The sequence below is a fragment of the Argiope bruennichi genome, chromosome 8, assembly GCF_947563725.1.
Source record: "Argiope bruennichi chromosome 8, qqArgBrue1.1, whole genome shotgun sequence".
In the NCBI taxonomy this organism is placed as follows: domain Eukaryota; kingdom Metazoa; phylum Arthropoda; class Arachnida; order Araneae; family Araneidae; genus Argiope; species Argiope bruennichi.
Window position 1 is genome coordinate 107,184,655 of NC_079158.1, and position 133,926 is coordinate 107,318,580.

At 30.9% G+C, this 133,926-nt stretch overlaps 2 protein-coding genes across 4 annotated transcripts; one reads left to right on the forward strand and one right to left on the reverse strand.

Moving 5' to 3' along the window:
* Positions 1-16,577: 16,577 nt before the first annotated feature.
* Positions 16,578-54,160, reverse strand: LOC129980711 (probable citrate synthase 2, mitochondrial). The gene is made up of 10 exons (XM_056091094.1): positions 54,110-54,160; positions 41,432-41,482; positions 41,238-41,345; positions 38,785-38,982; positions 36,236-36,424; positions 33,716-33,915; positions 32,067-32,196; positions 30,792-30,893; positions 30,287-30,496; positions 16,578-16,863 (listed from the first exon to the last, which is right to left on the reverse strand). The coding sequence occupies exons 1-10, from the start codon at positions 54,158-54,160 to the stop codon at positions 16,654-16,656; spliced, it is 1,449 nt and encodes a 482-aa protein (XP_055947069.1). The 3' UTR covers positions 16,578-16,653.
* A 19,153-nt stretch (positions 54,161-73,313) lies between these two features.
* LOC129980895 (protein unc-93 homolog A-like) lies at positions 73,314-114,283 on the forward strand. 3 transcript variants are annotated; one of them, XM_056091353.1, is made up of 6 exons: positions 73,314-73,502; positions 82,151-82,556; positions 84,710-84,977; positions 104,400-105,722; positions 109,461-109,728; positions 114,042-114,283. In XM_056091353.1, the coding sequence occupies exons 4-6, from the start codon at positions 104,475-104,477 to the stop codon at positions 114,263-114,265; spliced, it is 1,740 nt and encodes a 579-aa protein (XP_055947328.1). In that variant the 5' UTR covers positions 73,314-73,502; positions 82,151-82,556; positions 84,710-84,977; positions 104,400-104,474; the 3' UTR covers positions 114,266-114,283. The 3 variants fall into 3 exon arrangements, with proteins under 3 accessions (XP_055947328.1, XP_055947325.1, XP_055947326.1); XM_056091350.1 differs by lacking the exon at positions 82,151-82,556; XM_056091351.1 differs by lacking the exons at positions 82,151-82,556; positions 84,710-84,977.
* The last annotated feature ends 19,643 nt before the right edge of the window (positions 114,284-133,926 follow it).

A 133,926-nucleotide genomic window follows, 5' to 3' on the forward strand; every position in this document is an offset into this window, starting at 1 on the left:
CATTGACGGAGAAAAATAATAATTGGGATTAAATGACCCCAACAGCTCCTTTAAAAATATTGTTCAAAGCATGCAACTACTTGTGGAATCTGGCATTACCCTCCATTGTGACTATATCCCGAAATGACCAGAGTACCTGCAGATGGTAACTGCATTTTTTCACTTTTACACGTTCTGGTCAAAATGACCATTTTGTCCCTCGAACACTTTTGAAAACCTTCTGAATTTTAGAGCACCATAAATTATCTTTATTATAATTTCCTGGCATTTTTTTATATCAGTTCACATCCAACCACACTTACTTATTTATGTCCCATATAGTCACCATCTTAGCAATTGTCCGCCATTTAATACTTCTCCTTTGGTATTCCCGTTAAAATGCTACAGGCTTTCGATAATTCGGCGAAACTGCAAATCCGATACCACTGTCCCAGATCAAAGGACATTTAAAGAGCTCAGCCATTAAACTCAAATCTCTTCTGTCATTCTTTTGATAGATTATTCAAAGAATCACTTCAGAACAAAATTTGAATGCCATCAATTCCCTTCTAATTACAATCGATACGGATGTATTTATCATTTTGACAGTTTAATGACTGCACCTTCAGTTTCTTAGTTTTAGTGAGCTTCGAAAAAAATCTGACAAAGTGTTAAAAAAATAACGGAAGGTTATAATTATGTATTTACTGAGACATTGAAACAGAATTGCTTTTATTGATGTTGGCGCTCGGACGTCTTTTCTGTTATTGATCAGTACGAAACGAAAGTCGTAAACATTGAAACTGCGATTATATGCTGACAAAACTGACTGGTTTTATGCGATTGTTGCATTTGACGATGAAGTTTCTTTAGTTATCTGTCAAATGAAATGATTTATAAAACTGTTTATGTATCTCAATGAAGGATTAAAATACCATCATTCCTCACGAGTTTTTTTTTTTTTTTTTTCAGATTGCTACGCCTTAAACTTTTATGATAGTTATAGATAGTTTTAGATGTTTTGTATTATGGTTCGATTAGAGGCGATAATATTTGCAATATTTTTATTTATTTTGTTCTGAATAATATAGAAAAGCCAAATAATTTATTGTTATCATTGTAAAATTCAGTTCTGATATTTCAATGACTTTATGATTTATATTTTCATATTTTGCTTAAGACATCAAATAAATCTCAATTTTAAATATTTATATATCATTTTTGGCTAAAACAAAAAATTAAAGTCTCAGTTTTTTTTTTCTCAATAAAAAAATCGAACTATCACATTAATTTCACTCAGATTTTTCTTGCAAATTAAATGGGAAAAAGGAAAATTTTAGTAAAGATTTTGTACAACCAAATATTTAATTATTTTTATTAATTAAGAACCATATTTCAGTTGTAGAGGAACAGCATTATTCCAGCAAACAATATGGCGGCATCCGACTTTATTTTGAAAACGATATGTAAAAAAACAAAAAACTCTTATAAAGAAAGATATTTAGCTGCGATTTATTTTAAGTAAGTGATACTTAAAAATGATTTTCTTTAACCTCAAAATTGTTTTGAGTTTCTTATTGTTTAAAAATGTATTCAAAATTTAATTCCTCACTTTTAACAATTAATGGATATTGAAATTTACTATTGAAAATAAATATCTCTATATATTATATTGTAAGTACATATTTAAATTACTATTCAAGATTAATTAAATCTTGTACCAATATTTAAAAATCAATCATAATTTTAGGCATAACAACTTTCTACTTTTCAAGAAAATCTAAAGATTGTCTCTACTCGTTCAAGATAATTTGTAATTTTTCAAGATATTAAAAGATGTTAATGCTCGTTGGGACAATGGAGTTTTTTTTTTATTTCAATACAAATGTGGTGTCTAAATATGTGTGTATGTATATTCCATATCTCTTTCTAAACAACTGGGCTGAATTCAATCAACTTTTCCACATTTATAACTTAAGACAAAAGAGCAAATATTGTATTGAAGAATTAATTTCAGACAATTAAAGTTCATTAAATATTTAATCAGTTGAAATTAATCAAAATTTTTCGTAGCTAATTATCCCTCAAGAAAAAATGTTAGATTTACTTAAAATATTTTCTTTACAATAATATCAAATTCTTTCCATGCATTTTTTTCTTCGTTTCTTACATTAATTCTCCAAAATTTAAAAAGCAATTGAATAGAAGCAGACGATTTTTAAATATTTATGTTTGGTTACTAAGCAACGGTGAAGCAAACAACTTCTCTCTTTTTTATTTTTGATATTTCTGTTTTATTTTTTAAATATTTTCTAGCTAAGTTTTTTATTAGCTTTAGTTTATGAACACTAAAAGAAAAATTTTACTGCAAACAGTTAACAATTTATATTAGTCACAATTTATAACAGTTATTGATTCGGTTTATTTTCAAACTTTTCATTTAATAAATTAAACTTTTTAATTAATTGTCTCAAAATGTTTTTAAGAAATGTTCTTGTATTTCAGTATTTGTAAAGAAAGTTTTAGGCTTTTAAAAATGGGAGGGGAGATAACACTAGATGGTTCTAAAAAAATCGTCTGGTTTAAATGTTTTTCTCGCTTTAATTAAAAAGCGCTTCAGACGATAATATCAACTATTATTACATATATCTAATTAACAATTATAACTATGAAATAAAAAAACATTATTATTACTGGAATAAATTTTGGAAACTTTAAATAAAAATTTGGAATACTCATTATTTTTAAGCTGCTGACACTTCCCTTATACTTTCAGTCATAGTCTGGTGATCAATACTGTTAATTAGGAAAAGTAGCATTTAGGTAAAGGATGGAATTTATTTAGGTTGCACTGACGTTTTTAATTAAACATTGATTTTTTTTTAATCTCAACCCTATCGAGATATTGCTTTTCTCTGAACTTCAGTCCTGTAAAGGTTTTGGCTCTTAGGGATCTTCAGCTTATGGAGCATATATTCTGAACTTTAAAAGTAGTTCAAATACATTTTATAAAGCGGAAAGTGGGCCGATATAGTATTTCGCTATCTATGTCTACTTCAAACTACTTTCAATAAATTAGTTGAAAAACAATAGAAATTTTACTTTTTTTTTTTACTTTCTTAATTTTATGTGTCGATAATAATGTTTACTTCCATCACCGATTATTCAGTCCAGTGACAACGAAATAAATATCATCGATCACAAATTTTTATTGTCAGGACATTTATTTCTACCGAACGATAGTGATTTTAAAGTGGAACTATGCAGTAACTATTCAATCCAGAAACCAGTTCCTTGTACAGGGTGTTCATTAATTATTGTCGGGGTTTCCGTACCTAATTACTTTCGAATAAAAAATATTACACAAAAACCGATTACGTATTCGTAAATTACAACTCAAAGAATTTTATTAATGATATTAAAGTATAAAGCTTGCACAATTTGCACATTGTAGGCATCCAGCTGAAGGCGATTATGTATTCGTAAATTACAACTCTAAGAATGTTATTAATGATATTAAAAAGATTAACGAATTTGCACATGGCTGCCCTTCTTGGCTGGTAAAACAACGAGAGGAAATTCGATTTCCCTCCAAGTGTTCTCCAGCATTTGTGGGGTAACATTTTGGATTGCAGTAACAATTCTGCGCTTTAGTTCATCAAGGGAGGGCACAGGGGTCTTGTACACAATGTTCTTGACAAACCCCCATAGAAAGAAGTCCAGCGGTGTTATATCTGGTGATCTCGGAGGCCATGAGATTGGGCCACCTATTCCACACCATCTATCGGGAAAGTTCTCGTCTGAAAAGTCACGTACAATCATGCCCCAATGTGGGGGTGTACCATCCTGTTAAAATATCACATCTGGCTGATGTTGCTGCATCTGAGGAACCGCATACATCTCCAACATGTCAAGGTATGTCATGGAGTTTATTGTTGTTTCAACAAAGAAGAAAGGTCCAATAACTTCAGTATGTGATAAAGCGCACGAAACATTCACCTTTGGGCTATCTCTTTCCAATTCTCGATAATCATGCGGGTTCTCCGAGCCCCATATTCTACAGTTATGTTTATTCACTTTTTCTGACACATGAAAAGTAGATTCGTCATTGAGGGACCATTTCCGAAAGTAATTTTCATCATCCTCAATTCGAGTCAAAATATCTTCAGCGAACTCAAAACGACGCGGTTTATCATTCGTGTGTAAAGTTTGCATAATTTACACTTTGCAGGCATTCAGATGAAGGCGGTTATGGAGAACGTTCCATATCGTCGTATGCGGCATATGTAACTGCACTGCTTGTCTCGTTGATTTTCGTGGACTGCGAGTAAACGTTTCTTAGATGCGATCAACATTTTCCTGCGAAGTGCTCGGTCTTCCCGCTCCCTTTAGGTGTAGAACGCTACCAGTTTCTTGAAATTGTGTTAATCAGCGTTTGATAGAATTATCTGAAGGAGGATCTTTCTTGTACGTGGTAGTGAAGCGACGCTGAGTAGTTATGACTGATTTTGTTTCGAAAAACCACAATACACATGTTGCTTTTTCTTGCACGGTCGCCATTTTTATTTATGACGTCATAATTACCCTGACTGCAAATGAACTAAGATCGCATTGTTGCCACGTAAAATTCTTTGAGTTGTAATTTACGAATACGTAATCGGTTTTTGCGTAATATTTTTTATTCGAAAGTTATGAGGTATGGAAACCCCGACAATAATTAATGAACACCCTGTAGATTCCCCAAGATTACTATAAAGTAATACAAAATTGTCGAAAACATAATAAACTTTTAGTACATAAATTAAACATGGAAATTTATTTTCAACCGAACCTCTGGAAAAAGTGGTTTTAAAAAGAAAGAAAAATACCGATGGAGAAACCGTGAATTGATTAAATATATGCTGGATCAGATTTACAAGGAATGCACCATACAAAATGTTCAACAAAACTTCGATAGAACGAGATTTTGAATTTAAAATTATCGATTTGTCAACACAACGAGGAAGGTAAATAATTCCAAGTAATTTCAGAAATATAAAATTATCTTTTATGTAAGAAAAAAAAGGATATTTATTACATCTGAAAAATACAAGGATATGATGGATTTATTACCATATATATCTCCCGTTCATCATGAATTTTTTTTAAAATGTTAAATCTTGAATAAAATTCAAATTGATTATACCTACGTATAAACTGAAATATATAATTTTATTGAAATTCTTAATAAAACTGAATTGTTTGTTGTTATGTTATATTTTCTACTAGAATATTCTTGGTTTTGTTTTCCTTTTTATCAAATAAATAAATATTTTTTTAAAAAAATTGAATAGTATTTTCTTTTTATTCTTAAAAAATGCCTGTTGCAACTGAAATATTATTTCCCAATTAATAAGTATTATTATTTCCAATTAATAAATATTATTATTACCTGAAATATTATTACCCACTTTTGAAAGCGAGGTAAGTTCATTTAATTATAATGGAACTCTTATTTTTTTAGTCAGCACTGTAAACACTATTTTATTATAAACCTACATTATCCGGTACCACAAAATACAAAAAATATATCTATTAATACTTACCAATATTTTTAAATTTATTGAAACGCAAACCTTTAAATATCTCTCAATAACAAAAAATGGACTTGTCCCATTTTCAAAATAAACGGCTCAATTGTATAAAAATTCAAACTCAAGATTTAACAAAAATCTCTACATTTTAGAATTCCCTGAGCCCCAAGAATGCATGTCTAGAATTATGTCTGTCCTTCTGTTTGTCTATGAGTACGATAATTCAAAGATATATTAAAATAAATGAATAAAATTTGTCAAGTAGTCCTTATATTTAATTTGTATTTTTTATCACTTTTTGAACGAAATTCATTTATATGAAGTCTGATTGGCTGGATGTCTGAATAAAATTGATTAAGATAAGTACAAAACACAAAGAGCTAGACAGATATAATTTGGTACACATATTGAAGCGGGCTTACAACTGGATGCCCGGTAAAGTATGGACACATATCAAATTTTGAACTCGCTCCATTTCACATGTACGTAAACGCGATAATTCAAAAATGTAATGACCTATATAAATTAAAATTGGAATGCTATCTTGTTACTACAATTGTAGCTCTATGTCAAATTTTTATTTTAATCAGTCAAAAATAGGCACTTAAAAAGCATATTAGGTTTTCTTTATTATATTAAGACCCATAAAATTCTCATTAATGGAATTCTGAAAATGAAAATCTGAGGACTTGGTGATCAAAACCATAACATGTGTTCCTAAAATTCCCACGACATACGTCCCTAATTGTTATGTGAGATAGAAAGGAATATCAGTTGCATGAGAAAAAGCTGCAGAAAGACCATCCCTGTAAGTTACTTCTAACATTCATGAGAAATAGAATCAAAAATCATTTTCGAAAGCAAATATTTGTTAGTATAAAAAACATCCAAATAAAGATCACCAGTATAAACCAAAAGCTGCACAAGCTTCCCAACAGCAGAATAAATATTTGATTCTATCAGCTATGATATGCTATTATTATTATTATAAGAATTTTGAACTTATATGGAATCCATAAAAGGCATTGAAATCAGTACAGAAGAAACGGAAAGCAAAGTAAATATTTACTCATGTTTAAACAGACTTTTTATCAACAGTTTTGCATTTATTGTACTTCGTGCACGAATTTTTATTCATTCTAATCAGTGCCGGATTTCGACTTCATAAGGCTCTACATAAGACCATTCACGCAGTGCCTTTAGTATATGATCTCTTGGACAATTTTTCTGAGGAACCTAAGAATGTGAAAGCCTTAAGCTTTCGTATGTGCAATTTATATATAAATAGAAAGCTGACCATAACGAATTTAAAAACATATTTAATTACAAGGCTATGCTCCGACCCTTTATATTATAAGCATTATCTATTTGAGCAATTGCTGCCAAGACACAGACTACTACATTAGAAAGATTGCAAAATATGAAGACTAGGTAAATCAGTAACATGACATGGTTTGTTAGGAAAGAAGACATCCAAAAAAGATCCTAATCTTCCAACCTTGCCAGAATTTCACAAGAAACTCACAAAAATATTCTTTAAAAAAATGACAAACTATTGATAACAATTCATCTGGGAAACCATTACAAGACCATGTTCCGACACCTTATATCATATGCATCACCTATTTAGGCGACTGCTGCCAAGATTCATATTAATTACCACAATAGAAAGATTGTGACGGTTTAAGCAAATCAGCAATACGCCGTTATTTGTCAGCAATAAGGGCATCCAGAAACATCGTAGCACTGTAACTTTCACATGAATTTCACAAGAAATTCTGAACAAGATTCTTTGGAAAAAAATGACAAAGGTGATAACATTGCAATAAAAGAAATTGATAAATACTACAATACACTACCAAAATCTCGCCATCATCTTCATGCCTAAATCATCATCATAGCTTTACCGCACCGACTTGACTCTGGACCGAATTTGCCTAAAAAGCATTCATGTTAAATCTGTCTCCTTTCTTTTTTTTCCAGAAATATTAGTAATCGGTTACTTTAATAAGTAATACTTTTATATCTAAGCATAACTCCAGCAGGGGTGGGCACCTCAAAAATGAGAAGCTTCAGATATGGTGGTTGCTTCTTGCCACCCGGATACGTACAGAAATGGTGGGAGTCTGGCTCCTCCCATCGATGCGGAACATACTTCCTTAGGGAAATGTTGTACCGTAGCCGGTGATGGCTCTTAGGACTCAATCACAGTTCCCGGCAGTGTTGATGCTATCCAGTCACTCAAGTTTTTCCGTGTGCCGTCAGGCGTGTCGGAGTAGCCACTTTGTGGCTACCTCCTACCGATGACAGGATATCTCTCCCACGGGAAAGGTTGTAGCATGGCCGGTGATGGCACTTAGGACTCAACATTAGTTCCCACCAGTGCTGCTGTCGCGGCGGTCCAGTGAATCAGATGAATCTATGTGCCTTAATGGCGTGGCTGGAGTGGATGCCTTAATGGAGTGGTCAGTTATAATTATAGTTATCTAAGCACAATCATTTATTAAGTAATCTCATTGTCATGCTATTACTCGAATTATCTGTTATGCCCGGAGGTTAAGAACCTTGAGTTCAAGCACTTCGTAACACCCCCTTCAAATCAGCAAAGAAAAAAAAACCCATAGCAAAAAGAAAAAAAATTATTAAATTCATATATTCTAATTAAATATAATTTAAATAACATATAGTTCATTCTTAAAAGACTCCCTGTGTTTTCAATTGTGAATTAAAAACCAGGGGAAGTTGTGTCCCCAAAATTTTCGAGCATGCTGTCTTAGGTGGGGGCTACCCCCACCCCACCACACACATCCCTTCATAAAACTGTGCAGCTATGAATGTCATGAGTGCTCAGAAATTCATTTTTAGTGTCTCGCACATAAGAACTTTATGCTTCGAAGTAAAGTCAAGAAAAACTGAATAAGCATTTTAGATACTCTTTTTCCTCTGAATGACTTTTTATCAAAATTTGCAGAGATCTAGGAAAATCCATACATCAAATTTCATTCATCTAGCTCAAAGCATTTCTGAATAATAGAATTCACAAACAAACGTAATTCCAAAAAAAATTTTTTTCGAACTCAAAGATGCCTAAAAAGTTCAGATTTCTCGAAATTTCGAGTGCGAATTTTTTGAACATTACAAAATTCCTTCTTTGTGTACTTTATACACGAGAAAGTAATAAATCAAATTCTTAGTTCAATGACTGTGAGTTATTAAAAAATATTTTTAGTAATTTTAGTTTACTAAATACTTGATACCAAATTTAAAATATTATTTCATTACATATGAGATAAATTAGTTTAGAACAAATAAACACACTTGTTCAATCTTTATTTGATATAAATAGATTTAGTTGTTTCAATTCTTTCTGCAATAAAAAGAAATTCCTTCTGTAGGTTGAAATGGAGTAATAAATAAAAAATAAATCTCTATCTCTTTCGAAAGCTCAAAAAATCGTTTTCACGCTGTTAAATAAATTCTCCATAAAACTTAAAGAATGTTTGAAAAAGACTTAGAAAGAAAAAATATGAAGGTTAAGTTGAATTTATTATTTAACTGAAAAGAATCTGACAAAGAGAAAGAACGAAGAAAAGAAAGATAAACTTAACTTTGAATGAAATTTAAACTCTCTGCATAAACTTAAAAGAAATGAAAATTTAACTTACTGTGAAACTGAGAATGAGTGTTGAAATAATATCTGAAGAAGTCTTAGAAAAAAAGAACTGAGAAGTCTGAAAGAAGAGAAAATTAAATCTGATTTACAATGAAAGTGAAAGACCGCGAAAAAAAAAGAAAAAGGGAAGGAAGCAACGGAAGTTAAACTGAACTTACTGTGAAATTGAGAATCACTTTTCAATTAATATATATCTGAAAAATACTTAGAAAAAAAACAGAAAAAAGTGAAATTGAAATTACCTTTAGAATGAAAGAATTTCTTAAGTTATAAAGAAAAAAAAAGAATTAATGGAATTTCTCCTGCTTTCTAAGAATAAAAAATAAATTATTTTCAATTCCGGTTTAAATTTCGTTTCTAAATGTGAATATTGGAATAAATTTTTGTTTTAAATGTAAGTTATACCTCAAATAATTTTGAAGACATGGTACTAAAGAACTTCAGAAAAATAAAAGAATCTTTTTTCGAAAGACTTATCTCCCTTGTACATGTGTTACTTAATATGTGATTTCAAATCAGAACAATATATCTTCCGTAATAAAATGTTCCATTTTAATGAAGAGTTTTTTGTGATATTTACACAAGTACTCAAATTCCGAATTCGGCTCAAAAAAGAATGGCAGGTCAAAAAAACTATAATTAACCGAACCTAGTTTAACTAGATTATCCAATCATAAGCATTTTACCGTAATTCATTTTAATTAGATTAGCTAACCTTTTGTCGAGTGTCAAGAACACATGGAAAAAAAAATCTGGCATTTATTGTTGAGCAAGGCGACCCAATCTGCTTGAGACGGAAATCTTATTCAGATCTTGAATATAATTTTAGATTGTTTCTCAAATAACTTTTTCCAGTTGGGTTTTAAAAAAGTTTATTTTCTTTGTTGTCAAATAGTTTGTAAAAAAAATCAAAAAATCTTTTATCATAAATAGATAAATCAAAAAATATTTTATTGATACAATATTAGTATAATGCTACCTCTTAAACAAGTATAATTGATCACCGTCGTGGTATGTTTCATTACATTCATTTAATTACTATAACATTTATAAAACAGAACATGAACTTCAAAAATATTATGTCCAAACTTAGTACCAGACAATATGGAATCATAATAGATAGATAAAAGCAATAAATTATTCACAACAAAATAAAATATGTATATTAATTAAAAATAATTCCGTTACGTATTAAAAATATGCTGAAATGTGAAACAAAATTGATCATCTTACTAAAAAGAAGGATTTTATAAAAGACGGAACTTTCTTACTAAAAGAAGGAACTTCCTAGAGTCATAAAACACCAAAATCCGCAACTGAATCGTGTTCCGTTTGACAGTTACAGATAGAAAAGAACTTGAAACAATCTCCAGATGTTTTTTAACGTGCTGAAAACGATAACTTAAGATGTTGTTTATTCATACAATAAATATCGTTTGAACTACGAAATACATAAATTAATAACAACAAACGATGTTTTCAAATTAGAAACATCATTAACGAACGATAGTAATTTAAGACGACAGTTGTAAGCAAAAGAATTATTTTCATATTCATCGTCTTCAATTTTATTATAGTGCTTCATTTAGCAATTTTCGAAAGTTTAGAACTTTCATCAGATACCAGATATCTTTTAACATGATGAAAAAAAAAAATATATTTTAAAATACTTTTAATTTTTGTGGTTTATTTCTTTTGAATTATAATCATAAAAATGGAAAATAATTTCTTTATTTTCACATTGGGTTTATCAGAAATGAACAGAATTAATTTGCAGTTAAAAGTATAATAGTTATTTTCAAAATCATGAATTTCGTTTTTATTTTCGCGTTTCATATTTTATGAGGTAATTATAAATTATCATATCGACATCTAATCGAACAATTAAAATTTAAAGAGTGAAAAATAACCTTATGAAGCTTAGCTGTTTTGGAAGAAAATAAAAAGAATGGAATTTTCGTTATTTTCTGCCGCAACTACGAGATTTAATTAAATTTCACTTTCTTTTTTTATTTGGAAGAGAAAGAAAAATTGCTAGCAGCACAATTTTATGTTCAGATGAGAAAGTTTGTAAGAAAGCTTGTAGTGCCATCTATTATCAATAAATAATACTATTTTCTATAAAAATAAAATTGATATTCTTAAATTGTTTCCACGCTAGATATCTGAATTACACAAACGATTTTCATCAAAGTTTGCTTGCTACGAAAAAATAATGAGAATAAGGAAGGTTTTAATAGGTTTCATAATAATTAATAAAATGAATAAAATTTTAATTGATAAAAAACTAAGTAAACATTGCAATATATCACTTTATCGATAATTGTGGCATTTTTATTGAATAAAAAATATGCAAGAGATTTTAAATTATTAAAAAATTAGCTTCTGAGCTGCCAATCTAAATGTATGACTAAAATTTATATTGTTCTTTTAGAATTTTTAAATAACTTACTCAACTCGGTAATTTTAAAAAATCGTTTGATGCCGAAACTTCAGGAGCAATGAGATTCATAAAACTTTAGGCGAAGTTGAAATTATTATATGAGGATTTTGCATTTTAACATATTTTGCACTAAAAGAGTTTTACATAAAAGATTTAACTATACATTCACTGAAAAATGAACTTTTGGTAGCTATATATATTTTCTGATTTTTTCAAGAAGTACGAAATTTTAACCGAAATCATTTTTCTCACTTTTAGCTTTTTTCAATTGAGAGAAAAATAACCGCTACTTTTTTAAATCAAAAATTAATTAAAATTTAAAAAAAAAATTCGGGCCTTTTCACATAATATGTTCAGAAAACATGAAGAAATTTCTATGTAATATGAATGCTCTGCAGGTTAGATGGGTTTAAAGCTACTTAATTTGGAACAGATATAATTTAGAATATGTAAACTCGAAGCAACTTTGTTTTTGAAACATAAATTGGAATTTTAATAAATTAAAAAGAAAGAAAAAAAATTTAGATGTCTTTAAAGCCAATTCAAAATATATCATAGCTCAAAAGAAATTTAAGAACTATATTTTCGTAATGTCAGATTAGCTGTCAAAAAATCGTTTTGTCTAATGTTAAGTAACTTCTAAAGATGTTTGCATTGATATCATTGCTACAATGAAACTAAAATCTGTACAACAAAAATTTTATTCTAGTTATTTTTTCACAATTGACGAACTTCTTATTTTTTAGCATTGAATAGATCTATGTTTAAAAAAAGTTTTTTATTATGCTTTTGAATTTTTTTCAAATTATTGTAAAATAAGTTACGGATAAATTCAGAAAAAAGCAAAAATAGATTTGTTTTTAATTTGTTCTTTTCAAACAGAACTGGGTTTTCCTGAAATTTTGATTTATAAAAAATGTTTCACGCTGTCTTAGTTGAAATTTTTCTTTATTATTTTAATACGTTAATTTTTTATTAAAGAATTTTTTATTAAGTAATTTTCTGAATTATGATTCAAATCATTAAATATATTCTGCAATACAAACAAAACTACAACTGATTCGACTTTATTTCCTCATAAATTGTATGAAAAATTTATTTCTTCAATTCAGCAAACCTATTTATCGGCAATGAATTTAATTATTTTCTAACATTTAATTTTAAATGTACAGTTCAGTATCATAAATAATGCAGAATTTTAGCATAATTTTTTTCTCAAATTCATAACAAAGTGTCATCATTCGTACAGTCAATAAATTTATTTAATTTGATTGATTAACGGATAATTTTGCTTTGAGAAATTAAAAACACTTATTGTCATCGAGAATACGTAAATGCGAAAAATTTTATTCTAATCAACTATTTTTAATGAAGTGAATAAAAAAATTGAATTGCGCGATTCGATTATATCTTTAAACATTTAAAATAAATCGTTGAGTAAAAGTATTAAGTAAATTAAAAGTGATTACATATTTATATTTAAACAAATATGTTATAAAAATAATAAGCTGCTTTGCTGTTTGAAAGAAACAATACAGCCTGAGTAAAAACTTTAAGGCCAGTAAAAATTTTTGAGAAAATGGAAACATATAAACTGAGGAATTAAAATACCATTTGATTGATAATTATTGAGCTTAAATAAAAGTAAAAAAAGTAGAAAAATTAATTTGCAAATATTTTACTATTAGAAAATATTACAGAACACACAGATGAATATTTGAGCCTGAGTAAAAACTTTAAGGCCAACAGAGAAAATAACATATAAGAAAAAAATTACAAATTCTTAGAAGGTTGTGTAAGAGCCATTTCTTCGAATTACTTCAAATATTCCTGTTTTCATGGATGAAACGAGTTTTTGACAAAGGGTGGGGTCGGTTTTATACCATTCAACTTCGATAGTAGATTTCAGCTCTGTTGTTGATGTAAAATGTCTCCAATTTGCATAAACTTTTCTTGCTAAGTCACCCCAAAGGTTCTCGATTGGGTTGAGGTCAGGTCATCTAGCTGGCCATTTTACAGTTTCAACATTGTTGACTTGGAACCAATTTTTTGTGCTGTTACTCGAATGGATCGATTCATTGTCTTGCTGATATTTCCAATTTTCTCCAGCAAGACATTCAGCATTTGGCAAAAGATGATTTGTTAGGACATTTTGGTATCCTTGTGAATTCATTCTACCTCTAACGAATGCAATTGAGCCCACACCATTGTAAGCAAAACAGCCCAAGTCATGACAGACCCTCCACCTAATTGGCGCTTGGAGAATATTTCTTTTTCATTTCTTATATCATGCCAATAGAAATTCCAGCCATCTGGTCCATCCAAATTACATTTTTTTTCGTTAGAAAAAATAATTTCTAACCATTGGTTGTCCCAGGGCATGACTTTCTGGTCAAAGTTCAAACGCTCTATTTTGTGTCTCTGCAGTAACTGAGGCTTAGTCAATTTTGCTGTATAAGTGAACCTTCCAGACCTTCTAATTCTGATATAAATCGTTTTTTGACAAACTTTTAAACCTGTCGTCGGAATCAGTTTCCTGGTTGAGTACTTTCCAGTAGATGCAAGTTGGCAAACTCTTCTTTCATCACGTGAGGACAAAGCTTTAGGTCTTCCCCCAGTATTCTTTTTACCATAATTGTCTTTCAATTTTAAAAAAATTGTTGACTACAGTCTTTGATCTTCCTATCTTTATCGCAATAGCACGACTACTCATTCCTGTTGAAGACAAAGCTTCGATCTGTCCTCTTTCACGATCAGTTAACTTCTTACCCTTCCCCATCTTCACAAAGATAACCAATACTTCGAAGAAACGTATGACAAATATGAAAATTGCAGCGTTGTCACAAGCTAGTAGTTGCAATGGTAATTACACGATTATATTATATTTATTTTTAAAAAATGACTGGTGGCCTTAAAGTTTTTACTCAGGCAGAAATACTAACTTTGTAAATAACCACATGTTTCTCATAATTATGTATTTACAAATTATGTTTATGGCATTTATTTCTTATCAATGAACTTTGATAATTAATATTATTTGAATCCCTTTTATTTCATTTTACATTTTCTCAAAATTTTTTACTGGCCTTAAAGTTTTTACTCAGGCTGTACATTTAATTACTATAACTAAGAGAAACATATAAAAACTAATCACTGATTGAAAGATGTCTAAAAAAAGAATCTCTTGCTGACACATATTCTATTCATTTCTGCTATAAAATTCATAACAGCAATTAATAGAAAATGTAAATTTAATTTCTGTAGATATTTGTAGATGCTGAAGTCTAACTAAAATTAATGACAAAATTACGTTTTCTCAATCCACAGCAGAGTCCTCAACTAATGTATTACATGTACACTGTACTTAGTACATTCATCACAAATGCATGCATACGTCATGTGACATGCACGCATCACATGTACATGTATGCATGTGATGAACCACTGTACATGCATCGCATTGCACAATGGTATATCACATTATTATTGGTACAGTCATTTTTTACGAAAAAAGGTTCAAATGAATTTTCAAAAGAAAAACAAAGTGGTATCTTTTTAACATTTTGTTTATATGTGTGTGTGTGTAACAATACGTCTTTAATTTGATTTAGTTTTTAGTTTATTTCCTTTTTTTTTTAATATTAAATTAGTCCATGCTACTTAGTTCTAAAAAATTTCTTTATTCCTTATACAAACTTCCCTTTTTTATCTAATTATTACCAATACTTGCTCTAAAATTTATTTTTTCCCCACACCACCAGCGAAGGAAGAAGTATTGCTGGCGCCTATGCAAGTGTTTCAAAGATATATATTTTTGAAATTTATCTAAGATTCTAGCTGCTATTTAAGATTCCCTTTCCTAAGCCGTGTCAATAAAATCCGTAACGGATTCACATAGTAAAACCACTAAAGGGTAAAATACCGTCACTTTTGCTCTTGTTTTGCAATGTGAACAGACGTCTTTTTATGATCGCTTGTTTCTTACACAAATTCTGCCACCCGAGATGAAATAAATCGGTTAAAATTTCAAAATTTTCTTCATTTCAACCTCACAATGATAAAATTATGTTTATATATATAAACATAATAAGTCTTCGCCTTCTTCTCCCTCTGTTAAGTAACTCACACTATCCATATACTAAGATATTATGCTTCTGGTCCAGAATGGGATCTATTTTTAAGTATTCCATGTGAAAGAACTCTCATAAATGAACTACAAAAGATAAGTTATGCAGTTTTTGGTTGAAAAGAAGGTGTAAATGAAAGTTTATTTCTGTCAAGTCGATAGGTTTTTCCGATTTCAAGAATTCAAGACATCACAGCTTTGTGAAAGTGATTTTCATTCATGCTATTCATTAAAAATAATTATTAGATAATATTAGAATTTCCCTCTGACATCCACTTAACGAAAATCAAGGCAAATAAAGACATTAAAATTGATTACAAAGATACAATCTCATTCGTCGCATTCATTAATATCAATAATGAATTTTTATATTTCAGATGACACATTACTATCTGTTCAGTAAGTGCATGACAATTCCATTAATGACGTAGCAGGAGTTAAAATTTTCATAGTTTTATTTTCACATATACAAGGACACGGACATTTCTAAACTACCATACAAGCACATCACAACACAAAGACAGGAGAGAGAGAGTGTACATGTCGGCGTCTCGAATACATCTGGTTAGAGGAACAGATTTTTCCCTTTTCTCCACCAGAGGGAATCAAAACTCTACCTCTATTTATTACAGCACATATTATATTCCTTTTTTATTGTAGTGAAATAGTTTTATATGCAAATGCAATTAAATAATATAAAATAAATATTTTTACTTTTTGATTACAAATAATCTATTTAATATGAATCCATTTTTATTTGAAGGATACTTTTATAATGGCACATATATTTTTTTATTCTTATTTAAAAAAGAAATATTAAAAAGTTTGAGAATCCTTGATCTATGATGCTATTATTATATTACTGCAAATAGCTTGCTTCAACTTCTTTTAAGTGGCTGGTCTTTTCTACAGCTCCAACAAGTTGCATGAGTTCATCGGTTGTTATGGATGTTGGTTGTTCCATAGGCAGACCCATGGCACGATCCCAAACCAAAGAAGCCATCACACCAAGAACCCGGGACATGCCAAACACTACTGTGTAAAACTGCATTTCCTTCAGTCCAAGGCACTAAAAATATACAAAACACCAATAGTTAAAATGTTGCAAAAACAAGATGTTCATGCAACTATGGTCAGAACGGTTGCTCGTTTTTGAAACTTGTACATTATGGAATCGCTTCAGTTTGTCAGAGTGAAGAGGTATAACTTGGGTAATTGGCACACTGGATATCAATATGACTTTTCCTTATCACTCGTTATCAATGATTTAGTAATTGTAAATAAAGCTCAGGTCATTAAATTATTTTTTCACTTGTTCTCTATTTTTATTTTAAGAAGTCACATCAGCTAATTGAAGTTTTGTCTCCATGGCACTTCCTAATACTAATGTACCGAGCATTTCCATATTAGCCTCGGTGGGGTCTTGTCAATTCAGAAATGAGTATTGCTGCAAAAGATATCTATCTATCAAGGGGTTGCGATTTTTAAAAAAGATATTTTAATCCTAAGTAGTCTAAAATATTTTTTTTATTTCAAAACCAAGTATCATGTTTGATGCATTTCAACTATATATTACATGTATGATATTTTTTTTTGTTGTTTTGTCGATAGAAAATTATATGAATTGAAAGGTGATAATCTAATATATAAAAATCTCTTGTCACGGTGTTTGTGTTCGTACTCCTCCGAAATGGCTCGACCGATTTTTATAAAACTGGTAGATATGAGAATAGGTCATAAAGTACATTCATAACGCTAGGTAAATAGGGTGTTCCCATCCACGTTCAACGTACGCTGAGATCAACGCTTGCTTGAAATCATCGCCACTATGGCATAATGTTGAAAACGTTCAGCTAAAAATAAATATGCACGTCTAAATGCTACAAGATCCATCTGCTGACACATTCTCGGACCAATTGTTAGATATCGGCGATGAAAAAGTTGATGTCTATGAAAATACTGGATGCAAAAAATTGCCCGCTAATTTCTGTACTATCGTTGATTCGCAAAATGCCGCATTATGCATTAACCGCATATTTCCCGATGTACGCACGCAATACATAAATCATACGTGACTGGCAGAAAGAGCCATTTTGGCAGCAAAAAATGTGGCCGTCGACGATTTAAAGTTCAAGATACAATAGTCGTTGCCAGGAGATATCATAAATTCGCGATACTAACGAAGCTGTAAATTATCCAACAGAGTTTTTGAACTCACTGGATTTGCCAGGCATGTCACCACACCTTCTACGACTGACAGTTGGATCTCCGGTTATTTTACTTCGGAATTTGGATCCACTACGGCTGTGCAATGGCACGCGATTGGTCATTAAAAATTGATGAAAAACGCTATCGAAGCCACCATTTTGAATGGTAAATTCCGAGCCGAAAATGTTTTTCTGCCAGGCATTCCAATGATTCTCACAGACGTGCCAATTGAATTCAAACGCGTTCAATTTCCTATTAGATTGGCATTCGCAATGACAATCAATAAGTCGCAAGGCCATACGATGTCTGAGGCTTAGATTTGGGCACACCATGTTTTTCACACGTGGCATGTTCTCGAGTGGGTAAACTATCGACTTTATTTGTGTTGGCTAAAGACGGACTAAAAAAAGATTATCGTACACTCGTTTGCTCTTCGAAATGAATATTGATTTTCTTTATTTCATTTTTATACTTCAGGCTAAAAAATATATTACTTTTTTCACTTTACGTTTAACTTTTAAGAGATCAAACAATGTATATGTTCGTTACTTTAATGAAATACATTGTATTGAGAAAATGAATGGTTGGTATTTTTTTTTATCGGCGATCATTGTCTACAGCGCTCCATTCCTCTTTCTATCATAGATCCCATTCCCACACACTTACAATACATTCTTTATTTTTTAATTAACAACCAAAATATTCACTAGAAATAATTTATATGGCATAACAGCGTTTGCCGGGTCAGCTAGTTCAATAAATAAAAATGTCACCCTCACCCCTATGCACACATACACATCTTTCGCATACTCAGCTCAATAATGCACATCCAACATCAGTTTTTACTCATAGCAATTCATAATAATTGGTTTCCTTCCCTCCCTATTAATCTGTTCATCTGAATGATATTTTAGGAAATTATTGACATATTTTTCTTCAAAAAGTGAACGAAAATAAATATCCGATGAACCAAATATATTTCAGCACAGAGGCTAGAATCGAAATCCAAACACATAAACGGCCAATGAGAGATAAGTCAGCTATCTGACTTTCCGACCCGCCACGAAGGCACACGGATTTAAACCATAAAAACTGAATGCCCGGACAGCCGCAACAGCAACATTGGCGGGAACTGTGGTTGAGTCCTAAGGGCCAACACCGACCACGGTATAACCCTCCCCGAAGGAAGTACGTCTCGTCATCGATGGGAGGAGTCAGATTCCCCACCTATTAGTGTACCCTCCAGGGTGACGAGATCCAACCATCATGCCGGAAGCATCTCATCCTCATTCCGAGGTGCCCCCTGGGGGTGCCAATGTGAGATAGGAAAAAAAAAAGCCGAGAGAACGGAGGCGAAATTTGGATGCATGTAAAGAAAAAAAGAAAGTTCGCGCTTCTAGCCTAACTCTGATTACAAGTCTGGTGTTTCTGAACGGAAAGGTTGCTTTCGCCTTCTAATTATCAACCGGATTTGTTTTGGGCTACTTTCAAATAAGCCACCGACCTATGTTTTTCCAGCCTGTTGATTTATTTCTTCTACATTTTCATATTTTTATTGCTTTTTGTCACTTTCCGTTGCTCATCAATCTCTTAGAGTGAAAAAAGTAAGCAAAATGCATCTAACTCTAAATATGGTTTAGTTTAGTTAGTTATCTTAACGTCCCCTTTTAAAGCAACACTACGGCTATTTTGGGACGCACCTCGTAATTTTGAACTTCGGTCAGATGACGAGGACGACACCTGAGCTAGCACCCCCTCTCCACACCACACCAGTGGGAGGACGTTTGGTCCGGACGGCTTAACGTGCACCAGACCAGCTTAGACGATAGTTCTTCGGTGGAATCGGCCGATGGTTCTTCGGAACTGGAGAGTCGCGAACCTGAAACCCTCCGGTTCCGAAGTCGAGGTCTTACCAGCAGGCCACCGCAGCCGAACTCGAAATATGGAAAAGCTAACAAATTAGATGATAAAATGGAAAGACCACTGAAAAATAATTTCTGGGGACGCTTTATTTCTGGCGCCCTTATGGATGGGCCGTCACTGGCCTGTTTGTACCTCGATCGTTACGCCATTGGCTCAAAGCACTAAAATATACTTTTTCTTTCAACATTTAGCTATAAAGCTTGTTTTTTCTCCCAAATTAAGAAGAGGGTGTATTCGAGCATGCATCTTTTAATGTATATGTTGTCAATTCCTAGTTTTTTTTTCTTCAACAAAAACAATAAATTAAGACCCAGTATCCAATTTTGTTTCTTCGATTTTCAAGAAATTTATTAATAATAATAAAAAATCTTTGTATCCCTGATTGAGTAAACAATGAGATATGTAGGGCAAAAAAGAAAATCGTAAATGCTCAACGAATAATAAAAATGAATGTGTGTGTTTCTGTGCTTATTGGACCTACAGCTACAAATTTTGGCACATATACGTAAGCATAATTTTTGAAGAAAAAGACAGTTTCGAAGACAGTGAAGAGACTTTAGATTTTTTAACTTCGTTTTATTTCCGTCCCCGCAGACTTGATTTTTTGCACAAGGCAAATGCGAAAAGCGCAACACAGAACGACACAACACGAAATGAGGAAAAGCTGATGAAAATTTTATCCCTGTGAATATACAGGGTGTTTATAAAGTCCCGGACCCATTTTGATGTTTAATAACTCATAAAATAATAAAGATATAAACACACTTATGACATTTATTGATGGAATAACTCATATATTTTCCTTTTCAGGTTTGAATATTTTTACTTTTGTAAATATCGTCTGCGCGTGTGGTTAATTTCAGATAATTTCATTTTCCAGTCTAAATATCTGTACTTTTCTAAATATTGTCTGCTTATTAATTGCATTTTTCTCTCTTTTGTTTTTGGCAACTATTGCAATGTTATGTTTACTTTTGATGTGTTTGTTCTATGTAGTACTTTTGTATGTGATGTTTTATTCGAGCGGATATTAAGGAGAATGCATACACCACAAGAGAAAGCACAGATTTTATGGTGGTTCATAGAAATGAAATCGATAGTGCAAGCACAGAGAAATTTCAGAAGAATTTACCAAAAAGATCCTCCATCCAAAAACAGCACCTTGCGGTGGAAAAAGAATTTTCTAGAAATTGGAAGTATCGAAGATAAGAAACGTTCCAGACGTCCTTGCACAAGTGATTTTGATGTTGAGCGTGTCAGAGAGACATTTTTACACAATCCTAGAATATCTGTGAGATCAGCGGCAACAAAATTGGCTATGCCAATTTCGACGGTGTACAAGGTTATTAAGAAAAAATTAAGACTGCATGCATACAAAGTTCAAATTGTTCAAGTTTTGGAACCGAACGATAGACCTAGGAGGATGGCCTTTGCAACAGATATGCTAAGGAGGATAGAAGATGCTGCTGATTTTCTGAAGAGCATAATGTTCTCCGATATATATATACTTTGGTGGATCAAAATATATATATCGGACCAGTTTTTATTTCAATTTAAAATTAATTAGAACTCAAATGAATTTCGCTACTTTTCCACGATGAATTCCAAAAATATTATTGCACAAAACTGAACTATACGCAATATCAAAACTTAAAAAAAAAAATCTTTCTATTAGTACTAATTTGAAAAAGTATCATTTTTTTCCTGAATTTTACCAATATTTCAAAACTACCTTTTTTGCCTACTTTGCAACAATAGATTACAAAATGGAGTTGACATTCAAACCATTTTCATCGTTTTTTCAAATATTTATTCGTTTCATTTTTCTTGCATTATTGAAAGCTGAAGAAACAGCTGTATAGTTTGCAAGACAAATAAAAAAGTGACAGTTACAGTACAGCAAAAGTTAGGAGATAGATGAACCAGACATTTATATTTTTCATAGCATTACACTGTCATGGGATCGGTCTTCATTAGAAAGGTTCGCAGTAAACAGAATATATGTAAGCCAGTTAAAATAGCACTGCTTTAATATATGATAATTTAATGAAATCTTGGATATTTAATTATATTGTTACAAATCTGTAATTTTGCAGCCCGGTACGAATAGTGTCATCGTGAGAAAGACCATTGTAAGATCTGTCCTGTGCATGCTGAGCGGGTGCCGCGTCAATGACCTCAGAGCTTGGCGATAAACTTGGCGAGCATTTGGCGACTTGGCGATGAATTTGGCGAGTTTGGCGACTAAATGGATAATACCAGAAAGTTCGAGAAGTTTCATGATCCATCCAGTAATAACAGAGATACACCCAGGTACGCCCTGATTGGTCAGAAGATTCTAGCCCCGCCTCCCGGAACTATAAAAGACGGGAACTCTGAAGCGAAGAAGAAGTCGTGTCGTGTGTATCGGAAGAAGTCGTCGTGTGGATCGGCAGAAGACGTGAGTGGAGGAGTTGTCGTGTGTATCGGAAGTAGTGTGTGGATAGTCAGAGAAGTTGTGTGTAAGAGAGTCGGAGTCGCCGACACGTGGAGGTCTTGGAGGATTAGACAGCAAGAAAGCTGCTGAACTAATGAACTTTTAGAGATTAAATGCGCTGCGTCATTAAGATTAATTGACGGTATTTGTAATAGAAGAAAAATTTTGTAACAATATTTAAAACATTTAATTGAAACTAAATATAAGTTTCAACTAAATTAATTCAAAACTAAATATAACTAATATAACCGACGTACCAACTGGTCGTAAAAGGCAACTAGTGTAGAATAAAATAAAGTATTTACAAACTCGGATGAAAATGAACCGACGCTAAATGTAAGAAGAAATGATGCATTGGAAAATGTAGGCAGAAATAGGGCAGTAAAAAAATATAGAAAAGAAATGATGCAAGGAGGAATTTTAGGATGAAATAAAGCAATGCAAAATATAAAAATCATCGAAAAAATATAGAGGAAATGAAATACTGAAAAAAAATTTAATTAAATGAAACAATGAAAAATTATAAAAATATTTATTGCTATTTGTTATTACCATGTTTTCAGAGAACAAATTGAAAAGAAACGTTTTGACTCATTCTATTAATATTTCGCAATTTAGTCCACACAACCTACTGTTGGCATATTATTAGATTTAATATAATAAAAGGGCAATGAATTTAATTTTGCAATTTTCTTTTCATTTCGATTTCAAATTTGATTTTTAATTATAGGCAGAATGGGACATATCAGACCTCTAAAATTGTTTGGATTTAAAAGATTGCATTTAAGGTGTACGTACACACTAGAAATTTTTTTTTAAAATTTTAACTTTAAATATCCAGTTTTTTTACAGTAGGTCATTAATATATATTAAAACTCATTTCAGTGAGAAAAAAAAGCATATTACACTAATTATTAATTAATTAAATAATATTAAATGAGCTAATTAGCCTATTTTTTGAAACGTGATATCTTAAATTCTAATTTGTACAGACACACAATTCTAGTTGGAAATGATGCCTAATATGAGTCTTCATGTTGTCTGCCTCAATCAAGTTATAAAAATATATAGTTTTTTTTAACAATTTTTTCATCAACGATGAATAGAAAAAGCGAAATTTTTTTCCGTAATTTTAACTTTTAAATAGCTATAAAAAATTTATTTCTATAAATATAACTTTGATTGAGGCACAATACATTCGCTATTTCATGCAGATTATTTTGATATATAAATAATTGTATTTGGTTCATTTCTTGTTCAGTTATGATTGTTTGAATAAAGCAACATTGTGGGAAAATATCATTCTTCATAAAATCAGTTTTTAAAAAAATTGTAACTAGAGTTTTCAATGAAAGCACCTCAAGAAAAATAATTATAACTCGTGAAATATTTCGAATATTGAGAACATCTTGATATCGCTTGAAAGCTAAAGGATCAGAGAACATTATTAAGCAATAAAAAAATATTTGGTATTTCGAACGATTTTCGAAGTTTTAAGTGTGTACATACACCTTAAAAGATGATGAATGGCATGTTGAAATCCATATAAATTCCCAGACGTAGACCATAATAAATGCATTTGTTTATTTCTACTACCCATAAAGATGGAAGTACATGTGTGTGTGTGTATTGGCGCTTTACAGGATAGACTTTTAACTTAAAGCCACCAAATTTGGCACGTATATCTCAGGGGGTAAATGAAAATTTAATTAGAATTTTAATTAGTTAAAAATTAAGCTAAAGCTTGTCTTTCCTCCGTAATTTCCGAAAATACTATTAAAAAAAAGATTTTTACTACAACTTAACATTTAAAAAATAGTCTTTTCAATGATACCAATTTAATAATGCGCAAATTGTTTCTGAAATTTGACATTTTTTTTTTTACTTTTGCCTAATTTTCATCAATAAATTACGTTGTAACTCTAGTATTTAAACTATTTCCATTGTTTCATCAAATATTTGATTACTTGATTTTTCTTCCATTGCTGAAAGCTGAAGTAGACGAATTTTTTCTAATATCTGTAACGTTTACAAAATGAACAAAAAAAAAAAAAAAAAAAAAAAAAAGAAAGAAAGAAAATTCAACACTGCGAAATTTAGAAAATAGATAAGCCATGCAATTACTTTTTTATAGCACTATGACATCACGGGATTGGTTTTTATTAAAACAAAAATGAATGCACAAAAATGAATAAAACATATGTAAGGTTTCTAAATGGTAAAAACACGAATATCATGAAAATTTATTGAATTAAAACTAATTTGTTGACGGAATTATGGACATGATATCTAAGAGATTTAATTGAAATTAAATTCAACCAATATTTTCAACGATATAGCTAGTTGCTAAGAGCGACTAGAAATGGAATAAAATGTAACAGAAATCTGCAATATTGTAATACATTACATTTTTAAAAATTTCAGGTTTCTGATCAATTTTTTACTTTTGTCTTCATTAATTCTAAAATGTACAATTACATACTTTCAATTATTTTTATCACCAAACTTTTTCCACGTTTTTCATCTTTAGTTTTAATTTTAAAAAGCAATTAAACAATAATTCAGACTTATTTTAATTTGTTAAAGGATTCAACATCTAATCAAGCCATAAGCCTTAAATTTGCTTGAAATCTATCGGTAAGCGGACGAAATGTCGCAAAATGGTTTATGAATTTTGGATACTAACGCATTTGATTCACAAACTTTCTTGGAACATTTTAGGGCTTAAAAGAGATGACAAATTAAATTATTTTATTATGTTTTTTATTGCAACAGAAGAATCGCACAAAAGTCAACCTATTTATCCTGCATTTGAAATGAAGGTGACATTTCATTTATTTATTGTGCTAATGAGTGGTTTTACGCAACGCTTAACGGAAAAAGCCTTAACTTCATTTGCATCAAAACCAAGGTCATGTCATTAAAAATTATTCTATAATAACTATAATGTACAAATTCAATTTCCATGCATCAAAAGAATCAATTGTCCTTTTATCTGACAGAATAATAAGCCTTTGTATTATTTGTAATGCATTCGTTAAATAATAATACTTTGTTCACGAATTCTTACAAAAATTTACTTTTCTAGTTGAAGGTACAGAAAAGAAAGTTGTCTAAAAGGTGGTCTGAAAATTTCATTTATTGGATTTCAAAATGTGTGTTTGTCTGTCTATTCTTTGATTTGATAATTCTATAACGGAACACACAATATCAATAAAATTTTGGACCACCCTTTTTAATTGTAATATTGATAGATTCCTTTTAAATTTTGAACAAAATTCATTAATATGAAGGTTGTCTGTTTGGTCGCTTTTGTGCATGTAATTCCGATCATAAAAAACTGCAGTAAACTAGATGGATGAAATCTATTTTATTCCTTATTTCATCATTAGAAATCCATACCTGCATCAGTTTTCAATCAAATTCATCACGATGTCATTCTGTCCGTCTTTCTATTTATATACATGAAATAAATCAATTTAATGAAAAATTTGGTGAATTCAAGTAAGAGTAAAAATGCGTCGAAAGTGTAATAAGACAGGAATGTGAGGTCACTTTTGAGCCAAATCATCAAAAGGTCAGACTGTTTATTTATATAATTATATTTCGTGAATGCGATAACTAAAAAGCTCAAAAAAAACTATTTGGATGAAATTTAGATTTTTGTTTTAAGATAAAATCGATAAATTTCTATCAAATTTTGGACCAAATTGTTTAACAGGAATCTATCCATCTTTGCGACATTAACCAATCAACATTCTGTTTATTTTTAGTTGATATATTTGCAAAGTAAAAATGCGTGCACATGTGTGTGTGTGTTTATGTGTGTGCGTGTGTTTATGTGTATTTGTGTGTGTGTATGTGTGTGTATTTATGTATGTGCGTGTGTGTGTGTGCACGCGTGCATGTTCGTGTAAACCATTTAAGCTGAGTTATGTTGATCATGTAAACGTAATGCAGAGGGTGGCAGCTGCCATTCTCAAGAAGACGCAGGCTCGATACGGGACTCGTTGTTTTTTATAAAATGTCAATAACTTGCTTGAAAAAGAAAGTAAATAAAAATATGTAAGTTGTTCAATCAAAATTTGTCGTTAAAATTTTTGTTGTTGTTAATCTTACTTTGTATACTTTTAATTGTATACTTTTGTTGTGTATACTTTTAATTGCTCTAAAGAAAGATTCGTTCGAAAAAACGGATATAGATAATAAACGGAATTATTGACGATTTTGCTAGTAAAAAAGTTAGCAGATAACGGTTTTGGATCTAATATTTTAATTCCGAGAATAATTATAATGCTTATATTATAATAATGAATGATTGGTTTTCAAATTCGTTAAATATATTTCCATATTCATATTTTATTTTTCAATAATATCTTTCATAAATGTAATAAAAAGAAATAGCCGTTTGTAAATTCTGCTTTTATAAAAAGATGAAACGATTCCTTTTTCTAGAAAATGAGGTTTATAATCGCAACAATTTTAAATTTGCAATTTTATTACTGAATTACTTAAAATGTGTAGCCGCTTTATTAAATGCGTAAGACTTGTTTTCCTTTATTTGTAAAGATTTTCCTTTCCTTTTTATGCCTAAAAAATTATTTTAAATACATTGGTTTAAGAAACTAGTAAAAATATTATAAGATGAGATGCAGATAAAATTCAATGCCACGAGTATCGCCTGTCGAATAGAACTCACCGACATCATAACATGGCATAGAAAAATTCTTTAAGTATCCGATTCGGAAGTTCGGAAGGGATTTAAAGAAACATTAATGTTTACATGATGCTTTTTATTAATATAATGATAAAGTGATGCATAAAACTGAAATTATTTAAATATGTATGTAGCTTTTGAAGAAAAAGCATATTTTAATGTAAATTTTAATCTTTATTTACAAAAACTAGGATTGGTCTAGAGAAAAAAAGTTTTACAGCTTTTCATTTTTCTTCGTAACATTGCATGTGTAACTTATCTCAGAGTGTAACTAACTATTATCTAAGAATTATATTCGAAAATAAAATTTTTGTGCATAATAAATGAAATTTTCTATGAAATTTTGGAATTTTTTTTCCAGCAATATTTAGACTAAACAATTATAATTTCACTTCTAGTGCATTCAACATCAAATACATTGTTCATTACATTCTGCATAACATGAAGAGCACTAATTATGAATTTCCTTAAGATATCTTGATTATTTTTTGAAATATGGGGATATACAGTAGCATTCCGAAAAAGCTCGTTCTTCAGAAAATGCATTCGAAGTTTTTTAAATGCTTTTAAATAAGCATCAGTTATGTGTCAGTAGTGTGTTATAACTTGGCTTCTAATTGACATAGAGACAAAATAAAGATATCAATGGAAACAGAAATGTACATATTTTTTGAAATTGCATATAAATAAATAAAAAATTAAAAAGGCGCATTTTCATCCAAATTCATGTTTTTAACGCTGTCGGATATCTTAAAGAAATCGCGTTTTCAGATAAAAAAGTTCCTAGGCAACTTGAAATTACATTGATAATATAATTTAATTTTTGGTAAACACAAATAAATTTCCATACTCATAATATTCTTTAAAAATAAATTTTTATTCTTGCTTCAAATGTCTTACTCTTCCCTTAGTCTTCCACGTAATTTTGTTAATCTCTAGATTTTTTTAAAATTTAGTTTTCAGAGCTCTATGAAAAGTCTATTTTTTTATAAAACGTTTTTAACAATTATTATCATGTGAGAACTTGATGGTGTTTTGATTAGGGAGGGGGGGGGGTTGAAGCTTGAAATCGCGTAGGCAATGAATAAAGCAAAAATATCAATTTTCATCATCATCTTTTAATCGCACATATTTTTTTACCTGCTTTTACCAGTATTGCATTATTATTACGTATGCGTCTTTGACAGCAGATGTGTTTTTAAAAGGTTGATGTAGAACTATGACATCATAGCTGTTATTTCATCTCAAAATCAGTCAAGTTCAAAAATTGAAAATGAAAGTTTAAAAAAATTATCATGATATATATATAAAGAGAGAGAGAGGGGGGGAGGGAGACCGATAGAGAAGTCTCGTGATTGTTTCAAACCGGTTTAAACTGGTAAATGACTTAAATCAATTAAGACAAATAATGACTTAAAAATAATAATGTTTCTCACATGATAACTTTAAATTTGCGATCGTTGATTTCATTGTAATTTTTAAAAAATTATTAGTATTTAAACTATCTATTTATCGTTACTGATAATAAAATGTGCATATTGAATGAGTGCGCGCACGAGTGTGCATGTATATTCTACAGAGCAGACCGTGTTATCTAAAGCTATCAAATTTGGCATCATTACACTTTGAGAGACGGGAAGTTTAAATCAGAATTTTAATTAATTAAGAATTTACTTGATTATAAAGTTTTTTCACAATAACTTCCAAAAAGTTAATTTTGCCAAATTGGTACTAACATTATTTTAACATTTAAAAAAATTGTATTTTTAACTGTAGCAGTTTAATTTTCTTGTAATTATTTTTCGGGATTTAGGCAACTTTTACTTTCTTGTATATGCACTATAGAGAAAGTATAGTAATCGTCAAAATATTCGAAATCTGGATTTTTACGAATCTCCACGTTTTAGACTTCCTGGCTTCAAAAAACGCGTTTCGAAAATATTCGTCTGTCTGTCTGTGACGAAGACAACTTAAAAACGTTTTGAGCGAGACGAGTGAAATTAGGTATCTTTATATTTTCAGATTTCCATCCAATTTTGAGTAAATTCTGTTCAGCGGAAATTCCTCTGTTCGGCTGCTCTATTAAAAGTTATCACCATAATTGCAAAATGAAGAGAGCTAACTAGATAAAATTCGGTACACAGATTTAACGACTATAGTGCAGACACCATTCAAGTTTTGAGCCAAATTCAATAACGGGTTAACTGCCTGTCGTTCAGTATTTTCAAAAGCACGTAAACGCGATCACTGAAAAACGCGAAGACTTAAATATATCAACTTTGGTATGGGATTCTGTAACTACAAGTGCAGTTTTGTGTCAATTTCTGGCTTCAGTCGGCTGCGAAAAACGTGTCTAAAACAAAAATTCAATTCTCGGATACTATTAACCGCATGCCAGAAATTAATTACCAAATAACTTGTCAAGGATGGCACGAAAAATGCAGTTAAAGGCTAAATACTAATTTTTATAGTTGTTGTACGTCAGTGGCATGTAAGACGTTCTCTGACATGACAGGTTTATTAGAGAATATAAGAGTTTAATGTTGAGTTTAAATATAATATTTGATAATAATTTTTACTATGGCTGTAGGGCTTCTTCCATTGTTGAAAGCTGGGAAGAAATATTCTATTTATTATATGTACAGCACATACTAGGAATAAGAAAATAAGTTGCAGTACCGCGAAAGACAGCTTGCAAATAGAAGATAGATTACTCGAACAATTACTTTTATAATGACACTACAATGTCATGTGATCACGTCATTCTTTTAAGAGGGTTCATCCACATAATAAATAGAACACGTGTAAGGCTATTAAAATAACGTAACTTTACCATAGTTTTATGTTAAAAAGTTTTCTTTAAGACAGTCATGACTAACTAATTATGCATGGGAAAGCTATTATTTCAGATGCTGGAAAGTAATAAACATCAAAACTATTTGAGATCAATTGTTTCTTCCCAAATTGCTTACTTGTGATTACAATGCTAAAGATTCAAAACATAATTAAAATGAATCGTTTAATTTATATTTAATTTCTGAAAATATGCAAACAAATAAAACTTCTGAAACCTCGCTCAACAGAAAATGAATGTAAAAATCGATTATAAGATTTCATTACAGAAAATATCAAACAAATCAATAATATAAAATCGTATAAAAAGCATACCTGAAACAAAACGCCACTGTGTGCATCACAGTTAGGCCACGGGTTTTTTACTTTTCCTAATTCGTGCAGAATAGGCGGCGCGATTTTGTAGACAGCTGATACAATTCTGACCAGTGGCTCGTTTGGCAAATGCTTCAAGGCGAATTCACGCATCGTGGTAAAACGGGGGTCTGTTTTTCTTAACACAGCATGGCCGTAGCCAGGAACGACCTGCGTTTTAATTATGAAAACCAAAATTTATTGACTCATTTTTACTTTCTTGTATAAGTAGTATAAAAAAAGTACAGACATCGTCAAAAAATTGTTGTTTTTAGATGTAAAGAAATCTGCCTTTGCTTTCCAGTTTGCCGAGAGGGATTTTTTTATTTTAATTTTTGGAAACCAATGAAAGACATAAAAAGTTATCAATTTCAGCATCAAACGTCTTTAAGTATAGGCTAACTGGACGCAATAATAGCAATGCAAACCAAGCAAAATATGATCTGATTTGTTGAATTTTAATTACCTGGCCAGATTTAAGAGTTTGCCAAATGAAATCTTTCACTTGATCTTCAGTTACATTTGGACCATATTTTTCCATCAACTTCTTAATCCAAACAAGAACTTCCTGGAACAAAAAATTCAATTTCAATAAAAAGTACAAAAATTGAATCAATATAAATTTTATAAACTATATATAATTGGTTTAAATAAGTTTAAAACGATTATTACCGTAATTATTATTAATACAGAAATAATTTATTTTTATTTTTTTCTATCTTTAATATTAATAACGGAAGTGTTATAGCATGGACCGAAGAATCTTTTGTGAAAGGCGTAACTGACACATGCCTTTGGAAAAATAATCTTGCAGATTAACCCTTTCTAGGGCCGTGGGAAGTATGCTTCCCACCAAATTTATCAATCTTTGTATGAAATTATGTAGGTTGGCATAAGTTCTGACAAACTTTTTTAGAAAGACAGAAACTTAGAGGCTTCAGTTCTTTATCTCAGACAAAATGATGTGTCCTGATTTGTTACTTAATTATTAATTAACCAAATTAAATTTATCTAATAAGCTAAATGAATCCCTTAATTTTATATTTTACCCCTTTAAAGGGTTAAAATATAAAATACGGTTGCAAGATATTTGCAAATAATTGAAGCATGAAAATGTTTTTTTTAATTTTTAAATTCACAATCACGCTACAAAAATTAATAAAACCACAAAAATTACGGACGTATTTTAGAAATCATAAACATTCCATACAGAATTTTCCGAACATGCGTAACAGTAAAGAATTAAAAATGATAACTTATCTATTATAAGAAATCAAATATGTCAAATTTTTGTTTCAATCGGTTGGTAAAAATGTACTTAAATACAAAATCGATTTTCGGATACTGTTAACGTATGTCAAGGATTAATCGCCAAATATCTCGCCAAAGATGACACGATAGATTCAATAAAAATGGTAAATTCACGCCAAAAGTTAATATTTCGTAACTATTGTACGTCAATGCCATGTAAGGCATTTCCTGGCATACCAAGTTTATAACAGAGTATGCGAGAAAGTTTTGAGGTGACCACAACCACTGGTTTAACTTGTTCTTGTATTTATCGTTAATTGTTCAAAAACCGAAACTGTATTCTTCATTGGTTACTTATCGCCGAAATGTATCACTTTTTGCACAAAAGTGATAGTTGATAATCTACCTGGGTGCAAAACTTTAGATATTTTATGGCGACCTGAATCTCAGTTTCGTTGGCTCATTTATAGTCTTGAAACTTCGTTCATACCTGAATTGCTAATCCATGAATTGGTCCAGCAAATGCATTCATTCCAGCGCCGAAGGAAAGAAAGGGGTCGGCCAAAGCGCTGCCCACCAAGTGGACAGTGTGCGCGCACGCGTTCCCGCCTTCATGATCGCTGAAAGAATAAAACATTGTGCTCATTTGTCAATTAATGCATAGTATTAACTATATATATATAGTAGCTGTTGCGTGGCCGAATCGATGAAACATTTGTAATTTTAACTATTAACTACTAACTCAATTTATTTCATCCCGGGAGGTATAATTCGTACACGAAACAAACGATTACTTACTATATCACAACATAAGAGCAAAAGAGACCCAAATTTTTCCCGTCAGTGTTTTACAATATTCAAGCCATTCTGCTCCGCCAACCTTCTATTAAGTTAGGATGGGTTAAAGCATATGTGGGCTACAACGGAAACGAGGCTGCAGATTCCCTAGCCAAACAGGCCATTTCAACAGGTACGCCCGTTCAATACCCAGCTCCTAGAAGCCATTTGAAAAGTATTCTAAATAAATTGAGCCTACAGCGATGGCAAGAAGAATGAGACAATGGCTCAACTGGCAGAAACATCTATCAAATGATCTCCAAAGTGTCCTTTAACCCATCATCTTGGAACAGGCTTGACATTATCTTTACAATTGGCCATGGTCCTTTCCCTTCATATTTCAAGATCAATGGGGCTGCGGTGAAGCAGACGATCCCCTGCATTATGCCACTAGCTGCACTCTCACCAAATCTTTCCATCTCAACCCCCCCCCCCACGACCTAAAAAATATCTGGTGGACCAACGTTATGAGAAACAAAATGTCCAAGATCAAAATTAGAAATCTTGTACGGTTCCTACAAGAGAACGAGGAATTGATTTCTCCAAACCCAAGCCCACTATAAACATTTCTCAACCAAGGTCTTCTCCAGAATATATTAACTTCAATAGATTTCATCTACTCATACTCCCCACGGAACACCTCCCTCATCATTATAATATTCTATATAGTTACTTTTTCTGTGTATTGTATATGTAAACTAAAAAAAAAAAATTCTTAATAAATACTCCCATGTATATCCTTTCAACCGACAGGGAATCCTAGAGATTCCAAGTTCGGGGATATTCTGTGGCCAAAGAAGTGTTTTACAATGAGATTTTGATAGATATTTCTTTGACACCCGTATACTTAGGTATTTTTTAGGGAATCTAAGGTATTTTTTAGGGAATCTTAGGTATTTTTTAGGGAATCTAAGGTATTTTTTAGGGAATCTTAGGTATTTTTTAGGGAATCTTAGGTATTTTTTAATGAATGTTGTAGGCTTTAGGAATTTTTTATCCCGTTACTCGCAAAGTGTGAAAATGCTGAAATTGTCAGTTTTTTTGTAGCGCTTGTTAAAAGTAATTAATAAAAGAACATTCTAGATTAAAATTTATATATGTATATATATATTGCAGAATTTTTCACAAATGAAAACAGAGCATTTCTGCATTTTTCTCAAAACTTGAGTATTATTTATTTATTTTCATACTTTAGAAAAAAATAGATTTATTACGCAAATTCTATTATATTTAACATAAAAAAGTGTTCATTAAAGAAGAAATGAAAATTAGAAAAAAGTAGGACAATGGATCCATACACACCTATGAATACTGAAGAATAATCTCATAAAGTCGGTTAACTTGGGCTCTTTATGGCCAAGCATCAAAGTAAAATTATGCGTCCAGTCTTTCGTCATATCCGCTGTATAAATGCTGCTTCCTTTATGATACATATTTCTATAAATAGTAGCTGCTATGGAAGGGAGTTTCGCAATGAGGCTCATGGCATCGTCGTAAGTGAACTATAAAAAATATATATATAAAAGATAAAAAAAAAATTAAATACACGATCGTAAATTTCAAGTTTTAAGTTTATCTTAATTAATTTGTCATTAACCAGTTTAAACGGTGTTTCAAACAATCACGAGACTTTTCTATCGGTCTCTATCTCTTCCTCTCTCTTTCTCTCTCTCTTTCTATATATATATACCGATTTTGAGATTAAAAAAACCCATCGTTTTTTTAAATATCGACGCATGCGTAATCTGATAGTCTCGTGATTGTTTCAACCCGGCTTAAACTGGTTAATGACGTAAATTAATTAAGACAATTCATCAGAATTCAGAAAATGAATAATTTGGAAATCAAGTTGCAACTTTAGTTGGCGATAAGTCGCCAGATGAGACAACCATCTGCATTATTTTCTAATAATTTAAATTAATAATAATTTATAATTAATATTTATAATAATAATAAATAATTTAAATAATTTAAATTTCTAATCTTTAAATTTGCGTTCAATTTCATTATATTAACATTCCGTTTTAAAGCATCTCTAGGGCTATTTTGGAATTGACTTCGTAATTTTGAACCCTTGTCAGATGATGAAGACGACACCTGAGCTGGCACCCTCTCTGCAAACTTCTACATCACACTAGCGAGAGGATTCCCTAAGTTTGAAAAATACCTTTTTGAAATTATGTCGGTGTGTTGGTCTGTGAGCAGGATATCCAAAAGCATTTTGAGGTAAAAGAATGAAATTTGGTATAGTCTTAATACCAAAATTATAAATTTCCGTCAAATTTTGAACCTAATCCAGAGAAAAAGTCCATGTCTCCAACTGTCCGAATTCAAGTTTACACGATAATTATAAAATTAAAAGAATTAGATCAATAAAATTTAATTCATTGATTTGGTGTTTAAATCGTTGATGTGTCAAATTTAGAACCAAATCCATCAATAAGTTGATCATACAATTCAAAAACGCTATGACAGTGAAATGAAATTTGGTATATGATCTTGCTTCAATAATTGTAGTTCTGTGTATAATTTGAGTCTCAATTGATAGGAAAAAAGGCATCTAAAATACATATTCGGTTTTTGGGTACTTGTGTATTAACAGCATCCCGGTAATTAATCGCCAAAAAAACTTGAAAGATTGCACTTAAATAATTTTTTTCAGAACTCTTTCACTAATTTTAATATGAAATTATTTCACTGCGTATCTCTAATATTATAAACGGATTAATTTGTAATTTTTTTTTATTTTATGGGTATTTTTTTTATTTATTTGAAGAATTTTTACTCCATAAAAGACTGGAGAGTCAATTGTTCCTAAAAGCCGGTTTGTCTAAAATAAATTTAAAAATATTTACAGCTTATTATCTGCTTGTAGAATGCCGACAATCCAGTAACTGTTTATTTTGCTTAATTGTCGTAATTGAAATTTGCCAAAAATGAAATAGTTCACATAATGAAGGTTCAGAATGAAACATGCCTATGCCCTCTGTAAGATAGATCGAGTAAAATATTGATTTTAATACCTAAAAAAGACTAAAGATCTTCTGTTATCGTACAAATACAAAAAAAAAGTGTGTGCAGTGTTGTGACTTATGGCACTTTACAAGCCCGTTGACAGTTATCTGTTAACGATTTAAGCAGAGTGATCGTCTCTTGTATTTTCAGTAGCGCCAACTAGGGCAAAGAGTACGACATAGCTACTTAATGCGTCACATTCCCTTTTTTACGGGGGGGGGGGGCTCATTCACACATCTCACAGATAGAAGAACAACCATACCCGAACAGGGACTCGAACGCGGGACGCCCAAATCACAAGGAAGACGTGCTACCCCAAGGCCAGAACGCCGGCGCAAAAAAAGAGTAATGAATATATAGACTGAAGAGCACTGAAAGTAGACATTTCATAAGAAAAAAATGTTTTCTGGTTCTGACAATTATTTCGATAAAGATTTTTAAAAAAATGAGGGAGGAAATAGAAATATTAATTTACAGTTGCTAAATATTCTTATGCAATCAGTTTTCTTCTTAACATTTTAAGCAATCTGTAGAGTCCATGCCAAGAAGAATATTTGCTAACCGTTAATTCAATTAAAAGATATCTATTGCTATTTGAAACTTAAATGTTAACAATTATTTTAAACAGTTACTTCAAAGCTAAAGGAATATTAAAACTATTATTACAGTATAGAACATATACATAACATATTGGCTATCAATTATATAAACATGTATAAAATATTTATTGGCAAGCATTAACAAATAATATACTTTTAAATAAAAAATTAATATATTTTTAATGTCACAAAGATAAAATGAAATTACTTCCCAATATCTTGACTCTGGCACACCTTCCCTGTAGGCCTTGGCAAACACACTTTCGGTATTACAAGCCGTAATAGCAGCGCAGAATCTAGTCATAGGGTGCACGGTAGGGGGAAAGTTGTTCAAGATTGTAAGAACATGCGACGGTAATTCTGACTGTTCCGCCCACTGCTGGGATATGCTTTTCGCCTAAAATGGAAGACTTATCAATTCTATTTGTAGAAAAATGTAACATTATTCAATATTTTAAAAGGTAAAATTAAAAAAAACAATTAAATTTCTACAAGAGCTAAATAAAGAATAAAAAGTTAAAAGAAGATTAAAAAAAAAAAAAAAAAAAAAAAAAAAAAAAAGGATTCTCGCATTCACAGACCATAAGCAGATATATTTCTGAAAGTATTTTTTTCAGATTTATATGAATGAAAACTCATCAGAATTTTGAAATATATTTATTTTAGGTGATTATAATACTCTTTCTGTACTTTGCCACATGAAAGAATATAAAAGCGAATCATTCCTATAAGTGGGCAGTTATTTTGTCTAATACTATTTAATATACCATCCAAGATACTTAGAACCGCTAATTATAAATTAATTTTCCTCATTTTTCTATTTAATAATGCAAATATTAAGAAAAAAAACTATGATGGCTATATTAAACAACTATGAAATACACTTATTTCCATAAATTCAGAATAACGACACTTTGCCTTAAATATATAAGGACAATGAAACCTCAAATACAACTGGCTTTATACAAAACCAATGGGAGGGATATCCTCAAACATTTTTCACATATTCTGTAATAAACTTGTCACTCCAGAGAATGTCTTACATGGCATTGGCTTCCAATAGCTACAAATTATTTTTTGGCGTGAATTTCGCATTTTTACCGAATCTATCGTGTCATTCTTGGAGCGTTTTTTGGTGATTAATCCCTAGTCTACATTAATAACACCCAAAAATCGAATTTGTGTTTTAGACACTGTTTTCTCAGACGATTTAAATAAAAATTTGGCACATGACTGCACTTGTTGTCGAAAACTCTCCTGCCAAATGTGATATATTTATGTCATTGTATGATTGATTGATTGCATTTATAATGTTTCTAAAAGCACACACAATTAACTCCTTGTTGAATTTGGCTCAAATTTTGACATGTGTCTATGCTGTAGATGTTAAATCTGTGTATCAAATTTTATCTACTTTGTTCTCATCATTTTGTAATTATTTTGTTAACATATATTTCAACAACCGGGCAGACGGACTTCTTCCAGACAACAGAGCTTACTCAAAATTTGATAGAAATTTGCAAATTTGGTATAAAGACAGCATGCCAAATTTCAGCCAGCTGGCTCAAAGCGTTTATGAGTTATCTTTATCATAGACAGACACACAGACGGACATTTTCCAAAAATGTATCTTTTGAACTTAAAGAGGTTTGAAGATGGAGTGAAGCATAGAAACATCGAATTCGAATTTTTTTGACGGTTACTTTACTTTCTTTATACTATGTATACGAAAAAGTTAAAAAAAAAAATGTAAAAAAGAATCATAATTTCTACCATAAGAACCAATAAAATAAGAGAACGGCTCCACGAAATAATATATATATATATTTAATTTAATAAGCTGAATGTTTCAGATGAGATTGCCAGTACTACATTCGAATCTACTGAGCTCTAATTTATTTAGCTCTTCTTCTTACCTAAGCCGTTAAACTCTCGAAGAGCTATTCGTAGTGCTGAGATAGACAGGGAATAGATGAAATCATGTTGCAAGTCGACATGAGAATCCCTGAACCAAACTAATATCGAAGTAGAGAGCTTATCACTACTAGCATGTATATCTTCTTCGTCAATACATTTGTTAATGGTGATTTCATGTTGAATACAGGTAGTGCCATCTATGGAGACAAATTCTCACTTAATTCACTTTTGAAAAACTTATGATGCTTTTGCTGTTTGATATCCACATAAGTCTAGCCAAATTAGAAAAAAATATTAAGTTTAATGCAAAAAGAATCAAAAAGAAAGAAATAAATCCAGCCTGAAGACGTTCTCAAAGGTCACCCTCAGGCAGGAATTCAAACTAGGGATTTTTTGTGTGAGAAGTCTGACTTTCGTTCAAAAATATTGACCCTCGTAAACCCGAAAATCCCCAGAAATTGTGGCCTTAGAGATAAACCAGTATCACAAAAATAAAAAACAATAAATTATACTATAAAGCAAATTTGGAAGTAACAATTTACTTTAAAACAGAAATAATCTCTAGTTTGAATCCCTGCCTGAGGGTGACCCTTGAGAAAGTCTTCAGGGTGTATTCATCATTTCTTTCTTTCTTTTCTTTTTTTTTTTATTCTTTTTGCATTAAACTTAATATTTTTTCTAATTTGGTTAAGTTCATCTGTGTTTTAGTGGTCTCAGCATTAGCGCTCTCTAAATACAATGCATCTTTTATTTTTCCAGAATTTCCAGGATTTTCTGAGTATCTCGTACACCCTTCTTTTACGGAAGAAATCATTTGGAATTCCAAAGAGCAAAACCTACCTGTTCATAAGTTGGTATATCCCCAGTCATTAATAACCAAAAGATGCCTTCGGGAAGAGGCTCTTCACCCCCTGGAGCTCTGGGAAGCTGTTCCAAACATTCTGGAAGGGTTCTTCCGCGAAATTTGATTCCTTCCTCTGGATCTAACTCAGACGTTTCTGTTAGCAAGCATTTCATACCTCGCATGCCGCCATACATCTAATTGAGAAAAATTTGCAAATCAAAGTCATATATAGACATTGAGTTTGCCATGAGTTTTCGATAAGAGAAAAATAAAGGTCAAATGATATTGCAATATTCTGAATACGTAAAAGATAAAGGAAAATGTAATTTTTGGAATTAAATAAGGGGAGGCATACAATGGCTCTAAAACATGCTGAAAAATTCCATTTGTTTGCCGGAATCGATAGACCATTTTTATTTATAATTCTATAATTCATTGAAATTACTAATAGAAAAATAAGAATTACATAGTTACACACTTGGATATGTTACATAGTTGAATATGTTGCATATGGAATATTACATAGTTGGATATGTTGTATAATTCTCTAATTATATATGGAGGAAGTCGCTAATAACAGTGAATTAAAAAAATTTAAGTAAGCTGTCACAGAATACCAATTCATTATTTTTCGAGTGTCATGAGTTAAATCTCAATTCACTTACTTATTTTAAACAGATATTTTTGTTTTTACTTCTACAACCCGATCATCAGGAGAGATAGAAATGCCGAAAGGAAATATGATTCGCTATTCCCACCTTTCCTTTTTCTCCATTCTCATAAGGTCCTTCATATTATAAAGTTGACATATTTATTGCTTAAAGAAAATGGAATCGTCTTTCTTAAGATACATTTCGAGAAAAAAGAAATCGAAACACACAATTAGAATTAATGTTGGAAAAGAAATTGTTTACAGAAGCTTACTTCTCTTACTTCAAAAAGTAAAAGGAGCAAAAACTTTCTTCGTATCACACCATATAATCCAAAGTTAATGCCGAGCAATTCCAAAATAATCAAAATCCATCTACGTATTGATTTTTTCTTGGCATACTTAGTTTCTAGCATTGAATCACAAGTGCAATCAGCTTTGAGGTTTCTCTAAAGGATTCGAACGATTACACCATCATAAATGACCACATCTTCCCAATGATGATGATGATGTTGTGTCCGCGTTACCACTGAAAGGGGGTGCAGTAGCTTCACATATTTCCAATCTTTTATGTACAGAGCAAAACTTTTCATGAAACCAATCAAACAAGGTGTCAAATATATTTTGGTATATTTTGTTGCTAAATATCAACTTTGGATAGAAATCATCACTCAGATAAATTCTACGGATCACGCCTTTCCTTTCTAGATGACCATGTTGTTATTCAAATGGACATTTTTTGCTAAGAGAGAACCTTTTGATCGAGTCGCCTGTATAGATTTCAAATGTTTATCGTTTCGAATATACTCAAAATTGATATTAGAAATGTTAATTTCATATTACCACATTCACTTGTCGATAAATTTAACTGAATTTAAATTTCTCCTGAAAATTTAGTAGATTTGGAATTTCCTTTCAAAAAAAAAATCTTGCACAATCAAAAGAGGAATAGGTGGCCAGTACAATTATGCAATAACTAATGCTAAGATTCTCGGGCATTGACTAGCTATGACTAGGATCTTATTATAGATATATTATAGACCTAGTCATAGCTCAGATTCGAGCTATGACTAGGATCTTATTATTTCGGTACTTGATATTTAGAAGCCACGTTTTACTTGACAATTAATCATATTTCGCCAAGCTCCCTATTACATTAGATGCCAAGAAGGTTTGCATTATAGTTTTAATGATTGTTGATTTATTGTGGGCGACTTCAGTTGGCGAAGTTTTTATTTATTTGTTTAGTTTTTGCGATTTGTCACGGAAGCCGTAAAGAGCCATTATTTCAGTTAAATTACGAATACCATTACTTCAGTAAAACATTATTTTGTAATAATTTAGTTATATCAATAGTTAAATTATTATGTAGGATTTACATTCAACCAGTTACAACCTTTCCAGTATGACCACGCATGCGCAGAAACTGTATAGTAGCAAATAGTTGTCCCGACAAGATAAGAACTTGCTATTATCCGCTCTTTCAGAGCATGCGTAATCTTCATTCTGCGCATGCGTGACTTGCTGGAATTTCATAACAGTCTGAGAGTAAACCCACTTTTAATCTATACATTGTAATGCAAAGTTATTCGATAAAAGAGGAGATTATTTTCACTTTATTATGAATGTAATTTAACCTGATGTACTAACATTTGTTCAAATTTCCATGTCATGATACATGCACAATTCATAAGAAATTGTGCATCAACCTTAGATACACAACAAAATAAGTTTCAATTTTTATTTTTTAGAATTAGAGACTTATTTCAAAAAGTACAATTGGGAAATTCTTTCAATCACCTGGTCAACAGTGACTTTTCCTACAACTTTACTTCCATAATTTTCACGAAATTTTTTTACCACCTTTCGATGTTCAGCAATCTTTTGTGCCAAGATTTCTTTCAAATCCTACAAATATTAGAAAGAAACCAATAAAAAATAAATGTAAGTAAAAAGACAATAATTCATCCTAGCATTTTTGATTAAAAACTTACCGTAGAACGGCTTGAATTTTTTCGGAAAAGTGATAAAGTCGTAGAACTTGCCTGCAAAAGGGAAGCAAATGTAGAAAATTATTGAACGTAAATAAAATAATGCAATATAGCAAGGAAATTTTCATGTTGCAATAAACAACATAAGGAGCGTTAGTAAAATAACGATAAAATACAGCTAAGAATGTAATATTACTCTATTCTATTACTAATAAATTATATAGGCCTAATACGCTATTACTCTGTTCAGAAAGAGGGATGTATAAACAAAATTGAAAATAAAAACTTTTAATAAGTCTAAATTTTAATGATGACCATATCCTACCCCACAAACTATTAAAAACAAGCTGTTTATATCAAAACCTGTTTTTGATCGCATTTTCCAGCCTCATAGTACAGTACAGACTTTATAAATTATTTCTTAAATGTTTGTACTCACAGTACAATTTTGTATTTTTTAAAAATTTATTGCAGAGCAAGTGGTAGTGACCTCTCTACACTTTCTTGCATATTTTCTGATAAAGATGTCATCCCTCTTCTCTAAGTATAAATTTCGGACAATGGTCAAGGGTTTGAAAGTCACGAGAGTTCAGATTTCTATTTTCAGATTTCCACACATGAGAGCTGTGCGCTTCGTAGATCTTCTTTATTATAATAAGTAGTAAAGAAGTACTGTAATAATTCATTACTACTTATTAGATATTACTTACTACTTAGTAGATATTAGATCTGCTTTACTATAGTAAAAAAAGAAGATCTAATATCCAATTATTTTGTTCGGCAAATTAAAATCAAAATTTGATACAGAATTACAATTTGAATAGCAAGATCACTTGTATCAAACTTCATTTATCTACATAATAAGTCTATAATTGTTAAAACATTCTATTTTCATTGAGAACCAATAACTATACAAAAGTTAGAAGTTTTAGTGAGTGAAAAATCGATCTTTTCAAACACTAAACATTGGAAAAGCAATTAAAAGATTATTATTTTAGATAGTATATAAACATATTTTGTTAATCCATACTAATAATAAGGATGAATGTGTGTGTGTGTGTGTGTGTGTGTGTGTGTGTGTGTGTGTGTGTGTATTTAGCTATCGCATTTGCATGCATGCACTCAAAATTCAACGAAGAAACTACGCTTGAAATGCCTGTGTATCAAATTTCATTTATCCAAGTTCTTGCATTTTTGAATTTTCGCCATTACATTCTTGCAGAAGCACAGGCAAACATATTATCAGTTTCTTGTCACATTTGGTTTCAAATTGCTATGGATCAACATTTTCGAATTTAAACCTCAGTACTAAATTTTATTTACTTAATTCTTTACGTTTTGTACTTGTCTTGTTCATCTGTACTCGAACAGGCACACAGACAGACTTCCTTTGAAAAGAAGGATATAATTACAGCTTATTTTCGACAAATGATACGATTTCTATCAAGTGTTGCTTCGTTTATTTGATAGAAATCGATAAATTTGATATAGAAATCACATACAGAATTTCATTCGTCTAGATGTAAGCGTTTTTGTGTTATCATGAATATACAATTCTTTCATCACTATTTCACGTTCTAATGTATTCTTTCCGCTATTCAAACTGTACAGTGGACATGAAGTGGTAGAAACAGCGGAAACCCCTCCTCGGCTATCTTTCTCTCTAGCCGACACCCAAACTTTATGGCGCCAAACTTTTATCGACAAAACTCCAGAGAGGGAGGCTTACATTGGGCTGTAAAGTCTGAGTCCAAGATGCTGGACAGCGTATGATATTTCAAGCAAAGAGACATAATAATGATTTCATGCAACAATTTCATTTTATGAGATAGCATTGGCATGCAATCTAATTGTGATGATAAAATTAACGAAATAAAAATTACTGAGTTACAAAATGGAGGAATCATTATATGAGAACATTTACGCAAAAATAACAAAATAAATACAAAAAAGAGAAAACAAAAAAAGTATTTCTATATACAAACCTGAAATTTATGAGACAAAAAATTTATATATACATCTTTTTTATTATATCCAATAAAAACAGGATGCAAACAGATTCAGAAAAACAGACATAATTCTAAAATTGTATTTTTTGAACTCGATGAGGTGTGAAGAGTGGAGATTTGTGACGATTACGATACTTTAAAAATGAAGTCCAAGAAAAGAAATGTTCTACATAACTTAAGATCATTTTAATAATATCAAACTTAATTTTAATATTTTTTATTATGTCTAACTTAAAAACATAAATTACAAGCTGTAGGTTCTTATATATATTTTTAAATGAGTAGAAAACAATAATATAAAATGTAGACTTGATATTCACAAGGGGTGTTCAAATGAAAAGGTACGAAACGACACTGTGGGTATAAATGAAGCTTTTATTCAAAGTATACACCATAGGCCTGAACACAACGATCCCATTGATTAACGAGCCCAAGGATTCCTTGTTCCCAGAATTCCTGTGGCCGTAACGAGACACAGTCATTCACAGCGTCCATGAATTCGCCATCCAAGGTTCGTTACTTACAGAAGACCCACTAACTCCGATGTGTACTGTGAGACACTCCGAAGACTACGCAGGTCCATCAAGAACAAAAGACCGGAGCCACATACGAAGGGTGTGGTTCTGCACCATGATAACGGGTGTCCACACGTTTCCAGTTTCACACACGGAACTGTCCAAATTCAAGTGGGAACAGCTCGATCATCCGTCCCACAGCCCGGACATGTCGCCCTGTGATTTTTATGTGTTTTGTCCACTGAAAAAATATTTGAAAAGGAAGCGCTTCAACTCGGACGGCGAATTCAAGGACGCTGTGAATGACTGCCTGTCGTCACGGCCACAGGAGTTTTGGGAACAAGATATCCTTCGCCTCTTTAATCAATGGGATCTTTGAGCTCAGCTACATGGTGCAAAATTTGAATAAAGTCTTCATTTTTACTCACAGTGTCGTTTCGTACCTTTTTCATTTGAACACCCCTTGTACAAAAATAATCTAAACTATTTTATTATTCATTGATAAATGATTAAGTCAATAATGAAATGATCGCAAATGACATTTTTTACTTCCCGTATACATAGTATCGGGATAGTATAGCATAGAGAAAGTATTAAAATTGTCAAAAAAATTAACTCGAGTATATATATATAAAAGAAGTATACTATGTATACGTCTCGTATACATAGCATAGAGAAAGTATTATAACTGTAAAAAAATTTGAACTCGAGATTATAAGGAATCTGTACGTTTTAGACTCCCATGAGTTCAAAAAATACATTTTTGGAAAAAGTTCATCCGTCTCTCTGTCTGTGACAAGATTACCCAAACAGACTTTGAGCTAGATGGATGAAATATTATATACGGTCTTTATACCAAATTTGTAAATGTCTGTCAAATTTTGAGCGCAATCCATTCAGAGGAAGTCTGCCCATGTGGCTGTTCGAATATCTTAATACGATAACTACAAAACAAAGAGAACTATATAGATAAGATTAGGTATACATATTAATCAACTGTAATAGGCACCTATCAAATTTTTGTACCCAATCCAACAAGGGGTCTACCACCCGTCGATCTATGCTTTCAAAAACATGTAAAGACTAACAATCATAAATATAGTGATTGAAATATATAGAATTTGGTATTGTGAAATATTGAAACCAAAAATGTAGTTTTGTGTCAAATTTTTGTTTCAATCAGTTGGGAAAAATGCGTCTAAAACGCAAATTCGATTTTCAATCCTATTGACTGCAAGGTAAGGATTAATCGCTAAAAAATTAACTAAAGATCACCCATAGATTCATAAAAATGCTAAATTCACGTCAAAGGTTGATATTTCGTACCTATTGTACAGCAGTGTCATGCAAGCCATTCTTTAGTATAACATCTTTATTAGAAAATATGCGAGCATTGTTGGGGACACTCCTGCCGATTAGTTTTTAAAAACTCCAGCATCTGTCTCAGAAGATTGCTTTTGATTCTCTTAAGAATAATCGATTTTTAACTAGATTAGATAGTATGGATGCTGGATTGTTGATACTTTAGTGCTCTATTCAGCATGCGTCTGTCATTCTTTTCATCAGTAAATTACTTGCTCAAATAAAACCCTACCGAAGCGTTTCAATCACTAAAAATAAAAGCTAGTCATCCATTTTGATTAGCTCCTAAAATTTTCTTTAATACAGAAGGGAATTGACACGAAATAATTTGAAGAAAATTAATAGTTTAATTAGAATTTTTCCAATAAATTAGTTGATCTAATTAGCATTGCTAATTAAATAGTAATTTGCATTTGTAATGGAAGCTATTGATGTTTAATTAATGGCTTTTTTTATAATTAAATTTTAGATTAATTTTTCCGCAAATATTGAATTAAGCATTCGTGATTCGATTTGAGCACTCTTTGTAAATTATTTTAGATATTTTGATTTTTGCGAAAGGTAAACCATTGATTCATTTTTTTTTAAAAAAGATTTTTAAGGAACTATTCTGATTTTTACGAATTATGTACCATTCAATTATTTTTCTTTGAAATATTTAATAAAATCCTTTATTTTCAGCTATTTAATTATCAAAAACTTTTACACGAATCGAAAAAAAGATAACATTAAAACAAAAAGTGAAGATATAATAATCAGAAGTATTTTTTCAAATTTTAGGATAAATTTTTAACTGTGTCAAAATTGTTTATTAGCTCTGTTAACAACTCTTTTTCACTTCTTTCGAACTGTTTATTAGAACTTTGGGTCGTAATTGAATTTTTTATTTGTTTACTCTTTAAATTACTCTAAATGATTTTTAAATATGTTTGTTTTACAACCTGATGTTGAAAACTTTATTAAATTCTTATTTTAAATGCTTTTATCCAACCGAAATAAATTACGAAAACAAGCTTAAGACAAAAAAATGAAAATAAAATCTACGATCGCAAATTTCAAGTTATCAGGTGAGAATATTATTATTTTTAAGTCATTATTTGTCATAATTAATTTAAGTCATTAACCAGTTTAAACCGGTTTGAAATAATCACGAGACTTCTCTATCGGTCTCTCTTTCTTTCTCTCTCTTTATATATATATATATATATATATATATATATATATATATATATATATATATATATAACTTTTTAAACTTTTATTTTCAATTTTTCTAGCTGGCAAACAAAGTTTTGGAGCTCGACCGATTTTGAGATGAAATAACAGCTATGATGTCATAGTTCTATGTCAACCTTTTAAAAACGCATCTGCTTTCAAAGAAGCATACATAATAATAATGCAATACTGGCAAAAGCAGGTCAACATTTTAAAAACGCATCTGCTTTCAAAGAAGCATACATAATAATAATGCAATACTGGTAAAAGCAGGTCAACATTTTAAAAACGCATCTGCTTTCAAAGAAGCATACATAATAATAATGCAATACTGGTAAAAGCAGGTCAACATTTTAAAAACGCATCTGCTTTCAAAGAAGCATACATAATAATAATGCAATACTGATAAAAGCAGGTCAAAAAATATATGCGATTTAAAGATGATGATGAAAATTGCCATTCATGCTTTATTCATTGCTGACGCGATTTCGTGCTTCAAAATCCCCTAGCCAAAACAACATCATGATCTCACATATATTTCTAAGGTGTTCGGTCTATAAACGTCTATTAGAAATGAAACAGTTTGGAATTTATTCATCATCATCCACTTTTAGCGACGACCTCGTTTCCCAGGATTAAATGCTTACCGATCCTTAAATATTTTATGAACCATGATGTCTATCTTTAGCAAACTATTTTTAAGCTTCTAATGTTGGTAACGTTATAACTTGTGCTAGTTTGAGGTTCATAGCCGAGTAACATAACCACTAGGCAAAAGTGATCACTCCAGTCCAGAAATTGTTATCTGCCTTATGATGTTACCACCACAATACTCCCCGCCAGTGAGTCGGTGACGTTTATCGTGCCAAGTGTTAAGGCGAGCGACGAACGTATTTTATCGCGCCAAGACTGGCGAGCGTGTGTGAGTGGTTGTTGTTGCGTCAAGTGGGTTTGACGACTTTTGTTGCGGGTAGATGGCACCACGACAGCTGCGTGAAGGTTGCGTTTGTTAGTTCAGAACCAGGGTTACCAATGTGCTAGTTTGAGGTTCGTAGCCGCGTAACGTAACCATTAGACAAAAGTGATCACTGCAGTACGGAAGCTGTTATCTGGATTATGATGTTACCACCACAAACTCAAACTAATACAGAAGCCTTATACCGTTCTTTTCATTGTTTACTATGCCTATCTAATTTTCAGCTCTCCTGAAATTTGAACATTCAATTGAAGCATAAATGATTACATTTCAATTAAAACAAAAAAAAATTCTGAAACTAACATGTTTTTACTTTCTTGTGTACATAGTGTATAGAAAGTATTGTAATCGTCAAAAAATTCGAACTCGAAATTTTGACGAATTAAAAGTTCTTGGCCTCTCTGAATTCGAAAAACCCGTTTTTGGAAAATGTCCATCTATCTCTCTGTGACAAAGATAACTAATACCGATTTGAGCTAATGGTTGAAATTTGGTACATGGTCTTTAAATCAAATTTACAGACTTTTATCAAATTTTGAGTAAAATCTGTCCAGAAAAAGTGTATCTATCCGGTTGTCTGATTTATCAAGATAATTACAAAGCAAACAGGACTCAAATTTTGACACCTGTCATAGTTTGAGCCAAAAGCGGGTTGACTGTCTGTCGGTCTCTACTTTCAGAAACATGTAAACGCGATAATTCAAAAACGCAATGACTTTTATGCATCCAATTAGGTATGGGATTTTTTGACTACAACTGCAGTTTTTGTTGATAAAAACGTGTGTAAAAAACAAATTCTATTTGTAGATACTATTAATTGCATGCCAGGAATTAATCACTAAAACACTTGCCAAATATGACGCTATAGATTCAGCAAAAATGCTAATTTCCCACCAAAAAATATTATTTCGTAGCTATTGCACCCCAATGCCACTTAAGGTGTTCTCTGGCTTGACAAGTTTATTGGAGAATATGCGAGAAAGTTTGGGGGAGCAGTCCTGCTGGTTTTAAAATAAAGAGTACAGAAAATATAATCATTTCAGCATCGAAATTTTATGCGCATTACGGAATATTTTTTTTAATAATTTATGTAATATCTCAATTCAATAAAAATTTCTCTGATTTATCATAAAATTCAATTTTTAGTTTCACTTTCAAAAAGTTTAAATGACATAAATAACAATATTCTGGTTTATTTCAGTCAGTAAATGAACTTATGAAAAAAATTATGGTCTATATTTTATAGAGTCTTTTATTCATACGGAATTATATTGATATTCATTAAAATATTCTCCATCTTTTAAACTTGAACAAATAAAACATATCTATCACTTTCTGGAACCGATTAGAATTGACTTCTTATATATGCAGAGAGAGAGATGTACTTATATATCTTCTTATATATACAAAAGTATTAGAAGCAAGTTAATAGGAAAAACAAAAAATCAAATAAAAATTAAACCAAAAAAATTATAAAAAATATAAAAAAAGAATCCGGCCTGAAGACTTTTTCAAGGGTCACCCTCAGGCAGGGATTCAAAGAAAGGGATTTTTTCTGTGAGGAAATACAGACATTGTCTAATAATGATTCCTCGTGACCCGAAAATCCCCTGAAATTATGCTCAAGAGATATACCATTTTAACAGAAAGTAAATATAAAACAACAAATTAGAAGAAATTAACCACAACAAAGTAAAAATACAATAACAAAAATAACAATAAAAACAAAAAATAGCACTAAAATTAAAAATTAAAAACGAAAATTCCAGTACATACCATCAACAGTCAAGGAAACTTTAAACTATCGATTGTGATTCCCTGTTTTTAAAAAACTAACGGTAAATTATGTAAACAGATGTAGGCTCCCAGCACCATCTATTGAGTGATCCAATATGCAAGGAAAGTTCTATTTTTATTTAAGCCAAAGGATTAATCCCAAACCATACCTTGTTTAATTAAAAAATTGACATTACAGTAATTTCTAGGAAATTCATTTTTAATTAAATTTTTAAGGAGGATGTTTGATGCTTCAATATAAGAATTTTTATTATTGCAAACCCTTTTGATCCTGTTAACTTGTGAGAAAATTAGATTTTTGAAAATTTTAGAGTTTAGATTGGAATGGTAGTTACATAGTTTTGTTATTTTAAAGTTGAAATCATCCCTTTTATCGTATATACCAACTATTTTTTTATCATTAGCAATTTCGATTTTTAAATCCAGATTCGAAACTGTTTTGTTTCGTTTTCATTTTAGTTTTGTTTTCAAACTTTTTCTTACTTAAGATTGGTTACTCTTCTTATATATATATATATAGAAAGAGAGAGATGTGCTGAAAATCACACATTTCTAGGTTTAGTTTGCAATGAAAATCAACTTAAACTTTTAATTTGAGCTTTTACTAATGTGATGGCAACATGTTGTTAAAAATTAATTTTTCTCATGCACTTGTAGCTCATGCTAGTTCATTCTTTTTTTCTTTTTTTTTGTGCGAAATAAATTGATGAAAAATGTACTTAAATTGCTTTTAAGTGATTAAAAATAGAAAACTGATATTATTGAAAAGATATTTTATTTTTAATTTTTTTAAGATGTAATAATGATGTAAAGATTATTTTTCTAGTGTAATATTTTCGAAAGTTATTCTGGAAATTTGGCTACATTCTTAATTAAATTTATTTTTTAAAAAATTGCTCGAAGTGCACAATTTTTCCTCTCCAAGGCATAAATTTGCAAAGGTCACTACAAAGCACCAAAACACACACACATAAGAACATATTCACCTTTATTATAAGTAAAGATTCAATAAAATTGGCTCAACTGTAAAACTAAAAATATTCGTCATATGTTAAGCCTAAAATTGAAAAGTTTTTTTTTTCTTTTACAAAATTCGAGTATTCTATGGATGAATTAACTCGAGTATTATGGATGAATTAACTGAAATAAGTTTTCATTATTATTGATGATTTTTAATTTTACACCATTAAAATTGCTTCATTTATATTCTTTAGATCAACACTTCCTGATTAATATTAATTGCATTTAATAACAACACATCATTGAATTCTTTTCTAAAACATTTCATGTAATTCATTTAAGATAAATATGGTCATACCTCGCTTAACAATCAAAACAAAATGAAAAAATTACTCTCTTATCGATCGATGTTTCTCAGAAAGAATGTCGAAGAGATATCGTGATATTGCATGTAAGATTCGCTTTTATCTCATGTATCAGCCTGTGATGAACACTTACTTTTCCATTGAAGAAGCTTTGGCTGAAATTTTGAGTAAACAGTTGATACGTTATACGCAAATGAATATTTGAATTCCTAATGCTAAATGAGATTTCTCGTTTTTTTTAAAAATATAGTTCAACATATAATAACGATAATAATTTGACAATAATTCTAATTGCACATTAAAATACTTAATAAAAAACAATATTTATGCATTTTTTAAAAATTGAAAGTGTGTTTTTTATTTTTAATTAGGTTTTTTTTTATTCCCAACTTACAATTTTTTTTATAAAATTTTACAAAAAATTTGATGGCAATCAAAGGAGTAAGACTCAAAGCATCAGCGTTCCAAATCTCATTCTTTCGTGGCAAATCGTTTGTATGATATATAGCATTGTCAAAAGCTTTCAGAAGAACATGCTTTTCGCATTTTGTAAATGGGGGTGGGGGGTGGGGTAATATCTCAACTCTGCAAAAAGATTCTCAGAAGAAATAAAAAAAAAATCGTTAAGGTGGAACGGAAAACAAAATATGTCTTTCCATTTTACTTTGGGTAAAAATTTCTTTCTTTTTAAATTAATTGCTAAAGTGTGGGAGGGGGGAGGAAAACAATGCATCTAACAGATTTTACTCCGGTTGCATTTCAAACATAATTTCGTTTGGGATAAATTAGAGATAATAACAGTTGTAAAAATGATTCGTGAGACTTTTATTTAATTAAAACCAGCGTGATTGTCTCCCCAAAACTTTCTCGCATGATCTCTAATATACTTACCATGCTAGAGAATGCTTTACATGGCAGTGGCGCACAATAATTACGAAATGTAAAATTTTGGCTCGAATTTAGCATTTTTATATTATCTATCGTGTCATCCTTCGTGAGCTTTTTGACGATTAATCCCTGGCAGGCGTTATTAGTATCCAAAAATAGAATTTGTATTTTAAGCACGTTTTTCTGAAACGAGTGAAACAAAAATTTGACGCAAAACAGCACTTGTAGTCACAAAATCCCGTACCAAATTTGATATGTTTAAGTGACTGCGATTTTGAATGATCACGTTTACATGTTTCTGAAAGTACAGATTTATGGACAGTCAACTCATAATTTGATTTCGTTCAAAAATTGACAGGTGTCTACTTTATGAATGTTTAATCGTATTCTGAATTTCATCTATCTGGCTCTCTTCGTTTTGTAATTATCGTATTAACTTACATTTGAACAGTCGGACAGATGGATTTCCTCTAATCAGATTTTCCTTAAAATTTCATCGAAATCTGAAAATTTGGCTTAAAGCAATTTGGCAAATTTCAATCGTATAGCTCATAGCGTTTTTGAGTTATCTTTACCACAGACAGACAGGTGGATATTTTTTTAAATGAGGTGTTTTTTTTTTTGTTTTTTTTTAACTCAGGGGAGGAACATGGAAATTCGTCAAAATCACCAGTTCGAAATATTTGTGGATTGCTATACTTTCTCTATACTAGGAATACGAGAAAGTATAAAAGCACAGAAAGATAATTCTATAAAAGTAAAAAATTTTAAACGTGAAATATATAAATAAATAAAATTAAGAAATCCTTACAATATATGCAATGCAAATGATGTGTAATTTTTAAATCGAATCACAGTACCTTTGAGTAATTCGATTTCCTCTTATAAGTCTGAAAAAAGATAAATGACTCATGGGAACTATGATTACATCATCGATTCAAATAAAAACCATAAATGCATTGGTATTAAATAATGTATAAGTAGAAAAGAATTAATTCAAGATGCAAAATGGAATAAGATACAGAAACATATATTTAAATCTTAGGTGTTTTCGTCAGAAATATAAATAATAATTTTAATAATGCATTTTCCGGAATTTTATTATTGTATTAAAAATAATTTGTTAGACAGTGTATTGCCGTTATATCAATTTGTCTTGCAAATCATAAATCATTGGAAAAACTCTCAACCATGATTAACAAATCCATAAAAAATTAAGTTTAGTTTAGTTATATTAACGCCCCGTTTGAAGCAACACTAGGGCTATTTTAGAATGGACCTTGTAATTTTGAACCGCGGTCAGATGACTAGGACGACACCTGAGCTGGCACCCCTCTCTCCACACCACCGGGAAGACGTTTGATCAGGACGGATTTAACGTGAAACAGAAACCCTGACACGACTGTTCTTCGGTGGAATCGGATCTCGAACCTGAAACCCTCCGGTTCCAAAGCCGAGACCTTACCATCAGGCCACCGTGGCCTTCATTAAAAAATTAAGATTACATGGCTTACGATTGGCTTCTTATATCTATTTCTGCAAATTACGAATAAATAAACTCCCAACTTTTGATTAATAAATGCATAAACAATTACGATTATATGGCTTACGATTGACTTTTTATATCGATTTGTCCTGCAAATTAGGAATCATTTGATAAATTCTCAATAATGATTAACAAATGCATAAACAGTTAAAATAACATGGCCTACTATTCATTTCTCATATCGATTTGTCCTGCAAATTACGAATCATTCGATAAATTCCCAAGAATGATTAATAAATGCATAAACAGTTACGATTATATGGCTTACGATTGACTTCTTATATCGATTTGTCCTGCAAATTACGAATCATTCCATAAATTCTCAATAATGATTAACAAATGCATAAACAGTTAAAATAACATGGCCTACTATTCATTTCTCATATCGATTTGTCTTGCAAATTACGAATCATTCGATAAATTCCCAAGAATGATTAACAAATGCATAAACAGTTAAAATAACATGGCCTACTATTCATTTCTCATATCGATTTGTCTTGCAAATTACGAATCATTCCATAAATTCTCAATAAGTATTAACAAATGCATAAACAGTTAAAATAACATGGCCTACTATTCATTTCTCATATCGATTTGTCCTGCAAATTACGAATCATTCCATAAATTCTCAATAAGTATTAACAAATGCATAAACAGTTAAAATAACATGGCCTACTATTCATTTCTCATATCGATTTGTCTTGCAAATTACGAATCATTCCATAAATTCTCAATAAGTATTAACAAATGCATAAACAGTTAAAATTACATGGCCTACTATTCATTTCTCATATCGATTTGTCCTGCAAATTACGAATCATTCCATAAATTCTCAATAAGTATTAACAAATGCATAAACAGTTAAAATAACATGGCCTACTATTCATTTCTCATATCGATTTGTCCTGCAAATTACGAATCATTGTATAAACTCTCAAAAATGATCAACAAAATCCATAAACAATTACGATTACATGACTTACGTTTCATTTCTTGCATCCAATTAATTATCAATAAAATATCAGATGGCAAGGAATCCTGTACTTACCTGAAGTTGGCCAAATACACGGTTTGCTATTATTTTCCCCATTAAGGCCATATTTGCTTATTAATAAACAGAGTGTTTCAAAATATTCCGAAAGAACGACAGGTAAATTTTAAAATATTAATGTAGTTCTATTGAATAACTCTCAGATAATTATCTAAAGATAGTCTCTGAAGTCGTGGATAAAATGAGTATATCATTGAAATTAAAAAAAAATGAGCCTTCAAAGATATGGTAAGCGAATAAGGAGTAATGCCTTCAAAGAAATAAACAGCACGATTCAAACAGGGTGTTAAATTGACTTCTTTTGAACGAAAGACAACAGGTGGTTATCAGCACATTCTAATTCTGTTTTAAAATAAATAATTCATGGCTCAAATTTTTATGTCATAGATGACTCTCAGAATTTCATTTGTAATGTAATGAACTTCATAAATATACAAAAAATGATTTCAATTTTGGAGTAGGTCTTTGTAAGTCAATATTTATGTTTGACAAATGTGCTATTTATCATTTAGTTACGAATAGTTCGCATATTTTATATATAACTCAAGCAGGATAAAACGCAGTATGATTCTCAGTATATTTGTACAGAAGCTAAAATAAATCCGACAGCATATAAAATATATTTAGAAACGAAGCTTATGGATTATATTTATACGACAGATACAACGAAATGCAAATTATGTCGTTCAATTTCTCCTTGAGAATGTTTTTTCTATCTTTTTTTTGTAACTTTAAGGAAATTGATGACGTCGTGGAAGGAAGAAGTCATGGAATGAATATCAAATACCATAAAACATTTGTATTTTTGAAATTTTGTTTAAAATAAGTTATAAACTTTTTAGTTTAAACTTTTATCAAATGATTTGTTTAAAAGTTTTGTAGATATATTATAAAATATATTACATAGTTCTTGAATTAAAAAAATGAGCTGATTTCAATTCAATCTTTAATTACTAAGGTTTACTGGATTTCAAACTTTAACTTAAGCAGATTTGAAACTGAAATTTTAAAAACTCATTTTTTTGGGGAGAAATTTTAAATGCTAGAAAATTATAAAATCTTTTTCAAATGAAGAAATTGCTTAACCTGAAGTTCAGAAACTGAATGTCATATTCTAAATAATTTTCCAGCCGGTGTCTTGGCATAGGGGTAGCGCGTTTTCTCCGTGATCTGGGCGTCCTGAGTTCGAGTCCCCGTTCGGGCATGGTTTTTCTTTATCTGTGAGATGTGTGAATGTGTCCCCCTGTAAAATGGGGCTGCGCAAGCGAATGGGATGTGTTAGTAGCTAAGACGTAGTCCTGGCACTAGTTGGCGCTATTAAAAAACAAGAGACGCACCCTCGGCTTAAAGTCTTAGATTTCATCAGCGAGCTCGTCTATGGCAAGTGTCATTAGAAACATTAAATAATTTGGCAAATTTCGTCAAATAAATATATATTAGATTTTAAATTATGACGTTTTTTGTATGAGAATTTTACTAGAGTCTAGAATTCGTGAAAACAGAATTTAAAGATGTAAAATGACATTAAAAAAAGTAAAATAAAAATAAATATGCATCTCAAAGAGTGAACGCAGAAATGAAATCCAAACGATTTGACAAAGAAAACTATTTCGAAATTGAATATATTGAATAAAAATATATTCTATATTTTCGCCAAATATTCACTTTCCTCCATAATTTCTTTAAGGGAAAATATTCAATCATTTCTCTAGTTTTTTCCTTTTATTCTTTTTCTTTTGCTTTTTTTTATTTTCTTCCTTTTCTCGTATACGAAAAAAATAATGAAAAAAACTAAAATCGGTTTTTAAAAAATCTCACTTTCGTCGTATTTGATGAATTTTCATTTTTGGAATGTTATCTGCATATTGATCTATGGACTCGGTAACTGTAATTTGAGTTAGATAGACAAAATTTCAAATGCGGGCTTTACACGAAAACTGTAAATCTGTAACTGCAATTTTGAACTAAATCTGTCAGTCGTTCATGCATCCGTGTCAATTTCATTTTTCTGCTCATGTGTCAGTTCCATATGTAACGTTCACATAGAATTTGCAGATTTATATTAAATTTGGGATCAAATCTGTCAGCAATAACAGATAAAAAAAGGTTGATATTACTCTATATAACATATTGAGTGATGTCAGTGATCAGTAACTGATTGAGTAAATCAGTTGGAAGGGTCTCCCCGAAACTTTCCCACATTCTTTCCAATAATTTTTTTTTATCTCCGTTCCACTGCATAAAATTGTGATTCTGCTTAACACTTTGCAAGGTAGTTGGCGAACGATAGTTACAAAATATATATCTGGCAATTTTACTGAATCCATAACGAGAATAGGTATTTTGGACATCTTTTTAAAAGCAGGCTGACACAAAAATTTGATGCAGCTGTAGTTTCAAGATAACAAACCAGATTGCATTGATTTGTGTCATTCATTGCATTTACAAGCATGCAAAAGTACAGACCGACAGATGGTCAACATCTTGAGAGATTTGATTCAAAATTATATAAGGATCTAAATTTTTAGATGGTAAACCTGTGGACCAAATTTATCTACTTAGCTGTTTGGGGTTCGTACAAATCGAGTTCCATTCTACTCGAACAGAATACAGCTAGAATTTCTGTGAATGGTTTTCGTTCAAAATTTGATACAAATCAACACATTAGGTTCTAAATCCATGTACCAAATTTGATACAAATCAACACATTAGGTTCTAAATCCATGTACCAAATTTGATACAAATCAACACATTAGGTTCTAAATCCATGTACCAAATTTGATACAAATCAACACATTAGGTTCTAAATCCATGTACCAAATTTGATACAAATCAACACATTAGGTTCTAAATCCATGTACCAAATTTGATACAAATCAACACATTAGGTTCTAAATCCATGTACCAAATTTGATACAAATCAACACATTAGGTTCTAAATCCATGTACCAAATTTTATAAAAATCAGCACATTAGGTTCTAAATCCATGTACCAAATATAATCCTCAAAACTCAAAGCATTTTTAAGTTATCGTATTTAATAACTTCCAATTTTTTTTTTTGGAAAGGGTGGGGATTGAGATGTAAGATAGACAGTACTATCAGATAAATATAGAATGAATATAACAAGTGTAACATATCTAAAATAGTACGAATTGCATATCCAACAAAATTACAAATTTAAAGATTCCGATTCTTTGATGAGGGAATTATTAAGGAAAAGCTGCTCACAAAAAAAATTATAGAATTCTTTTTCGCTTATAATAAGAACAGCAAAATAGATAGGCGCGAAAAGCGACTAGTAAACAGCACCTAACAGCATTGCTAATTATCTTTATGCTGTTAAGATATACGAATTCTTCGACACAATAGTTACAAACGAAATCATCTGTACCAATGTCCAAACGTTTAAACATTCCGAGCCACTTTAGACACCGAATTTACAGCAACTTATTTCACTCGCAGAACAACGTTTTGTTCTGCTGTAAACAACACACATTCTTTTCATTGGAGGTTTTTAGGGTAAAAAAATATGTTAAAAAGTAAACCCGTCATTATTAAATTAAATAATATATTTACATAAATCATAATGAACCTTTTTTAAGTTAAAAATACATAAACTGAATCAAACGTACACAGTGAAAAAAAGTTTCCTAGGTTGGAAAGATTAGAGATGACACGACTCGCCTGTTTGCGTATTGCGCAGTTTGGTTTTATTGCTACCAAAATTTCACTCAAGACTTACTAATGAATCATGATCCACAGTTTAGGATTTCAAATTTTAAAAAAAAGAACTAGAGGTATCAAATTTGATACTTGATCTTAATATTAAAACTGGAGATATCTATCAAATCTTGGACTATTTCAATTGTGGAGTATTCTATCTGAAATGTGATCAGTGTGCATTCGAACACGATAATCCGAAATCGCAATAAAGGTAGATAAGTGAAATCAGGCTCATTATCTTATCATCAGAATTATCGCTTATATATCAAACGCATCATTATTTCCATTCCAGTTTCTGCTTTCTTTAATTTAAATTCTGTCATTTTTTCAAAGCAGGATATTCGAATAAAATGAAATCTTTAGCAATCAATGAATTATTTACAATCAATGAATTATTTACTGTTTTATATCTGAATGTAAGAATTTTAAACTGGAACAGAAAATTATTTTACTCCTTGTAAATATAACAATGTTATATTTTACCAAAGAATCAGCGAAACATTTTTGCTCCATTACTTGTTTTTCAGCAGACGAAATACCAGTGTATTTTCTTTATTTATTTTTCCTCATTTTAAATTCCATTTCCTTCCAAAATATTTCAGAAGGCATTTTTATTCCAATTCCACTATATCGCGTCTTTCGTATAAACTCCGTTATTTTCTCAAAGCGGAAACATTGTTTGTATTTCTTTGAAATTCGAAATGTTGGCACTCAAAACTACGCCTTCAGGCAATTTATCTCTAACTCAACTTTGAAAACTATTCCAGTGGGTCATACTCAATTTTACTTATTTCTAGAAATAAAAAAATGTCATTTCTAGATTCAAATTTCCTTTTTTCTATATATCTTCAACCAACTGGCAAAAATTCAACTTGAAACTGTTCTGAAAAAGCATGGAAAATATGAAAAAATTGTAAACTGAATCCAAGTATTTGATATACAAAGTGTAAAATAACAGTAAGTTCATGGCAGTATTGTAAATATTAGATGTAAAGCTAGATAAAATAAAAAGCACACATTTTTATGTTAAATTTATTCGTTCGACTGTAAACACAATAAATCACAGATGAAATGAACTGAATGATAGAATTTGATATCAGACATATTGATCCAAATTATACAGGGTGTTCATTAATTATTGTCGGGGTTCCCGTACCTCATAACTTTCGAATAAAAAATATTACGCAAAAACCGATTACGTATTCGTAAATTACAACTCAAAGAATTTTATTAATGATATTAAAGTGTAAAGCTTGCACAATTTGCACTTTGTAGGCATTCAGCTGAAGGCGATTATGTATTCGTAAATTCGCTGAACAAATTTTGACTTTTGATAATCGTGCGGGTTCTCCGAGCCCCATATTCTACAGTTATGTTTATTCACTTTTTCTGACACATGAAAAGTGGATTCGTCACTGAAGAACCATTTCCGAAGGTAATTTTCATCATCCTCAATTCGAGTCAAAATTTGTTCTGCGAATTTACGAATACATAATCGCCTTCAGCTGAATGCCTACAAAGTGCAAATTGTGCAAGCTTTACACTTTAATACCATTAATAAAATTCTTTGAGTTGTAATTTACGAATACGTAATCGGTTTTTGCGTAATATTTTTTATTCGAAAGTTATGAGGTACGGAAACCCCGACAATAATTAATGAACGCACTGTATGTTTGTGAAATATTAAATTCCTAAATGCTGCTTAGGGTCAATAGACTGAGGGCAAGGAATGAAGAGGGCGGAATGATTAAATATTGCTGATAGCCTAGTTTCTAAATTAAAAAAAAAAGTTAGAAAATGCAAATTCTATGAATTATAAAATATTAGGTGTATAATGAATGTTTACGATTATTTATTAGATTCTTTTTAAATAAATTAAAGTATAAATAATTATTACAATTACAATCAGTTGTTTAATATTAACTATTTAATTATTTGTTCAATTAATTATTTAATATTACAATTATTTGTTAGTTTCTCTTTAAATAAATTACAGTATAAATAATTATTGATTTAAAATAAAGTGGAACATGAATTATCCAGTTATTAGTTATGTTGTATTTCACTGGATGAATCTTTTAAAATAAAAAAGACTGTTATTTGTTCGATGTGTTTGAGTACCGGCGTCCTGGCCTAAGGGTAGCTCGTCTTCCCTTAACACCTTAACACCTCTCCATGCCCCTGCGACTATAATCTTAACGATTATTTAAACAGTTGGGTGGACATGGAGAGTGAGAGTTGCAGATGGCTAAGCTAATGATGTGGAGGTAATGGTGATTGGGCTGATGATGTGGAGCTGATGTTCGCTGAGTTGTAGTTGGCTGGGTTAAAGATTTTCAGGCTGAAGTGTGTTGCATTGGAGTAAGCGAGCTGAATTCGGTTAGACTGGTGAGGAGCTGACTTGGCTGGGTTAGAGCAGGAATGGTTGGTTTTAGGTTGGGTTGGAGCAGGGATGTCATGGGCTATGCAGGACTGAATGATAAGATGTAGTTAAAATGCATTCTGTTGCGTAGTGGAGTGGTGACCCCACTTCGCCGCAGGTGCAGTAAGGTTCGTCTGCTAAATTGAACCTTTTTAAGTAGGTGGGAAATGGGCCATGGCCTGTGAAGAAGAGAATTTCTTCCCTTCTCCAGGGCGTAAGTTGTTGAGTGGCTTTTGGAAGAAGCTGGTAGATGAGTCTTCCAGTTTCGCCATTGTCCCATTCCGTTTGCCACTTTTCCAACATGGTTCGCCTTAGACTGGACTTTATGAATGAAATTGGGTATGGTTCGGGATGGATAGGGCTGTCTGAATCAGCAGCTTGTTTGGCAAGTCTATCCGCTTTCTCATTACCTGCATATCCGGCCTGGGCTTTAATCCAGGATATCTTTATGTTTGCATTTGTAGAGAGCGCGTCTTCCCCATGATCTGGGCACCCCGGCTTCGAGGCCCAGTTCGGGTTTGTTTGTTCTCCTTGTGTGTTCTATCTGTGAGGTGTGTGAATGTGCCCCCTTGTAAAAAGGGGTTGTGCAAGCTAAGTAGCTAAGACGTACTCTTGGCCCTAGTTGGCGCTACTAAAAAAACAAGAGACGCTCACTCGGCATAAATTGCTGGCAGATAACTGTCAGCGGGCTTATAAAGTGCCATAAGTCACAACAACATATACAAGACATGTGTTTATGTATATGTTATTTGTCTGTGTTATATATTATCTGCTTATGTTTGGAGTTAATTATTTTCTCATAATTTATAATTCCGAAGAAATGCTCTTATTCTACATATGCAAATCATCAACTAACAATTATAGTTAACTTTCCAAAAATATTATTTGATCTTTATTTTTAATAGTTTATTAACCACTGGAATGCGGTTAATACACAATCACCCGAAAACAGAATGTATATTGTGGATACCTTTTTTTCCGACCGATTGAAACCTAGATTTGACATAGAAATGGAATTGTATCAATAAGATGATGTAATAAATTTCACATATCTAAGTATTTGTACTCTTGAGTTAGTGTATTTACATGCATACTGAAAATAATGGCGGACAAGTATCAAAGTTTTGACGAATTTTGTTCAAAAATTAATACGGAGTTTCACTTACATGTTTATGTACCATATTTTTTCTGCATAACTCTAAGTTTTATACTAATCGTGCTCACTAACATTCAGACAATCGGGTAAAGGGACTTCCTGTAAATTGATTTCGTTCAAAATTTGGCAGAAATCGTTAAAACGGATTTAAAGACTTTATACGAAATCCATGCGCCTTGTTCAAAGCGTTTTTTGAGTTATCGCGTTCAGATTCAGACAAGCGATTGATAAATATTATTCCGAAATTTTCGGACAGGATTATCTGAAACGCGAAAATTCGTCTAAATCTAGAACACCTTTTCTTTATGTTGTTGTTGTTACGACTTACGGCACTTTACAAGCCCACTGACAGTTATTGGTTAGCGCTTTAAGCCGAGTTGTTTTTTCAGTAGCGCCAACTAGAGCCAAGAGTACGACTTAGCTACTTCATGCGTCACATTCGCTTGCACAACCTCTTTTTACAGGGGGGAGGGGGGACATTCACACACCTCACAGATAGATAGAAGAATAACAACCATTCCCGAACCGAGACTCGAACCCGGGGAGTCCAGATAACGGGGACGATTCTCTACCCTTATACCAGGACGTATATATTCCGTATCTTTCTTTATATATTCCGTATATGAGAAATGAAAAACTAAATAATATATCTAAATGAAATTTGGTATATGATCTAGACATCACATTTATAAATGTTTATCAAACTTTAAACTCAATCATCAAGTGGATAGACGTCCTAAACTATCCAATCTTTTCTCTATACGACGAAACCTACACCATATAAACCTTGCTCCATTGTATGTAGGATGCAAAGATTTCGCCAAAATGATTGCCTTCTTTTGTTTAGTTAGAGTTCCTCAGACATCGCTTCGTTTGACTCTATCTCATACTCTATAAAATACCATATTGTGTAAGCATGGAAGAAACTGAAAGGAAAAATACTCCCACTCCCAAGACCCACTCCAAGAAGAAAAATACTCCCACTCCAATACACCCATACTCCCAAGACCCTTGACTGGGAAATTAAGACAGTTCTTCGCGTTTTAGAGTCATCAAATTCGCGAATAATCGTGCAGCTAGACAGACAGACTTTTTGTGAATAGATTTCGGCCAAAATTGGATAAAATTCTACAAGTTTGGTCGTAAGTCCACATGCCAAACTTTATCCACCCAAACTGCCAGAGGTTTCGAATAATCGTATTGAGAGACAGGCAAACATATTTCCACAAATGAATGCTTCAATCACAGAAGGCTTTGAAATTTGGAGATTCTTCGATACTTCCTCTATTACTTCGTATGTGATAAAGCAAAAAAATGTTGAACAGAGATTTGAAAAAATTAAGGAATTTCATTTGCACTCGGAGGTAGATTGGCCAGGTTGCCAACTTCCCGGATAGCAAGTGTGCCTTTTACATCTAAGAAAAAATATTACCTTAGGATGCGTATATTACTGTCTGTATTCAGCATAAATATTAAAAAGAGCTACAATGAAATCCAAATTGGACTTCGATGTCGATGTCGTATATAAGATTTTGAATCGAATCTTGTAAACCTAATGGCATTTCTAATAGCATTAGTTTTACAAAGTCTTGTAAACCTAATGGCATTTCTAATAGCATTAGTTTTACAAAGTCTTGTAAACCTAATGGCATTTCTAATAGCATTAGTTTTACAAAGTCTTGTAAACCTAATGGCATTCCAAATAGCATTAGGTTTACAAAGTCTTGTAAACCTAATGGCATTCCAAATAGCATTAGGTTTACAAAGTCTTGTAAACCTAATGGCATTCCAAATAGCATTAGGTTTACAAAGTCTTGTAAACCTAATGGCATTCCTAATAGCATTAGCTTTACAAAGTCTTGTAAACCTAATGGCATCCCTAATAGCATTAGCTTTACAAAGTCTTGTAAACCTAATGGCATCCCTAATAGCATTAGCTTTACAAAGTCTTGTAAACCTAATGGCATTTCTAATAGCATTAGCTTTACAAAGTCTTGTAAACCTAATGGCATTTCTAATAGCATTAGTTTTACAAAGTCTTGTAAACCTAATGGCATTCCTAATAGCATTAGCTTTACAAAGTCTTGTAAACCTAATGGCACGCATTGCATTCGCCATCTTGCTCAATGTTCATAATTTTTATGCTGGGTAGAAGAGAACAGCATCTTTATTAAAGAATATGGGAGAAGATTTCGGAAAGACAACTCGCGCTGTTTTTAGTTATCTTGTTTACTGACAAAGAGATATCATTCCTTTTTTTCTAGGGGTGGAGGATAAAAATCTGAACACATGTGACATTGGCAACCTTCCTCAAGGTTCATAAAGTGACTTTTATGCTGTGGGAATAAAATAATGCCAGTATTAAAGAATAGGCGAGAAAATTTCGGAAAGATATTTCTGCTGGTTTTAGCTACCTTGTTTACAGGCAGACATAATTAATTATTTTTGGAAGGCGTAAATCCAGCGAGGTCAAAAAGATAAGATGCATCAATATCTTGATGGTGGATTTACTGTAAATTCCAACTTTTCATTGGGCCGTGGTGGTCTGGTGCTAAGGTCTTGTCTTCGGAACCCGTGGGTTCGTGACCCGGTTCCACCAAAAAACCGTTGTGTAAGTGGATCTCGTGCAATTTAAATCAGTCTGGGCCGAATGTGTGTGGTATGGTGTGGAAGGAGTATCAACTCAGGTGTCCTCCTGCTCGCCTGACTTCGTCATCATTACGAGTCATCATCTGCTTTTAAACGGGACGCTAATATAATTAAACCAATAGTTCTTCCCTGTTTTCATCTTAAAAGTGAAAGTAAGAAGGGTTTAATTTAGGAATAGATCTCAAAAAGCTCCATACTTTGTCCCTTAATGTTGTTATACTTTTACTTATTTTTTTTCTGAAACCTCAATTTCTTGAGATTTCTGATTCATAAGGGGTTAATTTTTGGATGATAGTCGAAGCCTTAACAGAAAAAAATCCTTTATTTGTATCTCGGTCCGAAGATGGCCCTTGTTAAATTTTTCACACCGAGTTCATTTTTACTTCTTTTTCGTTTTTATTCCTGTTTTTTATGCATTAAATTCTTCAGACTTCTCTAACTTGAAATATGTTTTGTTTAATACAATTTTGGGGTACAGATTTTTATGCATACTTAAGACCTTTTTGTGATACATAAAATATTTGATATACATGAGATAGATTGTGATACATGGGATTTTTGTGATAAACAACACAGAAGCTATGTCATACGTGACGCAGTTACATAGATCAAACAGCAAGAGCATGAATACAATAACTACGAGTAACATTCTATCCTTGGATAAAAATGCTTGCGTTACTCTTAGACAAAACACCTGCGTTTGCTTTAAATATTGTTTCAAAGACAAAGAAAGAAACGAGCAGTGAATGCAATTTAAAATACCATACTGATTCATCGACTCGTCGCTGCTAAAGAAAGAACAACTTGAAGGAGCGAACAATAATCTTTTCAAAATCTTTGAAGCTTTCTTAATAAAAGAATTACAGATAAAGAGATTACATTGGTAAAATTCTATACACTGGGTGTCCGTTTTTGTAGACCCAATATCATATTTCTAGGTTATTAGAAATATAAAGTTCTAATTGGTTTTAGTTTAGTTATATTAACGTCCCGTTTTAAAGCAACACTAGGGCTATTTTGGGACGAACCTCGTCATTTTGAATCGCTGACAGATGACGAGGACGACACCTCAGCTGGGACCCTCCTCTCCACACCACACAAGCGAGAGGATGTTTGGCCTGGACGGATTTAACGAGCACCAGACCCATTTACACGACGGTTCCTCGGTGGAATCGTACCTGAAACCCTCTGGTTCCGAAGCCGAGACCTTACCACTAGGCCACCGCGGCCAAAGTTCCAGTTAGATTAAATGACAACAATTTTTTCTTTCAATTGTTTGAGTCAATAAATATATTTCTCGGAATGTTTAGAAATCTAATTTTTTATACTGAATCTAATTTTATATATTTCCGGGTCTCATCATATTTAGTAAAATATTCCTGCCACTATAAAATTTTAAACAAAACAAATTCCATTCTTCTGCGATTAAAGCTCATAGACTTATATAACGTTGAAAATCACAATTTTAGACTAATTTTATAGTTAAATTATGAGCCTGGAAAGAATTCTTAAAGGACCATTTGCAAATTGAAATGATGCACCTTTGTGTTAATTTCCAAACTGTTAATTAAAATAAATTTGCATATGAACCTCTATTTATATTAAACATTTATAACTTGGTTTATTTTAAACATAAAACCGTGGAATTTTTTAATCATATATTTTAAACTATTGAAAAAATTTTACCAATTGTGAGTGATGGAAATTTGGTAAGGGGAAAGATTTTAGTTTTAGTTATATTAACGTCCCGTTTAAAGCAACACTAGGGCTATTTTGGGACAGACCTCGTAATTTTGAACCTCGGTCAGATGACGAGGACGACACCTGAGCTGGCACCCCCCACTCCACACCACGCCATACCAGCGATAGGACGTTTGGTCATGACGAATTTAACTTGCAACTGACCCTCTTACACGACGGTTCTTCGATGGAATTTTGACACGAACCTGAAACCCTCCGGTTCCGAAGCCGAGACCTTACCACCAGGCCACCGCGGCCTTGGTAAGGGGAAAAGATCATATAAAAAGTTAGAACTCATTAATTTTTCAGAAATACATTTATTAACTCAAACAATATAAAATAGATTTATCCCTATCATTGAAATCATATCTCAATTTGAAACTATAAGTCTAGCTCTATGGGTTTTAGAATTACCTGTTTTGTCATTATAACAGCCGATTTTCTGTATACAGATTTCAATGCACAGAAATACGTTGCAAAGTTTTTTACTACTTTTTCATTGAAAACAATTATGCATCGTCAATTTACTAAAATTGAAGAAGGCTTAAAAGATTTAACTATAAAAGAAATTTGTTTTAAAAAAATGAAGTAAAAAATATCTTTATAATATAAAATATAAAAATATGCACTCGGACAAAACTAAACAAGATTTTATCATTTTCCCAACTATAATTCTTTAAAATATTATTGAACAAAACTGATTTTTGCAGATTTTTATAATTCAAAACATTTCCTCTTTAACACCGCCGATTTGACTATCGTGCAATTCTTTTACCAGTTTTCTTTTTTATTAAATTTATTTATTATTTCACCAAATTCATTCTTTTACCAAATTTAATATTATTTTATTAAATTATAATAATGTTATTATATTAGTTTGAATAATTTTAGCAATATTCTTCATAACTTACAATTAAATTCAAACCATGTTTATTGCTTCATCGATTATTTAATCATGTGGTTTTCTTCCATATTTGAAAACTACGGAAGAAAGCGCACTTTGCAAGCAGAATAAGAAAATAAGGTTCCAGTACGTGAAAGGTAGCGCAAATAATTGGAAGGTAGATCTTCCAGACTCTTAGGTTTTATTTTATGATATCATGTGATGCCATAAGAATTGATTCCATTAAGACATTTCACGTACACAAAACGCAAAACAAGTGAAAGGCTATTAAAACAGCATGACTTTCTTGTCTATATCAATATGATTCTAAAAAGTACTTTGTTGAGGAATCAAAAACATCAAATGGTGCATAAGAGATATCATTCAAGGTCGATCTAACATTCCCGGTGCCTCAGCTGGTAATTAATTTAAAACATCATCGCAAGATAGTTTACAGATACAATATCAGCAGAGAACCTTTATTACTTTCTCGTATATGTAGTATATTATTACCTTTATTACTTTCTCGTAAATGTAGTATATTATTTATTACCTTTATTACTTTCTCGTAAATGTAGTATATTATTACCTTTATTACTTTCTCGTATATGTAGTATATTATTACCTTTATTACTTTCTCGTAAATGTAGTATATTATTACCTTTATTACTTTCTCGTAAATGTAGTATATTATTACCTTTATTACTTCCTCGTATATGTAGTATATTATTACCTTTATTACTTCCTCGTATATGTAGTATATTATTACCTTTATTACTTTCTCGTATATGTAATATATTATTACCTTTATAACTTTCTTGTATATGTATGTAGTATAAAAAATTACTGTAATCGTCAAAAAATTCGAACTCCAGATTTTAATGAATCTTATTGTTTTAGACTTCCCTGTGTTAGAAAAACCCATTTTTAGAAAATGTCTTTGATAAAGATAACTAAAAAATGCTTTGAACCAAACGGATGAAATTTAGTGCACGGTCTTTACACCAAATTCGTGGATTTCTCTCAAATTTCGAGCAAAATCCTTTCAGAGGCAATCTATTTGTCCAGCTGTTCGAATAGAAATCGATACGATAGCCACAGAACGAAAAGAACTAGATAGATGAAATTCGGTACACAAATTTAACTTGGATGGTATAGACATCTATCAATTTTTGAGCCAAATAAAACAAGGGATTGACCGTCTGTGCTTTCAGAAACTTGTAAATGCAATAGCTGCAAAACGCAATGACTTAAATATATCAAATTGAGTATAGTATTTTGTGACTACAAGTGCAGTTTTGTATCAAATTTTTGTTTCAGTTGGTTGGGAAAAACGCATCTAAAACACAAATTCGATTTTCCGAATTCTTTTAACCGCATGTGAGGGATTATATACCAAACAACTCTCCAAAGATGGCACGATAGATTCAGTATAAATGCTAAATTCAAGCCAAAGGTTTATATTTCGCATTTATTTCAAGCCAGTGTTATGCAATACATTATCTTTAATTAACATTTTTATTAGAAAATATGCGAGAAAATTTTGGGGAGAGTTGGTTGCTTTTAATGTAAAGTGTGGCACAAAATTAATACACACACTTCTATCAATACAAATGTATTGATAGAAGAGGTCCTTCGAGAATATTGTCCTTGGGCCTGCAATGATTTTAATATATCCTCTAAAACTAAATAATAATAGGCGTCTTAAGAGAATGATTATTTCAGTAAATATTGGTTACTTTATAAGAAACATAAATCATGCATTCAGATATTATTTCATAGAAATATGAGTCAAAGATATAAGCAATAACATTTTTATTTCGTGATAATTCCTTATCATAAATATCTTTTTACAATTCTCCATCTAATTGTAAAGCCCGAGGACTCAATCTAGATTGTGCTGCCATCTCCGTTGTTAAAGGCAAATTAATTCCCTGATTGCTGAAATCTCCGACAGATGGCTGCCTAAATGATGCTCTTTCAGTGTTGCAATATACTTGGAGATTATAATTGACGCAGCAGTTTGAATAAGAAATAAACACTAAAAAAACCGTTATTGGAGAGAATATCAAGTAAAAGATAGGTTAAAAAATAAACAGAAATAGGTTTTTTTAATATATATTACTTCCAGCGCAGCAGTTTTCGACTCATTTGTTTAAATTGTCGATTCAATTAAAATTTAGATATTATGGGCTCACTTAAAATGCACTGAATTAAGCGTGAATTCAGTGTTGCAATATAATTGGAGGAAATAATTGATTCAGCAGTTTGAATAAGAAATAAACACTAAAAAAAACGTTAGTGCAGAGAATATCAAGTAAAAGATAGGTTAAAAAATAAACAGAAATAGGCTTTTTAAATATATACAGCGCAGCAGTTTTCGACTCATTTGTTTAAATTGTCGATTCAATTAAAATTTAGATATTATGGGCTCACTTAAAATGCACTGAATTAAGCGTGAATTCAGTGTTGCAATATAATTGGAGGAAATAATTGATTCAGCAGTTTGAATAAGAAATAAACACTAAAAAAAACGTTAGTGCAGAGAATATCAAGTAAAAGATAGGTTAAAAAATAAACAGAAATAGGCTTTTTAAATATATACAGCGCAGCAGTTTTCGACTCATTTGTTTAAATTGTCGATTCAATTAAAATTTAGATATTATGGGCTCACTTAAAATGCACTGAATTAAGCGTGAATTCAGTGTTGCAATATAATTGGAGGAAATAATTGATTCAGCAGTTTGAATAAGAAATAAACACTAAAAAAAACGTTAGTGCAGAGAATATCAAGTAAAAGATAGGTTAAAAAATAAACAGAAATAGGCTTTTTAAATATATACAGCGCAGCAGTTTTCGACTCATTTGTTTAAATTGTCGATTCAATTAAAATTTAGATATTATGGGCTCACTTAAAATGCACTGAATTAAGCGTGAATTCAGTGTTGCAATATAATTGGAGGAAATAATTGATTCAACAGTTTGAATAAGAAATAAACACTAAAAAAAACGTTAGTGCAGAGAATATCAAGTAAAAGATAGGTTAAAAAATAAACAGAAATAGGCTTTTTAAATATATACAGCGCAGCAGTTTTCGACTCATTTGTTTAAATTGTCGATTCAATTAAAATTTAGATATTATGGGCTCACTTAAAATGCACTGAATTAAGCGTGAATTCAGTGTTGCAATATAATTGGAGGAAATAATTGATTCAACAGTTTGAATAAGAAATAAACACTAAAAAAAACGTTAGTGCAGAGAATATCAAGTAAAAGATAGGTTAAAAAATAAACAGAAATAGGCTTTTTAAATATATACAGCGCAGCAGTTTTCGACTCATTTGTTTAAATTGTCGATTCAATTAAAATTTAGATATTATGGGCTGATTTAAAATGCACTGAATTAAGCGTAAGATATTTTCGGACACATGCTATATAGACCATGGGGTAAAGATTCATGAAGAAAAATAAAGTAAAAAGTATTTGTCAGTTGGAGAAAAAGGAGCTCCAGGCTGAGTTTTGGCAATGAAATAGGCATAGAAATTTTAAAAGATAACTTTACCTAATTATTCAAGCTTTTAATGGAATTTTAATCCAGAAATGTTGCATTAGTTCTTACATTTCATATTTATGATACATCTGTGGACATAGCAATTTATGTTTTCGCTTCTTCCATTCATTTTCTTAACGTTTGAAATCTTTAAATTAACGACCAAATTGTAATGTAATAAAATTCAATTAAATGTTGAACACAAAATGTATCAATTAAAAGAGCATTTCTGTATTAAAATGTCCATTAAATTTTAATTAATAGACCTGAAAAAATCTTTTTATCAGAGAAAATTTCTTTTTTCTATTTCTATAAATTTTATATCAAAATTCAGTCTACAACCCCATTTTACAATTGGGGACCTTAATGCAAACATTTTTTCTATTTCTTATAAATCGGTTGCCAATATTCTAAATTGTACATTTACGAAATGATGGTGAATTTTCTCAATTTATTCTTTGTAAATGAGCTCTAAAGACATTTACTTTATACGTGTTTAGAGGCTCTGATAGTTTATTTTAATTTTTAATTTCAGGTGAAGAATATATTTATTTCTACAACCAATGTGTATAAAATAATAGAATTAAATATTGATAAATATAGTGATAAAGCATTTTAATTATCAATTATACTTAAAATTACTATACTAGTTTCGGAAATAGTAGTTAAGATGTAATACAAAAAAGAGAAACAATGTATTAAAAATTATTCAAATTAACAAAAAAGAATCCGTCAGATAAATAAACTATTATTAAAAATCATTTAATAAAAACTAATATAATTATTATTTAGATTTTTCATAACACATATTTTATATTTGCAAAGAACTTATCAATCTTACTATCAATCTCTGATTATTCAAAAAAGTTAAATAATTCAAATAGAAACAAAACATCGTATAAATAAAATATTAAAATACGACTTAATTTTATTTAAAGTAAATAAAAAACATAGAAACTCCGCTTATTGCATTACATGACTCAAAATAAATACCAATCAAATAAAGATAGCTGTAAACATTTAATCTCAATCCATTAAAATGAATTAAGACTTTAAAAAATGCAAACATTGAATTAAAAAACATATTATGAACTAAAGATTATAAACACTAAATCTTAAAAACATTGAAAAATTATTAAAATTTTTTAAACTATAAACTCTTATTTTTAAAAAACTAAAAAAGTAACTTTTAAAAATTATAAGAAATCAATCATAAAAAGGCTGAAATCTTTATTAAGAAATATTTAAAAATGAAAATAATTTTTAAAGAGCTGAAGGTCATGTAAAAATAATCAAGGTTTTTATCAAAGTGCTTCATGAAGAATTGTATATTTTATTAAGGTGACGTTATCAATATAATTAAATTTAACAAATGTATTCTCAAATTATTGCTTGCTTTTTCAAGTTCTGATTGGTACAGTAAACTGAATATAGTTAAGTATAACAAACCCAGTCATTGATTTAAATTAAACGATTTTCATATCCGCAAATTTGCAGATGAGTCGACCTATAAAAATTTTCATGATAAAATAATTTTTTGAGACAATTCTTAATATTTCTATCTGAACAATCAATCGGCTAATTGTTTTTGATCAACTCTAACATTGGAGGTGTTAGCTAATTTTTTTTTTCAATATCCAGAGTATATTTCTCAGGCATTGGATGTAATGTACACTGCTATTCCTTTAAAAAAATGCAAACTTTCAAAACCTTTCTTTACGCACAATGGGTCAAACATTTTACTTCATTGTAATTGAAATAGCATTAATATTTTGCACTATATACATCTGAATGATAATGCAGAAAATTTGTATATAATCACACTATGTATCTTATCGAGTTCTTTGAAATATGATCAAAGGCGATGAAACATTCATTATCCGCGCAGCTGAATATTTATTTCCTTTAGTCTTTTTTTGGAAAGATTTATCGACTTTCATTTTAAGGAAATAAAAATATGTACAGTTCAAAATAAAAAAGAATTTTTCAATGCATGCTCTTATTAGTGTAGTGAAAATCGAAATATTATTTTATTTTGTTAAATTTATTTAATTATTATTAATTTGTCTAAAACGTTGACAAAAATTTGTTTAGACAAATAAATTAAGTTTCTGTTGTTTTATGCTGTATGTTTTTTATTAATGATTTGTAATTATAAATATTATTAGAAGTGTAAAAGCATTTATTTTTTTCAAATTTGTACCACTAGTATTAAATAAAAATTTAATTAAATTAATAGATTAATAATAAACAAGTTCTGAAAATATTTTTAAAAAATGTTTAATTTTAGAGCAGACATTCAAGTCAAAAACCTTTATAATTCAATTACATTCAAAGTTGAGTAAGTTGTGTGGGAAATTAGGCTTCGATGTTATCGAGGGGAAAAAACCACATTAAAATTTCAGTTAATATTAATTTAAAAAAGTCTAACTAAAGTTTCGAGAAATCTTTACATCAGGGACCAAAAAGTAATGACACCCTAAATGGGGCAATTTCCTGCCCAAATGGCGGCACTGGACTGTGTTTTGAATAATGTTAATTTCATACATAACATGCTTTGCCGAAGTCCATTTAGGCTAAAGAATGTCATTTAAAAATAATAATTCGAACCATTTTATAAAATCTCTTCCATCAAGGATAGAGTCGGGTTCAATGACATGATAGTATCATTAAAAACTTAAGTCTGAGGGGGATCTATCTGTTAATGGTATGTTGTCTTTCGCAGTAGTATAACTTCACTTTCTAGCTTCTTATAGAAACTGCGCAGATAAGTATCAGAAGCTCTCTTCCTGAACTTTCAATTACGGAAGAAAACTGAGCCAGTAAGCATTTGATAAAAAAGGAAAATGGCTTGCATTTAAATCAGCGATGAAATTTATTGCCTTAAATCACGAGAGGTACGTATAAAGAAATGCTGAAATTCAGGTAAGAATCGCATGATTATTCCGTTGATATGATGAAAAGGCGATTCTGAATTGTTTGTTTGCTTTTTTGTGTGGTGTGGCTGTTATCACTACCGTTTACGACTCGTAAACAACTGTTACTTGTAGTGTGCTGCTATCTAATCGTCTGGGCTGTATATATTTGTCGTCTGGGTGTTTGTCGTCTCTGCGCATTCGTCTTTTCCAGTGTAATAAAAGTCGTCGTCTTTTCTACTAAAGGACTGTTTATTTCTGCATCGAACATCAAATCGTAAAAGAACCCCTATGGACGAGGGAGGGAATGCGTAACACTTCTGACTGAATGAAGAATTTGACACGTCAAGTAGGTGTTTATGTTATAATACTTATATATGTAATAGGTGAAGTGTTGAATTAAGTGCAGCTGCAAAAATGTTGAAAAAAGCAGCCAGCGAGATATTTTCATACATCGACATGTTTACATTTACAACATGCGCCTCATTAAAAATCATATAGGCTTTTCTTTATTTGATATTTGCCTGTGTATTTTCTTTAAAATCGAAGGAAATTATTATATGTTTTTTTACATTATTTTATGAGAAGTATACAATGAAAAATCGTAAAAAAAAAATCAATTTACAGATTTTGACGAATTTTCATGTTTCATACCTCCGAGAGTGAAGTTATTGATGTACGAACACAATAACTGAAAACAGTTTTTAGCAAGATGAATGAAATTAGGTATGTTAAACTTGCAGAGTAATATTAAATTCTGAGCAAAGTCCATGCAGGGAAAGTCTGTCTGCCCGGTTACAAGGTTTTTCTATAATTATTGAAGAAATTACAACTGTGCTACTAAAGGGAGTGGAAAAGAGGATTAGACGATTCTACATTTTTTTCCGCCATAGCTTTGAAAGACACTGGCTTACAAATTTTTTAACGACATTTTAAAATTGTCTTTAAAAAAAAATTTTCCATACAGGTTTACTTTGCTTTTTAATCAATTTTTCAAAATTAATTTGAACAATATCAATTGCATTTTTGATGAAGTCTTAAATCTATTTATCGTGTAATTATATCTCTATATATATTTTGTGTGTGTGTGTGTGTTTTTGCCTTTTTGCAGGTATTTTTATTTTAACTTTTATTACATAGAATACCATCAGGATACGTTTTCCCGAAGTTTCTTTTTGCTACTCTCTAATAAAAATATTAAATGGCACTGGCGTGCAATAGTTACGAAATATTAAATTTTGGCTTGAATTTAGCATTTTTTTTACTGAATCTATCGTGTCCTTGGCGAAATATTTATCCATTAATACATGACATGAAATAAATAGCATCCAAATATCAAATTTGCACTTTAGAGATATTTTTCGCAATCGATTGAAACAAAAATTTAACACAAATCTGCACGTTACAAAATTCTACACCTATTTTGATGCATTTAAGTCTTCGTGTTTTTGAGTTATTACACATTTCTGAAAGTACAGACCGACAGACGGTCAACTCCTCGTTGTATTTACTCCAAATTTGGTAATTTTTTATACTATAGATGTTAAATTTGTGTGCCTAATCTAGCTCTCTTCGTTTTGTAATTACCGTGTTAACTTATATTCGAAACGCCGGACAGACAGAGTTCATCTGAGCGGATATTGCTCCAAGTTTGATATAAAGCTACAAATTCCTTGTAAAGACCACATACCAAATTTTAAACCTCTACCGCAAAGAGTGCTTGAATTATCTTTGTCACAGACAACCGGACAAACAGACAGACTTTTTCCAAAAAAGTGTTTTTGGAACTCTGGAAAGTTGATGCGTGGATATTATTCAAAATCTGTAATTCGAATTTTTTTGACGATTAAAATTCTTTATAATGCGTATATGAGAAGGTAAAAAGCAAACATTTTTAAATGCGTGCGCAGTATTCACCGTTATATATTTTCTTTTAAAAATGTCGTTATTATCTTTACTAACTTTAGAATATTGACTATTTAGGAATTGTTAATAAAAATTTAGTGCCCTGAAAACTTTAAAAAAGTTAAATATTGTGGAATGAAGAGGTATGTGTTTTTTTCCTTCTTTCGCAATAGACAATTTATCACACACATACGGCGAAATCTTTTATTTCATACTCGACGGAATTTTAATAACGAAATGTGTGCTTGCATTGCTTGGTAGTAAATATATCTCGATTACAAAATGTCTTGAGATATTTAATATAAAAGGTATTTCATTCTTAATTTTTCCTATTTCTTCCTATTGATTTTAATTTTTTTCTCGTATTGCCATAACTTCGAAATTTTATTCATAACCGAAAGTACAAGGAAAAAATTATTAAGACAGTTATTTAATTTCTCACTTATTTGATAGATGGCAGCACATGTCATTGAGAAAATATAAAACATCAAATTGTTTTATTCTTGTTTATAATAATAATAATACTTTAGCTTTTAAAATGAGTTTTTAATAATAGGACATGTGGAAGAAGCAACATGTTTTTCTCAATAAAATTATTTTTTGAAATGAAAAAATGAACAATCACTTTAAAATGTGGAATGTTGATAGCAAAATGGCACTGGAATTTTTTTCTTCTGCTCCAATATGATCCTTTGATAGCCTGACATATTATTTGTTATTTGCTTAATGTGTCATGCATAATAATAAAAATAAAAATAAAAACTTTGAAAATTGTCTGTTGGGCAAATCATTGTCTGAGGAAGAACTACCACATTTCGCGAATAGTTACTTTTTGATAGCTGATCAGAAAGAATTTTCAACAATATTATAATTAAATTTCTCATTAAAAGTTAATATCAACTTTGTCGTTTTCTCTGAATAACTTTAGAACATAAAATTATAGGAAAAAATTTTTACTCAATTTTTAAATTTAAAAAAAATGATCGAATATCGCATTTTAATAGATTTTTTCGTAACTATCGTTCACAATTGGCATACTGTTGATAAATCAAATACATTTGTTAGAGAGTATAACAGAAAGTGTTTGGTAATTTATTTCCGCTGGTTTTCATCGCATGTGCAAAAAATACATAATATTTCGAAAAATGCCTCAATTACACCCCTTGCAAAAAATATAAATATATTTTCTGTAATATTAAAATGTTATTTTTTTTGAAAATTAACATTTATCATTAAAAATATTATATATGGTTTTTTTTAAATAGATTTTTTCGTTGGTGTCTTCGTATGTCAATATGTACTGTTTTTTCATAGATTTTTACTTTCTTTTAACGATATTTAAAATTATTAATTAATTCTAATTGCTTAAAATTATTCAATAGTTCCTTAAAATTTTGTTTATTAATGTGGAAAAATAAGAATATATAAATGAATGTTTCGTAACAATTACATAGTTTATTAATAATAAAGCATTAACATTTTTTAAATCCTGAAGTTTTTGTGGTTGTACGGTGTATTGTTATTTTGAGAATTTTTAATCAAACCCCCAACTAATTTTTAAAAAACATTATTGAAGAATATCTTTTATCCAAATATTAAAACATTTTAAAAAAAGACAGAATTTATTTGAGCAGTTCTAAACATAGAAAATTCGAACAAAAATCACCCTCACAGTATCGTATCATAATATAATATAAAAACCATAAATATAACAAAAAAAATACTAAATTGCATAATAAATACAAAATAACAGAATCTGAAGAGAAAGAATCGTAAATTCAGCAATTAAGAGCTTGTCATTAAAAATATTTTTAAGAAGATTATCCATACGATTGTTATATCTCAAAAAAAGTATTTACATTTTTTTTAATGCCGAAATTTTTATTTTTATTTTCCCAAACGTCTTTTTATGATCCGCGGAATTAAAATTTTTTAGAATTCGATGGACTTGTTTAAGAGAAGACATATATATGCAGCCACAATCACTTTTATTTATATTAAGGTAATCATAAATTAAAGATCAAAGAGTAGATAATTGAAATAAAAAGAGAAGAAGTTGGAAAAGGACTGAAAGATTGTTTTCTCACTTGTTCATATTTTCATTTTCTGAAATGCAAATGAGACATAATTTTTCATTCAAATGATATCAAATAAAAAACCAAGAGCACAAATAATCTGAATCGAATCGTATATGTTTATATTTCGAAGTACTCGATAAGATAGTTATGCGGCAGTTATGAAAAACTTTCATAACCAGTAGATTTAAATTATACATGAAGTGTTAAACGTTGTCGCTGTTGCAATTGAAACGATGCGGAAAATTTGAATCATTACGCATAATGTAAGTCTTTAAAGATTTCGTTTTTTTTAACAAGCTGTAATAGGGTATATTGTATTGAATGTTTTTGAAATATACACTGAAAGCTACATGTGGAAAAATCTGGCGATAATTGCCAATGTTTTGTTTAATCATAAGCAGATTACAGATTGATTTTTTTAAATCAGATTATTAGTATTTGTCTTTGAAAAATTATTTTAATATAAAAATATTTATATACTGGCATACTATCAGTAAATTGCAGGATTTGAAAAATAAATTTTAAAGCATGCTATAAAATTTAAACCTTAAGGCTTCGAAATTCTGTATGTAATTATTTCTTGGAAAGTATATATTTGCTAAGAAAGTTTTTTTAAAATTGTTATTAAATTTTTAATTAAAAATTAATTTAAATATGAACATTTTTTTCTTCATGATTTCATCGAGTATTATTGCATAATAAAAACAAGTTTTACCTCACATTAACTACCAAAACATGAGCATCTCAATGCTATTTTCAAGCGATATTTCTTATTCTAATGAATTTACTAAAATTTATTATGTAAAAATTTATTTCATAGAATTTTTTTCTTATAATTTGTTAGAAATTTAAACACTCAGAAATCTATTGAATCATGAATATGACTTCGTAAATATGCAGTAGTAAATAATAGCTAAATAAATATTAATAGCGAACTCATTTTAAACTTCGGAGTTTAATAATCATTTTATTTATCATCATTAATATCATTTAATATTAATATCATTCATATCATCAATATGAGTTCATATATTAATCTGTATATATTATATATTAAACATTCATATTTTATTATTAATATCATTCGTAACATTAAGAAATATCATTTAATTATTCATATCATTTCATCAGTTTTATAAGAGCTATTTCAACAGTTATATATTGTCTTGTTCATTGAATTATATGCCTTTCAGGTTTTCTGTCATTTCAGCAAAAATTTTATGATTAAGTTTAAGCGAGAAGTAAGCACATTTTTTTTTAATTATAAGAACAGAAAGAAGAATCATTCAAAATTGAAGTTGCATTGAAGTAAGTTCTCTGATTCAATAAGAAAAATTATGTGCACTATTATAAAAAAAGAAAAATATCAAACTAAAAGATATAATTTTTATTTTAAGAAACTATAGATTTTTTTTAGCAGTCTATACTTCTGAAGTTAGAGGTCAACTTTGATTTCCAAGGTTAAAAAACTTTACTAATCTTTTCCCAACAGGCGTGACATATATGTATCACCAGTGAACGACTCTCACAGCGGAGCTTACCACCCGTGAATTTCTAGAAATCGAACTCATGGGACGGTGATACATATGTGCAATTTAAACTGAAATAATTTTTAAACGCCACTAGAAGGCTCCCTGTGCCCATTACTTTTGACATAATTATAGTATTAGTATCCTGACCTTCAGTTTGCTCATATTCAGCCTTTGGTATTTTCTTCATCAGCTGTTGCGAGGGGGCGGGGGTATGAATTATGTAAAAAAACAGAGTTGGGTTGTGTAACTGTCCACTTGATAGAATCATTCGTGTTTCTGATCTCCCTCCGAAATCTTTTCTTTTTTGTTATTACTGTTTAAACGTAACTACTCTTTTTGGGTTCTTCCTTGAATTCTGTGTATGTTCCGTAGTTTCTGGATATATTTTGCGCACTTTTCTATTTATTGCGGAAAGCTTTGATTTCGGTTTATGATGACAAGAAAACGCGATTTATCAAAGGAAGAATGAACTCATATTATAGATGCACTAACAGCCTAAAAAGGTAGAAAAACTGACGATGTTAGGACATAAATTTTTTTATTTTTGGCTTAGGGCCGCAAAACCTCTCTTCTGTGGGAGGAATCCTTTCGCGTACGCTTCGTCCTGTACGTACATGCAGGATACAGGCCTCCCGTCCCGAAAAGGTTTTAAAGATAGGCTTCCGAAATCTATTTAATAATGAAAGCTAGTCGAATTTTTATATCTTAATTACTAGTAACATTTGTAAAATTCTTGATAAAATAACAATTGTAACAATGGAAATAATTGGGCATTTTTCTAAATCTTGCAATAAACGTTCCTAAAAAATAACTTAAGATATGTTTAAAAATTCATTAAACCTCAACTAAAGAATTCAACCATAATTAATTTGGTATCAATTAAAAGATAATTTTTAAAAGTTTTAGAAATGGTTAAAAATTAATTTTCTACAATAATATCGTAGAACGTTATGGCAATATAAATGCCAAATATCTGCTTAAATTTTAATTAATAGAAATTCTACTTAAAATTTTAAAAAAAAATTCACAAGGGCGCTCTGAGATGCACATTTTTATTCTCCAAAATCAATTCTCCTGTAAAATTTAGGTGTTCTAGCTGAAAGATTTTAGCTTGTAATGCGCCAACACACACACACACACACACATTCACGCCTTCATCTTTATTATTAGTAGAATAGTAGCTACAATTTTTATTCTCTATATAGAATTCAAAAAATTTAGTGAAATCTCACGCAACTTCTAATGGATGAATGAATTACAGGAAACTGATGAATGATTTTGTTAGAAAAGTCTGTTGTGCAAAAAGCGGAAATTGCAAAATCCCAGTTTATTAGTCTGTGTTGTTTATAAAATCCGATCCGAGGTCTTTCCCACATATGCAACAGAACATAAATTTTGTTCCTACTTTACGCTCCCACACAGAGGGTTGATTTACGTTTATCAGTGTGAATTTTGTTCTCCAAAGCTGAAGATTTTGTGAGACATTACAACAAATTTTGAATAAAAAATGGGAATCCTAGATTCTCTCTGAAATAAACCACTTAAATTATAACGCAAAACAAAAGGACTTTACCGAACTTCAATGTATGCATGTTGTTGCGAATAATTAAGGAGTTCTTTTCACGATTTGTTATTCGATGAAGAAACACACAATCAATAGGCCTGAGTAGAAAACAACGAAGTTTATTGAACATGAAGACATAATACAATAAATACACAACCGAGACGAAAACAGGAAACACATATCAACACACTACATCAAACAGTAGATTAAAAGTAGTAATAAATAGCAATAACAACAACAGCACACAACGCGGTTGGACAGAATTCAGCAGGAGGAGGTAATCTATTTAACTTCACTCTACTGTCACTCCTAACGCCTATGATTTTCCACAGTCTCCTCGCGGCTATTATTAGGTCGTATATTCTTTCCATGATTGATTTCGGCTTGATATTGTTGGCCTTTTATAGTTCCCGGAGGAGGACAGACAAAGTTCCAGAACAATCAGGCTTATCTCGGTTCCTATTGGCTCAATCGCTAAAATTCTGGAAGTTTCCAGTATTATCTATTTTGTAGCCAATGTCGCCAAATCCATCACCAAAGCGCCAAGTTTGTTGCCAAGCGCTGAGACTACTGATTCGGTATCCGATCAGCATCCAGCAGAGCTGATCGTAAAATGGTCTTTCCAGTGATTGAACCAACCATGCTCGGAAGCAGCATCCCAGATTTGTAACAATATGTATTACAAACTAGCCGTTTTAGATGATCATTTGATACTCTAGGAATACTGTTTGCGTGTGGTTAAATTTCATCTCTAATATATAGTTTGATGTTCATGTTTATCTCCACAAAGATATATTTAAGCTTCAGAGTGTGATAGATATTAAAGTCGTGTTGCATTTTTTTCTATTGATTGTGTACACGAACCATTTTAATGCAGTTAAGTCTCTCTTTTAATAACCAGTAAAGATAAATGAATCAGCCCAGTGAATGAATTTTAATTATTTATTGCAACAAAATTTGCTATTATTCTACGTTCGCAAATGCTTAAAAATTAGTTTTTTTTTTTTTATCTATAGGCATTTTCTCAATTTCATCACATGCTGCAAGAAATTTTCAGAAACACTTCAAAGTCTTAATTACCCAATTACCCAAGCATGGAATACCCTCAACAAAACACAAACTTCAGCAAATTAAGAATCATTAAGAATTTGATTGTAATATCCGTATCATTCCTTTTGTTGTTCACTGCTTTCAGTGGTTTAGGCATGCTGCAAACGACGATGAATAAAGAGAAAGGCACGGCTGCTCAAGCTGTCCTATACCTTTCTAACGGAATATCGTCATTATTATTTTCTAGTTATCTAGTCAGAAAACTTGGTACTAAGAATGCCCAACTTGTGGGCATGATTCTATATTTACCTTACATTGCAGCAAATTTCTATCCTTCACGGATTACTTTGGTGCCATCAGCAGCCATGATTGGCATCGGTTGCGCACTGCTTTGGGGAGCTCAGTGCACATATTTTAATGAATGCTCAGTCCTTTATATAGACCTTACAGACAAATCCCCTAATTACGTTCCAAATCTTGTGATACCTAATACAAAAGGAACAAAAGAATTATTAGGAAAAGACTTCATGGAAAAATCAGAAGGTCTAAACTTTGAAGAAAATTGTGAGAACTCTCTAGCATTTTCTCCACCACTATATCTGACATCATATAAACGTTCTGAATCTGGAAGTGAAGCAGAATCAAATCGACAATGTTCTGAAAAAACTTTCGAAGAAATAACAGAATATGATCAAGGTTTTGAAGACTTAAATTCCGAAAGAATCACTGATCATAAATCGTTTGACGCCATCCAGTCCATTAAGGAAACAGAACGAGATATTATCGAGTTACAAGGAATTAAAAATATTCAAAATAATCATAATCAAAAGTCCAAATCTCTTATTTCAGTGAATTCTTTGTTTTTTAGCCTTCATGGTTTCGTATTTTGTTCTGCACAAGTTTGGAGTAATTCGATCAGTTTCTATGTGCTTGCCTCAGGACGTGTGGATAACTATGATAAAATTTCAAACTGTTCTTGTGGGGCAGATTTCTGTAATACTGACCAAGTGTGTGTTGATACTAAAATAGAAGAAGTCCCTGCAAATATCAGACAATATTACACAGGCGTGTGCTTTGCCTGTGGAATCCTTTCTGTACTACTGATATGGCTACTTGTGGATCACTTGGAAAAATCTAAAAGACGAATGACTCTATCGTGGAATCACATTTTTGCCACCATTAAATTCATCAGAAATAAAGAACAATTTCTTATAATACCGTTTACCATTTGTTCCAGCATGCTTCACGCCTTTTATGTCGCCGATTTCACGAAGGTATGTTAAAGTACATTTTATTTAATTTAATGAATTTGTATTTCCCCTTTTTGTCCTAAATCTGATATTGAATTTATTTAAAGCTCAAGAAATGCTCTTATTAGATTTGAATGAACGTATTAGGGTGTCCCATAAGTTCCTTTCTTTTATCTAAAATGAAATGAATACACAATATTTACTGTTTAAGATATTATTTATTTTGTTATGTAAGAACTCTTTTGCTCTATTACCTTCTTCCATCTCTCAGGAACTCATTATGTCTTCTTTCCAAAATTTTTGTGCTTTGGACAAGAAATAATCCTCGAGATTAGCTTTTATTCAGCTGATGGATTTAAATCGCTTATCGTGAAGAGTATTTTTTAAGGACAGAACGAAGTAATAATCCGACGGAGCGAGATCTGGAGAATATGTAGGATGCGGTAAAATATCCCAATCTGCCGAATTATGTTGCTACCCTCGTATTATTTCCTGTTGAATATTTAATAGTTTTATTGGGAAGGTTAAAATAATTAATATAACCAGCACCTATATGGCTAAATGGTCTTTAAAATAGTGATTTTATTATAGAAGGTCAGTTGTTATCTCTAATCTAAGGTTAAGCTGTAAAAATAGACATCTATATTTCTAACACAAGCACAGCAAGCAATGCTTTCAAAAATATGCATAAAATCTATTTTCAATATTATAACATGAATTTGACGAAGTGCATTAGTCGTAAGCTTCTCTCTGACGACTAATGCAATATGTGGTCTCGCGTTGTCATGATGAAAAACAATATCTCATCGGTTCATTAATTCTGCCTATGGCAGCTTTCAACTGATTCAGTTGATGACAGTATTTCGCAGAATTTATTGTTTCACCTTGAGGAAGGAGCTCGTAGAAAACTCCGCCTTTTCAATCCCAAATGAACAAAAGAATTTTTTTGAGGTGTAGTCTAGCTTTGCAACAGTTGAAGGCTTATTGTCCTTACACCAAGTGAGTTTACTATGCACATTTCCATATAAAATCCCACTTTCGTCTCTGTTTGTGACTGTAGGTGCAGTTTTGTATCAAATTTGGCGTGGGATTTTTGTAACTATAAGTTCAGTTTTGTATCAAATTTTTGTATCAATCGAATGGGAAAAACGTTCTTAATTCGATTTTAGTATTTTTATTTCGCTTTTCGTATGCCACAAAAAGCACGGCAGGTATTCATTGCCAAAAGTCTCTCTAAGGATGACACGACATATTCAGTAAAAATTTTAAATTCACGCCAAAAATTAATATTTCGTTACTATTGTTTGCAAGTGCCATGCAAAGCGTTCTCGGGGGATAACACATTTTTTAGAGAGTATTCATGAAGGATGTGGGGATACCAAACCCGCCAGTTTAAATGCAGTACACTCCCGAGTATCCGCTTGCAACTATCAGGCCTAGTTTTCTTTTATCGTATTTAAATGAGGAAAGCAAGGCGTCTACTAAGTCATCATCTATTAAGGACGTATCAAAACTTAAAAACTGCAAGTTTTGACTCTTATCATTTAACAGTAAGTAATAAAATCAATTTCAGCCAATTTTCTTAAGAATTAGGCCTACACCTTAAGTTAATATTTTACTTATGTTTCTTACATTTAATTTGGTCATCGCAAAATTTATGTTAAAATGTGAGCAATTTATATCCTTTAACTTACCTTTTTTCTAACAAATTCCTGAAACGTGCAGTGCAGTATATAAACATATTTAAACTACCAGTAGAGAGGCTTCTATTTTAACTCGATTCGTTTCTGGCAACTGCTTCTATGATTCACCGGGGAGCGGCTACGTTCATATTGAGATAAATGGAGGTTTAGTACTCAATAAGAATTGTGAAAATACGTTTTATAACATTGAGTTTTGGTATAAAAACTTTGTCTTCTGGTGTTGGTGGGCAATGAAATGAGTTCGTAGAACTCCGGCTTATCCGGTATTTTTGTTATTTGACCTGCCTTTTCACTACATTAGGCTGGATATTCGGCAGTGCACTGTATATATTTAATGAATATTTTCCCTTTTTGAAAAGAATAAACAAATCACGAATCATTTATTTTAAAAAGAGTAATTAAAATTTCAAAAATTTCCATACCAAAAAATGTTATTTTCTTTTTGTACTTATTCCTAATTTTGTCTATATGTAGTCATACATCGCATGCTCCTGGAGCACCTCACGCATCGGACTGGTCTCTGTTTTTTTCGGTGTCGCTGCCTCTTTATCCTCTATTATTTCCGGTCTGCTGACCAGGCAGTTAGGAAGAAGAATCGTTTTAATCTGCGGTCAAATTATTAACATAGTGAGTCTCGTCTTGCTTTACTTGTGGACCCCTGACGCCCAACAACCCATTATTTTCTACTTGGCAGGTGGAGCTTTTGGTTTTTTATGTGGAATATTCCAGTCTCAAACGAAAGGTGAGTATGATGTTTCAGATGATATAAACTGGAGTAACTAGAAAGAGTTAACCTTTAAAGAAACTTTACCCCAATTTTTTTATGAAATTGAGATATAATTGTCAGTTTATCGGTGGTGCCATCCTATGGTCATTGGATATATGGTGCTTTGGGTGGAAGTGAAATCCCTATATCGGATAATTCAAAACTTATCATTCAAATTTCGTGGGAAGGTAGGGAATATCTCAGGGAAAAGATTTCATGTGAATATGCCCTCAAACTTCATCTGCATGGACAAATTGGACAAGTGAAGTGGACACTATGAAAGAGCAGAGTAAAGTGGTAGTAACGGATGTGACCTTTATTCCAACAAGGTAAAGTACATTCGTTACCAGTTGGTGCTTCACAATAGGTGATCAAATTTGCGACTATTTACACAAACACGGGATTCCCAGCGCCGTTGCATCGACCATCGAATATTTTCAAAAACGCCCGGGCATATTACGGAGAATGCCTGCGACATTTACACCGAGATATGTGTTATCAGCACGACGGAGCTCCAAACCACAGCACAATTGTTGCGCGTTATTTCCTGTCCCGAGCATTCGGAGCTCAATCGGCAGAACGATCGCTTGGCCATCCAGGTCACTTGATTTATGTCGGTAGATTTCCTTTTGTGCCTGGCCATGAAAGACCATATGTACAAAATCCACGTCATAGTGAAAGGGACAGTGTTGCACGAATAGTGGTCGCTTCAGACATTGGGCAGTCTATACAACGGCACTGGATATCCTGTATTCGTATCAATGGCACGAACTGCACCCACTGTTAACTTTTACTTTATCTTTGTTGGAATAAAAGTCACATTCGCTACTAATTAGATGTACTGTTTCCTTGTGTTCCCTTGCCTTGTCCATTTTGCCCATGCAGATAACGTTTGCGGACATACCTTCCTGTGTGAAATCGGTTTTATGACGTATTCCCTACCACCCCACGTAATTTGAACGATAAGTTTTGAATCACCCTGTATACAAGTATAGTTATAATGGATGATAGATGAATGTCATGTCTATTTTATATTTTGTACTCTTCCATGGAAAACCATAATTATTATTTAGCATTCTTGAAGTTTTAATTTTATCTAAAGTGATGGGAAAAATTTAAACCCTAAGTGGAACCCTTTAATGTTCTCATACATGAAGTATACTGAAAAGAGCAGAGGGAGTGGTCTTTCTGAACTTTCTCGCATTCACTCTAATAAAGGTACTATTTCAGAGAAAGCCTTGCATGGAATTTCCGTACATTAATCGCGAAGTATTAAATTTAGCGTGAATTATTAGATGAATCGAATTTTTGATTTAGAGGAGTTTTATCAAATAGGTTTTTAAAAAAATTTGATACCAGAAACAATGATAGTCACAAAATCTCATGCCAGATGTGATATATCCATTCATTGTGTTTTTGAGCTATCGCGCTCATATATTGCTGAAAATATAGAGCAACAAGCGATCAACCTTTTTTGTATTTGCTCAAAATTTATCGGTATCCGCTCTATAGATGTTAAATATCGCTACCGAATTTGTTTACGGAATCTGTTTACCGAATTTCTACCGAATGTCTTTGTTTTGTATTTGTCGTGTTAACTTCTAATCCGAAAGCTTAACAGACAGACTTTCCCTGAATGCAGCTTCTCAAAATTAGATAGAAATTTACAAATTTGTTGTAAAGACCGTATGCCAAATTTGATCTATCAAGCCAAAGTTGCTTTTGAGTTATTTTTGTCACAGACAGGCAAACATTTAACAAAAATGTGTTTATCGAACTAAGGGAAGTTTTAAACAGCGTTCGTATTTGCTAAAATCACAAATTCGAATTTTTTGATAATTATTATACTTTATCTATACTACATATAAGAGAAAATAGAAAACGAATCTTAATCGTGAATAAATTTGTAGACATTTTGACAAATGCCAAACTTTTAGATCTTTTCAAAACCGAAACTTTTTTAGAATTATGTCTGCTTGTCTGTCTATCTGTCTGAATTCGAATACGCTTACAGCTAGACGGATGAATTTAGGTTTTGTATTTAATACCAATTTTGTACATTTTACTCGCATTTTGAACAAAATTCATTCAGAAGAAGTCTGTCCTGTTATCCAAATGTAAGTTAACAAAATTACAAAACATACAGAGCAAGAGAGATGAAATTTGGAAAGAAGATTTAGTATCTACTAATAAAATGTAGATTTATATCATATTTTGAACCAAACTCAGGAAAGAAATAATCGTCTGCTCATCTGTACGTTAGGGCACATATAAATCACTGGAAAGACCATTTTACGATCAGTTTTGCTGGGTGCTTATCGAAAGCCGAATCAGTAATCTCATAGCTTGGCGACAAACTTAGCGATCGTTTGGCGACAAAATAGATAATACTGGAATCTTCTAGAATTTTAGCGATTGAACCGATAGGAACCAAGATATGCCTGATTGTTCCAGAACATTATCTGCCCTTCTCCAGGAACTATAAACGGCCAACATTCTCAAGCCGAAATCAATCGTGGAAAGAGTCAATGGCGAAGAGTTGATCAGTAAAGCCAAGAGCAAGCGTTGTAAGGAGCACAGGCGATTGCTGAATCGAGCTGTCTGCCAAGTCTTGGCGTTTACTGTAGAAGCAGCAGCTAGTCGTGTGAGGAGTAGGTGGGTGGATACAGCTAAAGCGAGGAGACAGTGGAGAATTGCAGGCGTTTGAGAGACCGTAGAGTGTGGTCCTCCTTCTGCGGAATTCTGTCCACCCGTTTTGTGTGCTGTGGTTGTTATTACTTCCAATTACTACTTGTGGGCTATTTTTTGTTGTAGTGTGCTGTCGTGTGTTGTCTGTGTTCGTCTCGGCTGTCTATTTTTAGTTCTTATATTAGTGTCTTCGGGTTCCTAAATTCGTCGTCGTTATTATATAGAAAACATTGAATTCATTATGTCCTTCTGCCTGTCTGTCCCTGGCAATGATAACTCAAAAAAACTTTACGCTAGACGGTTGAAATTCGGTATATGGTCTTTAAACCAAATTTGGTGATTTCTATTTGGAGATTTTGAGTCAAATTTGATCAGCGTCCGGCTATTCGAATTTAAGTTAACACGATAATTACAAAACGAATAGAGCTAGATAGATGAAACCGGTACACAGATATAATATCTACAGTGTAGACACCTGTCGAATTTTGAATTAAATCAAACTTATGGGTTGACTATCTGTCGATCTATACTTTCAGGAACATGTAAACGCATTAACTCAAAAACGCACTAGCTAAAATATGTCAAATTTGATACAAGATTTTGTGATTAAAAATGCAGTTTTGTGTCAATTTTTTTTTTCAAAAAAATGGCTCTAAAACACAAATTCGGTTTTCGGATATCATTAAGCGCCCGACAAGGATTTATCGCCGAAAATGAAACGATGATTTCAGTCAAAATGCTGAATTAACGCTAAAAATATTTCCTAATTATTGAATGCCAATGCCATGTAAGGCGTTCTAAGGAATGACAGCTTTATGGGAGAGTAGGCGAGAACGTTTTGAGAAGACCACCATTATAAAGGGTTTTTTTTTTTAATTGAGATCATATTTCTCATATTTCTGGTTCAGTGGATTCCGTTTTCATTATGACAAAACTAACAATCTTGTCGGATGTTAGTATTAGCAAAGCTTTGCCTTGATTGCCAAAATTCGACTCGAAATGAGGATGAGATGCTTCCGTCATGGTGGTTGGATCTCTCCACCCTAGAGGATACACTAAAAGGTGAGAGTCTAACTCCTGACATCGATGATGGGACGTTCTTCCTTAGGGAAGGGTTGTACCGTAGCCGGTGATGACCCTTAGGATTCAACCACAATTTCTGCTAGTGTTGCTGTTGTGGCGATCCAGTCATTCAGTATTTATTATCCGTGGGCCTTCTGGCGGTCGGAGAGCCAGTGATATGACTATACCGCCAAAGTAATTGATAATGTCCTCGATAATCATATTTTATATGGCAATAAATATTCTAAATTTTCTAAAATAGTGATATCACTGTTCAACAACAAAAAAAAAGTATGTGTGTTTTTCTGTGGCAAAAGCGTTTGAATAGTTTTAGACATTCTGTAATCACTGATTTCAAAATTGATTTTGCTTTTTTTAATTGATTCTAGATTTAGAAATACTGCCTAATCTCCATATTTCGAAAAAGTCTGCACCTAGTAATACATATTGCTTTTTATTTATATTTTTATCTGTCTATTTTACAAATTTTATTATTTTATTTGTTATTTTAATATCACAAAATGAATTGCCCATGGCATTATGAGTTCAGTAAGTTAAAAAGAATTCATTTATTTCAAGTCAAAACTTCGGTTGCCAAAATAAGTTTCAGAGATCTTAGGATTTAGATTAAAAGGAAAAACCCTCTTCATAAAGCCTGTTGTTAGAAATACCAGCGTAAGAAACCAAGAAGAAGAAATTTCTTCCATATTTTAATCAGTTTGCAAAGTTGCTTGCTGTTGAAAATCCTACAAATTAAAAGTAAACAACATGATGTAAAATTTGAGTTTTTTTTAAACCTTTATATCTCCCCAAATATATTTGCTTCTTTTACGAAATTAGAAATCCATTGCTAATTTAATTCAAGTCATTAATCCCTTTCAGCTCCATATGAAACTGCAAGAGCTTTACATTATTCATCAGTTACGGGTCGATTCTCTAAATATTTGATTATAAAAAGATCGCTATGAAATTAAAGCATTTTTTTACATTGTAGGAGTTGAATTTCCGCATTTCTGGAATAATTCGAAATCAGCCGGTGTTGTCTCCTCGAAACGTTCTCATATGCTGTTTAATAAAGGTGTTATTCCAGAGAACGCTTTGCATGGCACTATCATACAAGAGTTACGAAATATTAACCTTTGATGTGAATTTAGAATTTTTATTGAATCTATCGTTTCATCCTTTGTGAGGGTTTTTTTGGTGATTAATCCATCGCATGCGTTTAATAATATTTGAAAATCAAATTTGTATTTTAGACAAATGATTGAAAGGAAATTTGAGAGCAAAATTGTACTAACAAAATTACATCTCAAATTTGATATATTTACGTCATTGCATTTTTGATTTAGTGCATTTACATATTTTTACAAGTAAAGACTGACAGACAGATCAATCTTTTATTGAATTTGGATCGCAATGTGATAGGTGTCTACTTTATAGATGTTAATTCTATATCGCGAATTTTATCCATCTAGCTCTCTTCGTTTTGTAGTTATTGCTCTAACTTATATTCGAACAGTAGGACAGAATTCCGCTGAGCAGAGTTTACTCAAATAAAAATCTGCACATTTTTCAAAAAGATCATATACCAGATTTCAACCATCAAATCATATATATCACAGACAGGCAGACGGATAATTTCCCCAAAATATTTTTTCGAACTCAGTGAGATCTAAAACGCGGAGATTCGTCAAAATTTCAAGTTCAAATTTTTCTGCAAATTCTATACTTTTTCTATACTATGAATACGAGAAAGAAAAAAAATTCTGAATCCAAGTGTCCGTATATTTTTATCTTGTAGTGCGTACCGTAGATTGCAACTAATAAGACAAATATTAACTAAGAATAGACACTTTTACGCAAGTAAATAATTTTTATCAATTTATTATAATAGGGTTTTTTTTTAGCTCTTTATGGAGTATTCTTCCAAGGAGAGGAAGAAACGGCCTTTTCAAGCTTGAACTTGTACGGCTCCATTGGATTTGCGCTACCCTTTCTCTACGGTGAATTCCTCTGCACTTCAGTCAAACTGTACATCATGTTTACGATTTCATGTTTGGGATTACTAGGATATTTACTGGCTGAAAGGAGTTTCAGTCAAAGAGACAAACAGAGTGAAACATTTAAATAAATATCTACAAATGAATTTGTTTTAATTATTTTCATAATAAGGATCATTTTCCACTTTATAATCAGATATAATCAGATTATTCAAAATGGTATTCTATTACATAATATACAAGGTGGGCAAAACGCCCGTAAAAACTCTTTAAATTTGTAAAACCCGGAAAAATTAAGCCAAATATAAAACGGTTTGCAGGTTTAGCATCGATAAGTCATAGGATTTTTTTTTATGTTATGAAAAAAAATATTTAAATAAAACCTATAGGTGGCGTGTGGCGTTTTGTAAATAAGTGAAAGAAAAGACACACAGATAACAAAAATAATGTTACCGATTCATTTATTATAGCGATATGTGTTCAACATGTCCACCACCACAGGTGATAAAACATTGCAGGTGTGTCACAAATCCTGCAATGGCAGAGTGCAGTATGTCCGGCTGTAGACATGGCAGATTGATTCATCAATTCCGACAAATTGAATGGACGGGATCGATATACCCTGGATTTTAAATTTCCCTATAGCCTGCTGGTGTCAGATCTGGAGACCGGGGACGCCATGGAAACATGACTTCTGCCAGCTTCTCGTGCACTGCTAGTCCCTGCTGTGGGTTCTGATGCTAATATTTCCATTTGGGCTGAAAGCAAGTCGAACGTGTCTGCCTTAGACTTGGGTTGTCCGTCTTCCAGCTATCCAGTTTTCTCAAATCACTGAACAAGCTTTATGAAGCCTGCTAGTGTTAAAGGTCCTTTTCCAGTCTTCATATTTTTCTGAAGTTGGGATCTAAGTTGTACAACAGTCGCTGATTTTTGATTCAGGTAAAATAGCTTCACCAATAAAGCTTTATCTTTCCCACTTTCCATCCTTATTTACTTTCATGGCATGCAAAGGATAACTGGATAACTGGCTCTCAAGAGCGTAAGTATTTATAATCACCTGTCTTATTTGCATATTTCCAACTGAGTCGTTCTTACCAGCACCATCTATCGGATTAAAAAAAAATTTCTTATCTTTAAAAAAAATTCCGCCACCTATGAATGCTAAACCTGCAAAGCGTTTTTTATTTTGGTTAAATTTTTCGGGTTTTATAAATTTTTAGAGTTTTTACATTTGCCCACCCTGTATTACGACTGTACGTAATACCTGGCGGAGTTAAAAAATATTCCCTCTCTTTTATTCTGCATTGTTTTCGGAAATGCAAATCCAAATACTTTGTTTCGGCGCTAAGCAAGTAAAACTTCTGCAAGTAAAACTAAAGTGGAAAAAAGCAAGTCTTTAATGACTTAATTGACTGATTTATGTGTGCACACGAAGCTTAGCACAAATAAAAATCATTAATGGGATCATCAACTTCACCCTTTATTTACATTCTTCTATGTTGAATTGTTGCAACTGTCAATGAGATGAGAGTTTGAAATATTGATTATTTTATATTTAAGCTAATTCGTAATATTGTCACGGAACTTCAATTCCGCTAAGTCCGTAAAGTCACAGGGTTGAATTTTAGTAGGTGTAAAGTGTGAAAACAATCAACAGGCCTCAATAACGAATGACGACTTTTATTAAACGCGAAGACAAGAGTACGCTGCTAACAGATATACAACCAAGGCAAACATAAGCACACAACAGTGCACTACATCAAACAGTAGCCCACAAGTAGTAATCGGTAGTAATTACAACCACAGCACACAAAGCGGTGAGACAGAATTCAGAAGGAGGAGGGAATCTTCGTAGCTTCACTCTACGGTCTCTCCAAATGCCTGCAATTCTCCACGGTCTCCGCACTTTAGCTGTATCCAACTGTCGACACACTAATACAAGACTGGCTACTCCTTACTCGACTTAATGCTGTTTCTACAATAAACACAAGGACGCGGCACACAGCTGAATTCAGCAATCGCTTGAGCTCCACACAGCGCTTGCACTTTGCTGGACTGATACAACTATTCGCTGTTGACTCTTTCCATGATTACGACTCGTTTCAAGACTACGACTCGATTCGCAAATGACTTCGGCTTGAGATGAGACGGCCGGCCTTTTATAGTTCCCGGGGGCCGGCAGAGAAGATTCTGGAACGGTATCTCGGTTCCTTTTGACTCAAGAGCTAAAATTCGGAAAATTTGGATTCGATTTAATTTTTTTTTTTTTTTTTTTGATTAAAAATATATTTGTATATTTTTTAGGCAAAAATTTTCTTTAATTAATTTCATTCTTTTATTTAAATTTTAATTAATTTAATTTAATTCTTTAGACCTTAATTTTATTTCTGATTTCCACTCTTCTCATCATTTTCAAAACTGTCGAGAAAGTTTAAACGAGGCTCAGACTCATCCTTTAGGCATTAAAAGTAATCATTATAAATTAGTATTATTTTTTATAAATGTATTGCAAGCTTAAATAGTATACTATACTTTTATATCTCTGGTTGTATTTGCTTCACTATATTCAAATGCTGGTCGGAGATTCTGTTATTTGAAACTACATTTTAAGACTTTCAATTTAAAGATTTTATACTATGCTTGGTCATTGTTTACAAAAAAAAGAGAATATCACTGTTGTCCGGAAATGGAAATCACGTTACTACTGATCGCCATGTTAATATTCTTGTGACAAAATGCATGGATTTTCTTTTTCATTTAATGGATACCTTAGATTGTGTATTGAATAATATATTGTTAATTTTATTCAAGAATAATATTTGTTTCAACAACAGAAGCTCACAATTTCATGAGAGAATTTAGAATAATTTTTGCAGCTAATAAATACGGAAATTTTGAAGGGGGAAAAAAAGAAAAAGAAATGGAATCTTTAAATCAAAGCCACGTCACATGATAATATTTTAGACTTGACTCGGCTGTTTTCTTATCGTCTTGGCCTTGACGATTAGACAGACACTGGCAGTTCTGAAAAAAATATTTATCAATAAATTGCCTTCAAAAATGCTATTAAACCCGTAAGTGGACTGAATTTTTAACTTTTAAAACCAAATGTGAAGTTCGTTTTTAGGAAAGCATTGTTTTATTTGTGCATTCATTAAATGGTTTATAGAATTGTCATGAATTCTTATTTTTCTGAAAGATCACGTAGATAAATCATTTACACCATCAACCTTTCATGCCTTATCTGCACCATACTGTAAATATTGTTATAAATCTGTAATGTTGCATTCCCGGATGGTTAGTTCGATCACTGAACAGACCGTCTTTACGATCAGCTCTGTTGGATGCTGATCGGGTGCCTAGATCGGTGATCCTAGAGCTTGGCGATAAACCAGGCGAAAATTTGGCGACTTGGATGAAAAAATAGATATTACTGGAAACTTTCAGAATTTTTGCGATTGAGCCAATAGGAATAGAGATATGCCTGATTATTTCAGAACTTTCTCCGCCCGCCTCCGAGAATATTAAAGGCTAGCGGTCTCAAGCTGAAATCAGTCGTAAAACAAGTCGCAATCATGGAAAAAACCAATGGCGAAGATTTGGATAAGTCCAGAGAAAAGCAAGTGTTGTGTGGAGCTCAAAGGATTGCTGAACTGAGCTATGTGCCAAGTCCTGGTTTTTATTGTACAAGCAGCATCGTATCGTGTGTATAGTAGCCAGTCGTCTCGGCAGTTGGATACAGCTAAAGTAAGGCGACAGTGGTGAATTGCAGATATTTGGAGAGACCGTAGAGTGAAGTTACTTAGATTCCTTCCTTTTGCTGAATTCTGTCTATCCGCTTTGTGTGCTGTGGGTGTTATTGCTACCGATTACTACTTGTGGGCTACTGTTTGTTGTAGTGTGCTGCTGTTTATTGCCTGTATTCGTCTCGGCTGTATATTTGATGTCCTTGTATTAGTGTCTTCGTTTGTTACTAAAGAGCGGTTTATTTCATCGACCAACAAATCGGGAAAGAACCCCGAAGAATTCCGTAACAATATGGTAAACAAAATGGATTTTTTTTCATTACAGCCATATAATCAACCATTCAACTTCAGAATAAAATTGGTCGGAAAAGTTACGTTGTTACAGAATTTTCCTTCTCAGAGTCTTGCAAAATTCCTCATATCTGATCATAGAACAACTAAAAAATATTTTTTATACATATTATCATTCAATAAAAACTGCGGAAAAGAAAACAGCTATTTTTTGAAGATTTTGCAGCATTTATCGTCTTTTATAACTATAAAATAATAACAATCAACCCGTCTTTATAAAACTTTCCATCTGATTAACATTTTAGAAAATTATTTATATTTGTTTTTCGAAGAGTAACTTCTTATAAAAATATTCAATTAACCAAGTATGATTTTTGTCAAAGCAACAAGAAGTGAAACCAGTAAGTAAAATCAATCAATGATTAATTAAATAAATAATGAAATAAAAGAATAATTAAACAAATAAATAAAATAAAATTAATAAGTAAATTAAAATCTTCAGTGAGAAAATGAAGACGAATTTTGGAGGGGAGTGATAGAGGAACAAAATAGATTGGGAGTGATTCTGTTTGAATCGATTTGAACTGCGATCAAACCAGATTAGGTTTAGGATCTAACCAGAATAGGTTTAGGATCAAACCGGATTAGGTCAGCTCTGAAAACTCTAAATTCAAAGGTGATTCAAAACTCTAAATTCAAAGTGATCTTCAGTCTTCAAATCCACCAACTACGAAACTTTTCCCTTAAATTTCAACACAAAATTAGAGAATTAAATATTTTAAAATGTAAATTAATTAATTATAAATATGACAATTTTTAAAAATTCTGTAATTATTATTCTTTTTATGAACTGTGAAGGCCAACTCTTCCTTTGTAAAATAGACTGCTGAGCATATAAAAAGCAATTGAGTAACAAAAATCTGTTAAAAAGATCCTTTGCATAGCAACTGTTATGAAACTTATTAACAAAAACTGCATTGAAATAACATAAAAAGACTTTTTTTTTCTTTTCTTTTCTTATTGCAGTAAAATTGATATTTTTTAAAAAATATAGGCTTTGAAGTTATTGAGAAAAAGCATTAATATTTCCATTAATTATTAATTAAAAACTAAGCAGAATTTAAAAAAGAACTTAGATAATGAACACCTACTACCCAATAATTAAGTATGTCCTCATAGGGAAGCTGAAATCTCCATTGGTTTGCTCTACAGAACGTTTTAAAGACTATGAAAAATTATATTTAATGGAAGACCGCTCCGAGATTTCAGGCTAGTAGAGACAAAAATATCATGCATATAATATAAAGACATATTCTGTAAACAAAATATTATCAGTTTCATAAAATAAGTTACACATAAATTTAATTTATGCTTACAGTCTAGAATTTTGCTTTTATCTTTATTACGTCTTAGGTGTGATTCGTCTATCTTTATTTTATTTTTCGTTTTGCGCCTAATTTAAAAGCAATAACATGTCAATTCAGCAGCATTAAGTATATACCCTATAAGTAAAAATTAAAAAATATGCATAGCAAATTTCTAATTTTTTTTAACTAGGGAAAAAAATGTATGAATATAAAATTTAAATTATGGAAAAATTCGTTTATTTTTTATTTTAAAGTAGCGCAAAAATGGTTCGTGTTCGGCTATATTTAAGATTCCGATTAATATTTAATTAAAATTCTATTTAAATAGGTACATACTTTCTTAATACTATTCACACAATACATACTATTCAAGAAATACCTGCATGCTCAATCTCATAGTATTAGTTTAAAGATCTGACCTCTAGAGCACAGCAGTTTTAATGGTTTTCACATCATACACATGTAATTAACAGATAGCATCCAACTTATAAACATATTATATTATAGTTATTAAAGCTGGCTCATTTAAAAATCCTTATTGTGAAATTCAAAATCTTTTCGTTGCATTTAGTCTACACCTCTACAGATGAACGTTTATTTCTTCTTTCAAAAACTTCTTGAATTATCACGTACTGTTACCATAGTAATCCCTAAAAAGGGAAAGGCGTTTTCCCTGTCCGATGGGGAATTCAGTCAGTCTGGATAAATGCAAAGCAGATTGAATTTGGAATCGATAAATAGCCATAATAATAATTTAAAATAGCCCTATAATTATTAGCTCGATGCTTTTAATGATTTCTATGTTGAATCCATGTCGTTCAACATTCGTAAAATGTGTGTCATGAAATAAATAACCAAAAACATGTAGCAACAGAAATGTGTATTTAACACGTACCTTGCTGTATGTATGTTTAGCTGTTTGAATTCATTTGGTTTCTATTGCTATGTTAACATCGGAGAACAAACGATAAAAATTTCAAAAGAGTATTCATTACCACTTGTGGATGGCTGCCGATTCATAAACAGCATAGGTTTTTACCATTGATTCATTGCTGGTTGGTGAATTTCTGAATATTATAAATTAATTTTAATATCGTTTGCTTAATTTATCTAATATTATATTTCATTATTATTACAAATAAGTAACATTTTTTATAATAATACAGAATACTGCTTTAAAAATATCTGTCTCCTAATTTGACATTGCTTATAATTGTTACTTTATCACATTATCATGTTGTTTGATGTCCGAAAGACACACACCATATAATTTCAGAATTTCTAAGAATTAATTTTTAATTTGAGATTTTGGGAGATTATGTCATTATAACTTCATCATCATAACTTCTGAAAATACAATATCACAGATTTTATTCTAAAGATTATTTTAAAATTTTAAAAATTGCCTTTCTATAATGCCAGTTTAAATGCCATGCAATTCTTCTCGTTTGGCAGTGTTAAAGATTTTTCGAAGTATTAAAGTTGGTAAAAAATAAAATTCATACATCTAACATTACTTTTTAAATTAATTTAACACGGTGTCTTTCATATTTATAAAGATTAAGTTTAGTAATAATTCTTTCAGACTTGTTTATTAGCAGGAATTTTTTTTTTTTTTTTTGCATTTGAATACTATTTATAAAAATGCACTATTTTAATATAATTTTAACTTAATTATAATCATTTAATTCGTTTAACGAAATTTTGATTCTTTACGAATGACGTCATCTATCAATAATTTTTGATAAAAAGAAACCGGTTGCATGATTCCATAATGTTTGTAACATTATATTAAAGGCCTAATAACAGAAAATAATTAAAATATAAAGGCCACTTCTTAGAAATGCATTAAAATAAAATAATATTTCTACCTTTTAGCTTACTTCCAAGAAGATGCATTAAAAATAAAAAATTTACATAATTTTTTTTCTTTTGGTATTTTTTTAGAGTCTTAAAATAGTTCAAGTAAAACAAAACCTATTGAATAGTGCACATATAATCTAGATTTAATCGTGTTAGTTTACATTTCAAAGTACTTGATAAGAAAGATATCTATGTGATAGTTAAGAAAACAACGGTACCATTGCTCCTGTAGCTGTAGACAGAATATATATATATAAATAGAGTTAAATATTGATACTGGTCTAAGTGGAACAATGTGGAGCGTTTGAAACATTGCCTTTGATGTAAGTTCTACCAAAATTTCGCATTTTTTTGAAAGATAATAAGAGGATACATTCGACATTTGTTAAACATGCAGCGAATTTTCAAAGCGGAAAAAAAAAGACAAGAATGGCCAATGTTTAACAGTCTCGAATTTCAGCAATCACTTTAAAAAATTATTTTAATCTGATAAGGCTTCTAAGATGGTATACTGTTTATTACTTGCTCAGGTATGAAAATTGTTTGAAGTCCTTTCTAAAGCTTAGATTTTAGAGCTTCCGAATATATTTGTTTCTTATCTTATTAATTAAGGTTAGTACTGACTACGAAACTCTTTTTCTCAATTTTAATTAGATTTTTAATTAAAAATTAATCATTTTCAACAATAATTTCGGAGCATATAATGACACAAAAATTATTTTTATGCCTTTTTAAATACAAAAAAATATATATATACAGTGGCTCAAAAAATTGAGAGTACACCTTACGTTTATTTGATAAATGCGACTTTCAATATAAATAACACATTACCGGGAAGTGCAAACTTGTTTTTATTTTTACACATGACAAATGGTTTAATTTAGTGTAAAAATAAAGAAAATTCAACAAAAAATTTCTAAATTGAAAAGTTTCAGAAGCATTTTAAATAAACATACGCAGAATTTTGCCTCAAAAAATTGAGAATACACCAATGAAATTTTTGCAATATCACGCCTAGAAACAAAGTATCACTATTACATTGCATGTCTTTTGGCTCTTATAACGGTCTTTAAACGTCATGGTACCGATTCGACCCATTTTTGGTGGTATCTGAAGATATTTTACCCCATTCTTCTTGCACCACTTGTTTTAAATGGGTTTTGTTTCTAATTTTGTATTTTTGAACCACTTTTCGAGTATGACCCGCAAATATTCAATGGCATTGATGTCAGGGTACTGTGGTGGTGTGTGTAACTGTTGCTTACAAAGAAAAAGACATCATATTTTGACGTTACGTGCATTCTGTTTTGGGTCGTTGTCCTGCTGGAAAATGGAATTTCCATCTAAACCGAAATTTTTAACACTTTCCTTTAGATTGCTGCTACCATATGGTTCATCCAACTTGTTGCAGAAACTTTTCAAATCATAGGCAGAAGTGTAAGTGCTGAAACTGTGCTAAATGCCATTAAACAAGCTGGATATAAAAGTAGCATTGTCAGAGAGAAACCGTTCATCAGCTTGCAAATTTAGAAAAAGCAATTGAAGTTTGCAAAAACTCATCAATTGAAGACCAATAACCTTTGGAAGAAATCTATATTTAGCAATGAAAGAAACCTCGCCATTTTTGACAGTGACAACCATCTTACTGTATGGAGAAATCCTAATACTGCTTTGTATCCAAAAAAGTTACTCCTACAGTTAAACACGATGGTGATTCCATGGTGATATGAGGTTATATGGCTTCATCCAGGGTAGGAAATTTAATTTTTATAGATGGCATTATAAATGATACGGTTTACTTGGATATATTTCGCAGCAATCTAAAGGAAAGTGCTAAAAATTTGGGTTTAGATGGAAATTTCATTTTCCAGTAAGACAACGACCCAAAACAGAGTACACGTAACTTCAAAATATGGTGTCTTTTTCATTGTAAATAGCAGTTACACACACCTCCACAGTACCCCGACATCAATACTATTGAATATTCGTGGGCCATATTCGAAAAAGGGGTTCAAAAACACAAAATTAGAAACAAAACCCATTTAAAACAAGTGGTGCAAGAAGAATGGGGTAAAATATCTTCAGATACCACCAAAAATGGGTCGAATCGGTACCATGACGTTTAAAGACCGTTATAAGAGCCAAAAGACATGCAATGTAATAGTGATACTTTGTTTCTAGGCGTGATATTGCAAAAATTTCATTGGTGTATTCTCAATTTTTTGAGGCAAAATTCTGCGTATGTTTATTTAAAATGCTTCTGAAAATATTCAATTTAGAAATTTTTCGTTGATTTTTCTTTATTTTTACTCTAAATTAAACCATTTGTTATGTGTAAAAATAAAATCATGTTTGCACTTCCCGGTAATGTGTTATTTATATTGAAAGTCGGATTTATGAAGTAAAAGTAAGGTGTACTCTCAATTTTTTGAGCCACTGTATATATATTTTAGAGCTATGAATGTTAGATTTTTTTCCTTAACCTTAATAATAAAAATTAAATAATTATCATAATTTATTTTGCAAAAAGTAGTTTAAGACATTTTTACAAAATCCGTCTGTCTGTAGAATTGGCTTTTGCAGTATAGAGTAGGAAATATTAATCTCGTAATTATTATGAATTGAAGTTTTTACAGTTAATTTAATTGAAATTAAAAATATTCCTCATGTATTTTGAATTATTTTGATATAGTTTTTATGAATATATAAAGTTGAATTTAAAAAAATCCGCGAAAAAATATTTTATAGCAAACGATAAAATAAAGCTGCTTTTTTAAATAATAGCGTTAATTGCTGGTATTTGTTTTAAATAAAACGACATAAAATAAAAAATAAGTTACGCACATAATTCAATGATTGATATATTTTAATAAGCGGAGGCCAAGAAAACTGAATCGAACTTAAAAAAATATTTCGAAATCTTCTAAACATTGTTTCGAAGATTTCAAACCCTGAATTGAACCTCAAAATATACGAAATGAAAGTTCATATTTCTTTCATTTTCTGTATTTAAATACTCCTATTTATTAGAGACAGTAAATTATTCTAAATTTTATTCGAAATTCTGGATATCTGTTGCTGAAAAAAATATTGTTCCAAATATTGTATTGTATTGTATAAGTGAAACACGGTACAGAGCTTATATGAAATCCTTAATATGAAACAGAAAATGTATCTTTATCTTACGATTTTCAAAATAATCAATCGTTGCGATATGAATGCAATCTGAACTCTATTTCAGATCAAAACTGTTATTTTAGGTATTTAATATTAGGAATTATAATAAGTGCTTAAATAAAAATCTTCGTTAAAAAATTTAAAATCTTGATTAAAATAACTGCTCCTTTGGCCCGGCATTTCAAACTATGATTGAATGTAAATTAAAATAAACTATCATGAAAGACAAATGAGAATAACAATAATAATTGCAGCATAATGCTCTGCCTTGAAATATTCCTTTGAAATCTATACTTATAATAAAGCTCAATGTGTGTGTGTGTGTGTGTGTGTGTGTGTGTGTGTGTGTGTGTGTGTGTGTGTGTGTGTGTGTGTGTTGGCGCTCTACAGGCCAGGTCATTTGACACACAGCTACCAAATTTGGTACATGTATACCTTAGAGGTCGGGAATGTGCACCTGGGGTCCCTTTTTTGAAATTTTAATTAGAATTTTAATTATTAATTAAAAACTAACTTTCCCGCCAAAAAAATCTTCCATTTTCCACACCGCCAACTTTTCCGCCAAAATAATCTTCCATTTTCCCCAACGCCAAATGATTTAGGCTTTAGTTCTTTTTTTTCTCCCAACAGTAATGAGGCTAGGGTTAAGATTTTTCGGCGGATTATTTCAAACGATTCTGTTTATTTTCTTAATGTTTTATGCATTTAAAATTAAACATTGTTAATTAATCCAGGTTTCAGATTCATTCTGAAGTACTTTTGAATTAAAATAACACAGAATAAAGGAAATTAAAAATGTATAATCTGCATAGCGTTACCCCAACTGGCGTAGAAAAATTCACGCATTTGCGTTACCGTAAAAGGCGAAGAAAATTCACGCATGCGCACTGTGTTCTGATTGTTGGCATGGCAACCATTATCAACGGACGATTTAAATTACTTTTAGGTTAGTTGTATGCTTTTGTAAGTAAATTGTATTTATGTTAGTTATATATTTTTTGTATATGCTTATAGTTTTAAGTACATCGTTTTTTAAGTAGTTTTTTTTTAACCTGTTTTCAATAATTTAAATTATTTTTAGGTTAGTTGCATGCTTTTGTAATTAAATTGTATTTATGTTAGTTATATATATTTTTTATATATGCTTATAGTTTTAAGTACATCGTTTTTTAAGTAGTTTTTTTAAACCTGTTTTCGACCGATTATTTTAAACGATTCATTTTATTTTCTTAGTGTTTGATGCATTTAAAATGAAACATTGTTAATGAATCGATCCGTTCATGATGAATCTGAGAAAATTTTGTTGACAAATTCTTGAGATATTACATAAATTAAGAAAGATATTCTTTTTTGCCCATAAAGTTTAAACGCTCAGTGACTCTATTATCAGTAATCATATTATTAAAAAAAATGCTTTGTTTCAGTAAAAAATATTATTATTTTAATTGCAGATTAATCCTTTACACTTTAATTTAAAGCATAAATTCTACGAGGGGTAACAGAAAATTAGAGAGATACATATCACGTTATGACTGAAGGCCTTTATAATATCATGAGTGAATTATATGACTATCAAAATTTGAAGTTTTAAAATATTTTGCTGAAGAATCTATTAAAGTTGGAATTGCATAAAATATTTAATTATTAAAATTTTAACGAACATTTAGATTGGCGAACCGGCTGGTCGCCAAAGGCGGCTAGTGAGTAATAATTTGCGATAACTAATATTTAAATGTTTGAAGATTGGATCGAATCTTCCCAAAGTGCATTTAAATAAGGAATAATGCATAATATTAAGCAGAAAATACATATCGGTTCCAAGAATTTCTTCTAAACGGAAAAACTAGCCCTTGAAATTTTTATGCGACATTCTGAAATACATTTCATAAATGGCGATATTTTTAACTATCAAAATTAACTTTTTCTTAATATATTTAATTAAAAATTGAAAATTAAGATAATGTTCGTATTTTTTAGCAAAAAGCTAGTGAAATATTTTTAAAAAAATGGCATTTTTACATCACAAAAAATGCAAAATCACATTTTCACCTTGTTAAAGAACAATAATTTATCTTTTTAATGATCTTAAATTTATCACGATTCATTTTTTTCTCTCAATATAACAAACTACTAAAAAAAGTTTTCAAAACAATTCATAGTTATCAAATTTAAACCATTTTTTGTTCGTTCGTTTGATCAAATAAGAAAACTGAGGATTTTTTGATTGTTAGGCAATCGTGAGACATTAACCAACTCCACTTTTATTTTTTGTTTTTCTTTCAAATTTTAAATAATTTCGGCAGCGTTTAGCTAAACGTTATGTAATTAGATTAAAATCACCTTTTCATCTTAAAATTTCATATAATTAAAAATTAAGCAAGCCTTTTGCATTATTCCATGATAGATTTGAAAATATCACACAAAATCTATTTTTACACCATATTTAACTTAAAAGAGTTTAGCTTCTCAGTTGCATCAATCTCTCTTTCTTATAATTTGTTTCTCTTATTTTAATAAGTTTTTCAAAATCAGTTTTATAACAATATTTTTTTATGGTTTTACAACAAGAATACTCGAAACTTTTTTGTCAGAACACATTAGAAGAATTCTATAAGATCATGTGGAGAAAAATTTAAATGCAGACGATTCGAAATTTAAAAGCAGAACTCTGGTAGAACATGTCAAGAAAGGTTTAAAAGCAAACGAATAATAATTTATATCAGAAGTAATTTATTTTATTCACTTTAATGTTTTATTACAGAAGAATTAATTAATGAATTTTCAAAATATTAATTGAAACCTTTCTATGCTTCATAATTTATGAAAAAACATTTTGAATTATTTTCTAGCAAATACTAATATTTTATGGGAAAAATTTCCTAATAGTAGTTTTTAAAAATAATTTGATTGAAAACATTTTCTCTTTTTAAAACTAGCAATCAGGAAGTCCGATGTTTTTCCAAGTCTGACACGAATGAGCTTGAGTGCACGAATAAATTTCCCACACTTTTTTCTAGATAATTTAACATTTATATAAAAAGACTATTAAAAGATTTATATTATGCATGATATTATGAACTAAGTGATATCACCAATAAATCTATTTTAATTTATATTGCAACAAAGTCTATTGTCTAATTTTCATATTGTAAAAATATCCATATTATAATTAGTCCTAAATTAAATTATTCTTTTCATCAACAGGAACATTCCAAAATTTTCATTTAAGCTGCTATAAATTGTGTGAAATTCGGCAAAGCTTTAGTTAATGGCACAAGAATGGAAATCCGAAACCAAAACGCAAGTTTTAGCAAATTAAGAATCATTAAGAATTTGACTGCAATATCTATATCATTTCTATTGATGTTCACTGCTTGTGATGGTTTAATTATGCTCCAAACGACTATGAATAAAGAGGAAGGGATAGGCACGGTCGGTCAAGCTGCCATGTTTATTGCTTATGGAATTTCGTCTTTATTACTTTCTAGTTATGTTAGCAAGAAACTTGGCAGTAAATCTACTCAGCTTTTGGGAATGATTATGTATTTGCCCTACGTTGCAGCAAATTTTTATCCTTCGTGGATTACTCTGCTGCCGTCAGCCGTCATCATCGGCGTTGGTTGCACTTTACTTTGGGGAGCTCAATGCACATATTTCAATGAATGCTCAGTTCTCTATAGAGACATTACAGATGATTCCACTGATTATATTCCAAGTCCTGTGATCACCTATAGATCTGGTAAAGGAGAGATAAAAGAACTATCTGCAAAGGATTTCCTGCAAGAAGCAGAAAGAAGTCTAAACTCTCATGGAGATTGCGAAAACTCTTTAAAAACTTCTCCATCATTTCATCTGCCATCATACAAACGTTCTGAACCTGGAAATGAAACAGAATCAAATCGACAATGTTCGGAAAGAACTTCCAAAAAAACAACTGAATATGTACAAGATTTTGAAAACTTAAATTCCGAGACAATCAATAATCATAAATTATCTGAGGACATCCAAGCTATTGAGGGAAAAAAAAATAAACCTTTTGCGTTGCATACAAAAACCAAGATGGAAAATAATCATAATCAAAAGTCGAAATTTCTTAGTTCTGTGAATTCTTTGTTTTTCGGCTTCCATGGTTTGGCGTATTGTTCTGCACAAGTTTGGAGCAATTTAATCAGTTTCTATGTGCTTGCCTCAGAACATACTGAAAACTATCATAAAACTTCAAATTGTTCTTGTGGGGCAGATTTTTGTAATACTGACCAAGAGTGTGTCAATTCTAAGATAGAAGAAGTGCCCTCAGATATCAGACAGTATTACACAGGTTTATGTTTTGCTTGTGGAATCCTAGCTGTGCTACTAATTTGGTTATTTGTGGATCTCTTGGAAAAATCTAAAAAGCAAGTAACTTTATCGTGGAATCATATCTTTGCCACCGTTAAATTCATCCGTAATAAAGAACAGCTCTTTATAATACCCCTAACCATTTGCACCAGCATGGTTCAAGCGTTTTATATGGCTGATTTTATGAAGGTATGTTAAAGTTCATTTTATACCATTTAATGAATCTGTTGTAGGAGTAAATTAATCACTCTAACAAAGGAAAAAAATACTACTCACATTTCATCTATTTGTCACTGAAAGTTCGAAGTAAATTTATACCATCAATAATTTAGAATATTTTGCCTCTTTAACGATACTTATTTCATTTTTGCGCAATTTGTCTTTAAATTATTATTAATCCTTCAGAAAATTTATCTCACCGTATTTTGAAGTAAAAAATTTCGAAATAATCCTTAGCTAAACAGCTTTATTACAATTACCCTGCCAGAAATTTTTTTTGAAATTCCTCTTTTATTTTAATAAGCCTTTTCACAGGGCTTATATTTATTCTTAAAGTAGAAATGGAGTCATTTTAAAACTTTGAAATCAATTTGCACTGACATTGAAATAGTGATTTAACATGTCGTCAGACAAAAATGACAAAAAAATATATCAGACAATAATGACAAAAAAATATATCACCAAATTATTTTGATCTGCGCCAAAAAAAAACGTTGCCAAAAAATGTTTTAGCATTAAGATGCGCTCAGATTGGCGGATATCTAAATTTTCGCTTGCGCTTGGCTAACTGCAAAGTACCAGGAAAAGTAAAGCTTTAACAAGCTAGTGAACTGAATTTCACTTGCAGACACAACAGAAGTTTCGAGCTTTGAAAAATTACTAAAACAATGCCGGTTTTCCACAGTAAGTTCGGAAAAAAATTCCAAAAAGTATGTTTTTACTCGCTTTTAAAGTTTAAATTTTTACTTTTTCTATAACACCAATTTAATTTCTGTCAATTATCATTTTTATTTTTAAAAAAACATTTAGTGCAAATGACTCTGAAATAAGGAAATTTATTGGCACTCCTTTACTACGCAACTTCAATATGTTGAATGACTGAGTCATTATGTGTTTAATTCTCTTTTGTATTAATACACATCTCCTGAGAACTCCTTTTCTTTGTTTTTAAGAAAAGATAAAACAAGGAAACTAAGCGAAAAAAATATTTCAAAACTGAAGAAAAATTACAATGAATCTACAATCACAAATTTCAAGTTATCATGTGAGAACATTATTATTTATAAGTCATTACTTGTCTTAATTAATTTAAGTCATAAAACAGTTCAAACAGATTTGAAACATTCACGAAACTTCTCTATCGGTCTCTATCCCCCCTCTATCTGTTTATATATGATTTTATATAAAGAGATCAATATATATATATATATATGTATATATTAATATTTTTTTTAAACTTTTATTTTAAATTTTTCTAGCTGCCAAACAAAGATTTGAAGCTCGACCGTTTTGAGATGAAATAATAGCTATGATGTCATAGTTCTATGTCAACCTTTTAAAAACGCATCTGCTGTCAAAGAAGCATACGTAATAATAAAACAATGCTGGTAAAAAAAGATCAACCTTTTAAATCAAATTATTTTGATCTGCGCCAAATAAAAAAAAAAAAAAAAAAAAAAAAAAAAAACGTTGCCAAAAAGTGTTTTAGCATTAAGATGTGCTCAGATTGGCGGATATCTAAATTTTCGCTTGCGTTTGGCTAACTGCAAAGTACCAGGAAAAGTAAAGCTTTAACAAGCAAGTGAACTGAATTTCACTTGCAGACACAACAGAAGTTTCGAGCTGTGAAAAATTACTAAATCAATGCCTGTTTTCCACAGTAAGTTCGGAAAAAAATTCCAAAAATTATGTTTTTACTCTCTTTTAAAGTTTAAACTTTTACTTTTTCTATAACACCAATTTAATTTCTGTCAATTATCATTTTTATTTTTAAAAAAACATTTAGTGCAAATGACTCTGAAATAAGGAAATTTATTGGCACTCCTTTACTACGCAACTTCAATATGTTGAATGACTGAGTCATTATTTGTTTAATTCTCTCTTGTATTAATACACATCTGCTGAGAACTCCTTTTCTTTGTTTTGAAGAAAAGATTAAACAATGAAACTAAATAAAAAAAATATTTCAAAACTGAAGAAAAATTACAATGAAATCTACGATCACAAATTTCAAGCTATCATGTGAGAACATTATTACTTTTAAGTCAATACTTGTCTTAATTAATTTAAGTCATAAAACAGTTCAAACCGATTTGAAACAATCACGAGACTTCTCTATCGGTCTCTATCCCCTTCTCTCTGTTTATATATGATTTTATATAAAGAGATCAATATATATATGTATATATATTAATATTTTTTAAAACTTTTATTTTAAATTTTTCTAGCTGGCAAACAAAGATTTGAAGCTCGACCGTTTTGAGATGAAATAATAGCTATGATGTCATAGTTCTATGTCAACCTTTTAAAAACGCATCTGCTGCAAAAGAAGCATACGTAATAATAAAACAATACTGGTAAAAAAAGGTCAACCTTTTAAAAACGCATCTGATTTCAAAGAAGCATACATAATATTAATGCAATACTGGTAAAAGCAGTATTGCGTATAAAAATATATGCGATTAAAAGATGATGAGGAAAATTACCACTTATGCTTTATTCATTGCCTACGTGATTTCAAGCTTCAAAATCCCTAGCCAAAACAACATCATGTTCTCACAAGTGCACCACTCAAATTTAAAGAAAAGATACTAGGAAAATAGATCTTTCTTGAGAAGATAAAATATTCCTTATTGGTCCTTATTCCCTTAATGGAATATTACTTATTAGCAATAACAATACATACGAAGAACTTTTGCAAGAGCACATGTACAAAATTCTAAGAGCAGATTTCAGAAACAAAGGCAACAAGTATTGTAACAAGAAAATTATTAATTTATTTTATTTTCCAAGTATTTATTAATGAAAAATTAATTGTTTAGTTAATTGTTTCTCAAAGTGCCCTGTAAAATTTTCTAACACTACAGCGTTTGTTATCAAAATTTGAAGTACTAATATTATAAACTAATAAAGAAAAATTAGCTTACCGCAGGTTTTAAAACCATCTGTAACTTATATTCAGATATTAATTTTTTCTAAAAAAGATTTCAAATAATAAAAAGATATTATTTCATAAGATTTACAAAGGGCATAGATATAAAACTACAGAAAGATAGGACTGCAAATGGTAAAATTGTTATAATATTTCATAGAAAAGTAATATTTTCATTAAATGAATTACACATGAAAGGATTTTAATCCTGGGAACGCCAAATTATATCTAGTTTCTAATTAAATTTGAATATTTAAAAAGGAATTTTAATCTACAAAGAATTTTGAACTGTTAGAGAAAACACAATATTTTTTTGCTTCTAAATAAATTGAAATTGATCTAAATATAAATTTTCATAAATGTAGAAATATCAGAAAATAGAAATATTAGAAAATATATGTTAGAAACATTCCCAGTGTCAAGGAAAAAAAAATGGAAAAATTCCCAGTGCCAAAATATAAAAATATCCTTTCAAAAATATATCTTAAATTCGTAATTTTCTTTTCTTAGAAACAAATAAGAATATATTATTCTTTCTGAATAGAATAATTGTTCTGAATAGATTATATCTAGAATAATTGTTTTAAATATAATAATTGTAGAATAATTTCTTTCTGAATAGAGTAATAGTTGTAAATATAAAAACTTTAGAATAATTTTTTTCTGAAAGAATAATTGTAGACGAATTTCTTTCTGAATTGAATAAACCTAATAACTTTGAACAGAAAGATGTTCTTTTCTGTTTTTTACTAATCACTGAATGAATTTATTTGTAGTCTTATATCGCATGCTCTTGGAGTACTTCACATATTGGACTGGTTTCTGTCTTTTACGGCATTACTTCCGCTTTATCATCTATGATTTCCGGTGTGTTGATTAGACTAATTGGAAGAAGAATCGTTTTAATTTGCTGCCAGATTATCAACATAGTGAGTCTAGTCCTGCTTTATTTGTGGACTCCTGATGCACAACAAGCTATTATGTTCTACTTGGCCGGTGGAATATTTGGCTTTGTAATTGGAATATTCCATCCTCAAACGAAAGGTGAGTATGATGTTTCGTATGCTATATCATCGGAGAAAATTAAAAATAGTTAACCTTTAAGAAGGTTTGACCTTGAACAATTTCTATCAAATTATGAGATAGTTGGCAATTTGCCAGTGCTTCCCAATTTGGTTGTACGGTGCTTTGGATGCAATTTTCATTCCTATATAAGAATCATTAGATTAGAGTTTAGGTTAATGAGTTCTAGAGGTTCCGAGGTTTTTATTTTTTACATTTTTCATTCTTTAATGCACTTTAAAATAAACTTGTATTAAATTAAAATAATATGAGGCATTTAGCATCGTAATAATTTTAATTTCATCTGTAATGGCATGCAACATTTGAATCCTAAGTGCATTAATTTTAGATTATATACAAAATATCACATTTGGAAGATTTGAGTCTAGCCAATCATAGAAACTTGAAATCACCAAAAAAGCAGTACTGCATCAAAAGTATGAAGTAAAGCATGTACCTTTAGTTATTTCCGAAACGCTTATTCATTTTGGCACTTAAAGTACGATTTTTGGTTGAGATCAGATTTCTAGTACGGAGGATTCTTCCTCCAATTTGGTAAATCCAACAATTATGCTTGATGGTTATATTACCGGAACTTCGCCTTGACTGCAAACTTAATTGCCAATGTACCTAATGATCATATTTTATAAGGCATTAAATATTTTAATGTTCTAAAATAGACATATCCATGTTCAAGTGTTTTTTTATTACAAAAATGTTTCAGAATATACTGAGGTTGCTGATTTCAAAATTGTGTTGCTTCTGCCGTATTGGCTCTAAATTTTTAAATAATGAATAATCTCAACATTTCAATGATGTCTTCGACCAGTAATATATTCTGATTTCAGCTTATCTCTTTACCTGCTTATTTTATTCATTATATTATTTTACTCCTAAATTTAATATTGTAATAGGAACTGTGTACTTAATTCATTATTATTAATCCAGGTTCTTGAAGAAAACTCGATACTTTAATATTCTTATTTTTGGTCTTCTTGTTAGTATTTAGATCTTTACGCATTTCATTGACATTTGTCAACTTTCTAGTTATCTGGGAGTCGAAAATGAACCAGAACATTTAAGATTTTTTATAGTGGTTTTTTATTTTGTTTATGACGCGTCGTGGCAATTGAAGGTAACAGTAAGTAGTATCCAGTAAATCGATTACATGTTCGTTATTACTGGAATATTCTTGAAGATATTGTAAGCGTGGTAACATCCGCTGAATATAGAACAGATAGATTGTATATTTATATTGTAATATTTACAGCATATTCTCTGAGGAACATTCACAATTTGTAAGAGTTCAGTTAAAGACGTAAAAGTGCTTTATAACAGCACACTTTTGTATATTTTTATAAGTATACAAAATATCGTTAACGAATAAACATAAAATTGCTAAAGTACATCGTATTGCTAAAGTACGATAATTGACACGAAAAAAAAGTTCGAATTCACCAAACGATATTCTCGTGATTCTTTGTGATGCAAGATTAATTAAATAAAAATAAAAAGTCAAACGATAAATTAATTGCGTCGTTTGAAAGCCTTAATTAAAAGTAAAAAAACCAAATAATAAATTTATAGCGCCATTTGAAGTTGGCGTCATTTTATAGAAATGCCACACAATAATCAATAAGACATATTTTAAATATACAGTGGTTCAAACCTTACACCTTATTTTTACTTGATAAATCCGACTTTCAATAAAAAAACATATTACCGAGAAGTGAAAATATGTTTTAATTTTACACATAACAGATGGTTTAATTTAAAGTAAAAACCAAATACAATCAACGAAAAACTTTTAAATTGAAGAGCTTCAGAAGCATATTAAATGAACATATGCAGATTTTTGTCTCAAAAAATTGAGAATACACCAATGAAATTTTTGTAATATCTGGCATGATAAGAAAGTAGCATTTGACATTACGTACTCTGTGTTTGGGGTAATTGTCCTGCAGGAAAATGAAATTTCCATCTAAACCCAAATTTTTGCACTTTCCTTTATATTGCTGCGAAGTATATCCAAGTAAACCTATGGTTTATAATGCCATCTATAGGAACTAAATTACCCACCATGTATAAAGCCTTACAACCCCAAATCACGACAGAAATATAACCATGTTTAACTATAGAATGTAATTCTTTTTGGATACAAAGCAGTATTAGGCTTTCTCAATACGGTACGACGGCAGTCGCTGCCAAAAATGTTGAGTATTCTTTGATCATTAAATATAACTTTCTTTGAAAAACTGGTTTTCAATCCGACTTTTATATCCTTCTCATTTCATTTCTGAAATATTCAGCACTTACACTTTTGCCTATGATTTGAGAAATTTCTGTAGCAAGTTGAATGAGCCATATGGTTGCAGCAATCTAAAGGGAAGTGCTAAAAATTTGGGTTTAGATGGAAATTTCATTTTCCTGCAGGACAAAGAAGCCAAAAACATAGCACATAACGTCAAAATATGATGTCTTTTTCATTTTAAACTGCAATTACACACACTGCCACTGTCCACCGACATCAATGTCATGAAATGTCTGTGGGCCACACTCGAAACAGTGGTCAGAAAACACAAAATTAGAAATAAAACCCATTTAAAATAAGTGTTGCAAGATGAATGGGGTAAAATATCTTCAGATATCCCCGAAAATTGATTCGATAAGTATCAGGACGTTTAAAAGCCATTATAAAAGCCAAAAGACATGCAACTAAATATTGACAATTTCTTTATAATCGAGATATTACAAAACCTTCATTGGTGTATTCTCAATTTTTTGAGACAAAAACTTGCTTATGTTTATTTAAAGTGCTTCTGAAACCTTTCAATTTAGAAGTTTTTCGTTGATTGTTCTTCAATTTTCTCTAAATTAAACCATTTGTTATATGTAAAAATAAAAACAGATTTTCACTTCCCGGTAATGTGTTATTTATATGGAAAGTCGGATTTATCAAGTGAAAGTAAGGTGTACTCGCAATTGTTTGTGACACAACGGAAATCATCATCCTTCCCTGACAATTTCCTATTCTTTTGAAATTTAGGAGGAATATTAAAATGTTAAAATGGTTTTTTGGAGCTCTATTGTCAAGGACATCAGTGATATATTTGAGTTGATCTGAAGACGGTCATCTTCTTTGTGGAATAATGAAAACGATATACGCATTACGATTTCCGTGACAATAGGGTACACGGATGTCACTGAAAAGAAAGTGAAATGGCCTTAAAAAGATATACTTGCTTTAGGAACAAAGAAAACTTTCAGAGAGAAATTGATTAATAAAAATAAGAGAATTATCGTAGTATCCTATGAATCTTCTATTCATAAAATAATACCTTTTGGAACTCAATAAAGATGGTGATTGCTTCCAATATATTAGCAAATTTATTTTTCTTCATCTGTGCAAAGAAAGTCCACTCAAGGAAACGGTTAACGATCCTCAAATTCATAAATTCATTAAAATGCAATAAAGGTTTTGGCAACTGTAATTAAACTGAATCATCTGATTGGTCACCTTTCATGTTGGTTATTAAGGTGTTTTGGAGAAACCACAAAAAAAAGTCAATCAGAAAAAACACAAAATATATTAAAAAATACCTCTAAAACATGACGTGGAAATATGAGCATAAACTACATATTCTACTTATTGCTTGGTAAAATATTTGAACAACATCGTGGATTTTAGTGAAGAATAATAAGTGTGGTTCCACCAGAATATCAAAATAATGAGAAAAAAATGAGTTCGAAATCAAAAGATTATGGTAGATTATTTCAGGGACCCTCCATACAAGATGTCCACCGGACATAGAAAGTAATCATATAAAGAGTGCCTTTTTTTACTTTTTTGAAAAATTGCAATGAATTGAGACAATACTTATGATTATATAGTGATATAGAGATACTTGTACCATAGTCAATACTTATATCATAGACAATACTTATACCATACTTATAGATAGACAATACTTGTACCATACTTAGAGACAGGAAATACTTATACCACACTTAGAGATAGACAATACTAATTCCATATTTAGATACAGATAATATTTATACTATACTTGAAGATAGATAACTTATACCATACTCAGATAATATTTATACAATACGAAAACATAGAAAATATACCATACTTAGACAATACTAATACCATATTAGGGATAGACAGTAATTATACCATAGATTGATTAGATTGTTACAAAGAAGAAGGTGAACTGATTATTGGCTCTCTTACGCAAATAAATAATTTTTAGAAGTTTATTTAAAAAATTCGTTTTTTTTATTTATTTTAGCGCTTTATGGAGTTTTCTTCCAAGGAGAAGAAGAAACAGCCTATTCCAGCTGCAACATGTACAGTTCCATAGGATGGGCGTTACCATTTGTCTACAATGAATTCTTTTGCACTTCAATTAAACTGTACATCATGTTTACAATTTCATGTTTGGGATTACTAGGATATTTACTGGCTGAAAGGAGTTTCAGCAGAAGAAAAAAACAAAATGAAACATTTAAATAAATATCTACTGATTAATTTGTTTTAATTATTCGTATAAAAAATATTATTTTCTACTTCATAGTATTATATAAATAAACTTAATATCATACGCTTATTTTTTTAAGAACAGAACTTTGCAATCCATTTTTCACTCGTATCCAAGAATACCAGATTTCTGAAATTTTGTGCAGTTGGTGGTTCCATATGAAATAGAATATTTTAATTATTTCAGACTTCTTGATTATCAATAAATAAATTAATGTAGCTGAAAATAGATTTAACAACAACGGCGCCATCTAAAATGTAATTTTCCAGAATTTTTAATAATACATTAAATACTATTTCCAATTATGAATTGAAATATATTAAAGATCGGTTGTTGTTATTGTTTCTAATGACATTTGCCATGGACAAGCTCGTTTAGGAAGTCAGTGATTTTTAAGCCAAGGGAGCATCTCTTGTTTTTTATTTATATTTATATTATATAAATTATTTATATTTGTTTTTCGAAGAGCAACTTCTTATCAAAATATTCAATTAACAAAATATGATTTTTGTCAAAGCAACAAGAAATGTAATCGAAATTCACAAAAGTCAGTAAGTAAAATCAATCAATGATTAATTAAATAAATAATCAAATAAAAGAATAATTAAACAAATAAATAAAATAAAATTAATAAGTAAATTAAAATCTTCAGTGAGAAAATGAAGACGAATTTTAGAGTGGAGTGATAGAGGAACAAGATAGATTGGGTTGGGTTTAGGATCAAACCCAAAATAGGTTTAGGATCAAAACCAGAATAGGTTTAGGATCAAACCGGATAATGTCAGCCTTGAAAACTCTTAATTCAAAGGTAGAAAAAGTGATCTCCAGTCTTCAAATCCATCAACTAGTTGCAAGTCTAGAAATTCATAAAATTATATCATAATACAAAATACGAAACTTTTTCCTTTAATTTCAACTAAAAATGAGCATACAAAATGAGAGAATTAATTATTTTAAAATGTAAATTAATTAACTATAAACATGACAAATTTTAATAATTCTGAAATTATTATTCTTTTTATGAACTGTGAATGCCAACTCCTGCTTTGTTAAATAGACTGCTGAGCATATAAAAAGTAATTGAGTAACAAAACTCTCTTGAAAAAAAAAACCTTTGCATAGCAAATTTTATGTTTATTAAAATTAAGAAACAAATTGCATTAAAATAACATAAAAAGCCATTTTTTTTTTGGTTTTTGCTGCAAAATTGATATTTTTTAAGCTAAAATAGACTTTGAAGTTATTGAGAACAAGCATTAATATTTCGATTAATTATTAATTAAAAACTAACCAGAATTTGAAAAAGAACTTACAAAGCGAACACCTATATGGAAGCTTAAAACTCCAATGATTTGCTCTACAGAAAGTTTTAAACGGTTTTCATATCCGAAAATTTACAGATAAGTCAACCTACAAGAATTTTCATAATAAAATAATTTTTTAAGACGATTCTTAATATTTCGATCTGAGCAATCAATTTATTATTTGTTTTTGATCAAATCAGACATTGGTGGTGTTAGCTAATTTTTTTTTCAATGTCCAGAGTATATTTCATAGACATTGAGAGTAATGTACACTGCTATTCCTTTAAAAAAATGCAAACTTTCAAAACCTTTCTTTAAGCACAATGGATCAAACATTTTACTTCATTCTGATTGAAATAGCATTAATATTTTGCACTATATACATCTGAATGATGATGCAGAAAATTTGTATATAATCACACTATGTATCTTATCGAGTTCTTTGCAATATTATCAAAGGCGATGAAACATTCAATATCCGCGTAGCTGAATATTTATTTCCTGTAGTTTTTTTGGAAAGATTTATCGACTTTCATTTTAAGGAAATAAAAATATGTACAGTTCAAAATAAAAAAGAATTTTTAAATGCATGCTCTTATTAGTGCAATAGAAAATCGAAATATTATTTTATTTTGTTAAATTTATTTAATTATTATTAAACGTTGGCAAATTTTTGACAAAACGTTGACAAAAATTCGTTTAGACAAATAAATTAAGTTTCTGTAGTTTTATGCTATATGTTTTTTATTAATGATTTGTAATTATAAATATTATTAGAAGTGTAAAAGCATTTTCTTTTTTCAAATTTGTACCACTCGCATTAAACACAAATTTAATTAAATTAATAGATTAATAATAAAACAAGTGCTGAAAATATTTTTTAAAAATGTTTCATTTTAGAGCAGACATTCAAGTCAAAAACCTTTATAATTCAAGTACATTCAAAGTTGAGTAAGTTGTTTGGGAAATTAGGCTTCAAAGTTATCGACGGGAAAAAACCACATTAAAATTTCTGTTAATATTAATTTAATTCTGTTAATATTAATTTAATATTAATTTAATCCCTATGGACGAGGGAGGGAATGCGTAACACTTCTGACTGAATGAAGTATTTGACACGTCAAATAGGTGTTTATGTTATAATACTTCTATATGTAATGAGTGAAGTGTTGAATTAAGTGCAGCTGTAAAAATGATGAAAAAAGCAGTCAGCGAGATATTTTCATACATCGACATGTTTACATTTACAACATGCGCCTCATTAAAAATCATATAGGCTTTTCTTTATTTGATATTTGCCTGTGTATTTTCCTTCAAATCGAAGGAAATTATTATATGTTTTTTTACATTATCCTATGAGAAGTATACAATGAAAAATCGTAAAAAAAAATCAATTTACAGATTCTGACGAATTTTTATGTTTCATACCTCCGAGAGTGAAGTTATTGCTGTACGAACAAAATAACTCAAAACAGTTTTTAGCAAGATGAATGAAATTAGGTATGTTAAACTTGCAGAGTAATATTAAATTCTGAGCAAAGTCCATGCAGCGAAAGTCTGTCTGCCCGGTTACAAGGTTTTTCTATAATTATAGAAGAAATTACAACTATGCTGCTAAAGGGAGTGGAAAAGAGGATTAGACGATTCTACATTTTTTCCGCCATAGCTTTGAAAGACACTGTCTTACAAATTTTTTAACGACATTTTAAAATTGTCTTTTCAAAAAAAATTTCCATACAGGTTTACTTTGCTTTTTAATCCATTTTTCAAAATTAATTAGATTAATTAATTATTACATAGAATACCATCAGGATACGTTTTCCCGAAATTCTTTTTGCTATTTTCTAATAAAGGTACTAAATGACACTGGCGTGCAATAGTTACGAAATATTAAATTTTGGCTTGAATTTAGCATTTTTTTACTGAATCTATCGTGTCCTTGGCGAAATATTTATCCATTAATACATGACATGAAATAAATAGCATCCAAATATCAAATTTGCACTTTAGAGATATTTTTCGCAATCGATTGAAACAAAAATTTAACACAAATCTGCACGTTATAAAATTCTACACCTATTTTGATGCATTTAAGTCTTCGTGTTTTTGAGTTATTACACATTTCTGAAAGTACAGACCGACAGACGGTCAACTCCTCGTTGTATTTATTCCAAATTTGGTAATTTTTTATACTATAGATGTTAAATTTGTGTGCCTAATCTAGCTCTCTTCGTTTTGTAATTACCGTGTTCACTTATATTCGAAAAGCCGGACAGACATAGTTCCTCTGAGCGGATATTGCTCCAAGTTTGATATAAAGCTACAAATTTCTTGTAAAGACCACATACCAAATTTTAAGCCTCTACCGCAAAGAGTGTTTGAATTATGGTTGTCACAGACAACCGGACAAACAGACAGACATTTTCCAAAAAAGTGTTTTTGGAACTCTGGAAAGTTGATACGTGGATATTATTCAAAATCTGTAATTCGAATTTTTTTGACGATTAAAATTCTTTATAATACGTATATGAGAAGATAAAAAGCAAACATTTTTAAATGCGTGCGCAGTATTCACCATTATATATTTTCTTTTAAAAATGTCGTTATTATCTTTACTCACTTTAGAATATTGACTATTTAGGAATTGTTAATAAAAATTTAGTGCCCTGAAAACTTTAAAAAAGTTAAATATTGTGGAGTGAAGAGGTATGTATTTTTTTCTTCCTTCGCAATAGACAATTTATCACACACATACGGCGAAATCTTTTATTTCACATATTCTCTTTATTTCATACTCGACGGAATTTTTATAACGAAATGTGTGCTTGCATTGCTTGGTAGTAAATAATTATATCTAGATTACAAAATGTCTTGGGATATTTAATATAAAAGGTATTTTATTCTTAATTTTTTCTATTTCTTCCTATTGATTTTAATTTTTTTCTCGTATTGCCATAACTTCGAAATTTTATTCATAACCGAAAGTACAAGGAAAAAATTATTAAGAGAGTTATTTAATTTCTCACTTATTTGATAGATGGCAGCACATGTCATTGAGAAAATATAAAACATCAAATTGTTTTATTCTTGTTTATAATAATAATAATACTTTAGCTTTTAAAATGAGTTTTTAATAATAGGACATGTGGAAGAAGCAACATGTTTTTCTCAATAAAATTATTTTTTGAAATGAAAAAATGAACAATCACTTTAAAATGTGGAATGTTGATAGCAAAATGGCATTGGAATTTTTTTCTTCTGCTCCAATATGATCCTTTTATAGCCTGGCATATTGTTTGTAATTTGCTTAATGTGTCATGCATAATAATAAAAATAAAAATAAACTTTGAAAATCGTCTGTTGGGCAAATCATTGTCTGAGGAAGAACTACCACATTTGGCGAATAGTTACTTTTTGATAGCTGATCAGAAAGAATTTTCAACAATATTATAATTAAATTTCTAATTAAAAGTTAATATCAACTTTGTCGTTTTCTCTGAATAACTTTAGAACATAAAATTATAGGAAAAAATTTTTACTCCATTTTTAAATTAAAAAAAATGATCGAATATCGCATTTTAATAGATTTCTTCGTAACTAGCGTTCACAATTGGCAAACTGTTGATAAATCAAATACATTTGTTAGAGAGTATAACAGAAAGTGTTTGGTAGTTTATTTCCGCTGGTTTTCATCGCATGTGCAAAAAAATAGATAAAATTTCGAAAAATCCGCGAATTACACCCCTCGCAAAAAATATAAATATATTTTCTGTAATATTAAATTGTGGTTTTTTTTTTAAATTAACATTTTTCATTAAAAATATTATATATGGTTTTTTAAATAGATTTTTTGGTTGGTGTCTTCGTATGTCAATATGTACTGTTTTTTCATAGATTTTTACTTTCTTTTAACGATGTTTAAAATTATTAATTAATTCTAATTGCTTAAAATTATTAAATAGTTCCTTAAAATTTTGTTTATAGTATGGAGAAATAAGAATATATAAATGAATGTTTCGTAACAATTACATAGTTTATTAATAATAAAGCATTAACATTTTTTAAATCTTGAAGTTTTTGTGGTTGTACGGTGTATTGTTATTTTGAGAATTTTTAATCAAACCCCCAACTAATTTTTAAAAAACATTATTGAAGAATATCTTTTATCCAAATATTAAAACAATTTAAAAAAAAGACAGAATTTATTTGAGCAGTTCTAAACATAGAAAATTCCAACAAAAATCACCCTTACAGTATCGTATCATAATATAATATAAAAACCATAAATATAACAAAAAAAATACTAAATTGCATAATAAATACAAAATAACAGAATCTGAAGAGAAAGAATCGTAAATTCAGCAATTAAGAGCTTGTCATTAAAAATATTTTTAAGAAGATTATCCATACGATTGTTATATCTCAAAAAAAGTATTTACATTTTTTTTTAATGCCGAAATTTTTATTTTTATTTTCCCAAACGTCTTTTTATGATCCGCGGAATTAAAATTTTTTAGAATTCGATGGACTTGTTTAAGAGAAGACATATATATGCAGCCACAATCACTTTTATTTATATTAAGGTAATCATAAATTAAAGATCAAAGAGTAGATAATTGAAATAAAAAGAGAAGAAGTTGGAAAAGGACTGAAAGATTGTTTTCTCACTTGTTCATATTTTCATTTTCTGAAATGCAAATGAGACATAATTTTTCATTCAAATGATATCAAATAAAAAACCAAGAGCACAAATAATCTGAATCGAATCGTATATGTTTATATTTCGAAGTACTCGATAAGATAGTTATGCGGCAGTTATGAAAAACTTTCATAACCAGTAGATTTAAATTATACATGAAGTGTTAAACGTTGTCGCTGTTGCAATTGAAACGATGCGGAAAATTTGAATCATTACGCATAATGTAAGTCTTTAAAGATTTCGTTTTTTTTAACAAGCTGTAATAGGGTATATTGTATTGAATGTTTTTGAAATATACACTGAAAGCTACATGTGGAAAAATCTGGCGATAATTGCCAATGTTTTGTTTAATCATAAGCAGATTAAAGATTGATTTTTTTAAATCAGATTATTAGTATTTGTCTTTGAAAAATTATTTTAATATAAAAATATTTATATACTGGCATACTATCAGTAAATTGCAGGATTTGAAAAATAAATTTTAAAGCATGCTATAAAATTTAAACCTTAAGGCTTCGAAATTCTGTATGTAATTATTTCTTGGAAAGTATATATTTGCTAAGAAAGTTTTTTTTAAATTGTTATTAAATTTTTAATTAAAAATTAATTTAAATATGAACATTTTTTTCTTCATGATTTCATCGAGTATTATTGCATAATAAAAACAAGTTTTACCTCACATTAACTACCAAAACATGAGCATCTCAATGCTATTTTCAAGCGATATTTCTTATTCTAATGAATTTACTAAAATTTATTATGTAAAAATTTATTTCATAGAATTTTTTTCTTATAATTTGTTAGAAATTTAAACACTCAGAAATCTATTGAATCATGAATATGACTTCGTAAATATGCAGTAGTAAATAATAGCTAAATAAATATTAATAGCGAACTCATTTTAAACTTCGGAGTTTAATAATCATTTAATTTATCATCATTAATATCATTTAATATTAATATCATTCATATCATCAATATGAGTTCATATATTAATCTGTATATATTATATATTAAACATTCATATTTTATTATTAATATCATTCGTAACATTAAGAAATATCATTTAATTATTCATATCATTTCATCAGTTTTATAAGAGCTATTTCAACAGTTATATATTGTCTTGTTCATTGAATTATATGCCTTTCAGGTTTTCTGTCATTTCAGCAAAAATTTTATGATTAAGTTTAAGCGAGAAGTAAGCACATTTTTTTTTAATTATAAGAACAGAAAGAAGAATCATTCAAAATTGAAGTTGCATTGAAGTAAGTTCTCTGATTCAATAAGAAAAATTATGTGCACTATTATAAAAAAAGAAAAATATCAAACTAAAAGATATAATTTTTATTTTAAGAAACTATAGATTTTTTTTAGCAGTCTATACTTCTGAAGTTAGAGGTCAACTTTGATTTCCAAGGTTAAAAAACTTTACTAATCTTTTCCCAACAGGCGTGACATATATGTATCACCAGTGAACGACTCTCACAGCGGAGCTTACCACCCGTGAATTTCTAGAAATCGAACTCATGGGACGGTGATACATATGTGCAATTTAAACTGAAATAATTTTTAAACGCCACTAGAAGGCTCCCTGTGCCCATTACTTTTGACATAATTATAGTATTAGTATCCTGACCTTCAGTTTGCTCATATTCAGCCTTTGGTATTTTCTTCATCAGCTGTTGCGAGGGGGCGGGGGTATGAATTATGTAAAAAAACAGAGTTGGGTTGTGTAGCTGTCCACTTGATAAAATCATTCGTGTTTCTGATCTCCCTCCGAAATCTTTTCTTTTTTGTTATTACTGTTTAAACGTAACTACTCTTTTTGGGTTCTTCCTTGAATTCTGTGTATGTTCCGTAGTTTCTGGATATATTTTGCGCACTTTTCTATTTATTGCGGAAAGCTTTGATTTCGGTTTATGATGACAAGAAAACGCGATTTATCAAAGGAAGAATGAACTCATATTATAGATGCACTAACAGCCTAAAAAGGTAGAAAAACTGACGATGTTAGGACATAATTTTTTTTATTTTTGGCTTAGGGCCGCAAAACCTCTCTTCTGTGGGAGGAATCCTTTCGCGTACGCTTCGTCCTGTACGTACATGCAGGATACAGGCCTCCCGTCCCGAAAAGGTTTTAAAGATAGGCTTCCGAAATCTATTTAATAATGAAAGCTAGTCGAATTTTTATATCTTAATTACTAGTAACATTTGTAAAATTCTTGATAAAATAGCAATTGTAACAATGGAAATAATTGGGCATTTTTCTAAATCTTGCAATAAACGTTCCTAAAAAATAACTTAAGATATGTTTAAAAATTCATTAAACCTCAACTAAAGAATTCAACCATAATTAATTTGGTATCAATTAAAAGATAATTTTTAAAAGTTTTAGAAATGGTTAAAAATTAATTTTCTACAATAATATCGTAGAACGTTATGGCAATATAAATGCCAAATATCTGCTTAAATTTTAATTAATAGAAATTCTACTTAAAATTTAAAAAAAAAAATTCACAAGGGCGCTCTGAGATGCACATTTTTATTCTCCAAAATCAATTCTCCTGTAAAATTTAGGTGTTCTAGCTGAAAGATTTTAGCTTGTAATGCGCCAACACACACACACACACACACATTCACGCCTTCATCTTTATTATTAGTAGAATAGTAGCTACAATTTTTATTCTCTATATAGAATTCAAAAAATTTAGTGAAATCTCACGCAACTTCTAATGGATGAATGAATTACAGGAAACCGGTGAATGATTTTGTTAGAAAAGTCTTTTGTGCAAAAAGCGGAAATTGCAAAATCCCAGTTTATCAGTCTGTGTTGTTTATAAAATCCGATCCGAGGTCTTTCCCACATATGCAACAAAAATTTTGTTCATACTTTACGCTCCCACGCAGATGGTTGATTTACGTTTATCAGTGTGAATTTTGTTCTCCAAAGCGGAAGATTTTGTGAGACATTACAACAAATTTTGAATAAAAAATGGGAATCCTAGATTCTCTCTGAAATAAACCACTTAAATTATAACGCAAAGCAAAAAGACTTTACCGAACTTCAAAGTATGCATATTGTTGCGAATAATTAAGGAGTTCTTTTCACTATTTGTTATTCCATGAAGAAACACACAATCAATAGGCCTGAGTAGGAAACAACGAAGTTTATTGAACATGAAGACATAATACAATAAATACACTACCGAGACGAAAACAGGCAACACATATCAACACACTACATCAAACAGTAGATCAAAAGTAGTAATAAATAGTAATAACAACAACAGCACACAACGCGGTTGGACAGAATTCAGCAGGAGGAGGTAATCTATTTAACTTCACTCTACTGCCACTCCTAACGCCTATGATTTTCCACAGTCTCCTCGCGGCTATTATTAGGTCGTATAGTCTTTCCATGATTGATTTCGGCTTGAGATTGTCGGCCTTTTATAGTTCCCGGAGGCGGACAGAGAAGGTTCTAGATCAATCAGGCTTATCTCGGTTCCTATTGGCTAAATCGCTAAAATTCTGGAAGTTTCCAGTATTATCTATTATGTAGCCAATGTCGCCAAATCCATCACCAAATCGCCAAGTTTGTTGCCAAGCGCTGAGACTACTGATTCGGTATCCGATCAGCATCCAGCAGAGCTGATCGTAAAATGGTCTTTCCAGTGATATAACCAACCATGCTCGGAAGCAGCATCCCAGATTTGTAACAATATGTATTACAAACTAGCCGTTTTAGATGATCAGTTGATACTCTAGGAATACTGTTTGCGAGTGGTTAAATTTCATCTCTAATATATAGTGTGATGTTCATGTTTATCTCCACAAAGATATATTTAAGCTTCAGAGTGTGATAGATATTAAAGTCGTGTTGCATTTTTTTCTATTGATTGTGTACACGAACCATTTTAATACAGTTAAGTCTCTCTTTTAATAACCAGTAAAGATAAATGAATCAGCCCAGTGAATGAATTTTAATTATTTATTGCAACAAAATTTGCTATTATTCTACGTTCGCAAATGCTTAAAAATGAGGGTTTTTTTTATCTATAGGCATTTTCTCAATTTCATCACATGCTGCAAGAAATTTTCAGAAACACTTCAAAGTCTTAATTACCCAATTACCCAAGCATGGAATACCCTCAACAAAACAGAAACTTCAGCAAATTAAGAATCATTAAGAATTTGATTGTAATATCCGTGTCATTTCTTTGGTTGTTCACTGCTTTCAGTGGTTTAGGCATGCTGCAAACGACGATGAATAAAGAGAAAGGCACGGCTGCTCAAGCTGTCCTATACCTTTCTAACGGAATATCGTCATTATTATTTTCTAGTTATCTAGTCAGAAAACTTGGTACTAAGAATGCCCAACTTGTGGGCATGATTCTATATTTACCTTACATTGCAGCAAATTTCTATCCTTCACGGATTACTCTTCTGCCATCAGCAGCCATGATTGGCATCGGTTGCGCACTGCTTTGGGGAGCTCAGTGCACATATTTTAATGAATGCTCAGTCCTTTATATAGACCTTACAGACAAATCCCCTAATTACGTTCCAAATCTTGTGATACCTAATACAAAAGGAACAAAAGAATTATTAGGAAAAGACTTCATGGAAAAATCAGAAGGTCTAAACTTTGAAGAAAATTGTGAGAACTCTCTAGCATTTTCTCCACCACTATATCTGCCATCACATAAACGTTCTGAATCTGGAAGTGAAGCAGAATCAAATCGACAATGTTCTGAAAAAACTTTCGAAGAAATAACAGAATATGATCAAGGTTTTGAAGACTTAAATTCCGAAAGAATCACTGATGATAAATCGTTTGACGCCATCCAGTCCATTAAGGAAACCGAACGAGATATTATCGAGTTACAAGGAATTAAAAATATTCAAAATAATCATAATCAAAAGTCCAAATCTCTTAGTTCAGTGAATTCTTTGTTTTTTAGCCTTCATGGTTTCGTATTTTGTTCTGCACAAGTTTGGAGTAATTTGATCAGTTTCTATGTGCTTGCCTCGGGACGTGTGGATAACTATGATAAAATTTCAAACTGTTCTTGTGGGGCAGATTTCTGTAATACTGACCAAGTGTGTGTTGATACTAAAATAGAAGAAGTCCCTGCAAATATCAGACAATATTACACAGGCGTGTGCTTTGCTTGTGGAATCCTTTCTGTACTACTGATATGGCTACTTGTGGATCTCTTGGAAAAATCTAAAAGACGAATGACTCTATCGTGGAATCACATTTTTGCCACCATTAAATTCATCAGAAATAAAGAACAATTTCTTATAATACCGTTTACCATTTGTTCCAGCATGCTTCACGCCTTTTATGTCGCCGATTTCACGAAGGTATGTTAAAGTACATTTTATTTTATTTATTGAATTTGTATTTCCTCGTTTTGTCCTAAATCTGATTTTGAATTTATTTAAAGCTCAAGAAATGCTCTTATTAGATTTGAATGAACGTATTAGGGTGTCCCATAAGTTTCTTTCTTTTATCTAAAATGAAATGAATACACAATATTTACTGTTTAAGATATTATTTATTTTGTTATGTAAGAACTCTTTTGCTCTATTACCTTCTTCCATCTCTCAGGAACTCATTATGTCTTCTTTCCAAAATTTTTGTGCTTTGGACAAGAAATAATCCTCGAGATTCGCTTTTATTCAGCTGATGGATTTAAAGCGCATATCGTGAAGAGTATTTTTTAAAGACAGAACGAAGTAATAATCCGATGGAGCGAGATCTTTAGAATATGTAGGATACGGTAAAATATCCCAATCTGCCGAATTATGTTGCTACCCTCGTATTATTTCCTGTTGAATATTTAATTAGTTTTATTGGGAAGGTTAAAATAATTAATATAACCATCACCTAAATGGCTAAATGGTCTTTAAAATAGTGATTTTATTATAGAAGGTCAGTTGTTATCTCTAATCTAAGGTTAATCTGTAAAAATAGACATCTATATTTCTAACACAAGCACAGCAAGCAATGCTTTCAAAAATATGCATAAAATCTATTTTCAATATTATAACATGAATTTGACGAAATGCATTAGTCGTAAGCTTCTCTCTTACGACTAATGCAATATGTGGTCTCGCGTTGTCATGATGAAAAACAATGTCTCATCTTTTCATTAATTCTGGCTATGGCAGCTTTCAACTGATTCAGTTGATGACAGTATTTCGCAGAATTTATTGTTTCACCTTGAGGAAGGAGCTCGTAGAAAACTCCGCCTTTTCAATCCCAAATGAACAAAAGAACTTTTTTGAGGTGTAGTCCGGCTTTGCCACATTTAAAGGCTTATTATCCTTACACAAAGTGCGTTTACTATGGACATTTCCATATAAAATCCCACTTTCGTCTCCAGTGACATACCTGTTTAAAAACGGATACTTTTGCGCGATGAGAAAGAAAATTTTGGGACATCCTAATACATTTAAAAAAAATTGCTTTAAGTGAAAGTAACGAGACCGAAGTAAATTTGAACTAGCTAGATCCGATCAAAACAGAATATTTATATTAATTGAAATTTATGTAGATTTAAATAGTTATAAAAAAATTTGTTCTTATCGAAAGGAATTTTTGTTTTCAAAGAACTTCGAACTTCTCAAAAAGGGCATTTTTTTTTGTCTAAGTCAACCTAGTCTACTCGAAATCTATACATAACATTCTAATAAATTAAGTTAAATCAATTTAAAAAATGTCAATTTATTTAAAAAAAATTTCAAGAATAAAAGAATTTTTTTTTTTTTTTTTTTTTTTTTACAGACAGAGAATAGTAATCGTCAAAAATATTAGAACTCTTGATTTGGACGAATCTCAACGTTTTACACCTCCTTGAGTTCGAAAAATACGTTTTTGGAAAATGTCCGTCTGTCTGTCTAGCTGTGACAAAAATAATTCAAAAATGATGTGAGATAGGTGGATGAATTTTGGTATTTGGTCTTTACACCAATTTTGTGGACTGCTAACAAATTTTGAGTAAAATTCATTCAGGGGAAATCTGTCTGTCCGGCTGCTGTGTATAAATTTATACGATAACTTCAAAATAAAGAGAGTAGATAGATAAAAAACGGTACAGATATTTAACATCTAAAGCGTGGATAAATTTTGAGGCAAATACAACAATGGATTGACCGTTTGTCGGTCTGCAAAGCCGGAAACTAATAAACGCTATAATTGACTAACTCGTTGATTCAAATGTATTAAATTTGTTATGGTATGTTGTGACTGTAGGTGCAGTTTTGTATCAAATTTGGCGTGGGATTTTTGTGCCTATAAGTTCAGTTTTGTATCAAATTTTTGTATCAATGAATGGGAAAAACATTTTTAATTCGGTTTTCGTATCATTATTTCGATTTTCGTATCTTTATTTCGATTTTCGTATCTTTATTTCGATTTTCGTATACCATAAAAAGCATGGCAGGCATTCATCGCCAAAACTTTCTCTAAGAATGGCACAATAGATTCAGTAAAAATTTCAAATTCTCGCCAAAAATTAATATTTCGTCACTATTTTTTGCAAGTGAAATGCAAAGCGTTCTCGGGGGATAACACATTTTTTAGAGAGTATTCATGAAGGATGTGGGGATACCAAACCCGCCAGTTTAAATACAGTACACTCCCGAGTATCCGCTCGCAACTATCCGACCTAGTTTTCTTTTATCGTATTTAAATGAGGAAGGCAAGGCTTCTATTAAGTCATCATCTATTAAGGACGTATCAAAACTTAAAAACTGCATGTTTTGACTCTTGTCATTTAACAGTAAGTAATAAAATCAGTTTCAGCCAATTTTCTTAAGAATTAGGCCTACACCTTAAATTAATATTTTACTTATGTTTCTTACATTTAATTTGGTCATTGCAAAATTTATGTTAAAATGTGAGCAATTTATATCCTTTAACTTACCTTTTTTCTAACAAATTCCTGAAACGTGCAGTGCAGTATATAAACATATTTAAACTACCAGTACATAGCCTTCTATTTTAACTCGATTCGTTTCTGGCAACTGCTTCTATGATTCACCTGGCAGCGGCTACGTTCACATTGAGATAAATGGAAGCTTAGTACTCAATAAGAATTTTGAAAATGCATTTTATAACATTGAGTTTTGGTGTAAAAACTTTGTCTTCTGGTGTTGGTGGGCAATGAAATGAGTTCGTAGAACTCTGGCTTATCCGGTATTTTTGTTATTTGACCTGCCTTTTCGCTACATTCGGCTGGATATTCGGGAGTGCACTGTGTATATTTAATGAATATTTTGACTTTTTGAAAAGAATAAACAAATCTCGAATAATTTATTTTAAAAAGAGTAATTAAAATTTGAAAAATTTCCATACAAAAAAATGTTATTTTATTTTTGTACTTATCTATAATTTTGTCTATTTGTAGTCATACATCGCATGCTCCTGGAGCACCTCACGTATCGGACTGGTCTCTGTTTTTTTCGGTGTCGCTGCCTCTTTATCCTCTATTATTTCCGGTCTGCTGACCAGGCAGTTAGGAAGAAGAGTCGTTTTAATTTGCGCTCAAATTATCAACATAGTGAGTCTCGTCTTGCTTTACTTGTGGACCCCTGACGCCCAACAACCCATTATTTTCTACTTGGCAGGTGGAACTTTTGGTTTTTTATGTGGAATATTCCAGTCTCAAACGAAAGGTGAGTATGATGTTTCAGATGATATAAACTGGAGTAACTAGAAAGAGTTAACCTTTAAGGAGACTTCTCCCCAATTTTTTTTTATCAAATTGTGATATACTTGTCAGTTTATCGGTGGTGCCATCCTCTGGTGAATGGATGCATGGTGCTTTGGGTGGAAGTGAAATCCCTATATCTGGTAATTCAAAACTTTTCATTCAAATGTCGTGGGAAGGTAGGGAATATCTCAGGAAATAGATTTCACATAGGTAAATATGCCCTCAAACTTTATCTAAATGGACAAAATGGACAAGTGAAGTGAACACAAGGAAACAGTAGAGTAAAGTGGTAAAGTAACCTTTATACCAACAAGGTAAAGTACATTCTTTACCAATTGGTGCTTCATAATAGGGATTGCGACTATTTACACGAACACGGGATTCACAGCGCCGTTGCATCGACCATCGAACATTTTCAAAAACACCCGAGCGTATTACGGACAATGCCTGCGGCATATCCGTCGATATATGTGATATCAGCACGACGGAGCTCCAGACCATAGCACAATTGTTGCGCGTTATTAACTGAACAGAACATTCGGAGCTCAATGGATCGGCAGAACGATCGCTTGGCCACCCAGGTCACCTGATTTATCGTCCGTAATTTTCTTTTTGTGCCTGGCCATGAAAGACCATATATACAAGATCCCCTTTGACAATGAAAGGGACCTTGTTGCACGAATAGTGGCCGCTTCAGACATTGGGCAGTCTGTACAACGGCACTGGGAATCCTGTATTCGCATCAATGGCACGAACTGCACCCACTGTTAACTTGTGATTTATCTTTGTTGGAATAAAAGTCACATTCGCTACTACTTAAATGTACTGTTTCCTTGTGTTCACTTGACTTGTCCATTTTGCCCATGCAGATAACGTTTGCGGACATACCTACCTGTGTGAAATCGGTTTTATGACGTATTCCCTACCACCCCACGAAATTTGAACGATAAGTTTTGAATCCCCCTGTATACAAGTATAATTATAATGGATGATAGCTGAATGTGATGTTTATTTTATATTTTGCAGTCTTCCATGGAAAACAATAATTATTATTTAGCATTCTTGAAGTTTTAATTTTATCTAAAGTGGTGTGAAGAATTTAAACCCTGAGTGAAACACTTTTTATTTTCTCATACATGAAGTATACTAAAAAGAGCAGAGGGAGTGGTTTTTCTGAACTTTCTCGCATACGTTCTAATAAAGGTACTATTTCAGAGAAAGACGTGCATGGGACTTCCGTACAATAATCGCGAAGTATTAAATTTAACGTGAATTATTAGATGAATCGAATCGAATTTGTGATTTAGATCAATTTTATCAAACAGATTCAAACAAAAACTTGATACCAAAAACAATGATAGTCATTAAGACTCATGCCAGATGTGATATATCAGTTCATTGTGTTTTTGAGCTATCGCGCTCATATACTGCTGAAAATATAGAGTCTTGAGCGATCAACCCTTTTTTGGATTTGGCTCAAAATGTAACCGGTTTATTATTTTATTTGTAATTTTAATATCACATAATGAATTGCCCATGACATTATGAGTTCAGTAAGTTAAAAAGAATTCATTTATTTCAAGTCAAAACTACGGTTGGCAGAATAAGTTTCAGAGCTCTTAGGATTTAGATTAAAACGAGAAACACTCTTCATAAAGCCTGATGTTAGAAATAACAGCGTAAGAAACCAAGGAGAAGAAATTTCTTCCACATTTTAATCAGTTTGCAAAGTTGCTTGCTGTTGAAAATCCTACAAATTAAAACTAAACAACATGATGTAAAATTTGAGTTTTTTTTAAAGACTTATATCCTCCCAAATATGCTTGCTTATTTTACGAAATTAGAAATCCATTGCTAATTTAATTCAAGTTACTAATCCCTTTCAGCTCCATATGAAACTGCAAGAGCTTTACATTATTCATCAGTTACCGGTCGATTCTCTAAATATTTGGTTATAAAAAGATCGCTATAAAATGAAAGCATTTTTTTTACATTGTAGGAGTTGAATTTCCGCATTTCTGGAATAATTCAAAATTAGCCGGTGTTGTCTCCTCGAAACGTTCCCGTATGCTGTTTAATAAAGGTGTTATTCCAGAGAACGCTTTGCATGGCACTATCAAACAAGAGTTACGAAATATTAACCTTTGATGTGAAATTAGAATTTTTATTGTATACATCGTTTCATCCTTTGTGAGTGTTTTTTTGGTGATTAATCCCTCGCATGCGTTTAATAATATTCGAAAATCAAATTTGTATTTTAGACAACTGATTGAAAGGAAATTTGAGAGCAAAATTGCACTAACAAAATTGCATATCAAAATTGATATATTTACATCATTTCATTTTTGAGTTAGTGCATTTACATATTTTTGCAAGTAAAGACTGTCAGACAGATCAATCTTTTAAGATATTGATAAGACAGATCAATCCAATGTGATAGGTGTCTACTTTATAGATGTTAATTCTGTATACAGAATTTTATCCGTCTAGCTGTCTTCGTTTTGTTTTTATTGCGCTAACTTATATTCGAAAAGTAGGACAAAATTCCGCTGAGAAGAATTTACTCAAAATTCGATAGAAATCTGCACATTTGGCGAAAAAATCATGTACCAAATTTCAACCGTCAAGTCATCTATATCACAGACAGGCAGACGGATAATATCCCCCAAAAATTTTTTCAAACTCAGAGAAGTCTAAAACACGGAGATTCGTCAAAATCTCGAGTTCGAATTTTTCGGGGATTTCTATGCTTTTTCTATACTACGTATACGAGAAAGTAGAAAAATTCTGAACCCAAGTGTCCGTATATTTTTTATCTTGTAATGCGTACTGTAGATTGCAACGAATAAGAGGAACGTTAACTAAGAACAGACACTTTTACGTAAGTAAATAATTTTCAGAAATTTATTATAATAGTTTTTTTTTCTTTTAGCTCTTTATGGTGTTTTCTTCCAAGGAGAGGAAGAAACGGCCTTTTCAAGTTTGAATTTGTACGGCTCCATTGGATTTGCGCTACCCTTTCTCTACGGTGAATTCCTCTGCACTTCAGTCAAACTGTACATCATGTTTACGATTTCATGTTTGGGATTACTAGGATATTTACTGGCTGAAAGGAGTTTCTGTCAAAGAGACAAACAGAGTGAAACATTTAAATAAATATCTACAAATGAATTTGTTTTAATTATTTTCATAATAAGGATCATTTTCCACTTTATAATCAGATATAATCAGATTATTCAAAATGGTATTCTATTACATAATATACAAGGTGGGCAAAACGCCCGTAAAAACTTTTTAAATTTGTAAAACCCGGAAAAATTAAGCAAAATATAAAACGGTTTGCAGGTTTAGCATCGATAAGTCATAGGATTTTTTTTTATGTTATGAAAAAAAAAATATTTAAAAAACAACCTATAGGTGGCGTGTGGCGTTTTGTAAATAAGTGAAAGAAAAGACACACAGATAACAAAAATAATGTTACCGATTCATTTATTATAGCGATATGTGTTCAACATGTCCACCACCACAGGTGATAAAACATTGCAGGTGTGTCACAAATCCTGCAATGGCAGAGTGCAGCATGCCCGGCTATGTACATGGCAGATTGATTCATCAATTCCGACAAATTGAATGGACGGGATCGATATACCCTGGATTTTAAATTTCCCCATAGCCTGCTGGTGTCAGATCTGGAGACCGGGGACGCCATGGAAACTTGACTTCTGCCAGCTTCTCGTGCACTGCTAGTCCCTGCTGTGGGTTCTGATGCTAATGTTTCCATTTGGGCTGAAAGCAAGTCGAACGTGTCTGCCTTAGACTTGGGTTGTCCGTCTTCCAGCTATCCAGTTTTCTCAAATCACTGAACAAGCTTTATGAAGCCTGCTAGTGTTAAAGGTCCTTTTCCAGTCTTCATATTTTTCTGAAGTTGGGATCTAAGTTGTACAACAGTCGCTGATTTTTGATTCAGGTAAAATAGCTTCACCAATAAAGCTTTATCTTTCCCACTTTCCATCCTTATTTACTTTCATGGCATGCAAAGGATAACTGGATAACTGGCTCTCAAGAGCGTAAGTATTTATAATCACCTGTCTTATTTGCATATTTCCAACTCAGTCGTTCTTACCAGCACCATCTATCGGATTAAAAAAAATTTCTTATCTTTAAAAAAAATTCCGCCACCTATGAATGCTAAACCTGCAAAGCGTTTTTTATTCTGGTTAAATTTTTCGGGTTTTATAAATTTTTAGAGTTTTTACATTTGCCCACCCTGTATTACGACTGTACGTATTACCTGGCGGAGTTAAAAAATATTCCCGCTCTTTTATTCTGCATTGTTTTCGGAAATGCAAATCCAAATACTTTGTTTCGGCGCTAAGCAAGTAAAACTTCTGCAAGTAAAACTAAAGTGGAAAAAAGCAAGTCTTTAATGACTTAATTGACTGATTTATGTGTGCAAACGAAGCTTAGCACAAATAAAAATCATTAATGGGATCATCAACTTCACCCTTTATTTACATTCTTCTATGTTAAATTGTTGCAACTGTCCATGAGATGAGAGTTTGAAATATTGATTATTTTATATTTAAGCTAATTCGTAATATTGTCACGGAACTTCAATTCCGCTAAGTCCGTAAAGTCACAGAGTTCGATTTTAGTAGGTGTAAAGTGTGAAAACAATCAACAGGTCTCAATAACGAATGACGACTTTTATTAAACGCGAAGACAAGAGTACGCTGCTAACAGATATACAACCAAGGCAAACATAAGCACACAACAGTGCACTACAACAAACAGTAGCCCACAAGTAGTAATCGGTAGTAATTACAACCACATCACACAACGCGGCAAGACAGAATTCAGAAGGATGAGGGAATCTTCGTAGCTTCACTCTACGGTCTCTCCAA

Coding starts and splice junctions, on each gene's coding strand:
- LOC129980711 (XM_056091094.1), bottom strand. CDS start 54,160: ATGGCCTTAATGGGGAAAATAATAGCAAACCGTGTATTTGGCCAACTT. Junction 32,197..33,715: donor TTATTCTTCAGTATTCATAG/GTGTGTATGGAT, acceptor TTATTCTTTCAG/CGATCATGAAGGCGGGAACG. Junction 30,894..32,066: donor TTCATGGATTAGCAATTCAG/GTATGAACGAAG, acceptor TTTTTGTTCCAG/GAAGTTCTTGTTTGGATTAA.
- LOC129980895 (XM_056091353.1), top strand. CDS start 104,475: ATGGAAATCCGAAACCAAAACGCAAGTTTTAGCAAATTAAGAATCATT. Junction 105,723..109,460: donor ATATGGCTGATTTTATGAAG/GTATGTTAAAGT, acceptor ATTTATTTGTAG/TCTTATATCGCATGCTCTTG. Junction 109,729..114,041: donor ATTCCATCCTCAAACGAAAG/GTGAGTATGATG, acceptor TATTTATTTTAG/CGCTTTATGGAGTTTTCTTC.